The sequence below is a fragment of the Gobio gobio genome (genome assembly GCF_949357685.1).
Source record: "Gobio gobio genome assembly, chromosome: 11".
NCBI classification, from domain to species: Eukaryota; Metazoa; Chordata; class Actinopteri; order Cypriniformes; family Gobionidae; genus Gobio; species Gobio gobio.
Window position 1 is genome coordinate 47,910,875 of NC_137104.1, and position 144,179 is coordinate 48,055,053.

Here is a 144,179-nt window from a genome sequence, read left to right on the forward strand (position 1 = left end):
ACGTGGGATTATGAATTATATTGAGAACGTCATACACAGAAAGCATGCCGTAATGTAACTTACCCTGTAAACTTTAGCCTCATTCATCGTGAAGCGTGCAAGCGATTTGCAAAGATTAATATAAAGGTTAATAAAACACAACACCACAATCGCTTAGACGCCATTCTGCTGCAGCGTATCAACAATGGCGGACTGATGACAGCTCGCTCAGGGCGGGTCTGTGTTGAAACGCTGCTGTCAATCAACAATCGTAGGAGGGGCGTACACCGTGTAACGTCACACGGTCAGACGGCTCGATTTGAGACAGGGGAAAATATATAAGGATATTAAAAAAAAATACTGGATGTATTTTTATCATTATAGGATGGTTGTGTACAGGCACTGCCAACACACATTTCCGTATAATCAACTTGTAAAAGTGCATGTACCATTCTATGACCCCTTTAAAGCCGGGAAGAGTTTTTAAAGTCTAAGGATCGCAAAATCACAAGGCCATGATCTCTTTTTGAAAAACTTTAGAAAAAACAAGCGTTATATTTTTACATTAAAATTATAGTTATAAATGATAGATTTTAACAATGAAAAAAGTAAAACATGTTTCAGATTTTTAATACATGTATAAATCATTATTTTCATTAATTAGTATTTCATATTAGGGCTGTAAATTCATTTATTGTATCTCACAGGTGTGATGATCAGTGGAGTTGAGTTTTTACCTCCGTCTTTAAGGCTTGGGCTAAAAAATGGATAGAGTTTCCCAGTGAAAGACTGAGCAGTGAAAGAGTAGATATGAGAGCTGGACTCATCATAAAAGGAGACCAGACCCTCCTCATAATCCACAAACACACCGACCCGCTGCGGCTTCACTCTCACACACAGAGAGACAGAGGGACCAGCACAGGCGTCATATTCATTCCCATTCCTCAGAACCACAGTCCAGAATCCATCACTGGGTCTCAGTGTGATCGATCCCTTCCTGTTAATGGATTCTCTGACCACTCCTAAAGTCCAGCCAGTCTTTCTCTTCACCTGCACCTCAAAATAAAATCTCCCTGAGGAGAATCCCTCCTTTCCCAGGACATTTACACATCTATCAAATCTCTCTGGTTTATCTGGGAGTTTCTGTCTAATGTCTCCACCTCTCACTTGTTTTCCATCATCAGACAGGATGAGTTTAGGATGAGCTGTATCAGGATCCAGAGTCACATCCACTGAGAAAACAGAGAATATGAAATTAATACAGACATTTTGTTGTAGGTCAGTGATGAAGCTGTGAGTGTATGAATGTAATCTGTAGCGCACATGCACACACACACGGGATCGACTGATATGAATTTGTTAGTGCCGAAGCCGATACCGATTTTTTTCAGCAGCCTTAGCTGATGACCGATACGGGCTGCCGATTTTCTTGAGCCGATATTTGGAGCCGATACTGCTCTTGCTCCCTCAATTTACATCATAAAAATGATACAATGATCATGATGATAACAATTTTACAAGTCTCAATTAAAAAAAAAAGAACATTTATTGAACTAAAAAAAACAATATTTAACAAATAGTAAAAACAGGTAAGGTAGAACAAGGAAAAAAAAAGAGTTCAGTGGTGAAAATAAATATTTAAGCATAAATAAAATAATTACACTATTGCACACAGTATCAACAAGCAAACCGCATAATAAAGTCCACACTGACTGTACTATACTTAATTTTAAAACTATTTACAACCTAGTCATTTAATGCTTAGGTGCACTTAACTTAATCTCTAATAGAACAACACCAGCGATAATTCAGGAAAAAATCTCCCAATGGTCCACGTAAACCTTCGGTCTTCCGACCTTTTACCATCGTGTCAATTCTCAATTGATTTTGATTAGCGCGAGGGAGGGAGAGCAAGACAGTTTGAAGACGGTGATATTGAGAGTGTATGAGAGTATATGAGAGTGCGCGCGCGTGGCCGGAGGAGGGGCAGCGCGCGCTCTCTGCTCGTTCTCTCGTCAGAGAAGCAGTCAGTCAGTCTCATCACTCGCCGATCAAATAAGGCTTTAGCTGGAAAAAAATTGCTGATATGTGGCGGCCAGTGTTGATTCTGTGGCGCACCACCGCGACTTAGTCTATGTGTGGGAAACACTGGAGAGACATACGCACATTTTTTCTATACTGCTGTTTGCCCTGTGGCTGAATGCCCTGTTTCAAGAGGCGTGTCTGCTGTGAGACTTCAGAAAAAACACCCACTGTTGTGATTGGCTGACATCTTTGCATTTGAAATGAGCGGAGGGGGTGGTTTAACGAGGTCTTTATGCACGAGCTGCTGCCAGAGAGACGGATGGACCTGAGTTCACTTCACATCAGTTCTCAGCATGTCATAGTTTATTTCTAGTCAGAGGGGCTGTCACTCATGTCAGAAAGTTAGTAACTTCAGAAAATTATGGATCAGCGCCAATGATGGGAATAACGGCGTTACTAACGGCATTACTTTTTCCAGTAATGAGTAATCTAATTGATTACTCTTCTCATCTTAATAACGCCGTTACCGTTACTGCCAAAAAATGCGGCGCGTTACTATAACTGATGAAGCTGGTTTTTTTTCATCAGACCAACTAGATCTCTGAGCGAGTTCTACTGTTCTTCCTTGGTTAGTGGGCAGAGCACGAGACAAGCGCATACATTCTGACGATTGGCTGAGGTAGAGTACAATTTAAATTGTAAGCCAATCAGAGGTAGAGTTGGGCAGGTGTTCGAAAGCACGCATAGTAGTGATGGGCATTCGGCTCTTTTGACTCAGCTCACTGAAAAGAGCCGGCTCTTTTGGCTCACAAACGGCTCTTTAAATGACTTTGACTATAATATTTCAATTTTTATTACATAATTATTTAATTTCTATAGGCTAAATTTGTAAAAAAAATAGAGTCGACTCTTCAGATATGCGAGCAATTCACCTTATGCGACGTTCACCTAAAAGAGCCGGCTCTTAGAGTCGGCTCATTCGCGAATCGCGAACGACCCATCAAAAGCTCATTCGCGAACGAGTCGATCCATCATCACTAACGGTCATTCGCGAACGACCCATCATTAGTAATGCTCATGAATTGCGAACGACTCATCATAATAACGCATAGTCAGACAGGACAGGACACACAAGAAGGAACAACACAAGCCAGTCAGTCAACGAGAGACAGGTATGGCGACGAGCCCAAATAATCCAAAAGTAGCCTTCTCTAAATGGAAGTATAGACATTACTTTTTCCTTCAAGAAATTAAAGGAACGAATGTAATCGTGAAATGCACATTATGCCCTGGGCAAAAGTGCCTATCCACATCAGTGTCAAGTAATTCAAACTTACTCAAACATCTTTCAACGTTGCATGCTTCCACGAAATTAGTGGCCATGACTACCGAAGGAGAAGTAAGATTGTCAATGGCCAGAGTACGAGATTTATTTTTATGGAGATGTATTTTTTTTTTTAATGTATTACCTACCTGTTTAAATCCTTCGGTATGCTATACATTGCACTTTCCAGTTACATTGAAAGCACCTAATATTGTTACACTGTTCTACTTGAAGTACAGTATTTTTGCAGTAATTTTTGTTTTATTTGCACTACAAAGAGTGTATATATTTGTTAATTCTTTTTGGTATATTGCTTAACAAGCTTAATTTAATTTTGCCCAGTTGTGGCCTGTTGAGGGGCAATAAATATCAAAAGTTCCAAAACATCTATTGTGTTATTTGCATTGATCCACTATATAAACATAATATCTACATACATGGCATTTGATTGGAGGCTAGGCTCACTTTGTCCCACAGCAAAACAATTTTTAGATGTGTACATATGTTTCATGTTTCTGTTAATAATGTATTGTATTAAGTGTCCATTTCATTATAATATTCAGATTTATCATAAATAATTGAACATGCACATGTATTTTAAGTTCCGTTAAAGAGGGGTTGAGGTGGGGTCACATTTGAGCATTTAAAATTTAATTTTACTTGAAAGTAACGCAACAGTTACTTTCTTAAGTAACTAGTTACTTTTAAAATTTGTAACTGAGTAACTAATTTAGTTACTTTTTGGAAGAAGTAACTAGTAACTGTAACTAATTACTTTTTAAAAGTAACTTGCCCAACACTGATCAGCGCTGACTCGAGACGCGAACCGTTTAGAACGATTCAGTCCGATTTGGTGAACTGGTTCGGTTCAATAAAAAGAACCGATTCAAAAGAATGATTCGTTCGCGAACCGGACATCACGGAGACGGAGCATTGCTAACAAAGTTATTTATAGTAACTACTGAGTTGTGAGAGCGCTGTCAGCGCAAGTTTATGGTGTTTGTATCTGAGAGTTCTGAATAAACACGAGTCCCAGTAACGCCGAGTCCGTCTTCATCATTATTCTACCAACTTTGTAACACATGCAATGAACCATTACAGCGAGATGAACGAGTTAGTAAGTGTTGATGATAGCATTATTTTTAGATATGTTCAAATCATATGAAAAGCGTCAGTGACGCGCATTGAGTAACTTACACAGCGCAAACAAAGACACAACAGCAGTAATCGAATGTAATCCAGTTTATTGTGGGAATAGCTGGCTAGCCCGGATATGCTCACGCTTACCCTCCTTCTGCTTAATCTCACGCCGCGTTTGGTGCCTCCGCTGTGGGCCAGATGCAGTACTGGGGGTCGGGGATGTTGAAGGCCGACCGGTCAGTGCAGCCCGAGCTTCGGTGTGTGTGAGGTTTATCTCTAAAGAGATGCGAGTCTGACGATGTTGAGCAGAAACTCCCGACTGTATGCACATTGTAGAACAGATAGACGCGATGAGGACGTACAAAAACACTGACTCACAAGATAGAAAACACGAAAACACCGTTCAGTCGGGAGAGAGAGAAGCCGCAGTGTGTGCACGAATAATAAATAATTAGCTACACATCAGAAATCACTGATCACAGATCAGAAGGAACTGAAAAAAGACTTCTGTTTTCATTTGTACATCCAAACACTGAGAAACTGTCAGCGTTCACTCGTTCACAAGCCATGATCTCTCAAGCGCTTGCATGGGCGTGCCAGATTCTCTGGGTGGAGGAAAGGGAGGTAACCTGTGTGGACGTCATAACAGGAGACTTCAGGATTGGCTAGTCTGGCCTGTCATTTTCTCAAAGGCAGAGAAAGACAGCCAGAACTCGGTTTTACACCGATCAACATTTCTATCCACTTGGGAACAATATTCAGGCTAGGGGAACTCATATTAATGTTGAAATACCTCATAAAATGAAAATGTAATGCCATGGGACCTTTAAAGTTAAAACTTTACTTAAAAAAACCTTGTACACATTCCTAGTGTACAGTATAATATAAAATAAATATATATAAAGATTAACACTGGCAGCTCAGAGCAGTAGCCTACAGCAGCATTTAAGTATGAAATTTAATGAATAAATGTAAAAATAAAACACTACATAGACTTCACTATAAAATATACAGTGATTCTTATTAAAGCTACTGTACTAATGTTTTTCAGTCAAGAACAGAGAGTGCTTTTCTATGTCTTTCGTAGTTTTATTAACATTAAAGTTCCCATAGTAGGAAATAATATGGAAGTCAATGGCTACCATCAGCTGTCTGTGTTCAACAGAAGAAATGAATACAGGTTTGGAACAACATTAGATGAGTAAATAATGACAGCATTTTAGAGGCAAACTGTCCCTTTAAGGACAGCGTGTTCACTACTGCTGCGCTGCTGTCAATTTAAGACGTGCATCTAATATACAGACACGCAAATTTACTTTCACTTTACACATAACCGAATGTGTTTATGTTAACCTTGTGTGTATTTGACAGTATTAGCTCAGTAAGACTACTTAGTCCAGTAATCAAGTGTTTGACAGGCTTTTATGCATGCAAATAATGAACTTTCGTGATTGTGAATAACTATAGTGTTCCGTGAGTATAGCTCTCTGACACCAGCATTGCAAGCGTGTCTAGCACTGTGTATAGTGATTGGATATTTGCTCTTATCAGCGTGTAGACTCACAGGCACACTGCAAAAACAAAACAACAAAAACAACGCAATTCACAAGCGCGTATTGAACCGTGAATGCCGTACCGAAGGGTTTAATATTATAATGAGAATTGTGGCATCCCTAAAGCGTTTGTGCAAAACTGCGGGAAAACTGCAGAAAAAGTGTGGGTGTTGAACCTCTCACCGGGAAAAGTGTGGGTGTTAAAACATGTTAACACTAACACACACACACACACACACACACACACACACACACACACACACACACACACACACACACACACACACACACACACACACACACACACACACACACACACACACACACACACACACACGCATGCGCGCACACTGTACCTGCATACTGCTGCATCCTCTTCAGATCTGTAGAGACTAATGACAATAAAACATCATCAGATCCTTGACATGTTTATGTGTGGAATTATAGACAAGCTTTAAGGTTATATTTAAAGAAATGTTTACAACAGCGGTTTTCAATCTTTTAGATGCCACACGGACCCCTGAATATGATCATCACTGTGTGAGAGACCCCATCTTAAAATTTACAAGCATTTATAAGCTTTTATAAACACTCAACTTCTACACAAAAAAATGAATATTATAAATCTAAAATGAATTGGTTACATTATTATATATTTTGTTCTACTCATTGTAGAAATATATTATTAAATGTATTATTTATTTCTTGCTTATTTAATTTTAATCAAATTTGTATTTATATGACTCATATTTCATTTAATTTATTTTAATCTAATTTATTTAATAGATTAATAACTAATTAATATTTTTAATCACATTTTTATTTATTTAGATCTAATGTATTACTTCACTCATTTATTAACTTTTTTTTACAGTTTTTTTCTAGACTTCTCCACAGACCTCCTGTTACTCTCTTGTCTTGCGGCCCAAGTTTAAAAACCCCTGGTGCACAACATCATGTTTTATCTGATCAGTGTGTGTCTCCTTCACCCCTGTGTGTTTGAGCTCTAAATATTCCTCCTTTTTAAACATCTTTGTGAATGTTTTGTGAAACATTTTATATTTTTTATTTTAGAATAATCTCAGTTCTGGATTGGAATAGTGCTGTGTTTATTCAGCAAAGACAAAACTATAAAAGTAAACTTTAATCAAATTTAAACGAAAGCCCAGCAATGCAAAGCTCTTTGAACTACAGGTCTGAAATTCTCCTCTAAAGAAGAACAAATGTGCATCTTAAATCCATGATGTCTATTGATTAGATTTTCTTCTGCTAAACTGATTTTATCTGACACATAATCACAACATTTAGATGAGACGGCTGAAAATACCAACAGGAAATGGCAGAAAATGAGTGTGTTTGCAGATGTACTAAAGCCTCAAGTTTCTGGTTACAGTGTTGAAGCTTCTAAAACAAGATTTACAATTTACTGCATGTTTCTGAAATTAGAGCTGAAAATGAGCCACAAACACACAACATTCATTCTTCATTACTGATATTAAAAGATGATGAAATCTGTATCTGTATGGTGTATTTGATATTGTTGTACTAGTTAGTGGGAGTTTCTCCTGTAGAGTGTCCTGCAGTTGAGTCAGAGCTCTCCTCAGAGTCTCCAGACTCTCATCAGTCTTCATACTGATCTCAGGCCAGTTCCTGGTGTTTCTAGAGCTGCACAGGGATGAGTAAATCTACAGCAGGAGAGAGGAGAAATCCTTCAGCATGGGGAGTGTTATGGTGTCATATACTGCATTATCATTGATCAGAGAGATGTTGACTGACCTGTAGGAGGGGGAGGTGATCTTCAGTGTGTGAGAGCTGCTCCAGCTCAGTGTTTCTCATCTTTAGCTCAGTGATCTCCTGCTCCAGCTCTTCAATGAGCTCTTCCTCCTGTTTCTCTGCTGCTTTCTGCTGCTCCTCCATCATCTCCAGCAGTTCAGTCTGACATCTCTCAATGGAGCGGATGAGATCAGTGAAGAGCTCAACACGGGCTGCTTTCTCCTCCTCTGTGTTTCTCTGCTCAACCAGGACAATCAACTAATCATTAGTGGTGTTTCATAAGACAAGAATCAGTGTTACTATTGCTCATACTTCAGTGTTTTTAGAGGGTTTTAAAAATCTCAAAACAAAAAGTATTACACTTCATCCTGCACTGTTTGCACTGAATCATTGGAGCAAATGAATCAAAATCAAAGTCACTCATAAAGACAAGTCTGACAGTCTCTCTGATACAAACACAAACAAGCAGAGTGATACAAGCCCCAGTGCAGGACTGTAAATCAGGACTCTTTGAGAACTGCAACTAAATTATTTATAATAGATATTTAAATTAAATTAATTGTATTATTTTAAACTCACTTTTCTGACTTCTGCTGAGTGTTTGACGTCTTTAATCTTCTTGATTCTGTCCTGGATCATCTGCTGCACGTCTTTCTGTGTCTTCATCAGTTCAGTCTATAGACAGAGAACAACACAATTATGTTTTCATGTTTTCATAATTGATTCATTTATCATTAAAGAACATGTGATTCCTCATGATATGAGCCCTTTAAAATCTGTTTGTTAGTAACTTCTACCTTCTTCTCTTCACTCTCCTCTTCTACAGGAACAGTGTTGTGGTTCTTGTGGTCTGTTACACCACACATCAGACACACACACGTCTGATCATCTCTACAGAACAGCTCCAGAGGTCTCTCATGTTTCTGACAGATATAGTCCTCCAGATTACTCACAGGATTGATCAGTTTGTGTTTCTTTAAACCTGCCACTGTCAAATGAGGCTCCAGGTGAGTTTCACAGTAAGAGCTCTGACACACCAGACACGACTTCAGGGCTTTCTGCTTTCTTTCCTCACAGTAGTCACACACAACTTCAGATTTTTTCAGAACTTCCTTTTTCTTCAGAACTTCAGGTTTTTTCTCAGGACTTTTCTTTTTACAGTGATCTACAACTTCTCTGAGTGTGGTATTAATCTTGAGATCAGGTCTGTGCTTGAATGTTTCTTTACAATATGGACAGTTGCAGGTCTGGCTGTTGTCCCAGCACTTATTCAGACAGGTCTTGCAGAAGTTGTGTCCACATGGAGTGCTGACTGGATCAGTGAACACGTCCAGACATATAGAGCACTGAAGCTCCTCAGTCAGTGGACCGCTGGAGGAAGACATCACTGGAGAGAGAAATTATGAAGATAAATCACCTGCACTTGTCTAAATTTAACCTTTATGTGCTGTTTGTTTAGGGATACGGTTCGGTTTGGCCAGCTGTCACAGTGTGTGTACTAAACTACACAATGCGTTATTTTGTCACTTTTTGAGCAGTAGGCTAGATGGAGCCGTTTACCTCCAGTCTTTGTGCTAAGCTAGGCTAGCGGTGGGTGCGTCAGGCAGAGTTATGGCACGCACGGAGATGAGAATGGTATGAATGGACTTATCTAACTCTGGGGGATACGGTGAATAAGCTAAAGTCCCAAAAAGTCGGCCTGTTCCTTTAAGTGAATTTAAACACCTGCATTACACACCTGTAGTTCTTAAAGTAACAGCAGCCCAATATAAGAATCAGTAGAGTAAACGTTTGATAGATTAGTATAGTATATATACTTTACCTGGAAAAAGCAGTTTATTTCATTTGCATCTTCTTTCTTTTATTGTATTTGTCCTGTTGTTGTTTTTTATGTTATCATTGCCTTCAGCAATAAAAAACATGATTCAATGTTACAAAACAATTCAAAATAAATGTTACAAATGTGGATGTGTGATATAGTGCAAGAATATGGATGTAGTATTGCAACACAAATTATATTTATGTGTAAAAGATCAACAGCATTTGTAGCAATGTTGTTTTACAAAATAATAATAATTATTATTAATACTACCAATGTTTACAAACAAATATCTTGGTTAGTGAGGCACATACAATGTAAGAGAATGGGATTACATTTTGAAGGCCATAGTCATCAAACACTGAACTGGACTAGATCCAAAAAGCAACAGTATGCTTTTTGGTATTCGTATGGACTAAAAAAGGATCCGAGTTCTCTTTCAGGGACAGGGACAGTGTGAACGTGAAGAGAACTGGGTCCTTTTTCACTTGGTTCACCTCTTGGTCCACTTAAAGGAGTCTGAGTTTGGTTCTTTTAAAGAGGACCTCAAACTCACTGAATCTGAACTATGACCTGCTGTGCAGATCATACACTAACCTCCTACACATAAAAATATATGTCCACAAAATAAACAGATATGTTGTACGAGTAAGCGTAGGCCACTTTTAATCTTGTATAATATAAATGTGATTTTTTACATTGAAAGTTTAGCAGTTTGTGTTCAGTCTGTCTGCAGTTAAATCAGGGCTCTCAGTGAGATTGCATCTGTTAGGGGAGGAGCCACTCAAATATTTGCAGCAGCGGCCCTTCGGCCCCACCCAATTCTCTCAAGTTTGAGCTAGCAGTTCAGTTTTACCTATTATTCATAACTGACCAGCACAAATAGAAATTCTGCCGCTTGTTGACTGAAGTGCCTGTTCTTTGGCCTGATGTCCTTTACATTTTACATGCCCGTTCACACCTTGATGGGCACATGAGTTCTCCCGTCTGCAAACAGAGCACTAGTAGGAGCTGGTGGTGCCTATGGTAGTGAATGGCCATTTGGTTGACCACTCACTTTGAAAGGCACACCGATAGGTGGCGGCTCTACTTAATGCTTCTTATCCACTGACTCATCCGCTGTCTCCTCTATGGTCTCTTTCTCCACTACTGTCTCCCATTCTGTCTTCTCCACCATCTTTGCCTCCACCTCTTCCACTGTCTCCTCCTCTGATCTGGCAACCTTTTTAGTGGGCTGACCCTTTGCTGTCCAGAATGAAATAATGCTCTTTTGCTTTTTCCCTGACATCTTTGTAATGGACAGATGCAAGGATTAATGTATGCATTGCCAGGATATAAAACATTACTGACATGATAGCCAGAGCGCTCTGCTTCAAGAGATGTGGTCCTAACAGCTGAAAAGTGTTAGCCTAGAAATCTAGACGCACCCTAGCGACAGAAAATTTATTTTGCCGCGAGTGTAGTCTAGCAACTCTCGGTAGAGCTGAGAGCTGGAAAAACCAAACTCTGGTCAGGCCAATCACAGCGTGTGTAGAGTCGGTGGACGGGCTTAACATAATGACGGTACGTCATGGCAGAGTTGCGGCGGTTCTGCGTGCTACTCGTAAACACAGAAGCTGATGAACAGCGGTCTTTTGAATTGGCTTTGGCCGCGACTCTGGAAGACTTGGAGTTAAGCTTTTCTTTGAGAAAAGAACAAAGAACGGCACTGAAGTCATTCTTAAGAAAAGAAGATTTGTCCAAAGTTTTGCTGACCGGATACGGCGAAAGTCTATCAACTAACGTTAGCTCGGATTCACCTTCTTCTTTGCTCTGGTTGGTTGTGGAGCTCATGGTGCTATCCAATTGCATGCAGAGGGAATTTGAAAGACAACCGTTTATCCCGCCCCTCGGATTGAGCCCTGTCAATGGTGAGTTTCCAGACCCAACATCTTGATGTGGGTCTGGCTTGTCAGGCTAGAAAAGTGTATGAATACAGTAGAATTTTAAATTAAATAATGTAACATCTCTACTTTCCTTAGTTTCAGGTAGCCAAAGCTAAGCTAAAGCTTCTGGTTGCAAAAGCAGTTGGAGAGTATTTGACAGCATCAATAATAATTGTGGGGTTGAAGTGTGAACCGTTTAGGGTTTATTTTTGCATATGGTCTTTTGTGGTTTCATCCACATGCAAAGTTGTGTAACAACTGCATGCATTTCATATTACTTAAGCACATAAAGAAATTTAAAATGTTCTTATAGAAAATGTTAATTTCCTGTCATGTTAGGTTTTTCCTAATATCTGTCATTATTAGCAGAACACATTTTACACATGAGGAAAACCAATAGTTTAGTCATTAATTCAAGAATGTCCAGACTTTAAAGCTCTTGATTCTAATTTGTACTTGGCTTTATGAAAAAGTAACAGTTTGTGTAATTGTTTAAAAATATCATTTGTAACAATAATTACAGGTGAGACCACTGATATCTCCTTATTAACATTATGCTAAGGCCAATGTTAGCTTGTTTTTATCTATAGCATTTGATATGAAAAATAGCATCACATAAACTATAGCCACAACATGCCACAGTTGTAATATAAATCTTTAGTGGAAAATATATTCCCTTAACTGATAATCTATTATAAATTCTTTAGTCAATATTTCTCAGCGTCGCGACAGGACCGGCGCCATGCATTCACAATTAAATAAACCGGCCTTCAGTCATGTTGCGCAGTTTGTCCGGGAACTTGGTTCATCTCTTACCTGTGAGTATCAGATGTGTCCACAAGACTCTTTGAACGGCTCAGTTGTTTAAAGAGGCTGATCGCTTCAGGAGTCCATATTGTTTTTCACTTTCTCTGAATCTCTCTCTGAACTACAGTGATGATGTCAGAGCTCCTCCAACACATTAAAATTTGCAGTATTTTTTAAGTCTCCAGTAGAGGCCGCCATTCTCTCACAATGACTGCTGTTATCAGTTTTTTAATGCTTTATTTGAACATTCAGTTTGCACTATGGCACAACAAAATTAGAATAACATCAATAGAGGGGAAAAAAACAAACAAACGTGAATAACCAATACCATAGCTCAAAGTAGAACCAAATAGCAAATAAAATAAAAGAAGAGGGAATTACACAAATTAATAACAATTACACATTGAGCACAGTGAAAAGTTTGTAGGCCGTGCAAACTGTAGACATGTTCTGAGAGATTTTGTGATTTTGTGAAAGTGAAATTGTAAGTAAATAATGTTTTATCTCTTGTAAGAATAGCTACTACAAAATTATTATTTTTTTAAAATAGGAATTTACATTCGCGAATGCTGCAGCATTTTGAACTAATTGAAAGCGTGAGATACACATCTGAGGGGCACCAATATACACAGATCAGGTATTCCTAATATTGTGTTGGTCCCACTTTTGCTGCCAAAACAGCCCTGACCCGTCGAGGCATGGACTCCACTAAACCCCTGAAGGTGTGCTGTGGTATCTGGCACCAAGACATTAGCAGCAGATCCTTTAAGCCCTGTAAGTTGCGGGGTGGGCCCTCCATGGATCTGACTTGTTTGTTCAGCACATCGCACAGACGCTCGATTGGATTGAGATCTGGGGAATTTGGAGGCCAAGTCAACACCTCAAACTCGTTGTTGTGCTCCTCAAACCATCCCTGAACCATTTGTGCTTTGTGGCAGGGCACATTATCTGCTGAAAGAGCCACAGCCACCAAGGAATACCGTTTCCATGAAAGGGTGTACATGGTCTGCAACAATGCTAAGGTAGGTGGTACATGACATCCACATGAATGGCAGGACCCAAGGTTTCAGCAGAACATTGCCCAAAGCATCACACTGCCTCCACCGGCTTGCCTTCTTCCCAATGTGCATCCTGGTGCCATGTGTTCCCCAGGTAAGTGACGCACACGCACCCGGCCATCCACGTGATGTCATCAATGATTGGAAATAAGGCATTAGGTCTGTTACTGTCAGATAAAATCAACTCTGAAAAATATTTACGTTTGGGATTAAGATTTCATAGGACACTTTTAGTCCTTATACCACTTGCGTTCAGCCCTTCTACAGATCTGTCTGAGAGAACGAGCAGGCTTATGAAAATGAGTGCAGTTATTTAGATTATGCCTCATTTGCATTTTTTTACATAATATTTCTGAAAACTTACAAAAATGTTTGCAATTTTTTTAATGTAATCATTAATTTAAGTGTCTTTTTAAATTAATTTAAGTGTCTTATTAAACTGTTCTTCTATAACATCACTGCGATCACTGTAAACTACACATATCTGAATATTAATCTAAATATTGAGTATTTTTTTGCTTTTATTTCATTGCCAACCTTGTTGTATTCCAGTGAATTCCAGTGTTTTTATTGGTCTTGTCTCTCACAGATCTTGGTTCAGGGTGGCGTTACGTACAGAGACGAGCCCTGGCATAAAGAGTGTTTCTTGTGTACGGGTTGTAAAGTCCAGCTGGCCGGGCAGCCTTTCACAACGCAGGGTGAAGATCCGTACTGTGTGAAGTGCTTCAGTAACCTGTACGCCCGAAAATGTGCCGCCTGCGACAAACCCATCACAGGTCAGTGTGTGTTAATGTGTACTTATAACAAGAGCGCTCTTCATTAGCAGTGCCTTCAGCTGCTTACAGAAACGCTCTGTCAGAAACAAGAGACAATGCCAAATAACTGAAACCGCTTCTGTAGATGAGCTGAAGAACAGACCTGAGTGTAATATACACACATTTATGAAACATTTGACATCATTTATACATGAAATGTATGATGTACATGAATGTTTTGGTGTTACATTCTCATTTTTTTTCACAAAATGCATTTTATAGTTTAAATGATAAACTCGGATCATTTGAACCCAACATGTGTTTTCATGCCAAGAGTTTCCTGAGATGTTGTTGTTCTCCTCATTGCAGTCCTTCTTTGCATATTTTATGTTTGAGTAATTTTTCCATGTGTTTGCATTAACATCAGACCTTTAAATTCAATCCAGCAGGAACATTCCTTAATTAAATTTACATTTGAACAAAACACACACCGACCCAAATGACTTAAAATGTGAGACCGGATTGAATCATGTAATGCTTTAGTATGTGGACAGAAAATTATGTTTGTATTAAACAGTGAATTGTACATTACACTGCATGCACTGGTGCATTAAAATAGAGCACTGTAAAATTCACTTGTAATAATTCTCACGTGTAATATTCACATATTAATTATGATTTAACAGGTGGCTTGCCATTTGTATATCTTTCAAAAAAATACTTTTAAAGGTTTTTTTTTTCTTCAAATGTTTGATGTATTTTTGCATATGAATGTCTTCTGTAAAACCGCTCCTGCTGTTGTTTCCTTTTATAAAATGTTTGTTCCAAATATAAAACAACTTTCAAATAACATTTGAGGTTCAGTCAAATTGTGTTTTCTCTTAAAAAAAACTATACATGTACTTATGCGTTTCTGAGATAAAATATCTGATAAAATCTATAAAGGTAATAAATCCTGCATATATAACTCACCCTAACATCTCTGAGCTTGTGTAAACCTGTGAAGTTCATTCTAATGGCTTTTAGTTACGCTCTATTTTAAATCTTGTGTGAAACATTTATTTTTTGCCCCTTTTATCCCAAATAAGGGCACCCAGAACTAAAAGATGACTATGAACGTGTCATTTCTTAAATGATTGATGGCAGAATTAAAGGTTTCTCACTGCAGGACGTTTAAACACAAAGAGCAGGAAGTGCAGGTGCTTTAGTGTGGATGTGCTGATCCAGAAGACAATACTTGAAGAATGACACACCAATCACTGTCATCAGACTTTACACACACATCCAGAGGAAAACATGGACTGATGGAGACACTGAGTTCCTGCAAAGGGAAGGTCTGTGATATTGAGCTTTAATGCTGATAATGCAGCTGGTTTGACATTTTGTTAATGACAATCATATACATTTTAAGTACAAATAGACCTACTTTACATAAAAAAGGTCCAGATACAAAAATATGAAGATTAAAAACATCACAAAGCAGAAATAATCTTTCCAAACTATTGATTCAAGAAATTCTCATGACTCTTCCCTTAGATGCAGTTGTCTCGGTTTATTGAAAAATGAAAATTGTGCCTTTGTCCCAGGAGAGACTCCGGGTCCCATTAAAGCGTCCTCTGAGGTCTTTGGTTTCATCTTGTGTCCTAAACCTCAGTGGACAGAACATTTGTCCTGCCATCTCTGTTAAATCATCAGAACTAAACACTGCAATCACTCAATCCATCATGTTTTAAATACTGCGATACACACTCAAAACACAAACAGTGCTTTAAAATGTGACTCCAATACATTCAGCCATTAATGAGTGGTGCAGGCGTCATTATTAATCATAATTAGGAGTAAAGATACACAATCAAAAATGATTTACCAGACGTAGCACTCACAAAGAATTAAGAAGTAAACTAAAAACAAATCACTAAACAAATTTACATAACCTTAATACAACTCTTTATGAGATACATTTTATCAGTTTGCAATTTTAAAATAATATTTCCATGTTTTTCATGACTGTATGAATCTTATTGTATTATATTTTCTGATTTGAAACTATATAGCGCCACCTATTGAACATGAGCTGCAGTAACGCTGTAGTCCAGGGGCCTCAGGTTATCTTAAAGCCTGTTGACACTTGTTCACACTGCAGTGAGTAAAGCATTTCTGCAAAATAAAACCGGAAACCGAGGGTTACGCAGATATGACGCAATCGACAGGCGACTCCCTCACACGTCCCGGTTCCTTGGTTAAAATAGCATTTTCTCACGATTTACAAATAGTTGGAAACATTTGGGATATTCTAAGTACTCAACTGAACAAAATATATAACACTGGCCTAGTGGTTTTTGGATATTTTACTGCAAAAATCTTACATAGTTCACCTTTAAAGGGCCCCTGTGTGTCAGATGTGATGCGTCACAGATGGTCTTGTGACTGAATGGGTTTCTGACATTTTTCTCGCTGCTTTTTAAAAACATGATAAGTGGTTATCGTTAATCATACTTTTATTCTATCACACATGAAGGTTGACAAATTATGACATTATATTATCACCATCTACTGTAAAAAGCAGCTGCGCTCAATTTTCATAAAGATAAAAAAATACATGAAATATAAATAGCGACATAAATATAATAATAATAATAATAATAACTTTAATTTATATAGCGCCTTTCACAAGACCCAAGGACGCTTAACAAATAGCAAGGGAAGGGGTGGACAAGGGGGGGGGGGGGGGTTAAGGATAAGAAGGAGAGAAACCAGAGCATCTATGGCCCATAGGCCTCAGTGAAGAGGTGTGTTTTAAGCTGGTTTTTAAAGGTTGCTAAAGATGTTGCAGAGCGGATGGCATGAGGAAGCTTGTTCCAGAGTGATGGTGCACCCACACAGAAAGCTCTATCGCCAAATGTCCGTAGCCTGGACTTAGGGACAGCGAGCAGGTCCTTGTCTGAGGACCGCAGGGACCGAGCTTGACAGTACGGATGGAGTAGATCCGTCAGATACTGAGGTGCAAGTCCATGTAGAGATTTGTACGTCAGAAGTAGGAATTTATATTTGATCCGTGATTTAACTGGCAGCCAATGAAGCTTCTTTAGGATTGGACTAATGTGAGAACCGAGTTTTGTGTAGGTTAGCATCCTAGCCGCAGAGTTCTGTACATACTGGAGTCTGTCGGTAGCTTTGCTGGGCAGACCAAACAGGATACCATTACAGTAATCGAGTCTGGAGGTGATGAAGGAGTGGATAAGGGTCTCAGCTACAGAGTCGGAGAGGCATGGTCGGAGTCTAGAGATGTTCTTGAGATGGTAAAACGCATATTTAACAAAATATGCATCTTTAACAGAACAATCTGTACTATGTCCTCAAAGAAGGAAAATATTTTTAATAAGGTTTCATTTCATAAGGTACTCTTTTATTATGTATGTTTCATATTTGTATCATCATATCAGCATCATCAGATATTTAACAGTCCTATATTTTATTTGAAGATGTAGGCTATACTAAACTCTATCAATAAAAAGAGCATTTAAATTAATCTAATGTGTGTTTACATTTGTCTATTGAATTTCTCATTTGTTCTATTCTTATGGTAAACATGCCTAGTTTTACCATGAGGTTAATATTTGACATCAACATAGTTCGAATTTGACAAAAAGCAATAGTTAAACAAGCATTATATTTTTACATTAAACTTATAGTTATAAATGATAGATTTTAACAATGAAAAAAATAACAAAAGTTTTTAGATTTTTAATTATATAAATCATTATTCTCATTGTGTATTTCATATTAGTGGTATTAATTCATTTATTGTATTTGACAGGTGTGATGATCAGAGGAGTTGAGTTTTTACCTTTATTGTTTAGATATGGGCTAAAATATGGATAGAGTTTCCCAGTGAAAGACTGAGCAGTGTAAGAGTAGATATGAGAGCTGGACTTCACATCATAAAAGGAGACCAGACCCTCCTCATAATCCACAAACACACCGACCCGCTGCGGCTTCACTCTCACACACAGAGAGACAGCAGGACCAGCACTGGCTTTATATTCATTCCCATTCCTCAGAGCCACAGCCCAGTATCCTTTACTCTGACTCAGTGTGATCTCTCCCTTCCTGTTAATGGATTCTCTGGCCACTCCTAAAGTCCAGTCAGTCTTTCCCTTCACCTGCACCTCAAAATAAAATCTCCCCGAGAAGAATCCCTCCTTTCCCAGGACATTTGGACATCTATCAAATCTCTCTGGTTTGTCTGGGAGTTTCTGTCTAATGTCTCCATCTCTCACTTGTTTTCCATCATCAGACAGGATGAGATCAGGATGAGCTGTATCAGGATCCAGAGTCACATCCACTGAGAAAACAGAGAATATGAATCACAGCTTAAAGGGTTAGTTCACCCAAAAATGAAAATTCTGTCATTAATTACTCACCCTCATGTCGTTCGACACCCGTAAGACCTCCGTTCATTTTCGGAACACAAATTAAGATATTTTAGTTGAAATCCGATGGCTCAGAAAGGCAATGCACTTTACACTCTCAAGACCCAGCAATGCACTTTACACTCTCAAGACCCAGCAATGCACTTTACACTCTCAAGACCCATAAAAGGTACTAAAGACGTCGGTACAAAGTCCATCTCACTACAGTGGTTCTACAATAACTTTATGAATCGGCGAGAATAGTTTTTGTGCGCAAAAAAAACCTAAATAACGACTTATATAGTGATGACGATTTCAAAACACTGCATCATGAAGCTTCGAAGCGTTATGAATCAGTGAGTCGATTCAGCGGTTTGGATCGCCAAAGTCACGTGATTTCAGCAGTTTGGCGGTTTGACACGCGATCCGAATCATGATTCGACTCGCTGATTCATAACGCTTCGAAGATTCATGAGGCCGTTTTGAAATCGGTCATCACTATAGAGACAGAGCGACACGTGTCATCAGTGCCATGCACAGACCTCCTCAGGGGCAGGGGCAGAAGGACCAAAAAGGGTACTAAAAAATAACAAAAATCAAATGCATTTTTTACATAATTTAAATGCATTTATTTATGACATAAATCACCTGTATTTAAAGCAGTACGCGTCTGTCTGTTGTGTTTTTAAATACTTTAACAAAAAAAAAGGGGAGGGGTCAATTTTGTTCCCCACTGGCTTTCCATATATGGTTAAAACCATTCTTAAAAATATTCCATATTACCTTGGCATTCTATGAAAAGACATTGATACAAATAGAATGCATAACACATCAAACAAAAACAGGGAAATTATGATAATATTACTAAATATATATATCATTATTTACTTTTACTTTGCTAAACAAAACAGTGAGAATCAAGCAGGTAATTATGAGGAATTCTTGTTCAGTTTTGTTGATGTTGTAAACCTGTATTATAAGTATGAAAGTATTTGCTATCATGAAATAGGTAACATTTTACAATAAGATTTCATTAGTTAACTACATTTGTTAACATTAACTAATAATAAACTGCCCTTCTACAGCATTTATTAATCTTAGTTGATATTAATTGCAGAATTTACTAATACATTATTAAAATCAAAAGTTGTATATGTTATATTAGTTAATGCACTGTGTCAAGTAACATGAACAAACAATGAACAGCTGTATTTTTATTAACTAACATTGACAAAGTTAGACAAAGACAAATATTAATATACAAAAACAAATGTATTGCTCATGGTTAGTTCATGTTGGTTAATACATTACAAATGAGACCTTCATGCAAGTGTTACCATGATATCAAATATATAAATTCCATTCAATTTAGAGTTTGACATGGACTTTTTCATTTCATCTCACTAGATTTATTTCCCCGAGCAAATAACACGAGGACGTGATATGGTCTTGGATAAAAAACAAATTGAATGACATTGTCAGACTCGAGTTAACACTCTCAAGACTCGAGTTAAGCTTTTATTATAATTAAGCATAACTTGCAATTTCCCGCAACCTTTACAGTAGCGTGGTGGTAGGATAAATATACATTTTCTGTATTAGCTTACCTGCTGATCGTGTAGTTTGAAAACTAGCGCGGCTAATTGCTGTGCTGTGTGCATAGAGCTGAAAAGGTAACTCCGCCTACCGATCCACCTCCGCCAAAAAAAAATATATATATATATATTTTTTTGTAATATTGTTAGTGGTAAAATGGTATAGAAGCGTAATGTTATTTATTACAATATTGATAATAATAGTAATAAATATTATTTACTATTACCAGGGAGGGGCACATTACATTTTGAGACATTTTGTGCACGCCACTGCGCGTCATAATCTGAAGACCACGCCCACCGGGGGGGAAAAACAATCAAACCGTCTCCATAATCATTGACTTTGTATTGCGTGAGGCTGCCTCCGTGTCATTTCGGACTTATAACAAAAAACTGAACATTATATAAAAGCTGTTATGTGACAACGTGTACTGCAAACAAGCTAAACAAACAAGAACCAAAAAACCCAGAAGTTTTTATAAGCTGTTGACCCAAAAAACGAGCGTTTAAGGACCAAAAAGTGGATTCAATCCATTGAGACAGAGCGCGACGGGTCATATTACACTGAGAACTACAGCGACTAGAGGAGAACGTGATCAGCGACAGTAAATATAATATATAAAACGGACATTTGGATATTTGACTTAACAGTGACAAAATGTTTACAACACACTAGAGGTCTTCACGGGTCCAAAAATTCGAAAAATCCGAAGAGACCCGTAATGTGCTAAATGGAACCGACCCGGACCCGTCTATTATTTCAAAAGCTGGACCCGGACCCGTGCAGATCCGAGAAATGCCAAAAATGTAGTACCCGGAACCGACCTGGACCCGTCTATTATTTAAAAGCTGGAACCGAACCCGGCACGAAAACACAGACCCGACTGGACCCGAGTGTCACATATTCCACAATAAACTGATTTTAACAAGTCAATAAACAAGTTGCGAAAAATATAACTTTTTGTCTTACCTATAGCCGTCGTCTCCCTTCCCTGTAACGTTACTTGATTGTGATGCATTAATCCTTGCCAAAAAGTTAAATCCATATTATTCCTCTCTTGTTATTTCAAGCATGCTTAATTCACTCATCATTTCAGCTTTAAAAGTCCACTTCATGTCACGGTGACGGATGACAAATGCGTCTTTAACTTTAACTCGCATAATAACTTTGACTGTTTGCCTTTTTGAACTATAATAACGATTGCTCGTTCGGTGGCCGCTGACGTGAGCATTATTTATTTGCTATAAATATCTCAGTGAGCCGGGTCTGTTCACCAAACTTTAAGATTAAACAAGACGGTTCATTCATATTATTATTAGTCAGTCAATGCGGAAGCTTGGGTTGCCATAGAAACATGACACGCGCTTGAGACTGCACATGCGCGTTAGCTGGAGCAACCTGAAATAATTAGCTTTTTTACACAATTTGTGACAGTTCACTTAAGATTTTGTTAATATTTAAATATAAGTTCAAATCAAACTTCAACAGTGCGTCACACGTAATACTTTTGTCTCATGTTTGTCCACAATATGCATGAAGGATGCCCAGACAGAAGAGGTGCCCGTGGGTTTAATTTCTTTATATTCGTTGTTTTTTTAGCTTTTTTCTCACATCACTCATGAAGGTATCCATTATTTCCGTGCACTTGCAATGGCTGAGAGAGAGAGAGAGAGAGAGAGCGAGTTAGAGAGAGAGAGATTGCTCGTGTGTTTTCTTTTTTTCTTTCTTTTTTTAAACCTTATTTCCCGGCTCACACTGTTCTTATCCTAATTGTACAAATTGCAAGTTACAAAAAACACACAAGCAGTACTGACTGACTCTGATCACAGGCAGGTTCTCCGAGTTCGGATCGACTCGGGTATTACACACCAATGTTAAACAGACCCGGGACCTGAGGTAATAGATTGGGACTCGACCCGGACCCGGCTGACCATTTAAAATATAGACCCATGGGTCCACAGGTCTCGGGGGCTCCGTGAAGACCTCTACTACACACATAGACATATTGAGGCATACTGAGTGTCAGGATCCCAAGATTTACCCATTCTTGCTGCTGAAGCTTCACTTCGTATTGCCTATATCCACTTTTATCTTCTTAAACGCTCGTATTTTTGGGTCGACAGCTTATAAAAACTTATTTCTGTGTTTTTTAGCTTGTTTGCTGAACACCTTGTCACATATCAGCTTTTAGACATTGTTCTGTTTTTTGTTATAAGTCCGAAATGACAATGAGGCAGCCTCACGCAATGCAAAGTCAATGGGGAGTGTTGGATTGTCCCCCCCCGCACAAAAACTATTCTCGTCGCTTCATAAAGTTATTGTAGAACCACTGTAGTGAGATGGACTTTGTAACGACGTCTTTAGTACCTTTTATGGGTCTTGAGAGTGTAAAGTGCATTGTGCCAATGGAGGCCTTTCTGAGCCATCGGATTTCAACTAAAATATCTTCATTTGTGTTCCGAAGATGAACGGAGGTCTTATGGTGCGTTCACACTGGACACGAATGACGCGATTCGTGCGAGTGATTTACATGTTAAGTGAATGAGGCGGTGCGAATTGAGCGTTTGACGCATGATTCGCGCGAATCGCCCGAGTTGAAAAATCTGATCTTTGGGGGTTATTCGCGCTGCTTTAACCAATCAGGAGCTTGCTCTAGTAGTGACAACAATGAGGAGAAAATCTGTATATTCATATCTGGTTCAGACAATATGATTATCACTGAGATAACATTAAATGACATGAAACACAACCCAGTCTCTTTTTGTTAAATGCAAGTTTATGTATGATCATTAATACAAAAGTATAAGTAAAAGGTATAATAAGATATACATGAAATAAAGCAAACAATTCTGTCAAACATTCAAAGTCAGTGCTAGTCGGCTACAACGGTAACGGAAAGTTATAGCCTAAAAATAAAGAAGTAATGAAACTTCACTTTGCCCTCAGCCTAAACGATTTGCCAGGGAACAAATTATAGATCCATGAGACCAAAGATCGCCCCTTACATATACACAAGACGAATTATAGCTCGAGACACCACAGAGACATCAGAGCCAGTGGCAGACGGCAGAAGGACTGGCCGAGGAAAGGCTCCTCTCGCCGGGGTTAACGAGCGCTGAGCGCCGCTGATCCACTGGAGCTCACAACTCCGAAAACGCCAGATAAAATGTTCAAATAGGCGCTCTTTTTATAAATAAACCACAGATTTGAGCTTTAAACAACTACATTATCGTCTGAAAAAGTCTTAAAACTATGTTTTGTCACACTAGAGCTGCAACTAACGATTATTTTTTCTGTCGACTAATCTAACGATTATTTTTCCGATTAGTCGACTAATCTAGCGATTATTTTTTCGGATTAATCTTATGATTCTTTTTTACTGATTATTGTATTTCAAAGAGGGTAGTGAATTTGTATATTATTTTAACATGAAATCAATGAATGATGACAATATTAATTGTATTTCAGGAAGGGTAGTGTACATAGTATGCCATTTTATAATGAAATATATGAACACAAGAAGCTTTTTAAACATAATATATAATGATACTATTCATCATAAAATGTATACAGAGTAGGCCTAATTAGGAAAAGTTGTTTACTATAGTAGTTGAGTATGATTTACTTATTGATTTGTGTCAATAGTAAACGAAAATGCACTTGTATTTATCTGCAAAAGGTTCACATACAGGAGCTTTCAGCACAGTTTTAATATAGTATAACTAGTCGTCTATTTTGAAGATACATGTGCATAAACAACGACTAAAGCTGCCAGAAGTTTTTGCCCAAACTTCAAAGACACATTTAAATGATTAAAGCTAGAGGCATATCTTAACTTTAATGTTTCTTTAATCATGCAAACTACCTATATATAGCATGTTATTATGCATATGTGTTTGGGACAGAGGGGAACCAGGTCGCATTAACAGGAGATATATGCAGCCCATAATAAATAAAAGCACGAGACGTACTGGGGTTGGAGAAGAACCCCGGAAAATGTGACCGTCTGTTGCAATACACGCGCCATGGTTCAGCTGCGCGAGAGAACCATGGAGAGAACACTGACAGCAGGGTTGCCAGGTTTTCACAACAAAACCCACCCATTCGTTACTCAAAACTAGCCCAAAACAAGCCCAATCGCGTTTCGGGGAGGTTCTCTGGTAAACATCGCGTTCGGGGGTTAAATATGTGTGTTTTTTTGCAGGGCTGCCTGCTAAAATTCTCATTCCCGGGGCTAAATATCACATAGTTGGGATCGCTTCAACCCGCGGACATGAGACACAGCCCGCGGCAACAGTGTAGAAGTAGCCCATTCCGCGGAAAAAACCGGGACTTGGCAACACTGATTGGCAGTGTGAAAGCTCCCGCTCTCCACGCGCACAGCTCCTGCTCTGCCACCGCGCGCAGTGTGAACCGGCATTACAGAGCGAACAAAGCACAGTTTTATTCGGCTTCTGTTTAAAGTACTCCCACACTTTTGAATGTCGCGGTCTGGCTTTATATGATAAATGATCATTTTCACTATGCCCGGGAGCAGAAGCTGCCATTATTCTAGATCTTCTGTTCCATTCTAGAACGTAAATAATGTGCCGCCGACGCGTCGACGCATTTCACGCGCGCCGACGTATTTTTGTAGTCGACGTCATCGACGACGTCGACGCGTCGTTGCAGCCCTATGTCACACATTAAAGGTCCCATGGCATGGATTTTTTCATTTATTTTATAATGTATTCTGAGGTGTACTTATATTGGTAGTATGATTTTTTACATCATAAAATGTCATAATTTAGAAATAAAAGGCATTTTTTCTATACTGATGTTTTCCCTCTGGCTGAATGCCCTGTTTCAAGGGGCGTGTCTGAGAGACTTCAGTAAAAACGCCCACTGTTGTGATTGGCTGACATCTTTGCATTTGAAATGAGCGAGGCACAAGCCTGCCAGAGAGACGGATGTCACTACTCATCAGTTCTCTCAGCACGTCTCAGTTCAGTGAACTGTTGTAGTTTACTAGCATATACTTCAGGTTATTAGTTTACTAGAAAGCTAGTAAATGATGGATCAGACTCGAGACGCAAACCGTTTAGAACGATTCAGTCCGATTTGGTGAACTGGTTCGACCGGACATCACGGACCAGAGACTAGATTTGCTAACAAAGTTATATTGTAACTACTGAGTTGTGAGAGTGCTGTCAGCGCAAGTTTATTTTGTTTGTATCTGAGAGTTCTGAATAAACACGAGTCCCAGTCACACCGAGTCCGTCTTCATCATTATTCTACCAACTTTGTAACACATGTAATGTACCATTACAGGAGATGAACCAGTTACGAGTAAGTGTTGATTATAGCATTATTTTTATTTATTTTCCTATCATATGAAAAGCGTCAGTGACGTGCATTGAGTACACAGCGCAAACAAAGACACAACAGCGATACAATAATCAAATGTATTCCAGTTTATTGTGGGGCTAGGCTGGCTAGCCCGGATATGCTCACGCTTACCCCCCTTCTGCTTAATCTCGCGCCGCGTTTGGTGCCTCCGCTGTGGGCCAGATGCAGTACTAGGGATCAGTGATGTTGAAGGCCGACCGGCCAGTGCAGCCCGTGCTTCGGCGTGCGTGAGGTTTATCTGTAAAGATGTGGCTCTGCCGATGTTGAGCAGAAACTCATGACTGTATGCACGTTTTAAAACAGATAGACGTGACGAGGACGTACAAAAACACTGACTCACAAGATAGAAAACACGAAAACACTGTTCAGTCGGGAGAGAGAGAAGCCGCAGCGTGTGCACGAATAATAAATAATTAGCTACACATCAGAAATCACTGATCACAGATCAGAAGAAACTGAAAAAAGACTTCTGTTTTCATTTGTACATCCAAACACTGAGAAACTGCCAGCATTCACTCCTTCACAAGCCATGATCTCTCAAAGACAAACAAATATGGCGCTAGTATGGGCGTGCCAAATTCTCTGGGTGGAGGAAAGGGAGGTAACCGTTCCTGTTATGACGTCATAACAGGAACATTCAAGATCATCTCGTCTGGGCTGTAATTTTCTCAAAGGCAGAGAAAGACAGCCAGAACTCGGTTTACATCGATCAAAATTTCTAGCCACTTGGGGACAATATTCAGGCTAGGGGAACTCATATTAATGTTGAAAAACCTCATAAAATGAAAATTTCATGCCATGGGACCTTTAACAGTAGAATTTTATCAAAAAAGATGTGTAAACACAGCCCATGTAAGCCATTTCTCAACGAGACGAGGCGGCTGGCAGAAGCCCCTCCCATGACGCGAATTTGCATCTGTTGTGAAGTGAATGTCACGCGGGAATGAAGTATATTTCACACGCGAATGAAGCGAGTAAACTCAAAATGTTCAAATTATTTGCGTAATTCGTGTCCGGTGTGAACTCTAATACAGACATTTTGTGATGATGTTTGTAATATGTAATAAGTCTTTAATCATACTGTGATGAAGCTGTGAGTGTATGAATGTAATCTAGTGTAACACTCACACACACATCACACACTCTCTCTCTCTCTCTCTCTCTCTCTCTCTCTCTGTACCTGCATACTGCTGCATCCTCTTCAGATCTGTAGAGACACATGACAATAAAACATCATCAGATCTTTGACATGTTTATGTGTTATATTATACTTTAAGGTTATATTTAAAGAGATGCCACACGGACCCCTGAATATGATCATCCCTGTGTGAGGGACCCCCATCCTAAAATTTACAAGCATCTGTCTTTTATAAACACAATTTATGCACACACAAAAAAAAGAAATATTATAAATCTAAAATTAGTTTGTTACATTATTATATATTTTGCTCTACTCATTGTAGTAATGTATTATTATATGTATTATTCATTTCTTGCTTATTTATTTAATTTTAATCAAATTTGTTTTTATTTATATGAATCATTTTTTATTTTATATATTTTAATGTAATATTTTTTTTTTAAATAGATTAATAACTAACTAATATTTTTGGTTTTAATCAAAACATTTTATTTATTAAATCTAATTTATTGCCTAAATCATCTAATTATTATGATTATTTTATTTTTTTTACAGTTTTTTTCCACAGAGCCCCTGTCACTCTCTTGCAGCCCCAGTTTGAAAACCCCTGGTGCACAACATCATGTTTTATCTGATCAGTGTGTGTCTCCTTCACCCCTGTGTGTTTGAGCTCTAAATATTCCTCCTTTTAAGAACATCTTTGTGAATGTTTTGTGAAACATTTTCTTTTATTTTATTTTAGAATAATCTCAGTTTTGGATTGGAATAGTGCTGTGTTTATTCAGCAAAGACAAAACTATAAAAGTAAACTTTAATCAAATTAAAATGAAAGCCCAGCAATGCAAAGCTCTTTGAACTACAGGTCTGAAATTCTCCTCTAAACAAATGTGCATCTTAAATCCATGATGTCTATTGATTTGATTTCCTTCTGCTAAACTGATTTTATCTAAACACATAATCACAACATTTAGATGAGACGGCTGAAAAGACCAACAGGAAATGGCAGAAAATGAGTGTGTTTGGAGATGTACTAAAGCCTCAAGTTTCTGGTTACAGTGTTGAAGCTTCTAAAACAAGATTTACAATTTACTGCATGTTTCTGAAATTAGAGCTGAAAATGAGCCACAAACACACAACATTCATTCTTCATTACTGATATTAAAAGATGATGAAATCTGTATCTGTATGGTGTATTTGATATTGTTGTACCAGTTAGTGTGAGTTTCTCCTGTAGAGTGTCCTGCAGTTGAGTCAGAGCTCTCCTCAGAGTCTCCAGACTCTCATCAGTCTTCATACTGATCTCAGACCAGTTCCTGGTGTTTCTAGAGCTGCACAGGGATGAGTAAATCTACAGCAGGAGAGAGGAGAAATCCTTCAGCATGGGGAGTGTTATGGTGTCATATACTGCATTATCATTGATCAGAGAGATGTTGACTGACCTGTAGGAGGTGGAGGTGATCTTCAGTGTGTGAGAGCTGCTCCAGCTCAGTGTTTCTCATCTTTAGCTCAGTGATCTCCTGCTCCAGCTCTTCAATGAGCTCTTCCTCCTGTTTCTCTGCTGCTTTCTGCTGCTCCTCCATCATCTCCAGCAGTTCAGTCTGACATCTCTCAATGGAGCGGATGAGATCAGTGAAGAGCTCAACACGGGCTGCTTTCTCCTCCTCTGTGTTTCTCTGCTCAACCAGGACAATCAACAAATGATTAATGATGTTTGATAAGACAAGAATCAATGTTACCATTGCTCATACTTCAGTGTTTTTAGAGGGGTTTTCAAAATCTCAAAACAAAAGTATTACACTTCATCCTGCACTGTTTGCACTGAATCATTAATCAAAATCACAACTTTTCATTTTCCGTCGGTCTTAGTACACGATGTAACCATACACATCACCACATGTGATGTGGAAAATTTATTTTGTCACTTATTGAGCAGTAGGCTAGCTGGAGCCGTTTACCTCCAGTCTTTGTGCAAAGCTACACTAGCGGTGGGTGCGTCAGACAGAGTTATGGCACGCACAGAGATGAGAATGGCATGTATGGACTCATCTAACTCTGGGGGATACGGTGAATAAGCTAAAGTCCCAAAAAGTCAGCGTGTCCTTTAAAAGTTAGGCCCGACAAGGCCCAAGCCCGACAAGTACATTTTGATTGAGAGCTTTTTAAAAGCCCAAACCCGTTTATAGCCCAAAATTATTCAAATGTACGCACACACAGCTCTTTTGCCTTTTGTCAAGAATCAGTCATTTATAAAATTTTTTTACATAATTTATTCATGACAAACTTAGGCTATTGGCCAAATGGAAGTTGGAACGAATAAATAAAATAAGTCCTCATCATCGTAACATCTCAGCACTCTAAATAGGCCTAGGAATACACTTAACCTATAAATAGGACTATGGGCCTATAAAAATGAGTCTTTCTCAACAAATTAAATCAAGATAAATTCTAATTGGCAATAACGAAATAAACCGAAAAGTTACATAAAATTGAGATTAGGTCTAAGACAAACGAAAACGGGACTTGCTTGCGGCCGCCTCTCTCCACAATCACCAATACGAATATATAAATAGGCCAACACGCCAATAGAAAGGAGTCTTTCTTAACAAATTAAATTAAGATCAATTCAAAATTAATATAGGTATTTGGCAATAACTAAATTAAGATAAATGCTCTGCGGGATTTGCTTCGGCCCTTCTCTCCACAATCCGGTCTCAACGCGACGGTGAATAAATAAAAGAATAATGCCAACATTAGCCTATATACTCTGTCTACATTATGCCTTTAAGACTCAATTCATATTTAGTTATAATTTGAAAAACCTTTACTCACCAAGATTAGGCTACATGTTTTTGTGGAGGAAAATTATTAAATCCACTGTAAATGGCTTCAGCGCTCATTTACCACGCAACCCGGAGCGCAAGCCCAAGCCCGTGTAAAATTTTAGAAATTAAGACCGGGTCCCGTAGGGTTCGGGCAAAGATTTTCAGCTCTAATACAAGTCCCAGTGCTGTTGGACTGTATATCAGGGGCCGTATTCACAAAACATTTTATCTTACCACTAAGAGTTCTCCTAAATAGCAGTAAAAGTTCTTAGTTAAGAGTTCTGTCTCAAAACTTATTCACAAAGCTGCTGAGAGCAACTTTTACTAAGGAATAGAGAGAAGTCTTAAGCTAAGAGTAAGGGCGGGGTTGACCTCGTTGCTATGGATGTCATCACACTTACTAACTATGGCCATAGTGATTCAAGTATAGGTCTTTGCCGGATAATAATAGGAGTTACCAGATCAGTGGGCGTGGCCATAAACAGAGGGGCGTTTTCCACTGCGTTATCTGATTTGCCCACGTCACCATGGGCGTCGGAACCATTGTATGTAGGTGGGACAAGACCCACCCACTTTTTACGATCAATGATATTGGACCCACTCACTTTTATCGTCTCTAACATTCAGCACATGTCTGTTTACCTAACCCTAATCGATAAACATTTATTATTAAACACATATTAGACACTTTATTTCCACTTTTCTAATATTTTCTTAATTTGTATTGAAAATAAATGCCTTTCCGATTTGATATGTGATGGGAAAACGGAGAAGATTGATTTCGGCGAAAGCCGGACTCGAACCGCAGGTCGATTTGTGTCAAAACTAGATGCCGTGCGTCTTACCCCTACACTACTGTCGCTCTCAATGAAATGCCGATTGATTTACGTAATTTTGTCTTTCCGACCTATACGTTTACCAAGTAAAGCGGTATATTTGTACTTAATGTAATTGGCATCTACTCCAGTAAAAAATTTCTGAGGACCCACCCACATTTTTTTTGCTTCCGACGCCCATGCACGTCACAGTGTGGGTAGGGTTTAGGGGTGGGGTCAGGTGAAGGGGATCATTTTCATTGCGTGATTTATAAACACCCATCAGTTTGAAAACACCCACAAATTGAGAAACGCCCACTTTTGTGACCCCATACTCTAGTGATTGGCACCCCAAATAAGCTTCTTTGACTCTTTTACTATATCCAATCATTTTTAAGTGTGAACTCGTGAAACAACTGCCATAGGTAATCAGACATTTCCTTTTTTATTTATTTACTTATTTAATAATTAAATATTATTTTTGGCATTTTTGTCTTTTTATTATGATAGGACAGTGAGTAGACAGGAAGCGAAATGGAAGGTAGAAAGGGGAGAAGTGTCTGCAACAGTCATCAGGGGCCGTATTCACAAAACATCTAAAGGCTAAAAGTAGCTCCTAACTTGCCGATTTTGAAGAAACTCTAAAAAATAATGGGCATGTCAGTCCTAATTTTAAGACTCCTACATTTTTGCTCTAAGACTATTTCACAAAACATCTTAGCGCTAAAACTAGCTCCTAAATCAGTGAAACGTTAAGAGTAGTCAAGAGGACTCCTAAGTCACTAAGACCAAATCACAAACAATCCTAATAACTGTTGCCGCAATCTGTCCAAAGACACTGTACACCATTGAGACAATTGTGATAATAAATGTATCTTAAATAAAAAAAGAAAAAATGTCAGATTACCGTTGGCAGTGGAGTTCAAACTTACAAATGATCAAATAGAGTAAAAAATATAAGCATATCAAGCGCACTGTCCGAGGGGATCGAGGGCCCCGAGCTTCACTTTTTTGTTTTACAACACTTCAGGCTTGTGATTCTTATTTAGTGGGGGTCATTTTTTAGGATTCTTTACCTAACTTAAATCTCTGAGATCCTGACATACTTCTGGAGCCTCCAGGTTAAGGTTACAGTTCTGTAAAATGGTGGCGCTGGAGACTAAAGGGTTCCTGATGGTTTCACACTTAATTCTTTACCTTAATTCTTAATTCTTTTGCAGTTAACAGGTGTCTTTTCTTCACCAACTGTTTTTGTCTGACCCTGCTGACCCAATGAGCATTTCACTGTCCAATGGTCATGCCTGCACTGCAATGTCTAGTATTGCATTATTATTGTATCCTTCTCATGGGCATTTAATAATTTTTGAATTTTCAGTCTGAGTTAAATCTCTTTTTTTGGCTCATTTTATCTGTAAAAGAATAATTCTGCACACCTGAATATAAGGCGTTTTTCATTTCCAGCCTTTGTGGGATTACAAATTTAAGAAAGTACATTGCATTTAGCATTTAAGGTAAAAATAATGATATCAGATGAATTAGTCTGCTATGCAAATCTTCCAGGCCAGTTCCTGTTCTCTTCATTGTAAGTAAAATGAGCACCATTTGTCTTTAATGGCTCTTGGAGCCCTTGAGTGATTGGATTAGCATCGATGCATTTGAATGACACTGTTATGCTGATTGAATCTGGACGGGTAGGGCTCTCATAGTAGGGTGTGTCCTTTTACCTATACAACATTTGCATTGTATTGTTCAGAGTGTCTCCTCCCCTGCTGTATAATCCCTCCCCCTAAAATGTAGATAAAATACAATGTACAACTCCTTTAGTGAGACTTGATGCCTCAGCGGAAAGACAGCACGTTTTTCTCAATAAAGAATCCTGCTGAAAAACCTATCCAAGTTCTCCTGGTCTCTACTTCAAGAAACAAAAGAAGTTCACAGCAGATGGTGCCGTGACCCGGATAGAGTTCACAACACCTTCATGAACATTATATATCACTTATAAATTATTAAATACTAAATTAATAGTAGTTATTAGGATTACTGTGGTTTGGAATTTGATGTGCCTGGAAAAAAAATATGATCAGAAAATCAATGTGCCTAATAATTCTGCACACACTGTAAATGATTTATAATAGACATTTAAAGGGGTGGTAAAACACATTCTTTTGAAGGCTTGATTGTGTTTGTGGGGTGCACTGCAACATGTGTTCATGCTTAGTTTAAAAAAAAAAAGCATTATTTTTCATATATTTGACATTTATTCTACACTGCTCTGTCCCTCCTTGTAAAACGATCTGATGGTTTCCGGGTTCTTTGAAGCCAGTCCCTCAAAAATACGCGATGGGCTCAGATTGGTTAGCTGGCCCAGTGTGTTGGGATTTGCTAACCGCAGTGCACGTTTGTCGGAAACGCCACGCCCCTTACCTTTACCGGTAGACTGTGCTTTGGTCAGTATTAGAAACGATGGCGTCAATAAAACCATACCAATCTGAGCCCGAATCAGACCCAGAACATTTTAGTGAAGATGATCGAGCAGAACCTGTTCATTCCTCAAGTGTAAAGACTGCGGGTCTATAGTGATCGCTACTGAATGGCACTTTTGTATTTTTAGAACGATTATAGCCAAATATCTGTCGCAAGAACTATTAACCCAAAACGAACACTAAACATTGGCTTTACTAGTAAGTTAGCCAAATCACACACAGAACCATGTTTAGCATGCCTGTAGATAAATAATACATAAAAGCTCTAATCAAAGAATCATTTACACTAATGCCAAGTTCGCTGTTGAGATTTTAACGTTAGGTGTTTGTTACGTTAGGTGTTCGTCGGATAACGTTAAGTATGAATAAGCATTTAACAGACTGGTTTGCAGAACAGCGTTGTCATCTGTTTACTTCCTTGCTACAACCTATTACAGGAAAACACATCGATGAAAAATAAATCATACTTACAGGTTGTGGCCGTAAACAGCTTCTGTTTGTAAATCCATCTTTCAGGACAAGCCGTTGTGCGAATCCTGCATTGAACTCGCGAAGATTGTGGAAGTTTTCCTCCGTGAAATGTGCAGCGGGAGCGCACGCGCGTCGTGCATCCACACACTGACGGTGTTTGTCTCGCTGAACCGCTGCTCATGAATTGCAACGGACGAAATTTGTCCATTATGTCACATTTTCCAGTCTTCTCCTCCGACCCTGTCTGTCTCGTGCTTTATGATGGGCAGCATATATCTGTGACCTGTTCCCCTCTGTCTCAAACACACATGCATATAACATGCTGTATGTTAAACGCACTGCAACGCACCCCCGTCCCTAGGAAGGCTGAACAAAGCAAGTACCCCAGACCTGCAATCCGGATGAAAATAACAGCGTTTCGTCGGCATTGCAGCTACACCACTCCAGCCTAACTATACCACAACAACAGCGATACAAAATGGCCTCACCCCCCCTTATTTAATATTCTCGGAGGAGGGGTTTATGTAAATATTGAGCCTGGTGATGTCACCAACCCTGGAGGAATGTGTGTAGTCGCCTACTGGCCGTTTGCTGTAGTCCTTAGAAATTGATTTCTTTAAAAGCAAATATCTCCCTTTTCTTTAAACTTTGAACGTTGTAACTTTGCAGATGTTGTTTATGCTCAAGGAGCAACATTACACGCTAGCTAAAGTTAGAATAGTGAAATCGTGGTTTACCACCCCTTTAAACTAATTAAGTTATTTTAAACTCACTTTTCTGACTTCTGCTGAGTGTTTGACGTCTTGAATCTTTTTGATTCTGTCCTGGATCATCTGCTGTACATCTTTCTGTGTCTTCATCAGTTCAGTCTATAGACAAAGAACAACACACATTAAGTTTTCATAATTTATTAATTTATAATCAAAGAACGTGATTCCTCATGATATGAGCCCTAAAAAAATGTTTTGTCAGTAACTTCTACCTTCTTCTCTTCACACTCCTCTTCTACAGGAACAGTGTTGTGGTTCTTGTGGTCTGTTACACCACACATCAGACACACACACGTCTGATCATCTCTACAGTACAGCTCCAGAGGTCTCTCATGTTTCTGACAGATATAGTCCTCCAGATTACTCACAGGATTGATCAGTTTGTGTTTCTTTAAACCTGCCACTCTAAAATGAGGCTTCAGGTGAGTTTCACAGTAAGAGCTCTGACACCCCAGACACGACTTCAGGGCTTTCTGCTTTCTTTCCTCACAGAAGTCACACACAACTTCAGGTTTCTTCAGAACTTCAGGTTTTTTCTCAGGACTTTTCTTTTTATAGTGATCTACGAGCTCTCTGAGTGTGGTATTAATCTTGAGATCAGGTCTGAGCTTAAATGTTTCTTTACAATATGGACAGTTGCAGGTCTGGCTGTTGTCCCAGCACTTATTCAGACAGGTCTTGCAGAAGTTGTGTCCACATGGAGTGCTGACTGGATCAGTGAACACGTCCAGACATATAGAGCACTGAAGCTCCTCAGTCAGTGGACCGCTGGAGGAAGACATCCCTGGAGAGAGAAATGATGAAGATAAATCACCTGCACTTGTCTAAATTTACCCTTTATGTGCTGTTTGTTTAGGGATACGGTTCGGTTTGGCCAGCTGTCACAGTGTGTGTACTAAACTACACAATGCGTTATTTTGTCACTTTTTGAGCAGTAGGCTAGATGGAGCCGTTTACCTCCAGTCTTTGTGCTAAGCTAGGCTAGCGGTGGGTGCGTCAGACAGAGTTATGGCACGCACGGAGATGAGAATGGTATGAATGGACTTATCTAACTCTGGGGGATACGGTGAATAAGCTAAAGTCCCAAAAAGTCGGCCTGTTCCTTTAAGTGAACTTAAACATCTGCATTACACTACTGTAAAAGCAGCCCAATATAAGAATCAGTAGAGTAAACGTTTTATAGATTAGTATAGTATATATACTTTACCTGGAAAAAGCAGTTTATTTCATTTGCATCTTTCTTTTATTGTATTTGTCCTGTTGTTGTTTTTTATGTTATCATTGCCTTCTGCAATAAAAAACATGATTCAAGGAAAAAAATTCAAAATAAATGTTACAAAGGTGGATGTGTGATATAGTGCAAGAATATGGATGTAGTATTGCAACAAAAATTATATTTTTGTGCAAAAGATCAACAGCATTTGTAGCAATGTCGTTTTAAAAACTAATAATTATTATTAATAATACCAATGTTTACAAACAAATATCTGCAGTCAGTGAGGCACATACAATGTAAGAGAATGGGATCAAATTTTGAAGGCCATAGCCATCAAACACTGAACTGGACTAGATCCAAAAAGCAACAGTATGAACACAAAGGGGTCTGAGACTACATTCCTACTTAAAGGTAGGGTAGGTAGGATTTGGTTAAAAAACTTTTTTTCCAAATTTGTTTAAACTTTCTTTATATATCAATACATAATTAAAATGTAAGTACTCAGAAAAAGAAAGTTTACAAATTGAGAGTCTGTAGACCTCTCACGACTGTTTTAAAGACAGCTCATTATTTCCATTCACTCCACCTTCTCCCTTCTGGGCTCTTTCCAAAGCCACGCCCCCAAAACACATGAACGCGCTACGCCGACCGCGAGTCAGCTGAAAGACGCATTATTTACCTGAGGCGAGTGGAGAAGAAGTGCATGTAGTGACATCATGTCAGAATCACATGTAATAAAAAATCTAACTTTATCATTATGAATATAAACAAATAAGATGTCTTTTAGTACTCACTATCAAGCTAGAATAACGATACTGGTAAAGTTTAAAATACACACACAACACAGTGTCTACGACACACACAGATACAAGATAAAAACATCAACATAAACATTGGTAGAGTATATAAAAACAAACCAAGGGCCAAAATAAACGTGCAGGTAAAGTTCCCGGTGAACATGGTAAAAGAGTTTAGACAGAGGGTAGTAGCTAAAGCTAGCTTAGTTCTAAAAAAAGTTCCTGGATGCGGTGTACTAGCTTTTACACATGCATTTTGTTATCTAAAGTTACATTTTGCGAAATTCAACACAACAGTGATCAACTTGAGCTAAGCATATTGAGTATTTATCATCTCTACTAATGGCTCACTTAGTGTATAACATTGTAACTTTATGCTAAGTAATGTCATGTTAGCTATATTAGGCAGCTACGTGTGCTAGTGAGACATGCTTCATGAAAACATAAACCCAAAAAATTTATAATCAAAATGAAAGATTACCTGTCCAGCAGAAATACAGCCTCTTGAACTCCTCAAATCAAACGGGTGCGCCAGGGTTGCCAGGTTTTCACAACAAAATCCGCCCAATTGCTACTCAAAACTAGCCCAAAACAAGCCCAATCGTGTTTCTCCGGTAAAAATCGCATTTGGGGGGTAAAATATGTGTCTTTTTGGTAGGGCTGCCTGCTAAAATTCGCAAATCCCGGGGCAAAATATCACATAATTGGGATCGCTTCAACCCACGGACATGAAAAACAGCCCGTGGCAACAGTGTTTGAAGTAGCCCGACTTGGCAACACTGGGGTGCGCGCATGTGGGCAGATTCAGTAGCAAAAGCGGCGGTAGCCATGGTAGCGAGAGAGAGTGACAGTCGCTGCAAGCCAATCACTTGTTTCGGCCCGAACTAAAATAATGAGCAGTGTTTATTGCAGATTAAAAAGTCTAGAGTCACTCGATTTTTATACTCTCTTTTTCAGAGTACTTAAATTTTAATTATGTATTGACATATAAAGAAAGTTTAAACAAATTTGGACAAAAGTGTTTTAGATCATTCTTACCTACCCTACCTTTAAGTGGCCCAAAAAAAGGATGTGAGTTCTCTTTCAGGGACAGGGACAGTGTGAACGTGAAGAGAACTGGGTCCTTTTTCACTTGGTTCACCTCTTGGTCCACTTAAAGGAGTCTGAGTTTGGTTCTTTTAAAGAGGACCTCAAACTCACTGAATCTGAACTATGACCTGCTGTTTAGATCAGACACAGCAAGTACAAAGTAGGTCATACACTAACCTCCTTATATACAAATATATGTCCACAAAATAAACAGATATGTTGTACGAGTAAGCGTAGGCTACTTTTAATCTTGTATAATATAAAAGTGATTTTCAGATGCAGTTGAGCAGGTTTGTGTCTGTCTGCCTGCAGTTAAATCAGGGCTCAAGTCTGGAGTGAGATTGCATCTGTTAGGGGAGGATCCACTCAAATATTTGCAGCAGCGGTCCCTCGATCGGCCCCACCCAATTCTCTCAAGTTTGAGCTAGCAGTTCAGTTTTACCTATTGTTCATAACTGACCAGCACAAATAGAAATTCTGCCGCTTGTTGACTGAAGTGCCTGTTCTTTGGCCTGATGTCCTTTACATTTTACATGCCCGTTCACACCTTGATGGGCACATGAGTTCTCCCGTCTGCAAACAGAGCACTAGTAGGAGCTGGTGGTGCCTATGGTAGTGAATGGCCATTTGGTTGACCACTCACTTTGAAAGGCACACCGATAGGTGGCGGCTCTACTTAATGCTTCTTGTCCACTGACTCATCCGCTGTCTCCTCTATGGTCTCTTTCTCCACTACTGTCTCCCATTCTGTCTTCTCCACCATCTTTGCCTCCACCTCTTCCACTGTCTCCTCCTCTGATCTGGCAACCTTTTTAGGGGGCTGACCCTTTGCTGTCCAGAATGAAATAATGCTCTTTTGCTTTTTCCCTGACATCTTTGAAATGGACAGATGCAAGGATTAATGTATGCATTGCCAGGATATAAAACATTACTGACATGATAGCCAGAGCGCTCTGCTTCAAGAGATGTAGTCCTAACAGCTGAAAAGTGTATGAATACAGTAGAATTTTAAATTAAATAATGTAACATCTCTACTTTCCTTAGTTTCAGGTTGCCAAAGCTAAGCTAAAGCTTCTGGTTGCAAAAGCAGTTGGAGAGTCTTTGACAGCATCAATAATAATTGTGGGGTTGAAGTGTGAACTGTTTAGGTTTTATTTTTGCATATGGTCTTTTGTGGTTTCATCCACATGCAAAGTTAGTTAAAAACTGCATGTATTTCATATTACTTAAGCACAAAAAAACTTCTCATTTTTACATACTTATACTTAAAGAGCTTTACTTAAAATGTTCTTATTTTGAAAATGTTAATTTCCTGTCATGTCAGGTTTTTCCTAATATCTGTCATTATTAGCAGAACACATTTTACACATGAGGAAAACCAATAGTTTAGTCATTAATTCAAGAATGTCCAGACTTTAAAGCTCTTGATTCTAACTTGTAACGTTACTTGGCTTTATGAAAAAGTAACAGTTTGTGTAATTGTTTAACAATGTCATTTGTTACAATAATTACAGGTGAGACCACTGATATCTCCTCATTACCATATGCTAAGGCCAATGTTAACTTGTTTTTATCTATAGCATTTGTAATGAAAAATAGCATCACATAGAAACTATAGCCACAACATGCCACAGTTGTGATATAAATCTTTAGTGAAAAATCTATTCCCTAAGTAACTGATAATCTATTATAAATTCTACAACAAGTTAGTCAATATTTCTCAGCTTCGCGACAGGACCGGATCGCGCAAATCTTATCACACTTTAGGAGCGCGCCATGCATTCACAATTCAATTAATAAACCGGGCTTCAGTCATGTTGCGCAGATCATTGGTCCATTCCGTTTGTACGGGAACTTGGTTCATCTCTTACCTGTGAGTATCAGATGTGTCCACAAGACTCTTTGAACGGCTCAGTAAATATTCTGTTGTTTAAAGAGGCTGATCGCTCCAGGAGTCCATATTGTTTTTCACTTTCTCGGAATCTCTCTCTGAACTACAGTGATGATGTCAGAGCTCCTCCTGTAGACACACATTTACATTTTTTAAGAAGCAGTATTTTTCACAAGTCTCCAGTAGAGGCCGCCATTCTCTCACAATGACTGCTATTATCAGCTTTATTTGAACATTCAATTTGCACTGGCACAACAAAATTATATTAACATCATCAATAGAGGGGAAAAAACAAACAAACAAACAAACACGAATAACCAATACCATAGCTCAAAGTATAACCAAATATCAAATAAAAGAAAAGGAAAGAAGAGGGAATTACACAAATTAATAACAATTACACATTGAGCACAGTGAAAAGTTTGTAGGCCGTGCAAACTGTAGACATGTTCTGAGAGATTTTTTGTTAAGCGAGAGTGAAATTGTAAGTAAATAGTGTTTTATCTCTTGTAAGAATAGTACAAAAATAGTTTTTTTTTAAAAAATAGGAATTTACATAATTGAAAGCGTGAGATAGGGGAGAGCAGGGCACAACCTAACGCTTTTTGACTTTCTCAGTTTGTGTAAATCCACTTGGGGTTCAGAGTATTTATTTTTTCCCACATTTTATCATACTTGTCTAGTACAATTATGTGGTTTTGTTTCATTAATACAGTGTATACTTTTGTATTGATTTACCCTGAAAGAATGGAAGTGAAATGTGACAACATGCCCCATAGGTGGGGTACATTGTAACATGTGGTGGGGCACAACATGAGCAAATGACAGCTTAAAATGTTACCTGATATAATCAAAAAAATATCCAAGATAAACTAAAATATTTTGTCAAAAAAATACAATCATTAACTTTTTAAAATAAAATAATGGCATTTTTTAATCCTTAAAAATATAAGCATTTTTGAGTTTGACTACAAACACATCGCTAAATACAGCTATACAGCAGAGTTCAGAACATAATAATAATTAATCATTTCTGAACATTAACTCTCAGTCATTATTCACCCTTTTCTCATGGTTTCTCAAAATAATTAATAAAAGTATAGAATGTAATGGCATATTTCTAATAGGGGCTCATTGTAACGCAGTGTTACAACGCACCCCATCTGCACAACTGGGATTTTAACCGCGGCTTGTGTCTTCTGCTGTTAGATCAGCATTAAAGAATGATCTCAACTGTTAAATAACAGATATAAGATTAAAATAATATCGGATTTGTCTTATTTTAAATAAACACAAAAAACAGAGATGAAAACTAAACTTAAGTAAGAAATTTTCTTTTGCTATGGTTAAATACATATTCAGTAATATCTTCCAGAGATTTTTTAAATTTGGCGCTATTTTTTCTCTAAATAATGTTGATATGGCAACTAGTAAATACACTAAGTTTCGTCATTTTGGCATGTGTTGAAAAGGGTTAAAACATGCGTGTTACAACTAACCCCACGTTAGGTTGTGCCCCGCGCTCCCCTACATATCTGAGGGGCACCAATATACACCGATCAGGCATAACTAATATTGTGTTGGTCCCACTTTTGCTGCCAAAACAGCCCTGACCCATCGAGGCATGGACTCCACTGGACCCCTGAAGGTGTGCTGTGGTATCTGGCACCAAGACATTAGCAGCAGATCCTTTAAGTCCTGTAAGTTGCAAAGTGGGGCCTCCATGGATCTGACTTGTTTGCTCAGCACATCCCACAGACGCTCGATTGGATTGAGATCTGGGGAATTTGGAGGCCAAGTCAACACCTCAAACTCGCTGTTGTGCTCCTCAAACCATTCCTGAACCATTTTTGCTTTGTGGCAGGGCACATTATCTGCTGAAAGAGCCACAGCCACCAGGGAATACCGTTTCCATGAAAGGGTGTACATGGTCTGCAACAATGCTTAGGTAGGTGATACGTGTCAAATTAACATCCACATGGATGGAGGACCCAAGGTTTCCCAGCAGAACATTGCCCAAAGCATCACACTGCCTCCGCCGGCTTCTTCCCATAGTGCATCCTGGTGCCATGTGTTCCCCAGGTAAGCGACACACACGCACCCGGCCATCCACGCGATGTAATCATTATTGGAAATAAGGCATTAGGTCTGTTACTGTCAGATAAAATCAACTCTGAAAAATATTTACGTTTGGGAGCATTAGCAGAGAGGGAATCCTTTAAGATTTCATAGGACACTTTTAGTCCTTATACCACTTGCGTTCAGCCCTTCTACAGATCTGTCTGAGAGAAAGAGCAGGCTTATGAAAATGAGTGCACAGTTATTTAGATTATGCCTAATTTGCATTTTTTTACATAATATTTCTGAAAACTTACGCAAATGTTTGCAAATTGTTTTTAATGTAATCATTAAAATGATTAATTGTGTCTTGTCTTCAAAACTCTTCACTGAATGGTCCAATGTGAAACCCAAAATTGTTCTTCTATAACATCACTGCGATCACTGTAAACTACACATATCTGAATATTAATCTAAATATTGAGTATTTTCTGCTTTGATTTCATTAAGTTGTATTCCAGTAAATTCCAGTGTTTTTGTTGGTATTCTCTCACAAATCTTGGTTCAGGGTGGCGTTACGTACAGTAACCTGTACGCCCAAAAATGTTCCGCCTGCGACAAACAGGTCAGTGTGTGTTAATGTGTCCTTATAAGAGCGCTCTTCAATTGGCAGTGCCTTCAGCTGCTTACAGAAACGCTCTGTCAGAAACAAGAGACAATGCCAAATAACTGAAACTGCTTCTGTAGATGAGCTGAAGAACAGACCTGAGTGTAATATACACACATTTATGAAACATTTGACATCATTTATACATGAAATGTATGATGTACATTAACTTTTTGGTGTTACATTCTCATTTTTCTCATACAAAATGCATTTTCTAGTTTAAATGATAAACTCGGATCATTTGAGCTGCATATTTTATGTTTGAGTAATTTTTCCATGTGTTTGCATTAACATCAGGCCTTTAAATTCCCTCCAACAGGAACATTCCTCAATGAAATTTACATTTGAACAAAAAACACACCGACCCAAATGACTTAATATGTGAATATGTGAGACCGGATTGAATCATGTAATGATGCTTTAGAATGTGGACAGAAAATGATGTTTGTATTAAACAGTGAATTGTACAGTACACTGCATGCACTGGTGCATTAAATTAGAGCACTGTAAAATTCACTTGTAATAATTCTCACGTGTAATATTCACATATTAATTATGATTTAACAGGTGGCTTCCCATTTGTATTGCTTTCAAAATAATACTTTTCAAGTTTTTTTTTTCTTCTTCAAATGTTTGATGTATTTTTGCACATGAACGTCTTCTGTAAAACCGCTCCTGCTGTTGTGTTTCCTTTTATAACATGTTTGTTACAAATATAAAACAACAACTTTCAAATAACATTTGAGGTTCAGTCAAATTGTGTTTTCTCTTAAAAAAAACTATACATGTACCTATACGTTTCTGAGATAAAATGTCTGATAAAAGGTAATAAATCCTGCATATATAACTCACCCTAACATCTCTGAGCTTGTGTAAACCCTCTATGTGAAGTTCATTCTAATGGCTTTTAGTTACTCTCGATTTTAAATCTTGTGTGAAACATTTATTTTTTGCCCCTTTTATCCCAAATAAGGGCACGCAGAACTAAAAGATGACTATGAACGTGTCATTTCTAAATGATTGATGGCAGAATTAAAGGTTTCTCACTGCAGGACGTTTAAACACAAAGAGCAGGAAGTGCAGGTGCTTTAGTGTGGATGTGCTGATCCAGAAGACAATACTTGAAGAATGACACACCAATCACTGTCATCAGACTTTACACATCCAGAGGAAAACATGGACGGATGGAGACACTGAGTTCCTGGAAAGGGAAGGTCTGTGATATTGAGCTTTAATGCTGATAATGCAGCTGGTTTGACATTTTGTTAATGACAATCATATACATTTTAAGTACAAATAGACCTACTTTACATAAAAAGGTCCAGAAACAAATATATGAGTATGAAAAACATCACAAAGCAGAAATAATCTTTCCAAACCCCTTCATAAACATAATCTGTACACTCTAAAAAAAAAGTCTCGTAATCATAAGGGAACCTTTTTTAGTGCTATATAGCACCAATTTTGGTGCTTCAGTGGTTCTTCAGAGGTACTATATAGCACCTTAGTCAAAGAACCGGTGAAGAACCGCTGAAGAACCACTGAAGCACCAAAATTGGTGCTATATAGCACTAAAAAAGGTTCCCCTATGATTACGAGCCAAGAACTATTTTTGGTGCCATATAGAACCTTTTTTTTTTTAGAGTGTAGCCATTGGTTTAAGAAATTCTCGTGACTCTTCCCTTAGATGCAGTTGACCCTGTTTATAGAAAAATGAAAATTGTGCCTTTGTCCCAGGAGAGACTCCGGGTTCCGTAAAAGCGTCCTCTGGGGTCTTTGGTTTCATCTTGTGTCCTAAACCTCAGTGGACAGAACATTTGTCCAGCCATCTCTGTTAAAACCATCCGAACTAAACACTGCAATCACTCAATCCATCATGTTTTAAATACTGCGATACACACTCAAAACACAAACAGTGCTTTAAAATGTGACTCCAATACATTCAGCCATTAATGAGTGGTGCAGGCGTCATTATTAATCATAATTAGGACAAAAAATACACAATCAAAAATGATTTACCAGACGTAGCACTCACAAAGAACAAAGAACTAAAAACAAATCACTAAACAAATTTACATGACTTTAATACAACTCTTTATGAGATACATTTTATCAGTTCGCAATTTTAAAATAATATTTTCATGACTCTATGAATCTTATTGTATTGTATTTTCTGATTTGAAACTATATAGCGCAACCTGGTGAACATGAGCTGCAGTAATGCTGTAGTCCAGGGGCCTCAGGTTATCTTAAAGGGCCCCTGTGTGTCAAATGTGATGCGTCCTATATTTTATTTGAAGATGTAGGCTATACTAAACTCTATCAATAAAAAGAGCATTTTAATGAATCTGATGTGTGTTTACATTTGTCTATTGAATTTCTAATTTGTTCTATTCTTATGGTAAACATGCCTAGTTTGAGGTTTATATTTGACATGGTACCTTGTTTTGTTTTTTATTGTATTATTGTTATTATTATTATACCTTGAAGTACCATATAGTTGTGTATATGAATATGGTAATCATACAGTTCGATGATATACTGTATATCTGATGTACCGCAGTAATATCACAGAACATTCTGTAACTGAAATGGTAGAAACAGCCTTGATAAGATTTATTAGTGTTATCATAGTTTGGTTTATTTTGATGAAAACATTAATCACAGGCAATTTCACTTTGTCAGCTGGAGATGGGAAAAATGTCAAGATGAAAATGATTTTAACAATGAAAAAAATACCTAAACAGGTTTTAGATTTTTTATTATATAAATCATTATTCTCGTTGTGTATTTCATTTCAGGTGTATACATTCATTTATTGTATCTGACAGGTGTGATGCTCAGAGGAGTTGAGTTTTTACCTCCATTGTTTAGATGTGGGCTAAAATATGGATAGAGTTTCCCAGTGAAAGACTGAGCAGTGAAAGAGTAGATATGAGAGCTGGACTTCACATCATAAAAGGAGACCAGACCCTCCTCATAATCCACAAACACACCGACCCGCTGCGGCTTCACTCTCAGAGACAGAGAGACAGCAGGATCATCACCGGCTTTATATTCATTCCCATTCCTCAGAATCACAGTCCAAAATCCATTACTGGGACTCAGTGTGATCACTCCCTTCCTGTTAATGGATTCTCTGGCCACTCCTAAATCCCATCCAGTTTTTTCCTTCACCTGCACCTCAAAATAAAATCTCCCCGAGAAGAATCCCTCCTTTCCCAGGACATTTGGACATGGATCAAATCTCTCTGGTTTGTCTGGGAGTTTCTGTCTAATGTCTCCATGTATCACTTGTTTTCCATCATCAGACAGGATGAGTCGAGGATGAGCTGTATCAGGATCCAGAGTCACATCCACTGAGAAAACAGAGAATATGAATCACAACACAGATATTTTGTGACGATGTTTATAATATGTAATCAGTGTTTAATCATACGGTGTGTGATGAAGCTGTGAGTGTATGAATGCAATCTAGTGTAGTGCACGCACACGCACATGCACACACGCACGCACGCACGCACGCACACACACACACAGTACCTGCATACTGCTGCATCTTCTTCAGATCTGTAGAGACTAATGAAAATAAAACATCATCAGATCTTTGACATGTTTATGTGTGGAATTATAGACAAGCTTTAAGGTTATATTTAAAGAATTGTTTACAACAGCTGTATTTTCCACAGAGCCCCTGTCACTCAGTTTGAAAACCCCTGGTGCACAACATCATGTTTTATCTGATCAGTGTGTGTCTCCTTCACCCCTGTGTGTTTGAGCTCTAAATATTCCTCCTTTTAAGAACATCTTTGTGAATGTTTTGTGAAACATTTTATATTTTTATTTTAGAATAATCTCAGTTTTGGATTGGAATAGTGCTGTGTTTATTCAGCAAAGACAAAACTATAAAAGTAAACTTTAATCAAATTAAAATGAAAGCCCAGCAATGCAAAGCTCTTTGAACTACAGGTCTGAAATTCTCCTCTAAACAAATGTGCATCTTAAATCCATGATGTTTATTGATTTGATTTCCTTCTGCTAAACTGATTTTATCTGACACATAATCACAACATTTAGATGAGACGGCTGAAAAGACCAACAGAAAATGGCAGAAAATGAGTGTGTTTGGAGATGTACTAAAGCCTCAAGTTTCTGGTTACAGTGATGAAGTTTCTAAAACAAGATTTACAATTTACTGCATGTTTCTGAAATTAGAGCTGAAAATGAGCCACAAACACACAACACTCATTCTTCATTACTGATATTAAAAGATGATGAAATCTGTATCTGTATGGTGTATTTGATATTGTCGTACCAGTTAGTGTGAGTTTCTCCTGTAGAGTGTCCTGCAGTTGAGTCAGAGCTCTCCTCAGAGTCTCCAGACTCTCATCAGTCTTCATACTGATCTCAGGCCAGTTCCTGGTGTTTCTAGAGCTGCACAGGGATGAGTAAATCTACAGCAGGAGAGAGGGGAAATCCTTCAGCATGGGGAGTGTTATGGTGTCATATACTGCATTATCATTGATCAGAGAGATGTTGACTGACCTGTAGGAGGTGGAGGTGATCTTCAGTGTGTGAGAGCTGCTCCAGCTCAGTGTTTCTCATCTTTAGCTCAGTGATCTCCTGCTCCAGCTCTTCAATGAGCTCTTCCTCCTGTTTCTCTGCTGCTTTCTGCTGCTCCTCCATCATCTCCAGCAGTTCAGTCTGACATCTCTCAATGGAGCGGATGAGATCAGTGAAGAGCTCAACACGGGCTGCTTTCTCCTTCTCTGTGTTTCTCTGCTCAACCAGGACAATCAACTAATTATTAATTTCTATTTCTCATACTTCTGTGTTTTTAGAGGGATTTCAAAATCCCTTAACCAAAATATTAAACTTCATTCTGCACCGTTTGCAATGAATGAATCCTCAAATCACGTCTTGTTGAGGAGAGGTGTGTTATTACTTTACTAAGTGATCAGGTGATCGCAGACATGTTGATATTCAGATCAACAGCGCGACTGCGAGTGTGATTTTGAACAAGAAGTTAATATTAAATAACTTACATCTTAGACAAATTATTGTCCGTCACTTTGTGTGTATTTGCCTGGACCACCGAAAAGAGCTTCAAACAAAGCCGCAACACACTGGATGCGTCTGAAATCACACACTCTCTTGAGCAGGGACTTATTTTGAAGTAATTACTTCATGGCCGCTAAAAAAGTAGTATGTTTTATATAGTATGAATGTGTGTAGTATGAATATAATCTATTCTAGACGTACTACATCCGCCATGTTATAATTATCATGTGACATACCAGCATCAGTTGTCCATCGTATGCACACTTCAGAATCTCGCCAGAAGCAGTAGGTCATCCGGGGACTTTTTGTCTACACTTTTATGTGTACTGTGAATTCGGACCTCTCTTGTTATTACTGTTATTCACCTACTATATAGTAGGGAAGTATGCGATTTCTGATGCAGCCAATGTAGTGGTGATTCGTTCCTGAATGAATCTTCTGTTTTTAATTGTTTGAGTGAAATCAACAACTCTCTCATAAAGACACAAGTCACTAGTCGCCACCTACTGGTCTATCGATGTAACTGGTGTATTGATGCACAACGAGTCTAAAATCCCCAGCACTAAAACACAGACTGACAGACTGTCTGGAACAAACACAGACAAGCGGAGTGATACAAACTGTGAAAAGTCCCAGTGCTGTTGGACTGTATATCAGGACTCTTGGAGGACCTATTTAACTTTTTTTAAAAGTTATTTAAAATTATTTTAAACTCACTTTTCTGACTTCTGCTGAGTGTTTGACGTCTTGAATCTTCTTGATTCTGTCCTGGATCATCTGCTGCACGTCTTTCTGTGTCTTCATCAGTTCAGTCTATAGACAGAGAACAACACACACACACATTTATCATATCAGAGATTTACTGTCTTCTGAGGAAACAATTATTTTCATAATAAGCTTTTATTACATAAGATTAAATAAAATGTGTTTCCTCTTGATTTGAGCCCTTAAAAGCCCAATAAAAGTAGCTTTAACAGTAACTTATACCTTCTTCTCTTCACTCTCTTCTTCTACAGGAACAGTGTTGTGGTTCTTGTGATCTCCGTCAGTGCAGGACAGACACACGATTGTCTGATCATCTCTACAGAACAGCTCCAGAGGTCTCTCATGTTTCTGACAGATATAGTCCTCCAGATTACTCACAGGATTGATCAGTTTGTGTTTCTTTAAACCTGCCACTCTCAAATGAGGCTCCAGGTGAGTTTCACAGTAAGAGCTCTGACACACCAGACACGACTTCAGGGCTTTCTGCTTTATTTCCACACAGTAGTCACACACAACTTCAGGTTTTTTCAGAACATCAGGTTTTTTCTCAGGACTTTTCTTTTTATAGTGATCTACAACTTCTCTGAGTGTGGTATTAATCTTGAGATCAGGTCTGAGCTTGAATTTTTCTTTACATAATGGACATTTGCAGGTCTGGCTGTTGTCCCAGCACTTATTCAGACAGGTCTTGCAGAAGTTGTGTCCACATGGAGTGCTGACTGGATCAGTGAACACGTCCAGACATATAGAGCACTGAAGCTCCTCAGTCAGTGGACCGCTGGAGGAAGACATCGCTGGAGAGAGAAATGATGAAGATAAATCACCGGACTAGTCTGAAGTTTGAAGAAAATTAAAACATGAAGATGATGATGATTTTATCATAGCCAATGGATGAGTTGGAGCAGACAGAGAAGGAATAGAATCAACAAGTTTAAAAAATAAACCCATGATGACTTCATGAATTTGGTTGAATGTAAAGGCAGCTTTGAAGAAATCCAAAATGATTTCTCAAATATATCAGAGATCATGTTCAGTCAGCTGGTCATTACTGCAAAATGAACCCAGATAAGCTGATCAGTCCCTTAATGTTATGTCGTACTGTACATGCCTGACCTGTAAACTGTTTTAAATATCACTGTATGAGAAGAGTGAACATCATTCATGCCCTGATTCATTCTTTTCTGTGTCACTGACTTACATGGAGGTATATCCTCAATACTCTGCTGCTGTATTTGTTTTACGAATAGGCTACATCTTCCCTCAAAAGTCATATTTGTAGTTACATATTCTCTCATGACCATTTAATCAATATTTATATTAAAGTGTTAAAATCTCATTGATAGTGAGGGAAACACAATCACTCCTCTGCCTTCTGTTTAGATCAGAAACAGCACAAAGTCATATAATTACCTACAAATACATATATATCTAAACAAATATTATGTGACCAAGTCCAGTGTGTATGACAGTGTAGTTTTAATCTTGTTTAATGTAAACGTGATTTTCAGCTGCAGTTTATCAGGTTTGTGTTCAGTCTGTCTGCAGCTCCTTTACTTCCTGTTTCTTTAGTCTTCATGTCAAGGGACAAAATGACCGAAACTCCAAACTTTGCTTCACAACCAATCAAATGACACACTTTTAATACAATTCTGATACCATTCAGTGCAGTAAACAACTAAAGTAGACCTAGTTGAGTATTTGACATGTTTAAACCTGGTTCTGTTCAACTTATTCCAGTTTGACATAAACCTACTAAACCAGATCACATCCATTAGAAACCTGTTCAGCTCAATCTCTCTTATATTTCTATCATTACCTGTGAGGATCAGATGTGTCCACAAGACTCTTTGAACGGCTCAATAAATATTCTGTTATTTGAAGAGGTTGATCGTTTCAGGCATTCATGTTGTTGTTGAGTTTCACTTTCTCTGAATCTCTCTCTGAACTGCAGTGATGTCAGAGCTCCTCCTGTATTCACACTTTCATTTGTCCCTGTGTTCGGTGTATTATGACTGATGTTTCTGTCAGATTAATCTCAGCATTTCTATTTGTAGCAATTATGGACGCAGACATATAGATGAGTTAATCTTCCAATGATTCGATCAAATTAACATCCTTTTCAACAAAGCACAATGCAGCTCCAGGAAACCATCATCATCACGAGTGAGATGGGGGGTTTGTTTCTGCCCGGAGCTACTAGTTCTGACTTCCTATGGACTCGCCACCAAACTCAGTTAAAAGAGGACAAAAGGCTCGTGGTTGTCACAAGACAAAGAAACAACCAGACCTCTGTCTTTGCATGACCAGCAAATGAACTCCACGTGACAGCTAAAACTCAGAGTAAGCTCACAGAAACTGTTAGCTTATGGAGTACATCAAATAACTGATTATTGGACTTTCATTCAAATAGCCTTCGACATAACTTGTTAGTGTGTTTACAACTAATACACATGACTATCATGCATGTATATTACTCACAATTCATGCAATTATGTAACTATTGAATGAGTAGATGAAAAAGCATCGTGTTTGGTACCGGTGCGTTCGTATGGGTATAATCCAACAGATGAGCTGAATGAAATCTTTATAGAATTGATCATGTCCTTATAGTAAGAAATTAGGTCTAAATTTACTCTCTGCTTAAGAGCAGGAAACTAAATTCTAGAGATAACCTAATTTTGTGGGAGGGGTGGAGACACAGTCACCCCTGAAGCCTAATTGGCCAGAACCCATCCAGGGGATGGGCAAATGTTTGAGTTTAGTCTCAGAACACGAACGAAAAGTTCAGTTCTGTTCTCAAGTTCTGTTCTCAAGTTCAGTTCTCAGTTCTGTTCTCAGTTCTGTTCTCAAGTTCAGTTCTCAGTTCTGTTCACAGTTCTGTTCTCTACAGTTCTGTACAGTTCAGACCAGAAGCAGTGCAGAGTTCAGCTCAAGTTCGGTTCCAGTTCGGTTCGAGCTGGTTCGCGGCCTGTTCGCAGTTCAGAGATGAGCTCAGTCCTAGCAGTATGACCAGAGAGAGTTCGGAACGGAGTTCCCAGGAGACGATCTGACGATCGTGACAGACCAACATCAGAGAAAATGGGTTAACAACGATTTCATTCAGGCCATCTGCTTTTCTCTCACTTTCCTTTCTTTTACTTAAAGTTTATTTTATTTCCGCTAAGTCTCGGGTCTGTTAAGTTTCGCCGTAAAAGTCTCTCAACAACGAGTTTCTAACAGCGCGCTCCAACTTCAAACAACGCCCACAAGACTTTCATCCAGCCGCCAACACCCCACGTGTTCGGCCTCCCCAGACGTCGACCAGACCTTCAGCGAATCAAAGATCCGGGAAAATCCCTGTACAGCCAGGAGAAGGGAATCCCCCTTTGTCAGACGACACGCGAAACCCAAACGCAAGTAACGCCTTTTTGATTCCAAGCTGAACTGGTGCATTAGATCAAATGTAATAACCCTGCCTAAGAAACGATAGGAGGTTAAATTACTGATCAATGGTTTCTTCAGGTCATGTTTCATAAATGCATAGATTGCTTAGGATTTCATAATTTCTCTCTCTTAGAACTTATTCTTTCCTCACCTTCTTCCTTTCTGCAACGTGTGAATGTGCGAGTGTGTGTGTTTATGTTAGATATTAGTTTGATGTGTTAGATTAATCAATAAAGTTCCGTTTGTATTCAAAGATAACTGTTCTTGTGTTATGTGCTTATCAATTTAATGTCTTGAACTGCCGATCTAAGTTACCTGGCTGTTAAATAGTGTTTCACTATTGTTCGGATATTAATATCCGCTGCAGAGTTGATATTTACGGCCCGTTCAAATGAACGCTAGAAGAGTCATTTGCTCGGCTGTAAAATAGACTCTCAAAATTCCCTATGAATTCATTAAATTCATTCATTTGAGCTAAATATACATGTTTCCCTTTAACAGAGCCCCCTTTAAGTCCTTACATATCGGCGGACGAATAAGTTAAGGTGTAAACATTAATTCTGAATTATTTATACTACATAGTGTCATTCGAGTCTTTCATTTTAATTCAGTTCCCCGTTGAGTTATTATTTTATCTGACTCATAGTCGCTACAGTATTGGTGGAGAATGCGGGCAGTTTAACCTAAATTATAAGCATATAAATCGAGATTTTATCTTTGAATTACATTTTGAGAGATCAGACCGCTAGACGCGTCTGTCTGTGTGTGCGCGCGCTCGTGACGCAAGCTGCGCGCGCGCCTATTTGAAAGCTGTGTTGAATGAATGAGGAACGCTGTGTAACCCAAGTCTGTCCCTGTTCTAAAACTGCATTAAAGTAATTTAAGATCTGAGATCTCACACTATACGATAAGGTAAGAATTAAGCGTGTTCCTTAATTTCTAGAATGCCTCGTTTATAGCCGAATTGATGTCATTGCGTGTTCCAGTGTCATTAAATAGCTAACGTTATACGTATATCAGTCAGCCAGAGAACTGAACGAACTTAAAACTGCATTAATTGAAATACCCTGCGAGGAATAATCTCCTCACAGCGCGATCAGATCAAGCGTGTTCCTTGATCGATTTATTACGGCCTTATATGATTTATAGCTATTAATTCAGTGCGTGTTCCACTGTAATTCGAAGAGCTATATCTTCCCTGTGCTAATGTTAAACAGTTAAAAACTTGCCGGTTTGTATATCCGTCTCGTATAACACTGCGTGTCCCAGTGTGATTTAAAGGAGAATGATTTGAACCCAAGTAAAGCTGACATTGATAGAATCAACAGTAGAAGAAAACCTGTTGTTCTATATGCACATAGATCCGCCGAGATCAATAGTGTTCTATTTACAGCGCAAAACTGTAACATTGAACTGTAACTGGAAAGTTTAATCTCACTCTTAACAAACTGAGTGAAAAGCCCCACAGAGCAAGACCAGCTACGAGTGGTGTTCCTTATTTTAATTTTCATTGTTGAAATGTGCCGACGTTTCACGTAATACACTCGATTACACGTGCTAAACTTATGTGTAACTTTACAGGGTGAAAAGCGCTGACTTTTCGTGTTACTCCTAACTACCCTGTCTGCAATTCACATGTTTGCCGCTAGCGTTTGTTTGTCGCCATAGTCACGACTGCGGCACGGAAGTCAACCAGCGCTTCCGGATAAACTCAGCGCATGCGCAGTGCGTCGAAGCCATATTTGTAAACAAACCTTACGGTAGCTAACAGCTACAGGCTAAGCTAATCGAAGCAGTTGTTTACATTGAAGCCTAAATGCTAAAGCTTTAGCATTAGTTTTAGGCATCAACCGTATTAACATACGTGTAAATGCAGTGTCTGTTTGAGTCACTTTAAAGTGATTTAACCATTTAAACACCTCAACTTTATGTACACTGTTGGTCTTTCTTACTTTTCTCTTATCTTTCTAATACATTACGTTATACTCTACTTTAAGGGAAATATTGGTTCACAATTGTTAGTTACTTTACCTACATTTTACTTGAAGAGGAAAGATACTGGTTTGCAATTATTAATTGTTAAGTTTGAATTTAATGAAAGAAAAAATTCAAGATTCATTCCTCAAAGTCATGTAAAATGATTTTAAAGTTATTCTAACTATTCTGGAATTTACTCATTTTCAGAATTTCTCATTGAGACCCAATTACTTTAGGTATTCGTCTGGAACTTTAGAAGTTCAAGTGAACCACTAAATTGATATCTATTACCAAAACCTTTTGGACTCACACTTATTCATTATTTTTATTGCGTTATACCCTCCTTTATCCCCTCTTCCTATTGTAGCTATTCACTTAGCCACTCTATTTTATTTACTCATTTATCTCTTTATTTAACTTCCTTTTTTTTGTAACCTAGCTTGGGAGCAACACACCTGAGCCTCAATAGGAGACAGTGCCAGATTCCTACGAGTTTCAAAATAAATCAGAGACAATCCTCATTGTCTAAATATTTATTTTGGGTGATTAGTTGACCCTCAACTATCAACTTTATACTCGTAGTCAGACAAAGGCTTCAGAGCCATTTGTGGGGCCGGATCTCCTTGCTTTCCTCCCTTCTCACGTCTTCCCTGTTCTGTCCTGCTCTATTCAATTTTATTCTTCATATTTATAGGGAACAAGCCTGGAAGAATCATTGATCATTTCTAAAAGAAAGAGAAAGATAATTCTTCCCAGAGAAACAAACCAGTAGGCATTTGATTGGTAATCAAACCCTCCTTTGTTCTCCATGCTTTCCCTGCATTTGTAAACGCAATTTAAAATTTTGACATATCTAAGTTCATTTAACAGAGACAAGTGTTGAGCCACCGTCGCCGTCAACGCATCCCTGCGTAAGCGGTCCGCCTGTAAGGTGTGTGGCGTCAATCCTGTCAGACTAAGGAAAGAGGTATCAGCATTATTATTGTATTATTTTACTCTGTAACATAAACAATAATATTGTTTCTGTTTTGAAAAAAGATTTTCATTGATAGGAAGTAGTTATAGGAAAAAAAGAACTTTTTCTCCCAGTGAAAGTTATTTTTGTTTCTTCCAATTGAAATAGGTTTTTAACCTTTTCTCTCTTCCTCCCTTACTAAGCTGAGTGACATAGTCCTCGCATCACGATTTGGAAACAGCTTTTCATTGATAGAATTTTCTTTTTAGAAAAAAAAGAAATTCTCCAAGTGAAAAGAAAATTGTTTCAATCTATTGAGATTTGTTTTAACCCTTTTCTCTCTCTTTCCCTTACCTAGTTGAGTGACAAAGCCTTCACATCACTAGCCTACCTGTCTACACTGAGACCAACACATAGTCGTCACCACACGCCACTATTGGTGTACAATCACTGAAACGACACTTAGCTGTCCCACCACACATAGGCTTATACCCCACACAGATCTGTGTCAGTCTCTTCTCCCAGCGTACCAACATGTCGCAGACGACAAACCCCACTGCCCAAGGGGAAGATGTGGACGCCTGTCTCAGAGGCATTACAGACTGCCTCATACCAAAGACAATTGAACTGTTATTATTTTTAATAATAATCATGATTCTGAGAAGGTTCCTGACACATGATTCAAGCCAGAACAACAACCACATGGAACTAGCCAAGATCACCTGTTCCCTAAGCAACGCCTTCACAGCCCAGCTGAAACTAAGCGACAAGCACATCATCCACCTTCAAGAGGAGCTGACACGTGCCCAAAACCGCATAGACAAGCTGGAAGTGAAAGTCCAGGACGACTTCAAGCGTCAGACCACAGAGTTCCTGAGAGAGCTGATGCACACTCAACGCTGCACAGACCAGCTCAAGGCTAAAGCTCAAGACAAACTCAAAGTGCCTGACGAAGTGGAGCAAGAAACAAAGAAACCAGTTGACAAGCTCCAAGAAGCCCTTGCAGTCGCTGAACGCGACAAACAAGAGTCAAAGACTGCACATAAACACCTGTTAAACCAACTCCAGTCTGCTGAACATCAGCTAGAGAAAGCCAACGCTGATATTAAAGACCAGAACTCTAAAATCAATGCTTTGGAAGACCACCTTGAAAGGTACAGCACTGAGATGGACCATCTGATCCGACAGCGAGACGACGCCAACGACGAGCTCTACGCGGTCAGATATGAACTCAATCATGCTGTTAAACAGAGACCAGAGCCAAGAAGGGATAGAACTCCCTCAGCATCACTACTGCTGAGTAGAACACAGTCTTCCTTCCAAGAACTGCCATACAACGGAAGAAGTGAATGGCCGCAACCCAAAGCGTCGCCGGCCTTCACCACAGAACTTGTCCCGGCCAACAAAAGAGAGCTCATCCAAGCAGACTCCGAACCTGCACAAAAGATGACCTTTGAAAACCTCGACAAGCTCGCTAAGAACATTACCCAGTTCAACCCAAACTCCACGGAGGGCCGCGACATCCAGGCCTACCTCCGAGATATTGACTTCTACCTAGAGGCAAGACCTCAGGTGACCGACCGAGACAGGTTATACCTCCTCAGAGCCACATCCAGTCCCGAGGTACGAAGCTTTCTAGATCGGCAACCTGTTCACGTAAAGTACAACTACCAGCTACTACGTGAGACGCTGACCCAAGAATTCACAGGCCCAGAGTCTGAACACGGACTGTTAATCGCCTGGGAAACCAAACAAGGTCGACAAGAGACTCCCCAAGCCTACTACAGCCGTTTCCGACAAGCCTACTTTGGTGCATATAACGAACCTGAACTTGAAGAGGATTTGAACTTCAAAACCATCTTCCTGAGAAACATGCACCCTGGAGTGAGTCGTCATCTAGGCATCATGGCCTGCCCAGACACGATGACAATCCAACAGCTGCGTGACCTGACACACAAGGCCTACATCAAACAAAAGATGGCCACAAAGAAAGGTTTGAGAACATCCACAGTGTCAAACTCCGTCAGCCAAGACCCAAGCCTTGCACTGGACGACACCCAGTGGCATGACTACACTACGGTCCATCATAAAGAGTACAGAGAACGTGACTCCCATGACAGCTACCACACCAACTGCTGGGAAAAGCCATGGGACCAGCCTCGCTTCTCAAGAAACCCTAAAGATGCCAAAGACCATCGTCATCCCACACATTCCAGAGCATCTAACGTGGGTAAGCGACGACAAAACCCACCTCGGCACCACTCAGTCGAGCACAGCACTGAGTACGCCGAAGAACAAGACTCTCATGCCAATGCCAGATCCAAACAACCAGACGGCCGTGGGCATAAGCAAAGCAGCGACTCACAAGAAGTCATGCAGCTATTGAGAGAATCCCTCAAATGCCATGAAGAGGACAGGAAATGGGATGAGTCAGATTCTGATTGACACGCCTTCCAGGAAAGGGGGGACCAAAAACAGACTAGAACAGATCTGACCATACATCCACTAACATTACATACACTACATAACTTACATACTCGCTAACATACAGAAGTTAACCACATCTGCCAGGGAAAACATTCAGCAAACATGTTCTTCCCACAGGTAGAAACTAGCTTCAGAAACTAGCTTAGCATGAACCCGGCTACACTCATCATAGGAAACATTGCACAATCTACCCAACAAGTAGAACACCTCTCATTAAGTTAGGGTACACGACACCTTAGCTGCACGAGTAGTTGTAGGCAAGACCTAGAGACACTCAACTGTTTTGTTTTGTTTCACCTCTTCCTTCCCTCTCCTTCTTCTTTTATTGGGTAAAATGCCTGTCTACCCCATAAGGGTCAAGGTCACGATATAGGGATTGATGCACCACGCCTAATATCGGCAGGCCACCTTTGAACCAATGTGAGCTAGAGAGCTCCATGATTAAGAGGTCACCTCATTTGTACCACAAATGATGTCACCACGTCATGAAGAAAGGTACAACGGTCTCAACCTAGTACGATTTAGAAGTGAAGAAAACAAACAAAACAAAAGTTAAACACAGAATTTGGTCAAAGAGTCACCGTACCGAACCAAATTAGAACAACACCAAAGTTAAACTACATTACGTCGACATGATAAACCGAGGAACGTTTAAAACGTAAACTTCAAATTAACCTTAAGTTTAAAGTTTAAAACTGTTAGTACTCGAATAATCTAAGGCCCTGCACCAGTACAGTGGCCAATCATGGAGGTGTTGTCTTGTTGTTTGTTGTGTATTGTGTCTGCTTCTTCTCCCTGTGTTTCTACAGCGTTCGCCGATGTCTTCATCCCAACACATCGCCTAACGAAGGGGGGATTATGTAGCAATTATGGACGCAGACATATAGATGAGTTAATCTTCCAATGATTCGATCAAATTAACATCCTTTTCAACAAAGCACAATGCAGCTCCAGGAAACCATCATCATCACGAGTGAGATGGGGGGTTTGTTTCTGCCCGGAGCTACTAGTTCTGACTTCCTATGGACTCGCCACCAAACTCAGTTAAAAGAGGACAAAAGGCTCGTGGTTGTCACAAGACAAAGAAACAACCAGACCTCTGTCTTTGCATGACCAGCAAATGAACTCCACGTGACAGCTAAAACTCAGAGTAAGCTCACAGAAACTGTTAGCTTATGGAGTACATCAAATAACTGATTATTGGACTTTCATTCAAATAGCCTTCGACATAACTTGTTAGTGTGTTTACAACTAATACACATGACTATCATGCATGTATATTACTCACAATTCATGCAATTATGTAACTATTGAATGAGTAGATGAAAAAGCATCGTGTTTGGTACCGGTGCGTTCGTATGGGTATAATCCAACAGATGAGCTGAATGAAATCTTTATAGAATTGATCATGTCCTTATAGTAAGAAATTAGGTCTAAATTTACTCTCTGCTTAAGAGCAGGAAACTAAATTCTAGAGATAACCTAATTTTGTGGGAGGGGTGGAGACACAGTCACCCCTGAAGCCTAATTGGCCAGAACCCATCCAGGGGATGGGCAAATGTTTGAGTTTAGTCTCAGAACACGAACGAAAAGTTCAGTTCTGTTCTCAAGTTCTGTTCTCAAGTTCAGTTCTCAGTTCTGTTCTCAGTTCTGTTCTCAAGTTCAGTTCTCAGTTCTGTTCACAGTTCTGTTCTCTACAGTTCTGTACAGTTCAGACCAGAAGCAGTGCAGAGTTCAGCTCAAGTTCGGTTCCAGTTCGGTTCGAGCTGGTTCGCGGCCTGTTCGCAGTTCAGAGATGAGCTCAGTCCTAGCAGTATGACCAGAGAGAGTTCGGAACGGAGTTCCCAGGAGACGATCTGACGATCGTGACAGACCAACATCAGAGAAAATGGGTTAACAACGATTTCATTCAGGCCATCTGCTTTTCTCTCACTTTCCTTTCTTTTACTTAAAGTTTATTTTATTTCCGCTAAGTCTCGGGTCTGTTAAGTTTCGCCGTAAAAGTCTCTCAACAACGAGTTTCTAACAGCGCGCTCCAACTTCAAACAACGCCCACAAGACTTTCATCCAGCCGCCAACACCCCACGTGTTCGGCCTCCCCAGACGTCGACCAGACCTTCAGCGAATCAAAGATCCGGGAAAATCCCTGTACAGCCAGGAGAAGGGAATCCCCCTTTGTCAGACGACACGCGAAACCCAAACGCAAGTAACGCCTTTTTGATTCCAAGCTGAACTGGTGCATTAGATCAAATGTAATAACCCTGCCTAAGAAACGATAGGAGGTTAAATTACTGATCAATGGTTTCTTCAGGTCATGTTTCATAAATGCATAGATTGCTTAGGATTTCATAATTTCTCTCTCTTAGAACTTATTCTTTCCTCACCTTCTTCCTTTCTGCAACGTGTGAATGTGCGAGTGTGTGTGTTTATGTTAGATATTAGTTTGATGTGTTAGATTAATCAATAAAGTTCCGTTTGTATTCAAAGATAACTGTTCTTGTGTTATGTGCTTATCAATTTAATGTCTTGAACTGCCGATCTAAGTTACCTGGCTGTTAAATAGTGTTTCACTATTGTTCGGATATTAATATCCGCTGCAGAGTTGATATTTACGGCCCGTTCAAATGAACGCTAGAAGAGTCATTTGCTCGGCTGTAAAATAGACTCTCAAAATTCCCTATGAATTCATTAAATTCATTCATTTGAGCTAAATATACATGTTTCCCTTTAACAGAGCCCCCTTTAAGTCCTTACATATCGGCGGACGAATAAGTTAAGGTGTAAACATTAATTCTGAATTATTTATACTACATAGTGTCATTCGAGTCTTTCATTTTAATTCAGTTCCCCGTTGAGTTATTATTTTATCTGACTCATAGTCGCTACATATTAGTATATACAAGTAAACCAATGAAGACATTTTGCTCTATAAGGCCATCTAGTAGCAAGAGTCATGGAATATTTTAAGTCATATAGTCAAATAATGTAAGATTTTTTTTACATGATACATATATCATATCACTGCTCTCAAAACAATCAACACAGTGATCTGAACACTTTGTAATTGTCCTAAACAGATTGTAAGTTTTCATTCATTTCATATATGCATAATGTTCTCAAAACATTGTGTACACAATTCTCAAATGTGTTCACAATAGCTCACACAGCCAACCAAAATTGTAATATATCAGGAAAAAACAACTGTAACTTTTTTTTATTGGTTTTTACAAAAATCACAATAATTTGTGCACCCTTTTTCCAAACACAACAAACAAAAACTTGCTAACTGTTAAATTCTCAGTTGCACTTGGAAGTTGGAAGTTTCTCAAATCAAATATCTGCAGAGTTACTGATACAAACAACACAGGAAATACACATTCCCTAATTGTTAACACAGCTATCTCAATTACAAAAACTACAAAAGGGGAAAAAAGAAGAAGAAGAATGGTAAAAGGAAGAGGTGTAAGAATGAGAGAAGAACAATGGAAGAAGTAGAAAGAGATGAGGGGAAAGGAATAGATGGTATAGGAAGAGGAGATGGTGCAAGAAGAGCTGAGGATGTGGGAAGAGGGAGAAGAGATGGTAGAGTGGAGGGCAAGGGTTTTAGTGGAAAGAGCAAGAGAAGAAAATATAAGAAGACATGGACAGAGAAGAGCAAGGTGTAAGACGAGGGAGGAGAGGAAGGATAGAGAACAGACGGGTTTCAAATAAAATCAGAGCCACCCTAACTGACCATGACATAAATTATGGTCTTAACTTGCCGATTTAGTGGGGTGCACTGTAACGTGTTCATGCTTCGTTTTTAAAAAATTGCATTATTTTTCATATATTTTACCTTTATTCTACACTGCTCTGTCCCTCCTTGTAAAAACGGTCTGATGGTTTCCGGGTTCTTTGAAGACGGTCCCTCAAAGATACGCAATGGGCTCAGATTGGTTAGCTGGCCCAGTGTGTTGTGATTCGCTAACCGCAGTGCACGTTTGTCGGAAACGTCACGCCCCTTACCTTTACCGGTAGACTGCTTTGGTCAGTATTAGAAACAATGGCGTCAATAAAACCATACCAATTTGAGCCCGAATCCGACCAAGACAATTTTAGTGAAGATGATCGAGCAGAACCTGTTCAGTCCTCAAGAGTAAAGACTGCGGATCTATAGTGATCGCTACTGAATGGCACTGTTACTTTTGCATTTTTAGAACGATTATAGCCAAATATCTGTCGCAAGAACTATTAACCCAAAACGAACACTAAACATTGGCTTTACTAGTAGCCAATTCAAACACAGAACCATGTTTAGCATGCCTGTAAATAATACATAAAAGCTCTAATCAAAGAATAATTTACACTAATGCCAAGTTCGCGGTTGAGATTTAAAAAAAAGTTTGTAACGTTTATAACATTAAGTATGAATGAGCATTTAACAGACTGGTTTGCAGAACAGCGTTGTCATCTGTGTACTTCCTTGCTACAACGTACAATTAACAATACGAACTATTACAGGAAAACACATCGACAAAAAATAAATCATACTTACAGGTTGTGGCCGTAAACAGCTTCTGTTTTTAAATCCATCTTTCAGGACAAGCCGTTGTGCGAATCCTGCATTGAACTCGCGAAGATTGTGGAAGCTTTCCTCCGTGAAATGTGCAGCGGGAGCGCGCGCGCCCGTTGTGTATTCACACACTGGCAGTGTTTGTCTCGCGCAGCTGAACCATGGCTTGTGTATTGCAAATACAGAGAAATATTGTCCATTATGTCACATTTTCCGGTCTTCTCCTCCGACCCCTGTCTGTCTCGTGCTTTGATTTATGATGGGCAGCATATATCTGCTGCAAATGCGACCTGTTCCCCTCTGTCTCATACACACATGCATATAACATGTTGTATGTTAAACTGCTCGGGTTATGTATATAACCCTTGTTCCCTGAGAAGGGGAACGAGCACTGCATCGGGACGACGCTTTGGGGATGCTCCCTTAGCATCAGCGAATCTGAAACCAGAATGCCAACTAGGCCAATCCGATTGGCGTGCGTGATGACGTCATTGTGACGGCATACCCGGAAGTATAAAAGGGGAGCTGGAACGTAATGGCGGTAGTAATTGCTCTGAAGCATGCGCTCCAGGCGCGCCGAGGTGTGGCGTCGGGATGCAGTGCTCGTTCCCCTTCTCAGGGAACAAGGGTTATATACATAACCCGAGCAGTTCCCTTTCGAGGGAACTCGCACTGCATCGGGACGACGCTTTGGGGAACGAGTACCCACTAGGCCACACCGAAGGGTAGCGCCTGCCCTAGTGTGAAGCCGGAAACCGGGCACAGCTAGGACTGGAGCACCCTAGCACCAGGCGTCGTAGGGAGATCCAGGCTATAAAACCTGATAAAAGTGTGTGGGGTAGCCCACCCGGCCGCCTCGCAGATATCCTGCAAGGGGACCCCAGAAAGAAGGGCCACCGAAGAGGCCATGCCTCTGGTGGAATGAGCCCTCACAGCCACAGGTGAAGGCAAACTGCGCACCTGATAGGCCATGGTAATCGCCTGGACAATCCAATTACTGATTGTCTGAGTAGACGCAGGCAATCCCTTCTTAGGTGAGCCAAAACACACCAACAGTTGTTGTGATCTCCTCCACTGTGCAGACTTCGCCAAATAAACTCTGAGCGCCCTAACCGGGCAGAGTAGGTGAAGTCTCCCCTCTTCCGCCGTCACATGAGGCGGAGGATGAAATGCCTGCAGGACCAATGACCTGACCACCCTTGATGGCACCTTAGGCACGTAGCCCGGCCTAGGGTGTAAGATGGCCTTTACTCCTCCCGGGGCAAACTCCAGGCAGGTCGGCGTTACCGCCAAGGCCTGGAGATCTCCCACTCTCCTGAGAGAGGTAATGGCAAGGAGAAAAGCCACCTTAAGAGTCCGATCCTTTGGTCCAGCCGACTCCAATGGTTCGAAGGGGGCCTCAGCCATCCTTCGAGAACCACTGCCAGGTCCCAGGTTGGAACTCTGGTCCGAGCCGCAGGCCTCATCCTCCGAGCCCCACGGAGGAATTGTACAACCAGCTGGTGCCTACCCAGAGGCCCATCACCCAGAGGAGTGTGGAAAGCCGAAATGGCAGCCACGTACACCTTGAATGTGGACGGGGTAAGCCCTGCAGAAAAACGATCTTGGAGGAACTCCAGCACTGAAGCCACTGGGCAGTTAACTGGGTCCACCTCACGTTCTCTGCACCAAGTGGAAAATACATTCCACTTGAGGCTGTACAGTCTCCTCGTAGACGGAGCCCTGGAGCTGAGTAAGGTCTCTATCACCTCCGCCGATAGGCCAGCCTCTATGTACCTGGTCCCCTCAGGGGCCAGACCCATAGGTTCCAAATCTCCGGGCGGGGGTAAAATATCGTACCCGCCGCCTGAGATAGGAGATCCCTCCTCAGAGGAATCTCCCACGGCTGACCTGCTAGCAGAGCTATGATATCCGAGAACCAAACTCGAGTCGGCCAACGGGGTGCTACCAGAAGTAGACTGACCCCCTGTCGACGGACCCTTTCCAGGACTCCCGGGAGCAGAGCAATCGGGGGAAATGCGTACAGACGCAGCCTCGGCCACGTCTGCACCATGGCATCCAGCCCCAGCGGAGCTGGATGCGTGAGGGAAAACCACAGTGGACAGTGGGACGTCTCTCGAGACGCAAACAGATCCACTTCCACTGGGCCGAACCTCTTGCATATGGCCTCCACCACCTCTGGGTGGAGTCGCCACTCCCCGGGCCTCAGCCCCTGCCTCGACAGGATGTCTGCTCCCTGATTTTGGACCCCCGGGACATACATTGCCCTGATGGACAACAGTTTCCCTTGGGACCACAGGAGGATGTGATGCGCCAGTCTGCAAAGAGGGCGCAACCTCAAACCCCCCTGCCGTGCCCCAACCAGTGAGGGAGGCGTCTGTTGAAACGGATTTCCGGCAACAGGACGCTCCCAATACTGGCCCTTGGGACAGAAACCAAGGTTTCTTCCATATGACTAGGGAACGAAGGCCACTGCGCGTTACCCTGATCATACAGAATGGATTTCCCCTCAAGGAAAGCCACCTGGTTTACCTCCGTATCAGTACATGGTGGCCGCGGAGGTCCGGGAAAAAGCTCCTCAGAGCTTTGTAGACCGCCAGCATTTCCAGGCAGTAGATGTGCCAGGAGAAATGCCTGGTCTCCTACAGACCTCTCGCAAAGCGGCCGCCATGACCACGTCACAGCCAGTGAGGGAGGCATCTGTTGAAACGGATTCCCGGCAACAGAACGCTCCCAACACTGGCCCTTGGGACAGAAACCAAGGTTTCTTCCATATGACTAGGGAACGAAGGCATCTGCGCGTTACCCTGATCATACAGAATGGATTTCCCCTCAAGGAAAGCCACCTGGTTTACTTCCCATAACCACGTCCCAGCCAGTGAGGGAGGCGCCTGTTGAAACGGATTACCGGCAACAGAACGCTCCCAACACTGGCCCCTGGGACAGAAACCAAGGTTTCTTCCATATGACTAGGGAACGAAGGCATCTGCGCGTTACCCTGATCATACAGAATGGTTTTCCCCCCCGAGGAAAACCCCTTGATTCCCAGCTACCACTGTAAGGGTCTCATGCAGCAGGCCAAGAGATATTCTGTTGGACGCAGCCGCAATGAGCCCCAGCAGCCTTAAACTGCTTCACAGTGATGCTGTGGCCTAGCTTCATTTTAGAGACCAGGCCGCCTGGAAGAACCCGATATTGGTACGCTTTGCCCCAAAAAGCGAACCTCAGGAACTTCCTGTGACACAGAAGGATGGATACAGGGAAGTATGCGTCCTCTTCAGACCCATCGTGACAGACCAGTCCTCAGACTGGATCTGAATCACAATGGAGGAAATGCTAAGCATCTTGAATCTGAATCTCCTCAGAGAACGATTCAAGTACCTCCGGTCTAAAGTTGGATGCAACTCGCCATCCCTCTTAGGAACTATGAAGTACTGGCTGTAGAACCCGGACTCCCTGTCTGGCGGAGGAGCACATTCTGTGGCCTCCTTACCAACAGGGAGTGAACTTCCTGTTCCATTACCCGAACCTGCCCAGGGACCACTGCCGTCCAGACCACCCCACTGAACTTCAGGGGAAGGTAACCGGACTGCAGTCTGTATGCCCCTTCCTACAGTCGCAGGCCCCAAGCTGATATATTCGGAGGCATAACCATGCGCCGAGATAATCTGCTAAGGGAACCAGCCTCTCGAGGCCGGTCTCGGGTGTCAACCGAGCCTCCTCCCCGACCCCCTGAAGCGGCTTACCGGCAGGGCGAAATCGAGGAAGATTTTCGGTGTGCGTACGCGTTTGCTGGACCACCGCAAGTCTTGCTAGAGGCGGCTGGTGCAGCACGCGTGCACGGGGAAACGATGTGGCCCGAAGCGTACTAGACGGCGGGAACACAGCATCGATTCCCGAAAACTCCACAGGGGAGGCGACCTCGATCGCTCCTACCCGGGAGAGGGGGCTGGCCAGCAGGGGGCCTCATCTAAGGGAGCAGCTCAACAGGGCCACAACCCTAGAGCGGACACTGCGATTAGCAATTGCCTGAAACTGATGTGTCCCGCAGGCCACAAGGCGGCGAGAACGACATCAACTTCAGGAGGGCTCCATCTTAGATGAATATCCAGTTCACAAGTTAAACACGCTTGGGTGACAGAATTAAAGTATCCAACTTATCAAAGTCGGATAACATGACACTCAATTCCTCGGAATTAAATGCCATCATAATCACCAAACCCGTGCAACCTGATCTGAATAATAGGCTGAATAAAAAATATATCTAACTCCTCAAAGTCAGATAATATTTTAATTTAATTCCTCAGAATTAAATGCAGCCACAATAAGGTGAAACATAGTCTGAATGATAGGCAGAATATCTAACTCCTCAAAGTTAGATTATATTTAATTTTAATTCCTTAGAATTAAATGTAGCCGTAATTAATCAGACGACACTGTTTTATTTGTATTTATACGGACTCATAGACCCCGCGTTGCCTCAGCAACGTGGTTCAAGCCGTCATAATACAATTGGCTTTCATCCCTCGAGAAAAAAGCCAAACAGTGTCACACAATACAGTGAAACATGGTCTGAAATGACTGAATATCTAACTCCTCAGAGTCAGATAATATCTCATTTAAATCCTCAGACTTAAATGCAGCCATATCAGACAAATACTGATTTATTTTACTATACGGACTCGTCCGTTAAGCCAACCAGTATCTCATGCACACCGATCGCGTGTGTTCACATTAATTGCAGACCCATAACCTGCGCGCTGCCTTTTTTTTCCAGCAATCGCGTGGATGGAATCTTGCATATTTAAGAAGTGCTTATGACTTTGACTGCCTCGATGCTGAGTACGTCTAATTCCTCAGAATCAGACCTCTCACACATCGCGTCCTCCGCCCCGGGGGAAGAAGCCGCAGCGCGGGCTTCCACACGGGGAAGGAGAACATCTGAACTGTCAGATAAAGACTGGGAAAATGCCTCAGCAGTCCCAGTCCCGCTGACAGTCCATCCGTGAGCCCCATGACCAGCCTCGCCGCACCGCCTCGGCGGATGCGGGACCGATCCACGGGGCTCACGCCGAGAGCGGAGCACTCTGAGCGTCAGCTTTCATAATGCTCACAAGCGGCTCCCTCGAGAGCCGCTCGAGCATGCTGAACGCCCAGGCAGTGCACACACAGCAGGTGTGTATCCGAGCCCGACATGTAGCGAGGGCAAGGATGCACACACTGCTTGAACTCTCTCACTTTTTCACACTTCATTTCAATCACACACTTTCACTGACATACAACAGTAAATAGACAGACAGTTTGACAGATAGCGCTTGCTGAAGAGCAATAACTACCGCCATTACGTTCCAGCTCCCCTTTTATACTTCCGGGTATGCCGTCACAATGACGTCATCACGCACGCCAATCGGATTGGCCTAGTTGGCATTCTGGTTTCAGATTCGCTGATGCTAAGGGAGCATCCCCAAAGCGTCGTCCCGATGCAGTGCGAGTTCCCTCGAAAGGGAACGCACTGCAACGCACCCCCGTCCCTAGGAAGGCTGAACAAAGTGGACCTGCAATCCGGATGAAAATAACAGCGTTTCGTCTGCATTGCGGCAACAACACTCCAGCCTAACTATACCACAACAACGCTTCCCTGCAGCAATACAAAATGGCCTTGCCCCCCCTTATTTAAAGGAACTGTATGTAGGACTGTGGCCAAAACTTGTACTGCAATCACTTTCAAATTACTGTAGAGCGGTGTATCCTCTCTCCCCCTCCCCCTGACTCGAGGTTGCAGGATCCAGCAGGAAGGTAGGCTGCTACACGGAGCTTTCAATGGCAAGTGACGAGTCGTACACAGTAAGTTTTTTTTTCTTTCTGTTAGTTATGTTTATGCTTCAAGAGCGATGTTTTGTGAAGTAATTATGAATCGCAAAAATTTACTAATGGCGATTAGCCAAATATAATCGTAAATATGAACGCTCGTCTGTGACAGTACATTCCCACATGAAAAAATACTATAGTAAAATTACAGCAAAGCTAAATAACATTAGCAATGGTCATACAGGTCAACTTGCAGCATGTTTTGTCCACTATATATGCGAAGAACGAATGAGGAATAATTTTTACCGAGGTAACGTTAGGCTACTGTCTCAAATACGTTTTCACATTGCCATAATAGGCGTGCTAATGTTGTTTTCCTCAGCGTCCCAGCATAATGACAGAGAAACGGGCTCTGATAATGCATCACTAATGTTAGCAATGACGACTCGCCGTTTTTATTTACCAAACAATTCCTTAACGTTACCTTTTCAATTCAATGACCCACCTCCTCCATCTGCGCTAACCTAACGTTAATTTGCACGAACATGCATAACTTTGTTCGACTGTCATGAATATTTGAAATGTCCATTTACATTAAGTACAAGTTAGCCAAACATAGATGAACCTTACCTGTCCAGGAGAAAATTAGCAATGTTGGCATCAGTCTTCAAATTATTCTCCGTTTTCAGCCGTCTCCATCTTTCAAAGGCATCTCTTATACAAATCCTTGTTTTATTTTGGACACTGTCACAACGTTTTTCTGATTCATAACGAGGTCGTTTAGGTTTCGTAAAGTTAGACATTGTTTATCCAAAAAGTTTGTAGCTACAGCTGTGGTAACTAGAGCAGAGCTGGCCACCCGAATGCAGAAACACTACTGACTTCGTGATGTCAACATCAACATCAGTTGAGGGCTGCAACTTCACTTTTAAAATGACAATATCTTGGCCGGACAACCGTTGTCAGTGATATAAGTATTTGAAATGAACATGATTTCTTAATGTCTAGTGACATATCAGGGCCATTTTATGATTAATTGAAATACATTTCTCACATACAGTTCCTTTAATATTCTCGGAGGAGGGGTTTATGTAAATATTGGGGCTGGTGATGTCAGAGACCCTGGAGGAATGTCTAGTAGTCCCTACTGGCCGTTTGCTGCCTCGTCCGTATTGTTGTTGATCAAGTTAGTTTCACTGTCTCTGAATCTCTCTCTGAATCTGCAGTGATGTCAGAGCTCCTTCTGTATACACACGTTTACATTTGTCCCTGTGTTCGGTGTATTATGACTGATGTTTCTGTCAGATTAATCTCAGCGTTTGTATATATATATATATATATATATATATATATATATATATATATATATATATATATATATATATATATATATATATATATATATATATATATATATATATATATATATATATATATATATATAGCATATACAAATAAATCAATGAAGACATTTTTGTATACATTTCTTTTTTGTAATCCACAGAAGAAAGTCACTCAGGTTCAGAACGACATGATGAGTAAATGATGACAGAAGTCTGCTCTTTAAAACATCTTGAGGTAATTGAGGTTGATGCTCTGTCTTTTTCTGAATGATTCCACTGTAATTCTGTTGGGAGAAAATAAATTTCTACAGAAAATAATTTGACATTTGACTCAGTTTAAACGGACACACTAATACTCTAGCTCAAACTGACACACCTGTAATGAACACACAGTCTTCTCTATTGTGAACACTGTAAAAATAATTTTTCAAAGTAAATAAAACAAAGATTATTGGACAAGAAATACTATTACAGTCTTTCCACTTCAAAATATCATGTTTAATTTTAAAATTGGTTAATTGGTGTGTGAAATTGGAGGAGTTTGCGGTTGAAATAAAAAAAAGTAAAAAAAGAAGAAAGTCCTTCCCTCGATTTGACCTCCATAGGAATGAATGGAATGCGAGGAATTTTTCAGTAGACATAGAAAAACCTAAAATGCTCAAAATTCTAACTAAAACTGCTAAAACTATGAAAAGATTTAATAATGTCTCGATTTGTATCTGAATGCATACTGAAGAGGAATGATGTAGCAACTCATAATGTAATAATTACTCATAATGTAATAAGTATTACATCATTATTGTATTAAAATGTTCATAATGTAATCATTTTCTCAAATAAAATATTGAGATCATAATGTAATAACAAATTTTATTTTATGAGAAATTCATTAAGCTACTTTATAAACTCAAAAACCAAAAACATGTCATATTTCCATTGTTGTAATAGCTTTTAAAACATTTAAAAAATATTAGCATTAACTTATAGTACATTAAAAAAATAATTTACCTTATGGATTTAAATAATAATGCTATTATTATTATTATTATTATTATTATTATTATTATTATACAAAACATTGGTATACAAAGCACAAAATCCACCAGATACAGTAGTAGAAGTAGATTAAAAGTGCAAAGTTCTGATTTTATTTATTTATCTGGATTTATATTTTTAAAATGTACTGTGAAGGAATACCAATATTTCATATTTAATAAACATATAATAATAATGATGATGATAATAATAATAACACTAATAATAATAGCATGAACATTTAAATGCTGCACTTCACAGTAAGACTGGCTTTAGATTTTTAAAAATGTACTATAGGGGAATACTAATATTTTTTATGTTTTAAAAGCTATTACAATTATGAAAATATGACATGTTTTTGTTATAACATTATGAGCTCAAGATTGTATTACATTTTGAGAAAATGATTACATTATGAAAATGTAATTATAATAATAACGTAATACTTATTACATTATGCACAGTTTTTACATTATGTTCAGTTATTATTACATTATGAGTTGCTACAAATGACCTTAGGACCCAGCCGAACAGCTCTTTGCTCCATATAGAACTATAAGGCCATCTAGTGGCAAGAGTCATGAAATATCATGCTATATTATTTTTTTCCCACAAGAGCTCGGCAATGAGACCCAAATATATTGGGATCATCATCATCATTACTCCAGTCTTCAGTGTCACATGATCCTTCAGAAATCATTCTCATATGATGATTTGATGCTTAACAATTTGTGTACAATGTTTTTAGGATTTTTGAAAGCTTTCTATTTCGGAGAAATGCTGTTCTTTTGAACCTTCTATTCATAAAAGAATCCTGGGGAAAAGTGAGCATATTCAGCATAAGAGACTACTCAAAAAAGTACATATCCCAGTCTGAACTGTAGTACTGTAAGACGTTGAATATTAACACCTAACCACTCTTGTGGGTTTGCTACTGTTACAATTAAAAACCGTATAAGGGTAAAAACATGACAGCCAGACATGATGTAAGCAACACAGCTACAACTACTAACATTGATACTGGGTGTGTAAATTATCAAGAATTGACAATAGTCAATCATATTGGTGGCACCGAGGGGCCACAAAATAAAATTTTGCTTGGGGCCCCATAAAGGCTTGGGTCGGCCCTGCTCTTTATATATAAACCACAGATTTGAGCTTTAAACAACTACATTCTCTCCTGGAAAAGTCTTAAAACTACATTTTGTGACACTTACAGTAGTATTTTTAAATGACGTGGGGTTTCTAATCTGCTATTGACGCTTGCTGGTTGGTGCAAGATGCATTCTGGGATAGCGGTCTGTCTCAAGTCCACACAAGTAAAGTCCTCGATAAAAAAGGGGCGGATCAATCGGATAAATTGGGCAGCAACTGATGACGTTTCACACGAGTCCACAAGAACACAAGTACAGACACGAACGCTTATTGAGAAACAGCTCTGGTTTATTCAGTCACTCTTTGTTAGGTCTTGCATGTCTGTAATTGCTTAATTTCTGAGTCTTTGTTTCTTGTCTTCCTGTCTTGGTTCATTCTGCCCGGTGTTCTGGATTACTTTTTGTTTGTGCTTCTTGAACTTTTATTGTTTGGACTGTTTTATATGGCCTTTAGATGTGTTTGGATTGGGGATTACCCTCTGAATAAATACTGTGCTTGCAACCTTTGGGTCTCGGAGCAGTTCATTACACGCATCAACATTGACTCAACATTGTTTCAATGCTTGCTTGCTATCTGGGCATAAAGGTACTTACATTTTAGATAAATTATTGTCAGTTACTTTGCCTGTATTTGCTCTGACCAACAAAAAGAGTTTCAAACAAAGCCACAAGACAATGTATTGGTCATTCATTCCTGAGTGAACCAGTGTTTTTGAACAAATCATTTGATTGAATGAATCAGAATCAAAATCAGAATCACTCATTAAAACTAGTCCCAGTGCTGTTGGACTGTATATCAGATCTTTTGGAGAAGCAGAACTAAGTGATGCATAATAAATATTTAAATGCATTTAGGCCTAATTAAATTATGTTGAACTCACTTTTCTTCTGCTGAGTGTCTGACTTCTTGAATCTTCTTGATTCTGTCCTGGATCATCTGCTACACGTCTTGCTGTGTCTTCAGCAGTTGAGTCTATAGTCAAAGAGCAACACACAATATGTTTTCATAATTGATTTGTTTATTTCACAAAATTATCTGAATTATATGAGCTCTTCTAGAGGAACAGTGTTGTGGTTCTTGTGGTCTGTTACACCACACATCAGACACACACACGTCTGATCATCTCTACAGAACAGCTCCAGAGGTCTCTCATGTTTCTGATATTGTCCTCCAGATTACTCACAGCATTCGTCAGTTTGTGTTTATTTAATCCTGCCCTTTTCAAATGAGGCTCCAGGCCTCACATGACTTCAGAGCTTTGAGCTTTCTTTCCTCATAGGCGTCACACTTCTGTTTTTTTCTCAGGATCTATAAGCTCTTGGAATGTGCTATTAATCTCGATATCAGGTCTGTGTTTGAATGTTTCTTTACAATGTGGACAGTTGCAGGTCTGGCTGTTGTCCCAGCACTTATTCAGACAGGTCTTGCAGAAGTTGTGTTCACATGCTGACTGGATCAGTGAGAACGTCATATAAAGCACATGTCTGGAAAGGAAAATGAAGATAAATCATCTGCACTAGTGTAAAATCAAAAACTTGTTAAGAGAATGTCCAGATTGTGCAGAATCTAGACCAGTAGTTTTTAAAGGTCCCATGGCATGGCATTTTTCTATTATTTTATAATGTTTCCTGAGTTGTACTTATATTGTTAGAATGATTTTTACATCAAAAAATGTCATAATTTAGTTTAATTCATTCCTATGGAGGTCAAATCGAGGGAAGGACTTTCTTCTTTATTTTTTCTTCATAATTTTTTTCTATACTGTTACCCCTCTGGCTGAATCCCCTGTTTCAAGGGGCATGTCTGCTGTGAGACGTCAGTGAAAACGCCCACTGTTGTGATTGGCTGACATCTTTGCATTTGAAATGAGTGTTAGATTATGTTGCGGAGGGGCGTGGTTTAGCGAGGCACTGCACGCACTGCATGCATGAGAGAGAGAGACTGACTGGGCAATCGTGAACCACGGAGAGCTGGAGCAAGTTTTATTGTACTGAGTTGTTGAGAGCGCTGTGCTGTTAGCGCGAGCTTATTTGTATCTGAGAGTTCTGAATAAACAGTCCCAGTCACGTTGACTCTCTTCCACCTTATTCTACAAACTTTTTAACACATGTAATGTACCATTACAGCCGTCGAGATGAACGAATGGTCAAAGTGTGGATTATAGCATTATTTTATGATCTATTCCTATCACATGAAAAGCTACAGTGATGAGCATTGAGTAGACAGACAGTCTGTTGATCGCGTGAATGCAGTGATCTTGTCATTGCAACGCGTTTTCTCTCACAAAATGCTTTCACCACAACTAATAGCAAACAGGACGTCGATATGAATACAGTAAGAGCTTCGCTGGGCTGCATAACAGCGTCATTCATTATAATGGCAGTTTGGGCAAGTGTGCAGATACACTCGCCACATGTGATTGACAGCTCCGGACATTATAAAGAGTGTTCTTTGATTCTTTGTAGTTTAATAATTTAAAGGGTAACTAAACCCTAAACCAACTTTTTTTAGTTAATGATCTGTAATAATGGGGCTTTATTAATGCTGTTCATTGATTCGAGTAAATGTTTTGACATTTGAGTATAAAGTGTTTTAATTCTATAAAATATGGTGTAAAACCGCCAAAGTGCTGCCCTCTTAAGGTTGAACGGTGGCTACTGCAGTTGAATTTTCCTATTGGACGTTGCGGTACATCGTGACGTAGGATGGTACCTCCAACGGCTCACTATCCGCGCCCCTAGCATGAGCTCACCACGCCCTCAGAAATGTTTCCCCCAATCACATGAGGAGAACGGCTTCACTCCAGTATGAACTGTCATGTTACATGAAGTGGAAACATTATGAATGAAACTCACTTGACACTTGCTTTAACATTGTATTGAAGAAAATACGGTTAAATAATGCAGTTGTCAGTACACGTCAGGCTTTTCTTGCGATATTATTGCCGCCCGTCATGTGTACAGATAATTTTCATACATGAGACGCGCTTTCAAACCCTGACACGCAAGTGGTTGCCGCGGACGCAGATAGATTAGGTCAGTTCTCTTGCGCGGCTGCTTCACTAGCATCGTCGGCATCGGGAGTTAACGCAGTTTGAGCAGCGGCTCGCATTGATAAGGCTCCAGGTTTATGTCTGTTACAGACAATCCACCCTCCTCCACTTCAGGTGAAGGTAGGAGAAATGACCGCTCTGTTGCAAAGCTGGCGTCACTCCAGTCATTCTCCATCTTTGCGACTCACGAGTTAGACAGCTGTCAGTCAATCCGTCACTGCGGGTCTCAGGTGCACACCCTCCGCTCAGCCCCGCCCTCGGTTCATCCCCTCTGTGTCCGCCGGGCTCTGCCCACTTTTCCAGCATTTTTTGAAAATTGCCAGTGGGTGGAGTTAAGCTCTGAGCAGGGGTTTAGTTACCCTTTAAAAAACGGATTTGTTTCATGCTATAACAGAAATGATCGTTTTAGTTACTGGCTTGATTCACTGATGCATTACGCTTAGGGCATCAAGACGGCGATCATTAAACGAAAGTCTGAGTGAACTTGAATGATTAGCTACACACCAGAAATCACTGATCACAGATCAGACATAAATGAACACTGTTACTCACTGTTTGTCGCGGAGCTGTCGAATCCATATCGTAACGTCTGTTTGTAAAGCCTGTGCTGACATTAAATGAATCCCTTTTCTCCGAATTCTCTGGGCGGGCAAAGCAGAGGAAACCTTTCCTGGTAAGACGTCATAACAGGAAAATTCAAGATCAGCTCGTCTGAGCTGTCATTTTCTCAAAGGCAGAGAAAGACAGCCAGAACTAGGTTTACACCCATCAAAATTTCTAGCCACTTGGGGACCATATACAGGCTAGGGGAACTCATATTAATGTTAAAAAAACGCATAAAATAAAATTTTCATGCCATGGGACCTTTAATTCTGGACCTGCGGGGCACCCATCCCTCTGCACATTGGCTGCATCCGAAAACTTAGGCAGCTGACTTGTTTCCTCACTGCCCTATCAGCCAATGACTTTGCAGGCAGAGTTTGGGCACAAAGGTATCTCACTTAACTGATTTTGGACAGACTTCTGGGGCAGTGTAATGGTTTAATGATCTACAGCAAAATAGAGAGAGCTTTGGTGAGAACTAAGCAAATGTTTAATTACTACACGGGGAACAGGACTGTAAAATAAAGTGCTACCAAAGTTTCTATCATGTCATGAAGAAGAGATTTCAGCAGACTTACTGAAAAATGCTGCTTAGCTGTTTCATAAGGTCATATGAATCATCAGTCAGTTTGTTGGTCTTATGCCTGATATGTAATGGGATGGTCTGTCGTCTCGTTCTCGTAGAGGCAGGGTGCAGTTGAGCTGTGGGAACCTGATCTGAGAAATGTGTTATAACAAGCTCTGGATAGGTCTTTAACGTCGTAAAAGAAAGCAGCAGTTTTAATAGTTTTAATAACATTCTTCAAGATGATTGCTGTCCAAAGGATTTTAATCCAAGAATTGGCCACCAAACAATAAATCATTTTCTTTTTTCGGTTTTATTCAAAACAATATGGTAAAAAAAAAAAAAGTAAAAAAAATATAATGAGATAACCAGCTTTTTACATTAGCTACACAAGTTTTACAAAGCAAAAGTGATGTATATCCAGTGATATCATCTACTGCATATTCCTAAAAAAAAAAATAATAATAATAATTGAAAAAAAGCTACAGGCCAACTATCAGTTATACTCATGAAAGTCTTATTTGAGGTTAATTTTAGATCCTGATAATATCAAAACATTCGATCCATAGTCATTTTCCATAAATCATCTATAAAAACAGTAAGAAAATGACATGGGCTGCCTATACTCTGGACATTGAAAACTACCTTCTGTCCATCTAATACAATCAGAGATATCTGATAGGTTTGAACGGTTTCATTCTAGTGTTTTCTCTAATCAAACAGTTCTCTTATAGCTCTGAAAAGCATTAGACAAACATTAGTAAATAGGAAGATACTTTCGAACAAATTCACAAGAGAGGAAAGAGCAGATAAACATACTGAAAAAAAAAAATACAGAGAAACACAGCCACTTTCAGACTTCTTTCCTCACAGAAGTCACACAGAACTTCTCAGGACTTTTTGTCAAATCATTGGACCCAAAACCTCTGCACGTAGTAACCTAGAATACTGCCTAACACTTGATTGCTGCTCTGTCTTTATCGTCAGTTAGGAACCTGGGTGTGCTCTTTGATACCAATCATTCATTTGAAAGCCACGTTTCTAGCATCTGTAAAAACACGTTTTGCCATCTTAAAATATATCTAAATTACAACATATGCTCTCAATGCAAAATGCAGAATATTTAGTTCATGCGTTCATGAAGGCTAGATTGTTGTAATGCTGTGGTTGCCCTGCACGCTTAATAAATATACTCCAGCTGGTCCAAAAGACAGCAGCTCGAGTTCTTAGAACCAGGAACTATGACCATATTAGCCCGGTTCTGTCAACACTTCATTGGCTCCCTATTAAACATCACATACATTTTAAAATCTTGCTAATTACTTACAAAGCAATAAATGGTTTAGCTCCCCTTGAACGAGCTCTTAACGCATTAGAGCACATAGAGACACTAGAGAATATCCAGAATGTGCAGAGCTTGAATCTATAGGGTTAGATGGCTATCAAGTGATTAAAATATAAGATAGATTTGAATCTGCCATTGTTCTTCACAACTTTATGCCTTTTCAAAGCAAAACAAATTGTCTGTGCTGGGTGTAGTTAAATGGTGCAACAAGTCTAAATATTTATCACAAGGCTTTTGTGTAGTTAAACCCACTGTAAGGCACTCAGTGTAGGTAGTTAATGTTGGTTCTGATAGAAAGGTGTCAGAATACACAGTGCATCACAGTTTGTTGCGTTTGGGGCTGCATAGCCGCAGACCAGACAGGGTGCCCATGCTGACCCCTGTCCACTGCCGAAAGCAACAACAGTGCTCCAAATTCCCCAGATCTCAATCCAATCGAGCATCTTTAAAGAAAAATTATGACATTATAAAAATCTGTCTGTGCCCAATTTTCATACAGATCAAAAATGCATTAAACATAAACAGGAAAATATTTTTCCTAAGGTTTCATACTCTTTACTTCATATCAGCTCCATCAGATATTTAACAGTCCTATTTTACAGTATTTTATTTGAAGATGTACTAAACTGTTTCAATAAAAAATTTAAATGAATCTGACGTGTGTTGAAATTTGTCTATTTTTAACTCATTTCTAATCTATTCTTATGGATAAACATACCTAGTTTTACTAAGAGTTAACATTTGACTTGGTACCTTGTTTTTATTATTATTATCATAGTAGCATTATTATTATTATCATAATATCATGGTGTTTTTTGGTACCTTGAAGTCCCATAGTGTTGAACATGTGATTCATGCAGTGCTGTGATAAATATCTGATGTATTACAGTAACATCATGGAACATTTTGTAATTGAAATTGTAGAAACAGCCTCGATACAATTTATCAATGTTATCATGGTTTATTTTGATGTAAAATAAATTACAGGCCATTTTACTGTGTCCGGTGGAAACGGAAAAAAAGGGCATGAATACTTATTAAAGGTTGAACAAATTTATTTGTTAAACAAACATATTTTTACATAATAATTTGCAATTATAGAGATTACAAACCATGAGATTACAGAGATAACAAACCATGTTTTACCATTTTTATTGTGTATTTCATTTGATTCATTATTTGTTTGCATTTCATATTAGGCCAATTCATTTATTGTATCTGACAGGTGTGATGACCAGAGGAGTTGAGTTTTTACCTTTATTGTTTGGATATGGACTAAAAAATGGATAGAGTTTCCCAGTGAAAGACTGAGCAGTGAAAGAGTAGATATGAGATCTGGACTCATCATAAAAGGAGACCAGACCCTCCTCATAATCCACAAACACACCGACCCGCTGCGGCTTCACTATCAGACACAGAGAGACAAGTGGATCAGTACAGGCGTCATATTCATTCCCATTCCTCATCCGCACAGTCCAGAATCCATTGCTGGGTCTCAGTGTGATCAAACCCTTCCTGTCAACGGATTCTCTGGCCACTCCTAAAGTCCAGTCAGTCTTTCCCTTCACCTGCACCTCAAAATAAAATCTCCCTGAAAAGTATCCCTTCTTTCCCAGGACAAGTATACATGTATCAAATCTCTGTGGTTTGTCTGGGAGTTTCTGTCTAATGTCTCCACATCTCACTTGTTTTCCATCACCAGACAGGATGAGTTGAGGATGAGCTGTATCAGGATCCAGAGTCACATCCACTGAGAAAACAGAGAATATGAATCACAGCTTAATACAGAGCTTTTGTGATGATGTTTGTAATACGTAATCAGTGTTTAATCATACTGTAGGTTAGTGATGAAGCTGTGAGTGTATGAATGGAATCTAGTGTAAAGCAGACACACACACACACACACACACACACACACACACACACACACACACACACACACACACACACACACACACACACACACACACACACACACACACACACACACACACACACACACACACACACACACACACACACACACACACACACACACACACACACACACACACACACTGTACCTGCATACTGCTGCATCCTTTTCAGACCTGTAGAGACTAATGACAATAAAACATCATCAGATCTTTGACAAGTTTATGTGTGGAATTACAGACAATCTTTTAGATTGTATTTAAAGAATTACAACATCATGTTTACATTAGTGTGTTTATATGCTGATATTTAGCATAAGCAGAAACACATATTACTTTGAGTCGAAGATCTTAATGTTCCTCTTTTTTTTTTTTTAAAAGAACAAAAAAAGAACGAAAATTAAACTTAAAAATAAAAGTGTGAAAAAAATCAAAGTCCAGGACTCCGAAGCTATTTAATACAGGTCTGAAATTCTTCTCTAAAAAAGGAAAAAAATGCATTCATAATCCATGATCACTATAGTTTTTAGAAAATGGTAATACATATGACAAGAACTCAGAGTTAAACTGTGTCAGAACAAATTCATCTTGATAATGTCATATAACTTTGATAGAAAGTTATGTAATGGATTACAATGAACCAATCAGCTGTCAGCTGTTAAATTTAAGTACACAATTAGATAATACCGATTTAGGTCAACCAATGCTTAATTTTGTTCAGTATGTGGTGTAAAAGGTCACATTAGCAATTAAAGAAAAAAGTAAAACATGGTCAGGTCAAAGTGTCTTTGAAAATGAATTTTACTGGTAGTCACTGTATGAAGAATTTTTGGGTATAATATGTCACTGTTTACTTTATTTTGCTATCCCCATTTACATAAATTAACTATAGTGTCCTGCACACACTAGTAAAATGTATATCTGTCACGTTTGGTTTTGGCATTTGTTTCACGTTTATGTTTTCATGTCTTTTATTTTGTAATTTCATTTTCAAATTCCTGGTCATGTCTTGTGCTTCCCTTTGTCCATGTGTCATGTTCTCATTGGTTGGTCTAGTCATGTGTCCATAGTTCTCATTGGTTCATTGTCTTGTCATGTGGTTGTGTTCTGGTTGTTCATTGGTTGTCATGGTCATGTGTTCCCCAAGTCTCTGTATACACCGATCAGGCATAACATTATTACCTAATATTGTGTTAGTCCTCCTTTTGCTGCCAAAACAGCCCTGACCCGTCAAGGCATGGACTCCACTAAACCCCTGAAGATGCGCTGTGGTATCTGGCACCAATATGTTAGCAGCAGATCCTTTAAGTCCTGTAAGTTTCGGGGTGGGGCCTCCATGGATCGAACTAGTTTGTTCGATACATCCCACAGATGCTCGATTGGATTGAGATCTGGGGAATTTGGAGGCCAAGTCAACACCTCAAACTCGTTGTTGTGCTCCTCAAACCATTCCTGAACCATTTTTGCTTTGTGGCAGGCGCATTATCTGCTGAAAGAGCCACAGCCACCAGGGAATACCGTTTCCATGAAAGGGTGTACATGGTCTGCAACAATGCTTAGGTAGGTGATACGTGTCAAAGTAACATCCACATGAATGGAAGGACCCAAGGTTTCCCAGCAGGACATTGCCCAAAGCATCACACTGCCTCCGCAGGCTTGCCTTCTTCCCATAGTGCATCCTGGTGCCATGAGTTCCCTACGTAAGCGACGCACACGCACGCAGCCATCCACGTGATGTAAAAGAAAACGTGAGCTGCAGTTTTGGAGATGCTCTGACCCAGTCGTCTAGCCATCACAATTTGGCTCTTGTCAAACTCGCTCAAATCCTTACGCTTGCCCATTTTTCCTGCTTCTAACACATCAACTTTGAGGACAAAATGTTCACTTGCTGCCTAATATATCCCACCCACTAACAGGTGCCATGATGAAGAAACAATCAGTGTCACTTCACCTGTCAGTGGTCATAATGTTATGCCTGAACGGTGTATATAGTCCTCATGTTTTCCTTGTCAATTTGTTGTGTATTGTCCCTGTACCATTGTTGGTGAATGTCATGGTTTTTTTGTTCAAGCCAAGCCTATGTTTATTGTATTTCTGTTCACGTTTTGGTTTCAATAAATACTGCACTTGGGTTCAACTACAACTCAGCTCAGTGGATCCGTTATAGAAAACATAACCAACAATCATAAACTCAGTAGTTTCTTTGCTTCGCCTACGACAAGGAAACAGTACTGTGGAGGACTATATTGTTGACTTTCTTGAAATTTTCAACCATTTGGATTTTAATGATGTTGCTTTACAGGTCCCATGGCATGGCATTTTTCTAATATTTTATAGTGTTTCCTGAGGTGTACTTATATTGTTAGTATGATTTTTACATCATAAAATGTCATAATTTAGAAATAAAAGGCATTTTTTCTATACTGATGTTTGCCCTCTGGCTGAATGCCCTGTTTCAAGAGTGTCTGCTGTGAGACTTCAGTAAAAACACCCACTGTTGTGATTGGCTGACATCTTTGCATTTGAATGAGTATCAGATCTTGTAGCGGAGGGGGCGTGGTTTAACAAGGTCTACGAGGCACGAGCCTGCAAGAGAGAGTTCACTTCTCATCAGTTCTGTCAGTCTCAGTTCAGTGAACTGTTGTAGTTACTAGCATATACTTCAGGTTATTAGTTTTTTTCTAGTCGGAGGGGCTGTCACTCATGTCAGAAAGTTAGTAACTCGTAAATGATGGATCAGCGCTGACTGGAGACGCGAACCGTTTAGAACGATGCAGTCCGATTTGGTGAACTGATTCGGTTCACTAAAAAGAACAGGTTCAAAAGAATGATTCATTCGAGACCGGACATCACTAATGTACCAGAGACGGAGCGATTGCTAACAAAGTTATTTATATTAATTACTGAGTTATGAGAGCGCTATCTGTCAGCGCGAGCTTATTGTGTTTGTATCTGAGAGTTCTGAATAAACACGAGTCTCAGTCACGCCGAGCCCGTCTTCATTATAATTCTACCAACTTTGTAACACATGCAATGTACCATTACAGCTGTCGAGATGAACGAGTTACGAGTAAGTGTTGATTATAGCATTATTTTTAGATATTTTCCTATCATATGAAAAGTGTCAGTGACGCGCATTGAGTACACAGCGCAAACAAAGACACAACAGCAGTAATCGAATGTAATCCAGTTTATTGTGGGGAAAGCTGGCTAGCCCGGATACCCTCACGCTTACCCTCCTTCTGCTTAATCTCACGCCGCGTTTGGTGCCTCCGCTGTGGGCCAGATGCAGTACTGGGGGTCGGTGATGTTGAAGGCCGACCGGCCAGTGTAGCCCGAGCTTCGGCGTGCGTTAGGTTTATCTCTAAAGAGATGTGAGTCTGCCGATGTTGAGCAGAAACTCACGACTATATGCACATTTTAGAACAGATAGACGCGATGAGGACATACAAAAACACTGACTTGGGGCACTTGGGGACAATATTCAGGCTAGGGGAACTCATATTAATGTTGAAAAACCTCATAAAATGAAAATTTCATGCATTGGGATCTTTAAAGGAAATTTTTTGTTATAGTTTAAATGAGCCGATTTGCTCTAAATTACTTGGGGGGGGGGGGGGGGTACATATATCATGCCCTGCTTTTAAGTGGTTCTTCGTTTACTGTGGGAACTGTGGATGAGGGGCCCTGCAATCCCACATTACCCACCAGGCTGTAATGTTTTCATGTACCGACTGTCATGTCGGGATTTATTCACACCACGACCAAAGACACATGCTAAGCCTGTGTCTTCAGACAAGATGGCCGCTAAGCCTGTGTCTTCAGACAAGATGGCCGCTAAGCCTGTGTTTTCAGACAAGATGGCCGCTAAGCCTGTGTCTTCAGACAAGATGGCCGCTACGCCTGTGTCTTCAGACAAGATGGCCGCTAAGCCTGTGTTTTCAGACAAGATGGCCGCTACGCCTGTGTCTTCAGACAAGATGGTCGCTATGCCTGTGCCTTCTGACAAGATGGCTGCCACACCTGAGCCCTCACCCAAGATGGCTGCCACGCCAGAGCCTTGTCCTGCCACGGCCGCCACGGCAGAGGCTTGTCACGCCACGGCCGGCGTTCAAGTTTCCCCTGGAGATTTTTTTGGGGGGGACTAAAGGTACCAAGCTCCAGTGGACGCGGAGCTTGGCCCTCCACTGCACCACGCCCCAGGTCCTCCAGTGCTCCACTGCACAGGTCCACCACTGCACTATGGCACAGGTCTACCACTGCTCCACGGTCAATGACCGCTATTGCCCCATGACCCAGGTACAGTTCCCTTTCACGGGCCTGGTCCTCCATTCCTCCCCCTGGTCCACCTCCACTCCTCCACCCTCCTGGACTTTTTTTTGTCAATTTTGAGTTTTGAGTGGGTGTTCCATTAGTGTCGGGAGCCACTCTTTGAGGGGGGTCACATTTGTTTTTGGCATTTGTTTCACGTTTATGTGTTCATGTCTTGTATTTTGTAATTTCATAGTCATGTTTCAAGTTCCTGGTCATGTCATGTGCTTCCCTTGCCCTCATGTGATCATGCCTTTGTCTATATGTGTCATGTTCTCATTGGTTGGTCTAGTCATGTATCCATAGTTCTCATCGGTTCATTTTCTTGTCATGTGGTTAAGTTCTGGTTGTTCGTTGGTTGTCATGGTCATATGTTCCCTTAGTCGCTGTATATATAGTCATCATGTTTTCCTTGTCAGTTTGTCGTGTATTGTCCCTGTACCATTGTTGGTGAGTGTCATGGTTTTTTCAGTGAATTCGTTACCATATCTGGTGTCTGAATAATTTTTGGTTTGACTCTACATGTATCTGTATGGTGCATTTGATATTGTTGTACCAGTTAGTGTGAGTTTCTCCTGTAGAGTGTTCTGCAGTTGAGTCAGAGCTCTCCTCAGAGTCTCCAGACTCTCATCAGTCTTCATACTGATCTCAGGCCAGTTCCTGGTGTTTCTAGAGATGCCCCGGGATGAGTAAATCTACAGCAGGAGAGAGGAGAAATCCTTCAGCATGGGGAGTGTTATGGTGTCATATACTGCATTATCATTGATCAGAGAGATGTTGACTGACCTGTAGGAGGTGGAGGTGATCTTCAGTGTGTGAGAGCTGCTCCAGCTCAGTGTTTCTCATCTTTAGCTCAGTGATCTCCTGCTCCAGCTCTTCAATGAGCTCTTTCTCCTGTTTCTCTGCTGCTTTCTGCTGCTCCTCCATCATCTCCAGCAGTTCAGTCTGACATCTCTCAATGGAGCGGATGAGATCAGTGAAGAGCTCAACACGGGCTGCTTTCTCCTTCTCTGTGTTTCTCTGCTCAACCAGGACAATCAACTAATGATTAGTGGTGTTTGATAAGACAAGAATTAATTTTACTATTGCTCATACTTCAGTGTTTTTCAGAGGGTTTTCATAATCCTGCAATGTTTGCACTGATTCTTCAAATCAGGTGTCTTGTTGAGGAGAGATGTGCTGTTACTCGGTAATCAGGTTATCACAGCTGTGTTGACATTCCGACCAACAGCACGATTGTGAGTATGTGCAACTGACAATTTAGACAAATTATTGTCAGTTACCTTGTCTGTATTTGCTCTGACCACCGAAAAGAGTTTCAAACATTACAAACAGTAAAAATAGTTAAATTAATTTAATTACATTATTTTAAACTCACTTTTCTGTCTTCTGCTGAGTGTTTGACGTCTTGAATCTTCTTGATTCTGTCCTGGATCATCTGCTGCACGTCTTTCTGTGTCTTCAGCAGTTGAGTCTATAGACAGAGAACAACACACAATATGTTTTCATAATTGATTAATTTATATTAAAGAGCATAATGATTTCTCATGATATGAGCCTTTTAAAATCAGTTTTGTCAGCAACTTCTACCTTCTTCTCTTCACTCTCCTCTTGAAGAGAAACAGTGTTGTGGTTCTTGTGGTCTGTTACACCACACATCAGACACACACACGTCTGATCATCTCTACAGAACAGCTCCAGAGGTCTCTCATGTTTCTGACAGATATAGTCCTCCAGATTACTCCCAGGATTGATCAGTTTGTGTTTCTTTAAACCTGCCACTCTCAAATGAGGCTCCAGGTGAGTTTCACAGTAAGAGCTCTGACACACCAGACACGACTTCAGGGCTTTCTGCTTTCTTTCATCACAGACGTCACACAGAACTTCAGATTTTTTCAGAACTTCATTTTTCTTCAGAAATTCAGTTGTTTTTTTCTCAGGACTTTTCTTTTTATAGTGATCTACAACTTCTCTGAGTGTGGTATTAATCTTGAGATCAGGTCTGTGCTTGAATGTTTCTTTACAATATGGACAGTTGCAGGTCTGGCTGTTGTCCCAGCACTTATTCAGACAGGTCTTGCAGAAGTTGTGTCCACATGGAGTGCTGACTGGATCAGTGAACACGTCCAGACATATAGAGCACTGAAGCTCCTCAGTCAGTGGACCACTGGAGGAATACATCACTGGAAAAAAAATCAAACACATTTGAAACACACTTAAAGTTTTAAAAGATCAATAAATTATTAAAATATTAATAAATAAAAATAAATGACTATTATTATTATTATTATTATGTAAGAGATCATGTATAGTCACCAGGTCATTAATGCAAAATGAACCCAGACAAGCTGATCAGTACTTATATGATCACTTATCAAATCAATAAATACATTATTAAGAAATTTTGCTTTATGCTAAAATTGTTTTATTAATTTATTTGAATTATTTTCTTTAAAATAATTCATTACAACATAGAAAACAACAACACAAACAGTAGTATGTATTACAGTAATTAAAATTTGAATAAGTAGGAGTTTTCAAACATTGGTCTGCTACTGGACATATTAAATATTATATGAGAAGAGTGAAAGCACTAGTTCGTTTTTTTCAAGGTTATTGACTTACTGTTACAATCGCTCAGGCAAGGAGATAAGACAAGGAAGTAGAACACTCAAAGGATGGTTTACTGAACGGGAAACAGACATGTAGCAATACAACTTACATAAACTAGACTAACGAGGGTAACCAAGGAAACAGAGAAAGTGGCGGGAAACATAGACAAAGGAACATGTGACCAGAGTAAACAACACGACAGAAACACAGATATGTAACACTTACATGGATGTGTATCTGAAATACTCCGTCTCATGTTTTTTCTTGCCTTTGTTGATGTTGGTGAAGATTCTGTTCTTTCCCACTTCAAGCCTTTTAATAAATAAAATGTATAAATTATGACAAATGGACTGATACCATCCAAGTCCATTTGCAGCTTGTAATAATGCAATAATGAGGTTTAGATTAAATCTTATCTCATGAGTCAGATTTAGTGTTACTTAATTCATACTTATATTTTCAAACTTAAAACCAAATTGGATCATGATCATTTAATCAATATAGATTATTGTTATTGGTTAAATTTCATGTAGTAATAATTGATTTCAGTGCAGTAAACAACTGTAGATGAGTAGACTATATAACATGCTTAAACCTGGTTCTGTTCAATTTATCCCAAAAAACCCCTACTAAACCAGATCACTTCCATTAGAAACCTGTTCAGCTCAATCTCTCTTATATTTCTATCATTACCTGTGAGGATCAGATGTGTCCACAAGACTCTTTGATTCTGTTGTTTGAAGAGGTTGATCGTTTCAAGCGTCCGTGCCGTTGTTGAGTTTCACTTTCTCTGAATCTCTCTCTGAACTGCAGTGATGTCACAGCTCCTCACATTTACATTTTAAATTTAGGAAGCAGTATTTTTCAGAAGTCTCCAGGAGAGGCCGACATTCTCTCACAAGGACTGCTGTTATCAGTGTTATCCATCTTTTCCCTAGTATAGGCTAAATTGCTTCACTTTGTGAAAACGCATCTCAGCTACGATTCAGTTCGTCAGATTCCAGATTGGAGGTGTTAATATCTTGGATACGAAGTGTAATAACTGTCTCCATCAGTCCATGTTTTCCTCTGGATGTGTGTGTAAAGTCTGATCACAGTGATTGGTGTGTCATTCCATTTAGAGCCACAAAAAGTTGTTAGACCAATCTAAATAGGGTGAGCCTCTACTCCCGATTATTGTAATATTATTCTAATTACGTATCCGTGGGAAACGACGGCATGATTATGTAAAGTTACCATTAGAGGAAGTTAAGTTGGTCGCTTGGTTCTATGATAATGGTCATGGCCTCTGATTAGATAAAGTCTTGCATTAAAGGGTTAGTTCACCCAAAAATGAAAATAATGTCATTTATTACTCACCCTCATGCCATTCCACACCCGTAAGACCTCCGTTCATCTTTGGAACACAAATTAAGATATTTGTGTTGAAAATCCGATGACTCAGTGTGGCCTGCATAGCCAGCAATGAAAACATAAAAACATATTTAAATCAGTACAGTGGTTCAATATTAATATTACAAAGCGGCAGGAATATTTTTGGTGCGCAAAAAAAACTAAATAACGACTTGTATATAGTGATGGCCGATTTCAAAACACTGCTTCATGAAGCTTCCGAGCGTATCGAATCAGCGGTTTGGAGCACGTGTCAAACCGCCAAACTGCTGAAATCACGTGACTTTGGCGCTCCGAGTCCGAGCCACTGATTCGATACGCTGATTCATAACACTCAAAAGCTTTAATTTAGTTTTTTGGCGCACCAAAAATATTCTGTGAAACTCAAAGTGTTATTGGGATTCGGATGATATAATTTCAACAGAGGATTAAACAGAATATTCAAATGTGTAGTAAATCTATTATACAAATGACCAAATAACCAATCGGCAGTCTAATATAATTTGAGGTCATGATAAAAAGGAGTCAGATAAAAGTAAATTGGAATTAAATGACTTTGCCCTGCTGAAAAGACTGAACGCACTGAAACCTTTCCCTGCTTATTAGAAGCCGCCGTTGGGACGATTAGGGGTGCCTTACAGAACATTAGCTGCAGTAATGCTGTAGTCCAGGGGCCTCAGGTGATCTTAAAGGGCCCCTGTGGGTTAGATGTGATGGTCTTGTGATTTTCTGGGGTTCTTCAATTTCTTGTTGCTTTTAAAAACATTAGTGGTATTTTTTATTCATACATTTATTGTCACAATCCCATTTCTGTGTCTTTTGTTTTGTTTGGACTTTTATGTTGAAGTGCCTCTCTGTTTTCATTGTTTCCATGTTCTCTTCCTGTTTCGTTTCTGTCTCTCCTCGGCTGAATCCGAAATCGCCCCCTATACCCTTAAATAGGGAACTATTTGAGGGGACAGCCATTTGTAGTGGTGTCCGAAACCATAGTGGACATTATTGAGTGCACTCATTCAATCCCACAATGCACTCACTTGTTTTCATTCACTCCTTCAAGTGATCTATATTAGTGAACTAACGTAGGGAATAGTGATTGAGGGTTTATATTTTAATAATTTGTTACATTTATATTGCGCTTTTCTAGGCACTCAAAGTGCTTTACATAGAAGGGGGAACTCTCCTCATCCACCACCAATGTGCAGCACCACCTGGATGATGCGACGGCAGCCATATTGCGCCAGAACGCCCACCACACACCAGCTTATTGGAGGAGAGGAGGCAGAGTGATGAAGCCAATTGTATATGGGATGATTAGGAGGCCACGATGGACAGGGGCCAATGGGCAAATTTGGCCAAGATGCCGGGGTTACACCCCTACTCTTCATCAAAGGACATCCTGGGATTTTTAATGACCACAGAGAGTCAGGACCTTTGTTTAACATCTCATCCGAAGGACAGATTTAGGGTTTCATTAGTTGATTGTCCTGGTTGAGCAGAGTTTAGGGGGCGATTTTGGATTCAGGTTGTCATATTAGTTGTTATAGTTATAGCTATGATTGAACACACCTGTAGCTAATTATCTACTCATTGTTCTGTGACTGTTTATAAGGTCTTAGTTTTCAATCATGTTTTTTTAGGCGTTGGATGTAATTGTTTATGTGGTTCTCCGTGGTGGAGCGTGTTGGTGTTCTGGGTTAGATGTTCTTGTATTTTCATGTGGAGTCTTGTAATTAAAAGTGTGCATGCAAGTGGATTCTCTCTCAGCCTCTTCAGTCAGCAATTCATAACATTTATTTTATAGAGGTCGATAAATGTATTACTGTGACTGGTTTACTTTAATGAGATAACGTTTTCTCTCATGACACAAAATGTGAAATGTCCAGAATGTGTGACCAGCTTTCTATAAAAAAGAATCCCCCCATCTACTGATCAAAATACATTCAACATAAACAGCGATACAAATATGCATCTTTTAAAAAAGAATCTCTACTATATCCTGAAAGAAATAACACATTTTTTATAAGGTTTCATATTTGTGTCTCTACTTCATATCAGTTCCATCAGACATTGAATAGTCATGTATCAATAAAAGAAGCATTTCAATGAATCTGATGTGTGTTTAAATATGTCTATTGAACTGAACTCAATTCTAAATGTTTGTGTAGTCTTATGGTAAAACATACTCACCAGGGTTAACATTTGATTTTGTAATCATTTTTTTCTCATTACCATTATCACAATAACATGGTGTTTTTAAGTAGCCTACCACAGTGTTGTGTATGAATATGGTAATCATTCAGTTCTGTGGTATATATTGAAGTATTACCATCTGATGTACCAGAGTAATATCACAGAACATTTTGTAAGTAACATTTACTCATTAATTTGTGTAATTAAAATTAATGCATTCAGTCAGTTTATTAATGTTATCATAGTTTGGTTTATGATGATGTAAAAACAAAAAAACAATACAGGCAATTTTACTTTATCAGGTGGAGATTTGAGGGGAAAATTGCATGATAAGTTGAAAGAAAATATTTGGTAAACAAGCATTATATTTTTACATAAAAATGTGCAATTATAGCTAGAAATAATAGATTTTAATACGGAAGAATAGCAAAACATGATTTTTTTTATTTTAAAGTATATGAATTAGGGATGCCACAATTCTCAATATAATATTGAACCATTCGGTACGGTATTCACGGTTCAATAAGCGCTTGTGAATTGCGGGGTTTTTTTTGGTTTTGCATTTAATTATTTTTCTACACATTCTATCATTTGCCTCCATCCCAATATACTGAACAACGCGACATACATTCACATCACACGTTAGTGGTAGAGTTATACTCACGGAACACTATAGTTATTCACAATCACGAAAGTTAATTATTTGCATGCGTTTTAAAGCCTTGCCGGTTAAACATTTCATTCACGTGCTTATGCACTGTTTTAACATGCGATTTTCCGAGCGCGCGCACTAAAAGCCTGTCAAACACGTGATTACTGGACTAAGTAGTCTTACTGAGCTAATACTGTCAAATACACACAAGGTTAACATAAACACAGTCGGTTATGTCTAAAATGAAAGTAAAATCGGCGTGTGTCTGTATATTAGATGCGTGCAGGTCTTAAATTGACAGCAGCGCAGCCTAGTGAACATGCTGCCACTTGTCCTTAAAGGGACAGTTCACCTTTAAAATTATGTCCTTATTTACTCGCTCTAATGTTGTTCAAAACCTGTATTCATTTCTTCTGTTGAACACAGACAGTTGAATACCAGCCCAGCAACTGTTTGGTTTCCAACATTCTTCAAAATATTTTTTATGTTCAACAGAAGAAAGAACTTTATTCAGGTTTAAACCAACTTGAGTAATCGCTGACAGAATTTTCATTTTTGAGTGAACTAGTCCTTTAATGTTAATAAAACATCAAAAGACAAAGAGAAAATCACTCACTGCTCTTGGCTGAAAAACTAACACAGTAGCTATAATCAATGTATCTTTTATAGCGAAGTCTATGGTTTTATTTTTACATTTATTCATTCAATTTCATACTTAAATGCTGCTGTACAGCTCTGAGCTGCCAGTGTAAGTCTTTAGATACAGTATATTTATTTTATATTATACAATACACTAGGAATGTGTACAAGGTTTTTTTTTTTTTTAAGTTTTAAGTTTAAGGTTTTTCAAGTCTTTTAAGTATAATAAAGAAAGATTATTGCAATAAAAGAATAGTCTTTTTTTCTCCTTAACCTCTTTCTGTTCCTGTCGCCTAAGAATAGAATAGCAAAAAATGATGTGACAAGCCATCAGAACCGAACCGAAAACCATGGTTAAAAAAACCGAGGTATGTATTGAATCGTGGACTAACTGTATTGTTGCATCCCTAACAGGAATCATTATTTTCATTGTGTATTTCATATCAGGTGTATACATTCATTTATTGTATTTGACAGGTGTGATGATCAGTGGAGTTGAATTTTTATCTCCATTGTTTGGATATGGGCTAAAATATGGATAGAGTTTCCCAGTGAAAGACTGAGCAGTGAAAGAGTAGATATGAGAGCTGGACTCATCATAGAAGGAGACCAGACCCTCCTCATAATCCACAAACACACCGACCCGCTGCGGCTTCACTATCAGAGACAGAGAGACAGGAGGACTAGCACAGGCGTCATATTCATTCTCATTCCTCAGAACCACAGCCCAGTATCCTTTACTGGGACTCAGTGTGATCAATCCCTTCCTGTTAATGGATTCTCTGACCACTCCTAAAGCCCATTCAGTCTTTCCCTTCACCTGCACCTCAAAATAAAATCTCCCCGAGGAGAATCCCTCCTTTCCCAGAACACATACAGATGAATCAAATCTCTCTGGTTTGTCTGGGAGTTTCTGTCTAATGTCTTCATGTGTCACTTGTTTTCCATCATCAGACAGGATGAGATCGGGATGAGCTGTATCAGGATCCAGAGTCACATCCACTGAGAAAACAGAGAATATGAATCACAACACAGATATTTTGTGATGATGTTTGTAATATGTAATCAGTTGTTAATCATACTGTAGGTCAGTGATGAAGCTGTGAGTGTATAAATGTAATCTAGTGTAGTGCAGACCAGGGCCGGCTCTAGCTCTTTGGTTGCCCTAGGCGAGATTGAGTTTTGCGCCCCCCCCCCCCCTCTAATTGTTAAGCCCACCGGCAACTATAGTTGCCAGTGTATAGTTGTCATTTTCCTTCTGTAAGTATTTTTCTAGATATTATCCATGTTGTATATCTTAATGACACACAAGCAGACAACCAAATAAAGGATTGCAAGAAAAAAAATATATATTAACTTCCTTCCTGTCACATGAGACTGCCAACTTCCTACCCCTACTTCCAGGGAGCACAACGAAGGCAAACCCTCCCAAAGAAAGGTAATTTTCATGTTACTAATAAGTATTTTTTGTTGACATATATATATCAACATAATCATGAAGGTCTCTAGAATCATCCAAACAAAACACATCTTACAACAGATCTATAGTTTTTAGTATACTTAGTCAAACATAATAAATTTGATTATGAATAAAGATTGATCTGTTGAAAGCAGTTATTTTGAGTTAGATGCTAAATGTTCTCCTCTTATTCATATTTGACATTGAAGGGGTGCATACAACATATTTGCCCACCGGCAACTATAGTTGCCACAGATTCAAATACGATTTTCAAGAAAAAATACAAAAACCTGGGGAAAATAAATGCAGAACATGCCATTCAGAAAAAAATGTGCACAAATGGGTTAAGTATTTATAAAAACTATATAAACAAAAATGCTCCTATTGTTACTCCAAGACTTAAAAAGCTAATTATGACTTAAATGATACACTCTAATAAATTGCACATACAAAAATGCTACAAAGAAAGTTGGAGGATATTTAACAAATTATGACTCAAACTATGGATGAACAAACAAAAATGCTTTTATAGTCACTCCAACACTTAATCAAGAAAGTTAAGACTTGAAGGATCAACTGCAATAAATTGGTCATACACAAATGCTAGAAAGAATGTTCAAGGATATTTACCAAATATGAACTCCATAAACTGTGCAAAAACACTCTTAAGCACCTGTAAAGACACTTAAGCAAATTATGACCCATAAACTGGATTAACTATACCCTCTACAAACAAAAGTGCTATTATGGATACACTGTACTTACCACTACAAAATTAAAATATATAAGTTCTTGTAGCTCTATCCCTATCTTAAATAATAAAAGATGAACAGTTGTTTCTGGCATTTCTATTCACCTTCAAAATTGACGCAGCATTAAAATTTGGCTCGTCTGGATTTCCTTATTGTCAGTGAAATGCGTAGAAATATGTAGATAACTAGCTAGCTAGTGATAGCTTAGTGACAGCAATAAAACGTCCAATGCCGTCCAATATTAGTTGATAATATCGATAATACGAACTAAATTTATTTCGTTTGACACCTTTATGGCTGAGATGAGAAGACTTACCTCTATACTGGGCTTTCTTTTGATCGTCTGCCTTTCTCTTTTTCCGTCCCTGTGTAACTTACTCGAGGGTTTAGACCGGTTCATTTTTGAAGAACGCGCCAGTGCTGAGCACTTGCCTGACATAACGCCTGTGCTAGACAATATTCACTTTCAATTCAATCTAATAATCAGGTTAAGTAATTAAACGTGCGGCTGAGGGGGCGCCCAAGGATGATCATGTTTAATAAACAGTATGTTTTATTTCGCTTGTTTTAATTCTATGCTTAATGGGAAGTAAGTTTAAGGGCGCCACTAGAGGGCGCCTGGCTGCGCCCCCAACACATTTGTCGCCCTAGGCAACCGCCTAGCTCGCCTATAGCAAACGCCGGCCCTGGTGCAGACACACACACACACGCACACACACACGCACACACACTGTACCTGCAGACTGCTGCATTCTCTTCAGATCTGTAGAGACTAATGACAATAAAACATCATCAGATCTTTGACATGTTTATGTGTGGAATTATAGACAAGCGTTAAGATTATATTGAAAGAATTACAACATCATGTTTTATCTGAACAATGTGTGTTTCTCTGCTATTTAAAGAATTAAATGTTATTTTTTGTGGCTAATGTTATTCATCTTAATTATTCATCGTACTGTAGTTTTGAAATTAAAACAACAACAAAAAAATGAATAATTACTTTTAAGATTTTAAAGTTTAAGCTGCAGGCCTGATATAAATGAAGAATAAAATGTACCCCTTAAACCCATAATGTCTATCAATTTGCTTTTCTTAGAAACTTACAAATCTTGATAAACTAATTTGATCTGATGTGCAATGTGCATTCACAAAATGTTGACACAGAGATAGTAGATCATTAATGTTTCTCAGTAGTTTCTCAGCTAAACGTGTTCACAGATGTACTAAAGCCTCATGGTTGTGGTTACAGTGATGAAGCTTCTAAAACAAGATGAATTTACTGCATGTTTTCTTAAATTAGAGCTAAAAATAGCCTGCTCTCTTTTCAAGAAGAACATGATAACATACTTCTCTTATTCCAGTTTGGACCAGACTCATTCTTCATAACTGATATTAAAACATGATAAATTTATCTGTACGTTGTATTTGATATTGTACCAGTTAAAGTCCTGTAGAGTGTCCTGCAGTTGAGTCAGAGCTCTCCTCAGAGTCTCCAGACTCTCATCAGTCTTCACATGCATACATGTATTAAGATGTTTTTTATGGGCTTGCTTTTTTCTTCTTTTTCTTTTTTTGTTGTACATTGTGTGTATTTAATTTTTGTTTTTTACATTGTGTGTTTATTATCATTATTTCAAGATAAGAACTCTCTAACTAGTTAATGTTCACTTAAATTGGCAACCTTGCTATATGATAAACAACTGGCAAATTAAAAGCGGGTATTAGTAGAAATAGCAGCATTTTCAAAAAAAAAAAAAAACACTGTAGCAAAGCTTGAACACAAAGCTTGTACACAAAGCTTGTATTGTGAAATTAAACTAAAACAGACAACCTTGAAAATGCTTCTTTATTTCTAAATTATTATCTATTTTTTTTTTATGTAAAAACCATACTAACATTATAAGTACACCTCAGGAAACATTATAAAATAATAAAAACAATCCATGCCATGGGACCTTTCATATTTAATCAGTGTTTAATCATAGGTCAGTGATGAAGCTGTGAGTGTATGAATGTAATCTAGTGCACACACACACACACACACACACACACACACACACACACACACACACACACACACACACACACACACACACACACACACACACACACACACACACACACACACACACACACACACACACACACACACACACACACACACACACACACACACACACACACACACACTGTACCTGCAGACTGCTGCATCCTCTTCAGATCTGTAGAGTCTAATGACAATAAAACATCATCAGATCTTTGACATGTTTATGTGTGGAATTATAGATGAGCTTTAAGGTTATATTTAAAGAATCAAGTACAACATAATAATTTATCTGATCAATGTGTCTACTGATATTTAGAGATTAAAACAGAAACTCCTATTGCTTTGAGTTTGAGCTCTTCATATTCTTCCTTTATAAAACAGACATCATTTTGTGAATGTTTGATGAAATAGTTTTTTTGCAGGTTATTTTTTGAGTAACATTATTAATTCAATTTTGAAACAGATTATTGCTGTGATTATGCAGCAAATACAACATTTTAAAAATGTAACTTTAAAAAAACAACAACTTTAAATTAAAGCCCAGCACTACTAAGCTGTTTGAGCTTAAAGCCAGACATTATACGTACCGGTTAGTGTGAGTTTCTCCTGTAGAGTGTCCTGCAGTTGAGTCAGAGCTCTCCTCAGAGTCTCCAGACTCTCATCAGTCTTCATACTGATCTCAGGCCAGTTCCTGGTGTTTCTAGAGCTGCACAGGGATGAGTAAATCTACAGCAGGAGAGAGGAGAAATCCTTCAGCATGGGGAGTGTTATGGTGTCATATACTGCATTATCATTGATCAGAGAGATGTTGACTGACCTGTAGGAGGTGGAGGTGATCTTCAGTGTGTGAGAGCTGCTCCAGCTCAGTGTTTCTCATCTTTAGCTCAGTGATCTCCTGCTCCAGCTCTTCAATGAGCTCTTCCTCCTGTTTCTCTGCTGCTTTCTGCTGCTCCTCCATCATCTCCAGCAGTTCAGTCTGACATCTCTCAATGGAGACGATGAGATCAGTGAAGAGCTCAACACGGGCTGCTTTCTCCTCCTCTGTGTTTCTCTGCTCAACCAGGACAATCAACAAATGATTAGTGGTGTTAGAGGTTGCAGTTAAAGGTGCAGTTATTTGAAATCAACCCACTAAAACACACCCTCCCTTCATTGTTCCGCCCCCCAAAATGTACAAACACACACCATCTCCAGAACAACAATGACACACAAATATGTCCTGTTACTATAGCTTACATTATAACAACAACATATCTTGGTTCTGTGAAATATGGTAATACCAATGTTACTCATGTATGGTGCAGAAACAACGCAACCCTGGTGGATTGATGGAGGGAACAATTGTCGCTGGGACGCCATAATGACTGCTGCTACTTAAAAACATTTGGTGATCGCAGGACTGGCTCCTCCTAAATCTATGTTTAGAACTTCATATAATTACATTATTTTAAACTCACTTTTCTGACTTCTGCTGAGTGTTTGACATCTTGAATCTTCTTGATTCTGTCCTGGATCATCTGCTGCACGTCTTTCTGTGTCTTCAGCAGTTCAGTCTATAGACACACAGAACAACAAACATTTTTTTATATAACTGATTCATTTATATGAATGTGATTCCTCATGATATGAGCCCTTGAAAATCAGTTTTGTTAGTAACTTCTACCTTCTTTTCTTCACTCTCCTCTTCTATAGGAACAGTGTTGTGGTTCTTGTGATGTCCTTCAGTGCAGAAAAGACACACACACGTCTGATCATCTCTACAGAACAGCTCCAGAGGTCTCTCATGTTTCTGACAGATATAGTCCTCCGGATTACTCCCAGGATTGATCAGTTTGTGTTTCTTTAAACCTGCCACTCTCAAATGAGGCTCCAGGTGAGTTTCACAGTAAGAGCTCTGACACACCAGACACGACTTCAGGGCTTTCTGCTTTATTTCCACACAGTAGTCACACACAACTTCAGGTTTTTTCAGAACTTCAGGTTTTTTCTCAGGACTTTTCTTTTTATAGTGATCAACAACTTCTCTGAGTGTGGTATTAATCTTGAGATCAGGTCTGTGCTCGAATGTTTCTTTACAATATGGACAGTTGCAGGTCTGGCTGTTGTCCCAGCACTTATTCAGACAGGTCTTGCAGAAGCTGTGTCCACATGGAGTGCTGACTGGATCAGTGAACACGTCCAGACATATAGAGCACTGAAGCTCCTCAGTCAGTGGACCGCTGGAGGAAGACATCGCTGGAGAGAGAAATGATGAAGATAAATCACCTGCACTAGTCTGAAGTTTGGACAAACATGTGACATTTTGATCTAATGGTACTGCTTAAAGGACTGAAATAATAATTAATTAATAATTATTATTATTATTAATTATTTTAATAAATGGATGAGTGGACAGTGAAGGAAATGCTTGACAAGTCTACAGCACACATGTGAACTCCTTTAATACTGTTTATAAAGAATCCCATGATGCACCTCATGAAACTGGTTGAATATAAAGAGACTTTGAAGAAACTCAAATATGTAAGAGATCATGTACAGTCAGCTGGTCATAATTGCAAAATAAACCCAGACAAGCTGATCAGAACCCTAATGTGAAGCTCATTACAAGACAACTCACCAAATACATAAATATATGAAAGAGCAATATTGATTTTAAATTATTTGTATTATCTGCTGCTATACCTTCCTGAACTGTACATATTAAATATTATATGTGAAGAGTGAAAGACATCAATGCAATAATCAAATCTTCTTCATTTTTTTTTTTTTTACTTACATGAAGGTGTATCCTCAATACTCTGTCTTTTGGTTTTTCCTGCTTTTGTTGATGTTGGTGAAGATTCTGCCATTGTTCTTTCCCTCTTCGCTTTTGAGAAAATAAATTGTATTGTATGATCAATGGACTGATAGGAAACATTTGTTTACATTTGCTCAAACCCACTGAACAATCTGAACTTTGACCTGCTGTTTAGATTAACCAAAGAACAAAGTGGTATATTCACTGTCTGCAGGTCATTTACTTCCTGTTTCTTTAGTCTTTCTGAAATGTGGCAAAATGACAGAAACCCCAAACTTTGCTTCACAACCAATCAAGTGACACTTAATTCTGAAACCATTTCAGTGCAGTAAACAACTAAAGTAGTTGAGTATTTGACATGATTAAACCTGGTTCTGTTCAACTAATTTCAGTTTGACACAAACCTACTAAACCAGATCACTTCCATTAGAAACCTGATCATCCATGCAATAATTAATTCTTCTTCTGTTTATTTTATTTTTTTACTTACATGAAGGTGTATCCTCAATACTGTGTTTTTTGTTTTTTACTGCTTTTGTTGATGTTGGTGAAGATTCCGCCATTGTTCTTTCCCTCTTCGCTTTTGAGAAAATAAATTGTATTGTATGATCAATGGACTGATAGGAAACATTTGTTTACATTTGCTCAAACTCACTGAACAATCTGAACTTTGACCTGCTGTTTAGATTAACCAAAGAACAAAGTATAGTGGTATATTCACCAACAAAAATAATACATTTTATATATATACATATATATATACATATACATATATATATATATATATATATATATATATATATATATATTAGGGATGCCACAATTCTCAATATACATTCACTGCTCGATGTGTTTGGGCTTCAGCACGTTCGGGCAGTGTTTGTGGATGTGTCATGTTCCCACTGCGGGAACGTGACCATCGCGATGTCGCGGTCGAGACTCAGTGATCTCCGTGAGGAGAGAGAGTCCCCTCTGCCACACCCCAATCTACCGTCTCCGAGAGAGGTGGTACTTTGGCTGGTGGCCAGGGTGACCTGAGGGCGGTGCCGTGGTATTAAGAACCCCGATGATCATTCCTCGGGCCACGCCCCCTCTCACACACCGCTTCCCGCGAGTGTTGGACTGAAACAGCGGCCCGTCTCTGACGCCTCGTTCGTTCAGTTCACGCTCCAGATAGCAGTGAGATGTCGATCGCCACATCCCAAGGTGGGCTGGAGTCCTTTGGGGATGACGATTAGGTTGTGCTCCGCCTCCGGGTGTGTCAGCGCTGCCTGATCCGACCTAAAGTTGACAGTCATGTTATCTCGGGCAGCCGCGAGTCTCCCCGCTGGTGTGGAACTCCGCCCAGTCGTGAGTGCTCGTGGTTGCGCGATTGGGTTTTGGGGGCGGCACCCGACAGCTGTTGGGCCCCGCCCCCAATGCCTTTCGCTCCCGAGGTGCATGAGGAGATCACGCGGTCCCGGAAGTCCCCGTGCTTCCCGCGATCGTTTGGTGGCCTCCTCCGCCTTCTCTGCCCTTGATGGGGCCGCGGCCTAAGGGTACATTGGGGCCCCCTCTCCCACACTGTTGAACTCTCTGTTGCGCACTACGGTGTCCACAGAGGGCTTTGACGTGGCGTGGTGTGGCTGTCCTAAGCACCCTCCCAAAGCCTGTGGGCTCGTCTACTTCGGTGGCGTGGTCCTGCAGAGCTACGGGCAGGCCGCCGCCCCTTTGCACATGCACAAGGGTGGAGCAGACCCAGGGCTCTTCAATGAGCTGCGTGCCGCAACTGATCCCGCCCCCCGGGCGGTGAAGGTGGCCACACGCTCCCTGGGTCGGGCGATGTCCACAGCTGTGGTCCGGGAGAACACCTGGCCTTACCTGGTGATGTGGAGGACGTTGAGCGGGCCCGCCTCCTCAACTCGCCCATATCCCAGGCTGGCCTCTTCGGCGGTACGGCTGGGAACCGCGCCCAGCGGTTCTCGGCCGCCCGAAAGCAGACTGAGGCTGTAACATGTACTGCCCCAGCGGCCAGCTGCTGCACCAGCCGCCGGCTCAGTCGCCTCAGCTCGCTTACCGCCGAGGGTGCCCTCCCCCCTCCCGCCCGGCCCAGCAGCAGCCTTCACCTGGGCCGCGCCGTGGAGGTGGTTGCAGGATGACGCCCAGTCCGCTCTACAGCCTGGTTAAACGCCAGGCTGGAGGTGGACAACTCAGAGATGGGTTCCAGTTCTTCCCAGGGATGGTAGCAGGGCCTCTCCTTCCGCTGCTGGCCCCCGGGCTAGCAGCGCTTGGGAATAGCTCATGTTCCTGTCTCTGAGGACCCAGATACCGGTGATGACGGTGTGCGCCACCCACGGGTCCCGCCACTCGCATCCCTCTCTGTTGCCAGCCTCCTGGCAGAGCAGACCCCAGTGGAACGCGCGTCCTTCCCTGGTCTCCTCTGTCAGGATGCAGCCGTTAACCGTGCCCCCACACCGGGACGCCCAACAGCCTCCCTAGTCCGGGTCGGCAACGCTACATCGCTGCCCCACACCGGGTACGTCTGTAGTCCGAATGACCCCGCTGGTGCAGTTCCTGGGAGCCTGGCTTCAGATTCCAGGGCTGTCCCGCTGGGTCGCGAAGACAATCAGGCGCGGCTACGCGATTCAGTTCGCGCAGGCTCCTCCCTGCTTCCGGGGAGTCCGCTTACTATGGTCGGGGCCAATGCCCCTGTCATGCGAGCGGAGGTTGCCACCCTACTGGCGAAGGGTGCGATCGAGCCTGTCCCTCCAGCCGAGATGAAGTCCGGGTTTTACAGCCCCTACTTCATTGTACCCAAAAAGACCGGTGGGTTAAGACCAATCCTGGACCTGCGCATCTTGAACCGTTACCTACCCAGGCTTCCGTTCAAGATGTTGACAGCGAAACGCCTTTTCGAATGCGTTCGTCCCGGCGATTGGTTTGCAGCGATCGACCTGAAGGACGCCTACTTTCATGTCTCCATCCTACCTCGACACAGACCGTTCCTACGGTTTGCTTTCGAGGGGCGGGCATACCAGTACGCGGTCCTCCCATTCGGGCTATCTCTGTCCCCTCGCGTCTTTACGAAGATTGCAGAGGCAGCCCTTGCGCCCCTACGGCAGCACGGGGTTCGCATCCTGAACTACCTCGACGACTGGCTCATAATGAGTCACTCTCGAGAGCAGGTTTGCGAACACAGAGATCTGGTTCTCCACCACTTAGCCTGTCTGGGCCTTCGGGTCAACTGGGAGAAGAGCAAACTCTGCCCCGTGCAGAGGATCTCTTTTCTCGGTATGGAGATCGACTCGGTCGCCATGTGCGCGCAGCTTACGAGCGAGCGCACGCAGTATCTGCTAACTTGCCTCCGTCAAATCGAGAGCAAGAGTGCGGTTCCACTGAAACACTTTCAGAGGCTCCTGGGGCATATGGCATCTGCAGCCGCGGTGACGCCGCTCGGATTGCTACATATGAGACCGCTTCAGCACTGGCTTCGCGATCGAGTCCCGAGATGGGCATGGCGGTCTGGCACGCTCCGGGTCCAAGTAACCCGGGCCTGCTTACAGACACTCACTCCGTGGTCGAACCTCAGTTTTCTACGGACCGGCGTGTCCTTAGAACGAGTTTCCAGGCATGTTGTTGTATCAACGGATGCCTCCTCCCAGCGCCTTCTGCATGTCAATTGCCTCGAGTTGCTGGCAGTACGGTTCGCCCTGCACCGCTTCCGAGCGTTGCTGAGGGGTCAACACGTACTTGTCCGGACAGACAACACGGCCACTGTAGCGTACATCAACCACCAGGGCGGTCTACGCTCCCGCCGTATGTCTCAACTCGCCCGCCACCTCGTTTAATGGAGTCAGAAGCACCTGAGGTCCCTTCGTGCTATCCACATCCCGGGAGAAATGAACCGTGCAGCCGACGAGCTCTCACGGATTCAGCCACTTCCTGGAGAATGGAGACTCCATCCCCAGATGGTCCAGCTGATTTGGGAACAGTTCGGCGACGCACAGGTAGATCTGTTTGCCTCCCACGACTCTTCCCGCTGCAGCCTGTACTTTTCCCTGACCGAGGGCACGCTCGGCACGGATGCACTGGCGCACAGCTGGCCCCAGGGCCTACGCTTATATGCGTTTCCCCCAGTGAGCCTTCTCGCACGAGTACTGTGCAAGATCAGGGAGGACAAGGAGCAGGTCATGTTGGGCGCCCCGTATTGGCACGGCCAGACCTGGTTCTCAGAACTGCTACTCCTTGCGACATCCGCTCCCTGGCCTATCCCTCTGAGACCGGACCTCCTCTCTCAGAGATGGGGCACCCTATGGCACCCGCGTCCAGCACTCTGGAAGCTCCACGTGTGGCTTCTAGACGGGACGCGGCAGGTTTGAGTGGCCTGCCACCTACGGTGGCCGCCACCATCACTTCCGCTAGGGCAGAGTCTACACGACACCTCTATGCGTTGAAGTGGAACCTCTTCGTCACCTGGTGCTCTTCCCGCCAAGAAGACCCCTGGAATTGCCCGATCGGGTCTGTGCTTGAGTTTCTCCAAGAGGGGCTGGAGCGAAGGCTGTCTCCCTCCACCCTGAAAGTGTATGTGGCTGCAATATCTGCCCATCACGACCTCTTGGGAGACAAAAAGGTAAGTCAGCACGACCTGATCATCAGGTTCCTGAGGGGGGCGAGGAGACTGAATCCTCCTCGCTCTCCTCTCGTTCCATCTTGGGACCTCTCAGTAGTCCTAAGTGCTCTGCAGAGGCCTCCCTTTGAGCCTTTGCGGTCGGTTGATATTAAGTTCCTGTCGATGAAGACGGCTCTGCTGACCGCATTGGCCTCTCTTAAGAGGGTCGGGGACCTGCAGGCTTTTTCGGTTGACGAAGCGTGCCTAGAATTCGGGCCGGCTAACTCTCACGTGACCTTGAGACCCCGGCCTGGATATGTGCCCAAGGTTCCTACCACTCCCTTCAGAGATCAGGTAGTGAACCTGCAAGCGCTGCCTTTGGAGGAGGCAGACCCAGCCTTGGCATTGCTCTGTCCAGTACGCGCTCTCCGCGCTTATGTAGACATGGCGCAGTGTTTCAGGACCTCAGACCAGCTCTTTGTCTGTTGTGGTGGAGAGCGGAAGGGAAGAGCTCTCTCAAAGCAGAGGTTGTCTCACTGGATAGTGGACACCATTGTTTTGGCTTACCAGCAGCAAGGTCGACCATGTCCCCTTGGTGTGAGGGCACACTCCACCCGGAGTGTGGCCTCCTCTTGGGCTCTAGCGCATGGCGCCTCGCTAACAGACATCTGCAGAGCTGCAGGCTGGGCGACACTCAACACATTCGCCAGATTCTACAATCTCCGAGTGGAGCCAGTGTCCGACTATGTACTCGCCCCCCCGAGGGGCCGGTAATGAACCAGGCTCTGGTGTCTTCGCTTGCTCGCCACTCCACTCCACGGACTGGATACGTGCGATATTCTCCTCAGGTGAGCTACCCGAGAGCCCTGAGCTCCTCCAGCACTGTCGACGCCGACATCAGTTCAGTCTGCCCTTTCGAGCCCAGACCCTCATGTCCGGCCAGGTGCCCCGTGTGCATGGTTCCCTCCGGCGACCCCCACACGAGTATTTCCACCGTAAGCCTCCTCAGTGAGCAGGTGTCTTTCCCTTGGCAAGCCCTGCCACCCCTAGGGTTAAAAATCCACCTTCGGCTGGTACCCTAGAGTTTCCCATATGCAGCCCACAGCGGGTCATATGTGTACTCTCTAAGTCCTCCCCACAGGTAGGCATCTTTGGCATTCCCTCACTGGGATATGCTTCCCAGTGTACCTTGGTAATCCTGTGTTAAGTGGGAGTCCTACGGCCTTAAGTGGCGGGATCTCACACTTACGCAGGGCACTGGACGACAGCTGAGTGGCGCGGTTATATCGGAACCCCCATTCGTCAGTCACTGACGTACGTCGGAGTGACTGAACGAAAGGGAACATCTCGGTTACGTATGTAACCCTCGTTCCCTGAGGAGGGAACAGAGACGTACGTTCCTCAGCCACGTCAGCTGTGCTGCTGGAACGCGGAGTTCAGATTTTGGCTCCGCAGCAGATACATAATGCGATGTTGCTAGCGTACTTCCTTATATACCCACGCGGTGGGGCGGAGTTACGCATGCAAATTCCGCATGCCCATGGCATTGGCACGCCATTGGGCGCTGTTAAACACCTCGAAGGTTATTGGCTTCTAGGCGAAACCCCCATTCGTCAGTCACTGACGTACGTCTCCGTTCCCTCCTCAGGGAACGAGGGTTACATACGTAACCGAGACGTTTTTCGGTTTTGCATTTAATTAAGTATTTTTCTACAAATTCTATCATTTGCCTCCATCCCAATACTGAACAACGCGACATACATTCACATCACACGTTAGTGGTAGAGTTATACTCACGGAACACTATAGATATTCACAATCAAGAAAGTTCATTATTTGTATGCGTTTAAAGCATTGCCGGCGTGTGCGCGGTTTTAACATGCGATTTTCCGAGCGCGCGCACTAAGCGCTTGTCAAACACGTGATTACTGGACTAAGTCGTCTTATTGCACTAATACTGTCAAATACACACAAGGTTTACATAAACACAGTCAGTTATGTCTAAAGTGAAAGTAAAATCGGCGAGTGTCTGTATATTAGATGCACGCAGGTCTTACATTGACAACAGCAGCTTAGTGAACATGCGATCCTTAAAGGGACAGTTCACCTCTAAAATTATGTCATTATTTACTCACTCTAATATTGTTCCAAACCTGTATTCATTTCTCATTTTTGAGTGAACTATCCATTTAATGTTAATACAACAACAAAAGACAAAGAGAAAATCACTCACTGCTCTTGACTGAAAAACATTAGTAGCTCTAATAAGAATCAGTGTATATTTTATAGTGAAGTCTATGTAGTGTTTTAATTTTACATTTATTCATTCAATTTCATACTTAAATGCTGCTGTTCAGCTCTTGAGCTGCCAGTGTAAATCTTTATATATATATTTTATATTATACAATACACTAGGAATGTGTAAAAGGTTTTTTTTAAGTAAAGTTTTAAGTTTAAGTAAGGTTTTTAAATTCTTTTAAGTAAAATAAAGAAAGAGTAGTGCAATTAAAAAATAGTCTTTTTTCTCCTTAACCTCTTGCTGTTCCTGTCGCTTAAGAATAGAATAACAAAAAAACTGATGTGACAAGCCATCAGAACCGAACCGAAAACCGTGGTTAAAAACCAAGGTATGTATTGAACCAGGGCCGGCCCTGACCAATTTGCTGCCCTAGGCAAGATTTTACTTGGTGCCCCTTGTATCAAGGTTTAGCACTACACATTATCATTCTAAGTTGTGGAAACACTGTTTTATTTTTGTAATGCATTGATGTTTTATTTTTATTGTTGTTGTTGTTTTATATGATGTCCAGTCCATTCTACCCCATCATTATGTTCATGATATTTTTTTATTTGTTAAAGGCTGATGATAGTAAAACAAATATTACACCTATGCCACATTACAGCCTAAACACAAATAGCAAGAGTAATTGCATCCAACATTCATGCACAAACTGTTCATTGAGAACTAGCAAAAGTGTTTGTTTTCCAGTAGATGGCAGCAATCTTCCACTAAACTATGAGCATTCATGCTTTCACCAGGAATTCAACTGAGAAATGTTGATATTTAATGTGAATTTTACATAAAATGTTGCCATTTTAAATAAACCTGTATATAAATATCATTACTAATTTCGGCAAATACATTTTAAAATTGCTATACACCCCCTTAAAACTGCACAACTGCAGAGTAAAAACATTAGGCTATTAAAAAAGTGATATTACATGCGTTTAATATTTTTATATTATTTATTTTTTACAAAATCACACTGGCTGTGACCTCTGGAGAACCCAGAACAGCTGCTTGCATAAAGTTTAAGGTAAAAATAACTGGAATTAATTAGCAAACATTAGTATTTTACTACTATGCAATTAAATAAACTGTTCATTAACTGTTCAACTAATTTGCCTACATTCAAGAATAGCCAATTTAAGTTTGGAAACAATATGTTGAATTTATAATGTCACACTTACTATTTATCTAACAGTTTAAATGTTTTTTTCATATATCAAAATATAAAGATGGATTTTAGGAAGGGGGTCCCTCATAAAAGGTTCGTCATATTTGGGGGTCCTTGTCATCATAAAGTTTGAAAAACCCTGCACTACAAGATTTTTACATTTTTGCGCATCGCACACTACAAGATATTATTAATAATAGGACAAACCCCACACTTGATCTCATGGTTTTTAATAGTTTTCGTGGATCCATGTGAACGAGGATCGTTTTGACAATGTTGTCATCTCAGAAAAAAACGTAAAGTAAAAACGTTTCCATTTTTAGTACATTGTTGACGTGTAAATATACTGTTAATGACTCACTCATTAAGACAATTATTTGCTGTAAGTGAGGGATTAAGATTTCATACTGTTCTATACTTGTTGATTGTAATAAGCTCTGGTTAAAGAGATAGAATGTGTTTACAAATAAACCATTTAGAGTGAAACATGAGATAACAGATATACCGGTAATGAAGCACTGTTTTATTTTTGTAATGCATTGATGTTTTATTTTTATTGTTGTTGTTGTTTTATATGATGTCCAGTCCATTCTACCCCATCATTATGTTCATGATATTTTTTTATTTGTTAAAGGCTGATGATAGTAAAACTGTACAAATATTACACCTATGCCACATTACAGCCTAAACACAAATAGCAAGAGTAATTGCATCCAACATTCATGCACAAACTGTTCATTGAGAACTAGCAAAAGTGTTTGTTTTCCAGTAGATGGCAGCAATCTTCCACTAAACTATGAGCATTCATGCTTTCACCAGGAATTCAACTGAGAAATTTTGATATTTAATGTGAATTTTACATAAAATGTTGCCATTTTAAATAAACCTGTATATAAATATCATTACTAATTTTGGCAAATACATTTTAAAATTGCTATACACCCCCTTAAAACTGCACAACTGCAGAGTAAAAACATTAGGCTATTAAAAAAGTGATATTACATGCGTTTAATATTTTTATATTATTTATTTTTTACAAAATCACACTGGCTGTGACCTCTGGAGAACCCAGAACAGCTGCTTGCATAAAGTTTAAGGTAAAAATAACTGGAATTAATTAGCAAACATTAGTATTTTACTACTATGCAATTAAATAAACTGTTCATTAACTGTTCAACTAATTTGCCTACATCCCTTTACTTCTGTCTTTACACAGCAAAAAAAGCTCTTCTTATTTAGAATCTTTTTCTTGTTTCCAGTCCAAATATCTAAAAATTCTTAAATCAAGGTGCATTTACTAGATGAGTAAAATGACATACTACATTTTGATTTTATTTTCAAGTAAACAAGAAAAATGTCTTGAGTTTTTGCTTAAAACAAGCAAAATTATCTGCCAATGGGGTGAGAAAAATAATCTTAATTCTGTGGGACAGAAACAAGATTTCAATCAGAAACAAGATTATTTTTCCACTCCATTGGCAGATAATTTTGCTTGTTTTAAGCAAAAACTCACTTCATTTTGATTTTATTTTCAAGAAAACAAGAAAACTATCTTCTGTCATTTAACTTATCTAGTAAATGCACCTTCAACCTTGATTTATGAATTTTAGATATTTAGACTAGAAACAAGACACAAATAGCCTACTACGTAGGAAGAGCAGTGTATCCCTTATCTTCCCTGCATCAGAGGGCTTCTGTCTTTTTTTTAGACACTTCAATTCGGCCATCCGTCATAAATAATCAGGCAACTTACACCGTGTCAACACCTGGCGCGAACGGCCAAGCACCCTAAAAAATGAAAGCAATCCTGTCTGGGTTGGATGCGGCGAGAGGCGACGCGACACAACAAATTCCCCTAACGATAAACTGATCGCGCGTTGTATTTCTGACGCACTTCAAGTAGATCGGCAGGGGGAGATTGATGAGGCGGACCGGAAAGAGGCGGGGGACTTAGTTACGTTTTTTTTGCGCTTTATTTGGTAATATTTCAAATTAATTTTAATAAAATAGTATCAGTAATAGGCTACATTTTGGCGCCCCTATGGATGAGTGGCGCCCCTAGCATTTGCCTATTCCGCCTATGCCACGGGCCGGCACTGTTTTGAACCGTGGACTAACTATATATTCTCCTGAAAATATATGATATAGTCAAGTAATCTTCTTTAATGTAGGCTAAATTAGATTTTCAGCTGCAGTGTAGCAGGTTTGTGTTCAGTCTGTCTGCAGATCATTTACTTTCTGTTTCTTTAGTCTTTCTGAAATGTGGCAAAATGACAGAAACCCCAAACTTTGCTTCACAACCAATCAAATTACAGACATTTAATACAATTCTGAAACTATTTCAGTGCAGTAAACAACTAAAGTAGTTGAGTATTTGACATGTTTAAACCTGGTTCTGTTCAACTAATTCCAGTTTGACACAAACCTACTAAACCAGATCACTTCTATTAGAAACCTGATCATCCATGCAATAATTAATTCTTCTTCTGTTTATTTTATTTTTTTACTTACATGAAGGTGTATCCTCAATACTCCGTCTTTTGGTTTTTCCTGCTTTTGTTGATGTTGGTAAAGATTCTGCCATTGTTCTTTCCCTCTTCGCTTTTAAGAAAATAATTGTATTGTATGATCAATGGACTGATAGGAAACATTTGTTTAATATTTATATTAAATTGGTTAAATCTTGTGTAAGAATTGATACAATCATTCCTTTGAAACACAGTGAGCAACTCAAACTGAACAATCTGAACTTTGACCTGCTGTTTAGATTAACCAAAGAACAAAGTATAGTGATTTACCAACAAAAATATACATCTCAAAAATACATCTCTCCAGAAATATATTATATAGTCAAGTAATCTTGTTTAATGTAGGCTAAATGTGATTTTCAGCTGCAGTTTAGCAGGTTTGTGTTCAGTCTGTCTGCTGAATCACTCCCTGCTTACTTCCTGTTTCTTTAATCTTTATGTGACAAAATGACAGAAACACCAAACTTTGCTTCACAACCAATCAAATAACACTTCTGAAACCATTTCAGTGCAGTAAACAGCTAAAGTAGTTGAGTATTAAACATGCTTAAACCTGGTTTTGTTCAACTCATTCCAGTTTGACATAAACCAACTAAACCAGATCACTTCCATTAGAAACCTGTTCAGCTCAATCTCTCTTATATTTCTATCATTACCTGTGAGGATCAGATGTGTCCACAAGACTCTTTGAACGGCTCAAAAAATATTCTGTTGTTTGAAGAGGTTGATCGTTTCAGGCGTCCGTATCGTTGTTGTTCATCAAGTTACTTTCACTTTCTCTGAATCTCTCTCTGAACTGCAGTGATGGCAGAGCCTCCTCACATTTACATTTTAAAGTTAAAGGGATAGTTCACCCAAAAATGAAAATTCTGTCATCATTTATTCACCCTCATGTTGTTCCAAACCTGTATGAGTTTCTTTGTTCTGCTGAACACAAAAGAAGATATTTTGAGGAATGTTTGTAACAAAGCAGAGAGAGCAACCATTGATTGCATAGTAGGGAAAACAATACTATGGTAATCAATGGTTGCTCTTTTTGCTTGATTACAAACATTCTCTCACAATGACTGCTGTTATCAGTGTGTTCTGTTTGTTTGTTTATTATTATTATTATTATCATTAATTATTATTAATTATTATTAATGCCAAAGTATCAAAAATACAAGTATATACTTGTAGGTAAAACAATATAAAAGTTACATACAATGAAATTATAATGAAAGCAAAGCATCATTTATACATACATTTGAATACACGTTTTATATAGCTTATATACACAGACAAAAAGTTTATTGTCTTAAGAGCTTTAAGATTCTTAGATAATGAAATATTTTGGATGTACTGTTCCAACGCTTCTAAAAACAATGAATAAAGGATTTTGATGAGTGAATTTTACTGTGAATGTGAAATTTTGCAGGAGCAATACTAGATTATTAATAAAGTATTCACTAGATTTATCTTTTTGTATATTTAATATCTTTTTGTATATAGCTAAACAGTACATCCTTAAAAACAAAGAGAAACCCGGAAGCACATTACAGTTAATAAAATTATAAAATTTGACCCAAAATATTGCGTAATGACGGCGTTCCCATTAAATACAAAGTTCAGTCATGAAACTCTATTAATCGCTGATTGGTTCTATCAGTTCTACGACACCAACCAATCGGAGGTACTTCCTCATTTACGTGGCTTTACTTATACCGTATCCTAGCAGCTATCCGTATGCTGCGCAATTATGAGAACTCCGATATCATATTTACTATTAGTATCTACAATCTACTTACTTGGAATAATGTCTCATCTGGAAGTCGATGAGATATTATCCTTGGTAGACCAAGCTTTCGATCCAGACCCTGATTCTGATTTAGAGAACCCAAACTCGCCTTTCACTGGAACGATCCAGGCAGCTCCTCTCAGCACCATTCGCCGGAGCGCTCGTCTGGCACAACGCCAGGCTTCTATAACGACTGGCCAGTGCATAAGATTCTGGAATACCTTTTCAATCGCAACATCACACCAAAAACAGGGTTAACCCACCAAGAACTGTTCGCTCTCTTCCTCTCTGTTCCCGAAGCCACTCAAAGCCAGCTTCTTCCTCCTCCATCCAGCCCTGCACCGGCCAAAGCTAAGGACAAGCGCAAAAATACAACTGCACCTGCTGCTACTCCTCCAGCAAAAAGGCGCAGCGACCTCTCGGATGACAACGATCCAGTTCTTTCTGTTCTCCTTCAAATCAGGGACTCCATCGGGAAACTGGAGAACAGAGTTTCAACCCTGGAAAAGAACGGCCCTCCTCCTTCGACATCCAGTGCTCTTCCAACAGAGCAACATACGGTCGACGTAACAGCGTGCATCATTCCAGCTCCACGGCACACCCTCGCTTCAGCGCTGCCAGCTCCTTCAAACGGGTCTCCGTTCATTTCTCCAGCAGCAGCAATCCCTCACAACCTGAGAAACCAGATCATTGCAGGTAACGATATCAATCTCGTTAAAATCCTGCTTTTCTCTACTAATGCAATCGATAAACGCATTGTTGATTGTGGAGACATTTCTGTCGTCCTTAAAGATTGCGACCCAAGACTGTCCAAAAGTTTATCTCTAGCCGAATTCAACGTAGCTTTTGGCATTTACAGAGACACCTTATGCGAAGTTTTCCCCGATAGAAGAGCTGAATTAGACACTTACCACGCCATCATTTCCGACCTCGGGCTTAATTATGGAGGCTCTCTCACTCTTCTACGAATACCATAAGTCTTTCTCAGCAAAAGCAGCTTTGTATATCTCCCGTTTTAACCAAAAACTCGATTGGTCAGTTATAGACCTCGAACTGATCAGCCGGCACTTCACCAGGCACAGGGCGATTTCGTGCTCAGTTTGCGGTTCCTTCTCTCACACCGAGAGCTTATGCCCCAGAACGGCATACCTTCAAACACAGCGAAGTTCCATCAACTCTGCAAAAACACCTTCTGGGACAAAAAACACTTTTTTCTCTAAACAGGTGAACATTTAATTCTGCTGTTCCTCTATGTATTAACTTTAACTAATCAGTGTGCCCTTACACCAAATGTAGATTTCTTCATTGCTGTTCTTTGTGTGGCGACAGTCATTCTAGAAATGTTTGTCCCCGGAGGTTCAAGAACCCGCAACATTTCAAAAGATTAATAAACATCCTTCAACTCCTGTCAACGTGAAAGAACTGTCAAAAAATGTATCTTCTCATCAAATCGCTGTTGGGTTAATTTCCTCATTACAGGTCTAACCCAAGGGTTCCTAGCTGGGCTCAGTCTAATTCCTTCCTCCATACACGTTTGCAAAAATTTACTGTCAGCCACAAATCAACCTGAAATCATTGATAATCTAATTTAAAAAGAGCTAAATAAAGGATATATAATAGGTTCTTTTAGTAAATCTCCGTTTCCTACCTTCCGCATTAATCCTATAGGTATCGCTACCAGGAAATATTCAGGAAAGAAAGATTAATTATTGATCTCTCTTCTCCCCACAATTCTTCTACACCTAGTATTAACAGCTTAATTCCGTAGGATATATTCTCTCTTTCGTACGCTACCATAGATCACACCATTCAATTAATCAAAACAGCAGGTGAAGGCGCATGGTTAAGCAAAGCAGACATAAGACGCATTTAAAATCATGCCGCTACATCCTTCACAATGGCACCTTTTCGGTGTCAGATGGAGATCTAAAATGTACTTCGCAGTGCGTTTAACTTTCGGCTGCCGCAGTAGCCCTAAGATTTTCGGTTGTCTCTCGGAAGCTTTATTCTGGATTCTGCTTAACAAATGTAAACTCCCTTTCGTTTTACATTTATTAGACGATTTTCTTGGGGTCGATTTTCCCAATTCTCTCACTGAGCGCTCTCTATCTAAACTCAAGATAATTTTTTCAGAGTTAAAAATTCCCTTGTCAAAAGAAAAAACAATTGGTCCATCTACTCGTCTCAAATTTTTAGGCATCATATTGGATAGCAAAACAATGCAAGCATCCCTCCCAGAAGAAAAGCTCAAACGCATTCGCCAAATTATCTCCGAATTCCAAACTGTTCGGTCTCTTTCGAAACGAGATATGCTGTCTTTATTAGGTCACTTTAATTTCGCTATGCAAATTATTCCTCACGGCCGTGCTTTCATTTCCAGACTCTTAGATTTGTCAAAAACAGTTGACAATCTACACGAACTAATCACGTTAGACGAAGGATGTCTTTCCGAATTACGTTTCTGGACCCACCTACTAAACGAATGGAATGGAATATCTTTCTTTCACAACAACACTTTTGAAACTTCCAGCTCCCTCCAATTTTTTACAGACGCCGATCCATCCACAGGTTTCGGGGGGATGTTCGGGAACAAGTGGTTCGCGCACAAATGGCCGTCCGAGATCAATAACCTTGCATCAGATATTAAATCTACCGCGCTATTCGAAATCTACCCCATTATCATATAATTTCTACTCTGGGGTAACGAATGGTCTAGGAAAAAGATAACCGTTCTGTGTGATAACCAAGCTGCCGTGGAAAAATCAACAAAAGCCGTTCATCTATTCCTTTTATCAATCGTTTAATCAGACGCCTTATCTGGATTAGTATCACAAAGAATTTCATTCTTAAAGCCACATTTATTCCAGGTTTTTTCAATAACAAAGCTGACGCTCTTTCCCGTTTTACAACCCCAAATCAGAAAAAGTTGCGACAGTACGGAAAACGCAAAAAAAAAAGAAGTGATTTCTAAATTTACTTTGAGTTGTATTTCATTGCAGACAATGTGAACACAAAATATTTCATGTTTTGTCTGGTCAACTTCATGTCATTTGTAAATATGCATCCTTTCCTGTCATTCAGACCTGCAACACATTTCAAAAAAAGTTGGGACAGTAAAGCATTTACCACTTTGTAATGTTGCCATTCCTTTTCACAACACTTAAAAGACGTTTAGGGACTGAAGACACCAAGTGATGAAGTGTTTCAGGTGTAATTTTGTCCCATTCTTCCTGCAAACAAGTCTTAAGGCCTGTTCACACCGGGACGATTTTCGCACGCGTTTATCGCCGACGTTTAACGCCTCGGGACTAAACAATGGGCGCCAATGTGAGTGTTCACACCGACGCGCAAAACGCCAGGCGTAAAAGCGTCATTTTTAAAAAAACGCCTCGGGTTCGTTTTTTTATTTTGACGCGGCGCGTAAAAAACTGTCCGACCAATGAGATCGGCGCTTTTGTTCACGTGCCTGGAGCTGCTGAAGTGACAGTAAAACACGACTTGGTGGCGCTCAAGCACAAAACAGTCTTGCCGAGCACACATTGATACGACGAAGAAGTAGTAAGTAGACAAAGAAGAAGATGAACTGCTAATGCTGCTTGCCAGTTAGCAAAAAGTGTGTGAATGGTTTTGTCCATATACATAATATGTCTATGGTTTTGGCAAGCACGTAAATACTGTCTCTCTTCTTCTTCTGTGTGACAAGCGAGTGTCAGAAGCGTAAGTGCCGCAGCACCATCTTGTGTACCGGGAGCGCATCTACTGAATGTGCACGTTCATTCGGCGCAGCGCCAGTGAAAATCGCTTGGGTGTGAACACTCAAGACGCGCCGAAAAACGGCACGAAAAACGCTGGCGATAAGCGCGCGCAATATTCGTCCCGGTGTGTACAGGCCTTTAAGGTGGGCAACAGTACGGGGTCTTCGTTGTCACAGGTCGGGACTGCAGGCAGGCCAGTCAAGTACCCGTACCCTCTTCCTCCGCAGCCAGGACTTTGTAATGTGTGCAGAATGTGGTTTTGCATTGTCTTGTTGAAATATGCATGGACGTCCCTGGAAAAGATGTCTTCTTGAAGGCAGCATATTATGCTCCAAAATCTCTATGTACTTTTCAGCATTAATGGTGCCTTCACAGAAGTGCAAGTTACCTTTGCCAAGGGCACAGGCACAACCCCATACCATGACATACCCTGGCTTTTGGACTTGTTACTGGTAACAGTCTGGATGATCCTTTTCTTCTTTGGTCCGGAGCACATGGCATCCATTCCTCCCAAAAAATACCTCAAATACTGATTCATCTGACCACAGTACACGTTTCCACTGTGTGATGGTCCATCCCAGATGCCTCCGAGCCCAGAGAAGTCGACGGCGCTTCTGGACACTGTTAACATAGGGCTTCCTTTTGGCACAGTACAGTTTTAACTGGCATTTGTGGATGTAACTACGTATTGTGGTACTTGACAAAGGTTTGCCAAAGTAGTCCTGAGCCCATGTGGTGATATCACTTATAGATGAATGACGATTCTTGATGCAGTGCCGCCTGAGGGATCGGAGATCACGGTTGTTCAGCTTAGGCTTGCGCCCTTGTCTTTTATGCACTGAAATTCCTCCAGATTCCTTGAATCTTTTAATTATGTTATGCACTGTTGAATGTGAAATATCCAAATCTCTTCCTATCTTTCTTTGAGGAACATTGTTTTTAAACATTTCAATAATTTTCTCACGTATTTGTTGGCAAACTGGCGATCCTCTGCCCATCTTTGCTCCTAAAGGATTAGACCTTTCTTGGATGCTGCTTTTGTACCAAATCATAATTACAATCACCTGTTGACATCACCTGTTTCAAATCACATCATTATTTAACCATTTTACCTCATTACTAGCCCTAAATTGCTCCTGTCCCAGCTTTTTTTGAAATGTGTTGCAGGTCTGAATGACAGGAAAGGATGCATATTTACAAATGACATGAAGTTGACCAGACAAAACATGAAATATTTTTTGTTCATATTGTCTGCAATGAAATACAAGTCAAAGTAAATTTAGAAATCACTTCTTTTTTTATTTATTTGCGTTTTCCATACTGTCCCAACTATTTCTTATTTGGGGTTGTAAATTCCAGGAATTTCGCTCCCTCTGCCCAGACGCCCTTCCTTTCAGCGTCCCATGCCCTCCTTTTTGCCTAACGATTCTAGATTGAATAGCTCGCCTCATACCTGACGGAAGCAAAAGAACTCATGAGAAAGGGAATGGCTAAATCCACCCTTAAATCTTACGACTCAGCCTGGTCTCATTTTTCTCTGTTTTGTGCAGCCTTCGCATTTTCCCCTTGTCCAATACATTTCAAAGTGCTAGCCACTTTCATGGTCTACTGTGTTAATTCCCGCAAATTACAACCCCCTTTCATCAAAGCTACACTGGCAGGCATTCAGTTCCATCTTCATTGCATGGACCCAAACGCACCAAGCCTCTTCAAACATCCCGCTATTCGTCTGCTACTGAACGGTATCGTGAAGACTTCTCCTGCAACCAAAGACAAACGGTTACCCATTACTCTAACTCTTTTGCACAAATTGCTTCTCCGTCTTAAAAAGGGTGTTTTCGATCTTTATACCAACACATTCCTAGAGGCAGTTTTTCTTGCAGCCTTTTATGGGTTCTTAAGGTGCGGGGAATTCAATTGCAAATCCTTATCATTTAATCCTGATATAGATCTTACTATAACCGATCTCACCTTCTTCAAAAAACATTTTTCTTTACTCTTAAAGCACTCAAAAACCGACAAATCCAATAAATGGTCGCATATTTTATTATCCAGAATTAATTCTGTGTTTTGCCCTTTTTCTTCCATGTCACGATATCTGCAATCCCGGAGAAAAACCGCCCCCCAAGACCCGCTGTTCCTCACAGCAGACGGAAAACCTATGACCAGCGCCTGGTTCTCCGCTAAACTGAAACAGCTATGCCATCTTTGCGGATTGAACGGCGAAGTGTACACCCCTCACTCTTTCAGAATCGTTGCAGCAACGACAGCCGCTCCGAGAGTGCCATCCGCAACCCTTAAAGAGATGGGGCGTTGGAAATCGTCTGCATCAGAACATTACATTAGACCTAATTCCAAAGACATATTGGAAGGTCAAAAGCAAATGAGCAAAAAAAATAAAAATAAATAAAAAAATAAATACATCAGGTGGCGTGGGATTGGGCTCCAGTAATTCCATACTTAAAAAAAAATAAAAAATAAAAAATAAATCATTCAGTAGGTTAAAAAAACAAAAAAAACACCACATCTATGCAATAAGTAAGAGGCACACTTAAAGGTAAGTCCTTTAGTGTTAAGCCATTCGGCAAAGCAGGCCTAGGCACACATAGATAGCCGTACACACGCTTATGGCTCTAAGGAGCAGCAGCAGTACACATATTTTGGTGTATAGATCTGCGGGGTGGGGGGTTTTTAGGCCATAGTAATTCGGCCGCCTCCTTTATGCAGCATGGACCAGTAGGTCCACTGCTTTGAGGGGGTTACATCATTCTGTAGCAGCCTTCCTTGTTGTTATCTTGACTAAGCTGAACATTATGTATTTGCTCAGCAGCAGCAGCAGCAGCAGCAGCAGCAGCGTAGCAGATCTCGTCCGCCAAAATCAAGCCTTATGCTAATAAAATGCTGGTTGATTCTATTTCAGTCCGAGAGTTGTCATGATTGAAATACAAAGTTCAGTCATGAAACTCTATTAATCGCCGATTGGTTCTTTCAGTTCTACGACACCAACCAATCGGAGGTACTTCCTCATTTACGTGGCTTTACTTATACCGTATCCTAGCAGCTATCCGCACGCTGCGCAATTATGAGAACTCCGATAATCCAACCTCCTCCCCAGCGCCACCTGTAGAGATCTGCTCTGGGTTTCATCATTCTGTAGCAGCCTTCCTTGTTGTTATCTTGACTAAGCTGAACATTATGTATTTGCTCAGCAGCAGCAGCAGCAGCAGCAGCGTAGCAGATCTCGTCCGCCAAAATCAAGCCTATGTACATTCTATGCTCTATGCTAATAAAATGCTGGTTGATTCTATTTCACTCCGAGAGTTGTCATGATTGAACTGATGTTATGCGACTAAAAAAAAATGATTCCTCTCGTGATAAATCATTCCAAAAATTATGCCACGTATGTTGTTAGGTTTATGTATATCCCAGCCACCGCACGCCATTGAAGGAGATGTGTGTGTTATCCAAGCATTGATGGCAAGGAAAGCATCTTATACTTGAGCGGCACATATGAGGTGTTTCTGGGTGTTTCTCTCTCTTATCTGCTTCAAGGTCTTGATCAATTGTGGCATTTTCTAAAGACTATATTGTCTTTTATGAGTTTAATAAAGAACTCTGTCTCGTCTTCTGTCCAAACATACCACGGCCTCTGTAACAAATGATCGACTTTTACATACGCCAGGTTATTGTGACGCATTGGACATACAGAGACGAGCGAAATGTTTGAATTGCATGGTTGTAACTCAAAGGTTTTTTTAGCACTTCGTTATTTTGGCTTGGAATTTCGTTTGTTGGAAATATAAACTGAATTTAAAAATGCTTTTGAAATGAAAAACTTCGCGTTTACTCCCACTGCATCGGAACGACGAATTTGGGGACACTCCCTAAGCAACAGCGCGTCTGAAGTATGAATGAAATCAGGCCAATCCTGATTGGTGTTGCGTCATGACGTAACTATGACGGCATACCCGGAAGATACATAAAGGGGAGCCCAGGCATAGTAATGGCAGTTATCGCTCTTCAGCATAGCGCTCTGTGTGAAATCTGTCTGTCTATTTATTGTTGTTTGTCAAAAAGTGAAAGTGTGTGTGAAATGGCGACTGGAAAGTGAGAGAGTTTAAGCAGTGTGTGCATCCGTGTCCCCGTTACATGTCGGGCTCGGATGCACACCTGCTGTGTGTGCAGTGTCTGGGTGTTCAGCATACTCGGGCGGCTCTCGAGGGAGCCGCTTACGAGCATTATATGAAAGCTGACACTCAGGTTGCTCCGCTCTCGGCTGGCCGTGTTCAGTGAGACCAGCCAGCCTCGTGAGCCCTGTGGATCGGTCCCGCATCCGCCGAGGCGGTGCGGCGAGGCCGGTCATGGGGCTCACGGATGGACTGTCAGCGGGACTTGGGACTGCTGAGGCATCTTCCCAGTCTTTGTCTGACAGTTCAGATGTTCTCCTTCCCCGTGTGGAAGCCCGCGCTGCGGCTTCTTCCCCCGGGGCGGAGGACCCGATGCTTCAGCGGTCTGATTCTGAGGAATGTCGTTCTCGCCGCCTTGTGGCCTGCGGGACACATCAGGTTTAGGCAAGGGCTAATCGCAGTGTCCGCCCTAGTGTTGCGGCCCTGTTGAGCTGCTCCCTTAGATGAGGCCCCTGCTGGCCAGCCCCCTCTCCCGGGTAGGAGCGACCGAGGTCGTTTTCCCCCAGGAGCTCTCGGGAAATCAGTGCTGTGTTCCCGCCGTCAAAGACGCTTCAGGCCTCACTGATTTCCCGCGCACGCACGCCGCCGTCGTCGCCTCCAGTAGGACTTGCGACTGGGCAGCGAACGTGTGCGCCAACCGAAAAACGTTCTCGACTGCTCCCTGCCGGTTAGCCACTTCAGGGGGTCGGGAATGAGTTTCGGTTGACACCCGAGGCCAGCCTCGAGAGTGTCTACGTGGGTCCTGCAGACTGTAGAGCTGGGTTACAGGCTTCAGTTCGGTTCTCTTCCCCCGAAGTTCAACGGGGTGGTCTGGACTGTGGTCGGCCCAGGGCAGGTTTGGGTTATGGAACAAGAAGTACAGCCCTGTTAGCCAAGGAGGCCATAGAACGGGTCCCTCTGGCGGACAGGAAGTCCGGATTCTAATGCCGGTACTTCATAGTGCCTAAGAGGGATGGCGAGTTGCGTCCAACTTTAGACCTGAGGTACTTGAATCGTTCTCTGAGGAGATTCAGATTCAAGATGCTTAGCAATTCCTCCGTTGTGATTCAGATCCAGTCTGAGGACTGGTCTGTCACGATGGGTCTGAAGAGGACGCATACTTCCCTGTATCCATCCTTCTGTGTCACAGGAAGTTCCTGAGGTTCGCTTTTTGGGGGCAAAGCGTACCAATATCGGGTTCTTCCAGGCTGCCTAGCCCTTTGAGACTCTACACGCAGTAGCGTGTTGACGCCTTCTCAGAGAACTGTGTTCCTGGGAGTCGTATGGGATTCTCTACGTTGGGGGCACAATTGTCTCCCGCACGTATCGAGTCCATACGGGCGGTGGTCTCTAGAAGGAAGCTAGGCCACAGCATCACTGTGAAGCAGTTTAAGGACTGCTGGGGCTCATTGCGGCTGTTTCCAACAGAATATCTCTTGGCCTGCTGCATGAGATCCTTACAGTGATGGCTGGGAATCAAGAGGTTTTCCTCGAGGGGAAAACCATTCTGTATGATCAGGGTAACGCGCAGATGCCTTCGTTCCCTAGTCATATGGAAGAACCTTGGTTTCTGTCCCAAGGGCCAGTGTTAGGAGCGTCCTGTTGCCGGGATTCCGTTTCAACAGACGCCTCCCTCACTGGCTGGGACGTGGTCATGGCAGCCGCTTGCGAGAGGTCTGTGGGAGACCCAGCATTTCTCCTGGCACATCTATTGCCTGGAAATGCTGGCGGTCTACAAAGCTCTGAGGAGCTTTTTCCCGGACCTCCGCGGCCACCATGTCCTGATACGGAAGTAAACCAGGTGGCTTTCCTTAAGGGGAAATCCATTCTGTATGATCAGGGTAACGCGCAGTGGCCTTCGTTCCCTAGTCATATGGAAGTAGCCTTGGTTTCTGTCCCAGGTGCCAGTGTTGGGAGTGTCCTGTTGCATGGAATCCGTTTCAACAGACGCCTCCCTCACTGGCTGGGACGTGGTCATGGCGGCCGCCTTGCGAGAGGTCTGTGGGAGACCCGGCATTTCTCCTGGCACATCTTTTGCCTGGAAATGCTGGCGGTCTACAAAGCTCTAAGGAGCTTTTTCCCGGACCTCCGCGGCCACCATGCCCTAATACCGAAGTAAACCAGGTGGCTTTCCTTGAGGGGAAATCCATTCTGTATGATCAGGGTAACGCGCAGTGGCCTTCGTTCCCTAGTCATATGGAAGAAACCTTGGTTTCTGTCCCAGGTGCCAGTGTTGGGAGCGTCCTGTTGCCGGAAAATCCGTTTCAACAGACGCCTCCCTCACTGGTTGGGGCACGGCATCAGGGGGGTTGAGGTCGCGCCCTCTATGCAGACTGGCGCATCACATCCTCCTGTGGTCCCAAGGGAAACTGTTGTCCATCAGGGCAATGTATGTCCCGGGGGTCCAAAATTAGGGAGCAGACATCCTGTCGAGGCAGGGGCTGAGGCCCGGGGAGTGGCGACTCCACCCTGAGGTGGTGGGACCATGTGCGAGAGGTTCGGGCCAGTGGAAGTGGATTTATTCGCGTCTCGAGAGACGACCCACTGTCCACTGTGGTTTTCTCTCACGCATCCGGCCCCACTGGGGCTGGATGCCATGGTGCAGACGTGGCCAAAGCTGCGTCTGTACGCCTTTCCCCCGATCGTTCTGCTCCCGGGAGTCCTGGAGTGGGTCCGTCGACAAGGCGCCAGCCTGCTTCTGGCGGCGCCACGTTGGCCGACTCGAGTTTGGTTCTCAGACATCATAGCTCTGCTAGCGGGTCAGCTGTGGGAGATTCCTCTGAGGAGGGATCTCCTGTCTCAAGCAGGGGGCACAATATTTCACCCCCGGCCAGAGATATGGAACCTTTGGGTCTGGCTCCTGAGGGGGCCAGATACCTAGAGGCTGGCCTGCCGGCAGATGTGGTTGAGACCTTGCTCAGTTCCAGGGCTCCATCTACAAGGAGACTGTACAGCCTCAAGTGGAATGTATTTTCCACTTAGTGTAGAGAGTGTGAGGTGGACCCAGTTAACTGCCCAGTGGCTTCAGTGCTGGAGTTCCTCCAAGATCATTTCTCTGCAGGGCTTACCCCGTCCACACTCAAGGTGTACGTGGCTGCCATTGGGGCTGTCCACACACCGTTGGGTGATGGGCCTTTGGGTAGGCACCAGTTGGTTGTACGGTTCCTCCGTGGGGCTCGGAGGATGAGGCCTGCGGCTCGTTCCAGAGTCCCAACCTGGGACCTGGCAGTGGTTCTCGAGGGATTGGCTGAGGCCCCCTTCGAGCCACTAGAGTCAGCAGACCCAAAGAGCTTGACCCTTAAGATGGCCTTTCTCTTAGCCATCACTTCTCTGAGGAGAGTGGGGGACCTTCAGGCCTTGGCGCTTACGCCGACTTGCCTGGAGTTTGCCCCTGGCGAAGTGAAGGCCATCTTACACCCTAGGGCCGGTTATGTGCCCAAGGTGCCATCAAGCGTGGTCAGGCCTTTGGTTCTTCAGGCATTTCATCCTCCGCCTCACGTGACGGCAGAAGAAGGGAGGCTTCACCTGCTCTGCCCAGTCAGAGCCCTTAAATTATATGTGGAGAAGTCTGCGCAGTGGAGGAAATCTGAGCAGCTATTAGTGTGTTTTGGTTCATCTAGGAAGGGGCTGCCTGCGTCAACCCAGACTATCAGTAACTGGATTGTCCAGGCAATAGCCACGGCCTATCAGGTGCGCAACCTGCCTTCACCTATGGCCGTGAGGGCACATTCCACCAGGGGCATGGCCTCTTCGGTGGCCCTCCTTTCTGGGGTCCCTTTGCAGGACATTTGCGAGGTGGCCGGATGGGCTACTCCACACACTTTTATTAGATTTTATAGTCTCCACCTCCCTGCGACGCCCGGTGCTAGGGTACTCCAGTCCTAGCTGTGCCCGGTCTCCGGCTTTACACTAGGACTGGTGCTACCGTCGGTGTGGCCTAGTGGGTACTCGTTCCCCAAATTCGTCGTTCCGATGCAGCGGGAGTTCCCTCGAAAGGGAACGGCTCGGGTTATGTATATAACCCTTGTTCCCTGAGAAAGGGAACGAGCACTGCATCTCGTCGCCACACCTCGGCAGGCCTGGAGCGCATGCTTCATCGCGATAACTGCCATTACTATGCCTGGGCTCCCCTTTATGTATCTTCCGGGTATGCCGTCATAGTTACGTCATGACGCATCACCAATCAGGATTGGCCTGATTTCATTCATACTTCAGACGCGCTGTTGCTTAGGGAGTGTCCCCAAATTCGTCGTTCCGATGCAGTGCTCGTTCCCTTTCTCAGGGAACAAGGGTTATATACATAACCCGAGCCGTTTTTCTCCATTGGTTTGGCTCATTTCTTGAAACAGAAATTACATTCTCAAAACAACATGGACAAATCTCCAAACCACTTGGCAAGTGTTCACAACAGAATAGCATTTCTCATTAATTTCTCATAAAAAAAAGTACATGTCTCAATGTCTCAGTACATCTTTGCAAATGATTAAGTACAGGTAGCCTACATTTAGCACAATTTCCAAGTGAATAGATCTTGTTGATCTAAACTGATTGTTTGATTCTCAGTCTAATGGTCGTTCGCTCCAAAACGTATCAGCGTCATTTCATTGTATAAGTCATCACATGCACAACAGTCTGTTCAATTGTCAAAATTAGTCAAGAACATAATACCATGAATACCATATATGAATCCCTTGGAACATTTGATACATTTATTACAGCAATTGACAGTCAGGTGAAACTAGAACTTGACTAACGAAGGAGGACTTTCACACATCTCAGATGACCAATCAAACAGTATGTTTAGTTACCTGACAGGTGCTGTCCGACTGTGAATGCTGCCAAACATGTATGTAAAGAGCTTGACCATGCAGGACCAGTACAATTTCTGAACATAGAGGCACCTGGCCAAGTAAATGAACAAGGGAAACTGCCTGCTCGAGGAAGAGGAAGAGTGAGGATGAGAGGGGGAGCCCGTGGAGGAAGAGGGGTAGAGAGGGGAAGGGGGGATGATAGGGGTAGAGAGGGGAAGAGAGGGGAAGGGGGGATGAGAGGGGTAGAGAGGAAGAGAGGGGAAGGGGGTAGAAAGGGGAAGAGGGTAGAGAGTGTGGATGGCCAGAAGGGTGAGGATGGTGGCCAGGAGAGGGAGGGTGAGGACAGTGACCAGTGAAGAACTGTTAGTTGTGAAACTCCAGCTTTATTTACAGCACTGTAGGCTGCATATCATTTTCATTGTTTTTTGTTTGTGTATTTATATTCCTGTATATTATGCTGTATACATTTTCTTTTTACTCTGATGTATGGAAGTTACTTTATGTGTGTGAATGATAATGGTTACAATTTCCTTGGCAGTATGAGTGCAATGTGTGATGTCAAACCTTGGAGGCTACTCTTACCCTAAAATCCTATTCCTTTTTTTTTTTTTTTTTCCTATTCCCAGTTTTATACACAATTGTATTCTGTTAGCTAGACAAAAACAGTACAGTAACCATTGTCACTGAAGGACTGGGCTAAGACTGAGAGGTGGACATGAGGGATATTTCAATGGTCCTCTGCCATAGTGACAAAACATCTAAACATTTTGACTTGCAGTGCTCACACAGTGCCAAAGGGACGAAGCATTTTGGGGGCACTGACTGTTTAAATGAGAAGGAAATTTAGTTTTGACACATGAGTGAACTGTTTTGGGAGAGGTATGAGCTTTTGCAGGTGAACCATGGTGTTGTGCCGAACCATCCACGTTATTTTGGCAAAAGCACCAAGAGTGTTGGGAACGCCCGGTCTGTTTCAAGAAATGAGCCAAAGCAATTGAGAATGATCTTTGCAATTTTCGTAGCACTGACTATTTATATGGGAAAGGAATTTAGTTTTGAAGCATGAGTGAACAGTTTTGGGAGAGATATTAGCTTTTGCAAGTGAGCTATAGTGTTGTGCTGAACTGTAAGACTGTTTTGTCAAACGATCTTACAATTTTGAGAATGTAATTTCTGTTTCAAGAAATGAGCCAAACCAATGGAGAAAAACTGTAATAAACAAAATATAGCCTATTTTTAAATGAAGACATGCAGCAATTGGAGTGGAGTGCATGCTAAATAATCTGCTCCCTGAATCCACGGCCTTTGTTGTTATTGTGAGTGTACACAAATAAAAGTAGACAGTTTACTGTTTATAATTATATCTTGCACTTAAAATGGCTGAAAAATGACAGAGTATTGTGAGTTGCTGTCATAAAGGAAGAAATCCATCAGAAGGAGCCGATGCCTTCGTCGGACAGAGGGTTAAAGAAAACGTAGCCTATTTAGTTTCATAGTTAGTTATGTTTAAATATATATATATATATATATATATATATATATATATATATATATATATATATATATATATATATATATATATATATATATATTATATATATATATATATATATATATATATATATATATATATATATATATATATATATATATATATATATATGTAGCTGATTAAATAAGAGCTACTATCAAAGACCATGTCATAAACCACAGGCTATCATACAGAGAGGCTGGTGAACGAGTACAGTCAAATCTCAGCCGGGACACAGTGGCATCCATTATCCAGATTTTTAAAGAAACCAACAGGTAAGATATTGTATAAGGGCTTCTCCTACTGCAACGTGTAAATAATTTTACCATGCATTACAGTGACTGTATGCTTCTGGTCCCTAACTGTATTTTAGGATTCAACATCTACCTCCCTCAGGGGGCAGAGGAAAGCTCCTAAATGGAGAACAGGAACTTGCTATTGTCAACATGGTGATTGCTGATAATGAAATAAAACTGAAGGGCATTCTATAAAACTACCCTGAGATGGGTTATTCATTTTTTGTATTGAATTTCTGCAGCAAAAGAAACAAAATGCATGCATTTACTAAACCCAACAAAACAAAAATGTGGAGAGTCTTCAAACGACACACAATCTATGATCAATAAAATATACTGTCTATTGTATAAGGGCAGACCTGACACATAAAACAATGCAGTTTCTGTAATTCCATCTAGTGTTAGTGTTTTTATAACATTGTGCCATGATTGACTAAATATTACTGTTGGAAGAGAACATGTGTTAGGGTTTTGGTAGACATAGTGCAATGTGTTAATTAATTATTGTATTTTGAATATTAGTTTTGGAGTTTAGTTTACAATGTGTGATTTTGAGCATGAAATTAATCGTTTTGACAATTGGCAAAGTGAAGGCTCAAGACAATGCAAGAAAGGATGACAGACAGAATCACAAACGAAGTCTGTTAAAAGTATGGTATGGTAAAATGATTATCTGGCAATATCTGGGAATAGCCTGGGTCTATTCATATTAGACACAACAGAACTGTATGTAAACTCTAATGCCATGACAAGATGCACATTTGTTCTTTTCTTATTGTTGTCATTATTTTATTCTCTTTGAATTCAAGAGGTTCACAACACGAAACCGTCATGCACAAAGTGCAAGAGATTTGTTTTACAGTTTTTTACAATCGCTATGACATTTTTTTCAAAACTTTTAACAAATTTCCTAAACTCTTAACACACCAACACACTTACATCACGCAATTGCCAAAACAATTAATTTCATGCTCAAAATCACACATTGTAAACTAAACCCCGAAACTAATTTTCAAAATTCAAACATTCACTAACACAATACACTGTCTACCAAAACCCTAACACATGTTCTCTTCCAACAGGAACATTTAGTCACTCATAGCACAATGTTATAAAAAACATTAACTCTAGATGGAATTACAGAAACTGCATTATTTTTTGTGTCAGGTCTGCCCTTATACAATATATTATACAGTATATTTTATTGATCATAGATTTCTTTTGAAGACTCTCCACATTTTTGTTTTGTTGGGTTTAGTAAATACATGCATTTTGTTTCTTTTGCTGCAAAAAATCAATACAAAAAATGAATGACCCATCTCAGAGTAGCTTTATAGAATGCCCTTCAGTGTTATTTCATTATCAGCAATCACCATGTTGACAATAGCAAGTTCCTGTTCTTCATTTAGGAGCTTTCCTCTGCCCCCTGAGGGAGGTGGATGTTGAATCCTTAGACAGACAAAATACAGTTAGGGACCAGAGGCACACAGTCACTGTAATACATGGTAAAATTATTTCCACTTTGCAGTAGGAGAAGCCCTTATACAATATCCTACCTGTTGCTTTCTCAAAAATTCTGGATAATGCATGCCACTGTGTCCCGGCTGAGATTTGGCTGTACTCTGTATGATAGCCTGTGGTTTATGACATGGTCTATGATGTTGCAACCGTAGCTCTTATTTCATCAGCTACCCTAAAATTCTGGCCCTTCTTTGTGTGCCACCATGCATTCTAACTCCTCAATCTCTCCCTTGCCCTTGTCCCGGCATTCCTCTTCCTTGACCTTGTCCCACTCCTCTCCCTTGTCCTGGTACTCATCTTCCTCTCCCTCATGCAGGCCTTTTGTGTAAAAGCAACAATAAATGTGTTAATTGTATAGCCTACACAGACAGATGTTGTGCAAACTGTGTTAAGAGTTTAGGAAATGAGTTAAAAGTATTGAAAAAAAAATGTCATAGCGATTGTAAAAAACTGTAAATAAGTTACTCAAAATATTAAGTACCAAACATAGATTTATTTGTTGAAAATATAGAATTTATTTTTGTTACAATTACAACCCGACAGAGTCATTTTTCCCAGTGTATATCCTGAAAGAAGGAACATATTTTTTAATAAGGTTTCATATTTGTGTCTTTACTTCATATCAGCTCCGTCAGAATAGTTGGTAACACTTTATTTTGATAGTCCACTTTAGACATTCTACTAACTATAAGTAACTCTGCAACTACATGTCAACTAACTGTCATTAGAGTATTTGTAGACTGTCTGATTAATATTTACTAAAACTTTATTTTGTTGGTCCCCCAACAGACATTCTACTGACTATAAGTAACTTGGCAACTATAATTCAACTTATTCTACTAACCCGAACCCTAACACCTAACCATAACCTACCAGTCTACTGACAGTCAACTAATACTCTAATGACAGTTAGTTGACATGTAGTTGCAAAGTTACTTATAGTTAGTAGAATGTTTAAAGTGGACTATCGAAATAAAGTGTAACCGAATAGTCCTATATCAATAAAATAAGCATTTCAATAAATCTAATGTGTGTTTAAATATGTCTATTGAACTGAATTAATTTCTAAATGTTTGTGTAGTCTTATGGTAAAACATACTCACCAGGGTTAACATTTGATTTTGTAATCATTTTTTTCTTCTTCTTTTTTCTCATTACATTATCATAATAACATGGTGTTTTTAAGTAGCCTACCACAGTGTTATGAATATGGTAATCATTCAGTTCTGTGGTATATATTGAAGTATTACCACCTGATGTACCACAGTAATATCACAGAACATTTTGTAAGTAACATTTACTCATTAATTTGTGTAATTAAAATGAATGAATTCAGTCAGTTTATTAATGTTATCATAGTTTGGTTTATTTTGATGTAAAAACAAAAGCAAAAAAACAATACAGGCAATTTTACTTTATCAGGTGGAGATTTGAGGGGAAAATTGCATGAAAATGTATGAAAAGTTGAAAGAAAATATTTGGTAAACAAGCATTATATTTTTACATAAAAATGTGCAATTATAGCTAGAAATAATACATTTTAATAATGAAAAATAGCAAAACATGATTTTCTTTTTATTTTAAAGTATAGAAATTAGGGATGCCACAATATAATATAATATTGAACCGTTCGGTTTTGCATTAATTAATTTATTATTTTTCTACACATTCTATCATTTGCCTCCATCCCAATATACTGAACAACGCAACATACATTCACTACTCACGGAACACTATAGTTATTCATAATCACGAAAGTTCATTATTTGCATGCATTTTAAAGCCTTGCCGGTTAAACATGCGATTTTCCGAGCGCGCGCACTAAAAGCCTGTCAAACACGTGATTACTGGACTAAGTAGTCTTACTGAGCTAATACTGTCAAATACACACAAGATTAACATAAACACAGTTGGTTATGTCTAAAATTAAAGTAAAATCGCCGTGTGTCTGTATATTAGATGCGTGCAGGTCTTAAATTGACAGCAGCGCAGCCTAGTGAACATGCTGCCACTTGTCCTTAAAGGGACAGTTCACCTTTAAAATGATGTCCTTATTTACTCGCTCTAATGTTGTTCAAAACCTGTATTCATTTCTTCTGTTGAACACAGACAGTTGAATTCCAGACCAGCAACTGTTTGGTTTCCAACATTCTTCAAAATATATTTTATGTTCAACAGAAGAAAGAACTTTATTCAGGTTTAAACCAACTTGAGTAATCGCTGACAGAATTTTCATTTTTGAGTGAACTATTCCTTTAATGTTAATAAAACAACAAAAGACAAAGAGAAAATCACTCACTGCTCTTGGCTGAAAAACGAATACAGTAGCTATAATCAATGTATATTTTAAAGTGAAGTCTATTGTTTTATTTTTAAATGTATTCCTTCAATTCCATACTTAAATGCTGCTGTACAGCTCTGAGCTGCCAGTGTAAATCTTTATATAATTTATTTTATATTTTACAATACACTAGGAATGTGTACAAGGGTTTTTTTAAGTAAAGTTTTAAGTTTCAGTAAGGTTTTTCAAGTCTTTTAAGTAAAATAAAGAAAGAGTATTGCAATAAAAAAAAATCTTTTTTTCCTCCTTAACCTCTTTCTGTTCCTGTGGCCTAAGAATAGCAAATAACAAAATAGCAAAAAATTATGTGAGAAGCCATCAGAACCGAACCGAAAACCATGGTTAAAAAACAGACGTATGTATTGAACCGTGGTCTAACTGTATTGTTGCATCCCTAATAGGAATCATTATTTTCATTCTGTATTTCATATCAGGTGTATACATTCATTTATTGTATCTGACAGGTGTGATGATCAGTGGAGTTGAATTTTTACCTCCATTGTTTGGATATGGGCAAAAATATGGATAGAGTTTCCCAGTGAAAGACTGAGCAGTGAAAGAGTAGATATGAGAGCTGGACTCATCATAGAAGGAGACCAGACCCTCCTCATAATCCACAAACACACCGACCCGCTGCGGCTTCACTATCAGAGACAGAGAGACAGGAGGACTAGCACAGGCTTCATATTCATTCTCATTCCTCAGAATCACAGCCCAGTATCCTTTACTGGGACTCAGTGTGATCACTCCCTTCCTGTTAATGGATTCTCTGACCACTCCTAAAGCCCATTCAGTCTTTCCCTTCACCTGCACCTCAAAATAAAATCTCCCCGAGGAGAATCCCTCCTTTCCCAGAACACATACAGATGAATCAAATCTCTCTGGTTTGTCTGGGAGTTTCTGTCTAATGTCTTCATGTCTCACTTGTTTTCCATCATCAGACAGGATGAGATCAGGATGAGCTGTATCAGGATCCAGAGTCACATCCACTGAGAAAACACAGAAAATGAATCACAATTTAACACAGATATTTTGTGATGATGTTTGTAATATGTAATCAGTTGTTAATCATACTGTAGGTCAGTGATGAAGCTGTGAGTGTATGAATGTAATCTAGTGTAGTGCAACACACACACACACACACACACACACACACACACACACACACACACACACACACACACACACACACACACACACACACACACACACACACACACAGTACCTGCATACTGCTGCATTGTCTTCAGATCTGTAGAGACACATGACAATAAAACATCATCAGATCTTTGATATGTTTATGTGTGGAATTATAAGCTTTAAAACTTAAAGCTTAAGCAATATAATCTTAAAGCTTAAACTTTAAGATTATATTGAACGAATTACAACATCATGTTTTATCTGAACAATGTGTGTTTCTCATTTCAGAATGAAATGTAATTTTTTTGTGGCTAATGTTATTCATCTCAATTATTCATTGTACTGTAGTTTTGAAATTAAAACAACAACAAAAAAAGGTATTTAAAAAAAAAATAACTTTTAAGATTTTAAAGATTAAGCTGCAGGCCTGATATAAATGAAGAATAAAATGAACCCCTAAACCCATAATCAAGTCAAGTCAAGTCAACCTTATTTATATAGCGCTTTTAACAATGCAGATTGTTTCAAAGCAGCTTTACAGTGTTAAACAGGAAAATAATGCAACAATTTTATTTTATAAGCGAGTATCTACTACAGCCACTCACAAATCAGGTAACCATCTGGACCTGATCTACACACACTACTGCTCCACAGACAACACTTTAGTTACTCCACTGCACACCTCAGATCACTTTCTCATCACTCTTAACCTCCTACTGACTCCGGACACAACACGCACTCCTCCGCAGATCACCTTTCGGCGTAATCTACTCTCGTTCTCTCCCTCCCATCTATCCACTATGGTTTCATCCTCACTCCCTCCTAGGGTGACCACCATCAAACAAACCAAATGTGGGACAATTACTAAGTTTGTGTGGGACAATGTGGGACATGTTACCGACACTAAAACATAACCTGAAACTGTTACACAATGTCTATCTAACTTAATAAAAACATATGTATTCTGCCTTTCAGATGATAAAAATACTTTGTTCTTTAGTCCCTTCCAGAAAACACCATTACATCACAATGTAACATTTTACATGTCATTTAAATTCAACATCACTGAGCCCAAAGGCAGCAGGCATCAGATCTGTCCAATAATGAACAAATAAAATATAAAGCAACATATAATATAATATATAAGTATAATATATAATATTTAATATTTCATGTTAAGATAGAATATAACCAATTTACCGAATTATCCATTCGTTTTCTACATGGAACGAATCCGCTCCACATTTTGATTGACAGCCGTCACAACCTACTAGTGACCGTGTTTACTCCTTTCTTTTCAACCATTGGATAGGATTTTAAAAACGGCTGTTGTTGTAGGCTATTTGTGAAAGGCGGGATGTTACGTCTGACGAAGCGCTGTTAAATATGTCTAGGTGAAAAACGATGCCGCAAAAAGAATAAATGAAATGCTTTCTTAAAAAGGCAAAATAACGCATGCATGTTTTTTTAATATGATAATTAAAAACCAACAGACTGATGAAAATGCGGGACATTTTCTCAATATGTGACGTGCGGGACATGGGGTGAAAATGCTGTGCGGTACAACGCAAAGCGGGACGGGTGGTCACCCTACTCCCTCCACCTGCTCAGTTCTCAGCACTAGACACTAACAGTGCTACTGACACTCTTTGCTCCACTCTAACATCTTGCTTAGACAACTTCTGTCCCCTTTCATCCAGGCCAGCCCGCACCACCCCCTCTGCCCCCTGGCTGTCTGATGTTCTCCGCGAACATCGCTCTGGACTCCGGGCGGCAGAGAGGAAGTGGCGCAAAACTAAAAACGCTATTGACCTAACCCTATATCAGTCTCTTCTCGCTTCTCTCTGTACTAATGTCTCCACTGCTAAAACGACATACTACCACAACAAAATCAACAACTGCTCTGACTCTCGTGCACTTTTCAAAACATTCTCTTCGCTCCTTTGTCCCCCCCCCCCCCCCCCCTCCTTCGTCAACTCTTACATTTCTTGAACAGAACAACCTCCTGGACATCAACCAATCCGGTTTCAAAAGCGGCCACTCAACTGAGACTGCCCTGCTCTCGGTTACGGAGGCACTGAGACAGGCAAGAGCAGCTTCCAAATCCATAGTACTTTTCTTACTGGATTTGCCTGCTGCTTTTGACACAGTTAACCACCAGATCCTCCTGTCAACTCTCATAAAGATGGGCATCTCAGGAAAGGCTCTCCAGTGGTTCAAGTCTTACCTCTCAGGTAGGTCCTTCAGGGTGTCATGGAGTGGTCACATCATCTAGCCACTGGAGTTCCCTAGTGCTCAGTGCTTGGACCACTTCTCTTCTCCATCGACATGTCATCATTGGGATCTGTCATTCAGAAACATGGCTTTTCCTATCACTGCTATGCCGACGACACTCAACTCTACTTCTTATTTCAACTGATGATCCACCGGTTGGTGTTCGTATCTCTGCCTGCCTAACAGACATTTCAGTCTGGATGAAGGAACATCACCTGCAACTCAACCTTGCAAAGACAGAACTGCTTGTGGTCTCAGCCAACCCAGCACTTCATCACAATCTCTCCATTCAGCTAGGTTCATCAACCATAACTCTGTCCAGGACAGCCAGGAACCTTGGGGTTGTGATTGATAATAAGCTAAAATTCACTGACCACATTACTGCAACAACCCGGTCCTGCAAATTTGCACTATTCAACATTAGGAAGATTAGACCCTTCCTATCAGAGCATGCCACACAACTCCTGGTAAAAGCTCTTGTTCTCTCCAGACTGGACTACTGTAATGCTCTTCTAGCGGGCCTTCCAGCATGCACTATCAAACCCTTGCAACTGATCCAGAATGCAGCGGCGAGGGTGGTCTTTAATGAGCCAAAGAGAGCGCACGTCACGCCTCTCTTCATCAGTCTGCACTGGCTACCAATAGCCGCTCGCATCATATTCAAGGCACTGGTGCTCGCCTTCAAAGCAACCACTGGCTCTGCACCAATATACCTAAACTCACTTGTTCAGACTTACACACCCTCCAGGAATTTACGTTCTGCCAGTGAACGACGCCTTGTGGTGCCATACCAGAGAGGCATGAAATCGCTCACGGACCTTTTCCTGGACCGCCCCCACTTGGTGGAATGACCTGCCTATCTCAATTTGTGCGGCCGAGTCTGTAGCCATTTTCAAAAAACATCTAAAGACACATCTCTTCCAGCAGCACCTGACCAATCAAGAATAGCACTTATCATTCTATTCATTTTCTGTCTGTCTAATTTATTAAAAATAAAAAAATTAATTATAAAAAAAAATAAATAAAAAAAAATAAAATAAAATAAAATAAAATCTCTGTTCCCTTTCGAAAGGGAACTCTCGCTGCGTCAGCTGACGCTATGGGGAACGCCTCCCTTCGTGACAGGTGTCTGAAGCTACTATCGAATTACGTCAATCCTATTGACCGGTGACAGCCCATGATGTCATCAATGTGCGACCCGGAAGTATATAAGGGTGCCTTGCCAAACCACACACATCTTTTTCGCCTTCAGGGACTGTCTGTTTGAAGTGCTAGACGAATTAAGGTAATTCAAATTCATTGTTTAATACACACGAGTGTGTATTTACTGCCTGGGATCAAGAGCATGCACAGTCAGTTCATATGAAGTTGTTTGTGTGTAAGTGTGAGTGGTTTTCAATCTGAGATTGCTCCACTCTAGTCTGGCTTTCTTCTTGAGGGAAGAGAGTTTGGCATCTGGGGCTGGATGATGCTGTCCCGCTCACGCCGAGGCTGAGCGCTGGCATACATCATGGGTTTCTCAGATGCAGCTTGCCGATCATCGCGAGAGGTTATATACCTCTCGGACGATCTGGCGGCTAACAAATCTTATCAGCAAGTGCTCTTAGGGATGGCTGGTGAGAGTGGTATGAATCCTCTCAGTCACCCTGACCGTGTATGCTGAGCTGATTAATTTTATGGAACGTGCTGCAGGCAGGCTGCGGCTGCCATGTTGGCGCTTTAGAGGAGAGATCGCTCGTGATAGATTGCACGATCGGTTTTTCCTCAGCCATAAATCATCAGCTCAGATGAGCCTTCCATTTTTTCCTTATCTCCTTACAGAGATCGAGAGGGCAAGGAAGAATCCATATTCGACCCAATATTCATCGACATCAGCGTTTTAACTTCGCTGATGTCGAGGGGATAGGGGAATATGGATATGTGTGGATGCTACCGATTGACGAGGAACGTTTGCGAACTTTTCTCGCAATTTGTTGGGCATCAACACTGAGAGTTCAAACTCTGCCATCTACCTCTCTAAAACACGTTGTGCTCTGATGGCAGGGCATACACGGCAACAGGTCAGGCTGGTGCTGCTTTTTACACCATGGCGGTGTAAAAAGCATGGTTTCAGGCGTTCCAGGCAGATCTGCTGGGGGATCTCGATCAGGGTTAGGTTTTTAACCCCTGATGCGGTGGTCGAACTGCGCCGCACCACATTTCTAGCTCTCCGTGCCACCAAGCAAAGCAGCTGCCGCGATCGGCTGATCGTGGGCGGCGATGGTGGCCTCGGAGAGACATCTGTGGTCGAACTCGGTGGATATCGTGGAGAAAGGAAAGAGCTTTCTCCACGAGTCGCCGGTTTTGCCTTACAAACTTTTCATTAAAAGTTTGGAGAGGCGAAGGCACGTTCGGCAGCGCTTAACCTGCGTACCGCTGAGATCCGGATCCGGGAGGGCCTGGCCCGTCATGGCCTGAGGGCTGGAGACAGGGCCAGAGTGCCAGTATTGCCTTTCATGCGCCCCCTCATTGGAGTAGGTCGCAAAAGAGGCGGGTCTCCCGTTGGAAGAAGGATCCCTCATAGTTTTTCTTCATAGAGCGTTTCTCCAGGCGCTTCTTACATCAGGCCTGGGGCGGCCTGCCTTGGCTTGATCAGTGAGAGTGCCCCTTTCAGGCATGCAAGGGAGGTAGAACACCGCGGTCATATGAGAACTGTGTGGTAAGTCTTCGCTCTACACGCCGCAGGTGAGAGTGGTCTATTTTGTGTGATACACTAAAATATGTATTTCTTACAGACCTTTGTTCCCTGTATAGAGTGTGGGTTTACGCAACCATTAGGAAAGGAGGAGTTAACTGAAGTTTCCCCCTGTAGGTGGCTTATTACAGCACCAGGATCTGGGCTTTGGAGGTGAGTGTGTGTTGGCTTTCCCCTTTAAGGAAACGCAGGGCAGGCCACCGCTCATGTTGTTCATATGTATATAAACTTAGGCTTCCTCTCATGGTGAGAGTTGTGTTGAGGCCGCCGCTCATTTCTACTGAAATGTTAGCGGAGTACTAAGCGGTAGGATGTCCTTCTGGGAGAATGGAGTGTTTGCTACCGCTTGGGGTTTTTTACTATGTGTCTTCGGTTCCCCTAAGCCACCGCAGGTTAGAGTAGTTTGTCTCTTCTAGAGTGTGTTTACTAGAAACTGACGCTGGAGCTTTTTTGCTTAGTTGGCCTAGGCTGTAGGGATGTTGGAGGTGCGTTGCTGAGGCACTGTCACCTCTGGTTGTTCACTACTTGAATTTAAGCCCTTATACCATCCCTGTGTTGTCAGCCTCCTCTCATGTGAGAGTCGCTCGGTCAGAGCCAGCCCATTTTTTTAATGTCTGGGTTCACAGCAGCTGCGACCAGGTAGCTACCTAAGAGGCCTCCTTTGGGCGGCCCCAGCTTGTATGAACTGGTGTGTTATGCTTCCCAGATACGTTGACTATTGTGAGGACTCGTTACCAGCTGGTAGGCTTTACAAAGCCTCCCTGGGGGCGAGTCCCCATAGCAGTGCAATGGATAGTTATTAGTCAGCCAGTAGTCTAACTGTCAAGGGTTTCATAGCAGTCAGTTGTAACTTGCTACCAGGTGGTAGGCATCACCAGGCCTCCCTGGAGGCGAGTTCCAGATTTGGATACTTGGCTAGCATGGCTTGTTATCAAATGGTAGGCCTCATCGGGCCTCCTTGAGGGCGAGTGCCGATGTGTGACATCGGTACGGCTAGCCTGACTGGCTATCAGGTGGTCCTCCGTAAGGACGAGCCCCCAGGGTCTTTTTGTTACTCTGACAATTTGCATAATTGCTATCAGTTGGCAGGCCTCTCTAGGCCTCGCTGGAGGAGTGCTCTGAGTCTCAGTCACTTGACGGTTAGCATGGTAAATGCTAGCAGGTGGTAGGCCTCACCAGGCCTCCCTAGTAGGCTTGCTATCAGATAGAAGGCCTCTTTAGGCTTCTTTCTGAAGGTGAGCTCCCGAGGCAGGAATGCTTGGGTAGCTAGCATGACTTGCTATTAGGGTAGGCCTCACCGGGCCTCCCTGAAGGCAAGTATTGATGCATGGCATCGGGTGAACTAGCCCGGCTGGCTATCAGGTTATAGGCCCCATTAAGCCTCCCTGAAAATCGGCTGTCAGGTGGATGGCCTCACCAGGCCTCCCTGAAGGCAGGTACCGATGTATAGCATCGGGGTTAGCCTGGTCGGCTACCAGGGTTTAAAAGGCCCCATCAAGCCTCCCTGAGAGTCGGCGTTCAGGTGGAAGGCCTTACTAGGCCTCCCTGAAGGCAGGTACCGATGTTCGGCATCGGGAAGAATTGCCTGCTGGCCATCAGGTTCTAGGCCCCATCAAGCCTCCCTGAAGGTCGGCTGTCAGGTGGAAGGCCTCACCAGGCCTCCCTAAAAGACAAGCTATCAGTTGGAAGGCCTCACCAGGCCTCACTGATGGTAAGCACCGATGTTGGCATCTGGTTAAATAGCCTGGCAGGCTGTGAGGTGGTAGGCCTCATTAGGCCTCCCTAGAGGCTTGCTATCAGTTGGAAGGCCTCTCCAGGCTTCCCTGAAGGCAAGTACCGGTGTTCTTCACATCCGGACAGCTAGCCTGCCGGCTATTAGGTGCTGTCAGTTGGAAGGCCTACTAGGCCTCCCTAGGGCTTACTATCAGTTGGAGGGCCTCACCAGGCCTCACTGAAGGTAAGTACCGATGTGTGACATCAGGTTAATTAGCCGAGCAAGCTATCAGATGGTAGGCCTCATCATGAAGCCTTGCTTTCAGGTAGGAAGCCTCATCAAGCTTCCCTGAAGGCAAGTACCGATGTTCTTCACATCCGGACAGCTAGCCTGCCGGCTATTAGGTTGTAGGCCTCATCAGGCCTCCCCTGAAGGCCTGCTGTCAGGTGGAAGGCCTTACTAGGCCTCCCTGAGGGTGAGCTCCCAGGTTGCGGTCACTTTAACAGTTAGCATGAGTTGCTATCTGACAGTAGGCCCGCACCGGGCCTCCCTAGAGGTGACCTCAGCTGTTAGCATGCTTCGCTAGCAGGTAGTAGGCCTCACCAGGCCTCCCTGAAGGTGAGCTTGAACGCTCTAGAAGCCGGCATATATTGCTATCAGGTGGTAGGCCTGTTCAGGCCTCCCTAAAAGCCTGCTGTCAGGTAGTAGGCCTCACTAGGCCTTCCCCGAGTGTGGAGTCCCGAGTCATGCTCGGGCAGCTAGCATAGCTTGCTATCAGGTAGTAGGCCTCTATAGGCCTTCCTGAGGAACCCGCTATCAGGTAGTAGCCCCCACGGGGCCTCCTTGAAGGTGAAGTTCCCAAGTTTAGGCACTTCTCGGTTACCAGTTCTCTGTGAGTAGAACCTATGGTAGCTTAGCCTACATCTGGGGGTTACCCGCCAGGCAGGTTCAGCTGCTCCCCTCACTGAGGGTCGTCTATGAGCACACAAGCACACAGCCGCCTGAGCCTGGTCAGACGGTCGCAGGCCTCTCGTGAGGCCTCCCTGTTAGATCAGTCCGTAGGCCTGTCCGGCCTCCCTATTGCTTTGAAACACAAGTACTTGGTAGATCCTTAATTTGAGCAGGCAGGCTCCCCTCGCCAGTTAGGGTTGAAAAGTGATACGCTGAGTGTCGCTCTCTGAGATAACCCATCTCTGAGTTCCGGGCTAAGTAGGACTGCCAGTTTTTCAGTCCCTTAGTCTGGATGCCTTCTGAGGCACCATCCGGAGGCTCTGTTTCTGAACAGACAGGGTTGGCAAAACCGAAGTGTCCATAACACTTAGGGCACCAGGTCAGGCCTCCCTGGTGGCACTCGGGCGAATTTGTTTCCCAAGTAGGGACTGGCTGGGGCTCCTTCGGGTCCCCTGGCCACATTCCCTTAAAGGGACTCCTTCTGTTGAAGTAGTTGGTCCCGGGCCTTTGAGCAGTCTGGATAAGACCTCATGCAGTTGCATTAAGGTCCCGTTTTAGGAGTATAGCTTGGGCTATAACCGTAGGGGATGCTGTCACTGACAGCCCAGTGTGACCTGAGGGGGAGTTGCTCAGGTTTTTCAGTTGAATTTACTTGTGCTGACAGATGTCCCTGCCAGTGGGCAGACACTCCCCTCAGCATGGCGGCATGGGTATATCGTTCCCTATAGCGTCAGCTGACACAGCGAGAGTTCCCTTTCGAAAGGGAACATCTCAGGTTACGTATGTAACCTCTGTTCCCTGAGAACAGGGAACGAAACGCTGCATCTCGTTGCCATGCCTCGGGGCCTGTCTGCCAAACAGTCCCTTCAGACGAGAAGATGTGTGTGTGTTGGCAAGGCGCCCTTATATACTTCCAGGTCGCACATTGATGACATCATGGGCTGTCACCGGTCAATAGGATTGACGTAATTCGATAGTAGCTTCAGACACCTGTCACGCTGGAGGCGTTCCCCATAGCGTCAGCTGATGCAGCGTTTCGTTCCTGTTCTCAGGGAACAGAGGTTACATGCGTAACCTGAGACGTTCTGTGCTAGATTAACTGAGACTTGTTACAGCACTTGCATATTGTTGCCCTTGACTGCTCTAGTTGCTTCTATTGCCCTCATTTGTAAGTCGCTTTGGATAAAAGTGTCTGCTAAATGACTAAATGTAAATGTATTCAGCCGTATAGCCATTCTGGAGAAAACGGTGATGTCATCAGTTCATTTGAATTATCATACAGTGACAGTGTGGGCTTTAGATCAGTAATTAGATCAGTAATTTAGTTTATATGGTTAATTTAGTTTAATAATTAGATTTATTTGGATATTTAGTTGAAAAATGTAGTGTCCCAACTGAGCACGCCAAGCCAGAGGCAACAGAGGCAAGGAAACCAAAACCCCATCAGGTGACCTAATGGAGAAAAATAAACCTTGAGAGAAACCAGGCTCAGTCGGGGTGCCAGTTCTCCTCTGGCCAATTAACAAACAGCGTATGATTATTGTATGATTATTGTATAATGTCTATCAATTTGCTTTTCTTAGAAACTTACAAATCTTGATAAACTAATTTGATCTGATGTGCAATGTGCATTCACAAAATGTTGACACAGAGATAGTAGATCATTAATGTTTCTCAGCTAAACGTGTTCACAGATGTACTAAAGCCTCATGGTTGTGGTTACAGTGATGAAGCTTCTAAAACAAGATTAATTTACTGCATGTTTTCCGAAATTAGAGCTAAAAATAGCCTGCTCTCTTCAAGAAGAACATGATCACATACTTCTCTTATTCCAGTTTGGACCAGACTCATTCTTCATTACTGATATTAAAACATGATAAATGTATCTGTACATTGTATTTGATATTGTACCAGTTTGTGTGAGTTTCTCCTGTAGAATGTCCTGCAGTTGAGTCAGAGCTCTCCTCAGAGTCTCCAAACTCTCATCAGTCTTCATACTGATCTCAGGCCAGTTCCTGGTGTTTCTAGAGCTGCACACGGATGAGTAAATCTACAGCAGGAGAGAGGAGAAATCCTTCAGCATGGGGAGTGTTATGGTGTCATATACTGCATTATCATTGATCAGAGAGATGTTGACTGACCTGTAGGAGGTGGAGGTGATCTTCAGTGTGTGAGAGCTGCTCCAGCTCAGTGTTTCTCATCTTTAGCTCAGTGATCTCCTGCTCCAGCTCTTCAATGAGCTCTTCCTCCTGTTTCTCTGCTGCTTTCTGCTTATCCTCCATCATCTCCAGCAGTTCAGTCTGACATCTCTCAATGGAGCGGATGAGATCAGTGAAGAGCTCAACACGGGCTGCTTTCTCCTTCTCTGTGTTTCTCTGCTCAACCAGAACAATAAACTTATGATTAGTTTTGTTAGAGGCAAATAATATCATCAGAATCACTATTACTATTGCTCACACTTCAGTGTTTTAGGCGGTTTTCAAAATCCCTAAACTGAAGTATTAAACTTCGTCCTGCACCTTTTACACTGAATGAAACATCCATGACTCACAAAGTCACTTGTCGCGACACCAACTACTGGTGTATCGATGTAACCTGCAGAAAGTGTCAAAATCCCCACCACTAATACACAAATTATTGTCAGTAACCTTGCCTGTATCCGAAAAGAGTTTCAAACAAAGCTGCAACACACTGAAGTGATGATTCTTTCTTCAATGAATCAGTGTTTTTGAACAAATAACTTGTGTGAATCAATCAAAATCAGTGACTCACTCATAAAGACAGTCACTTGTCGCCACCTACTGGTGAAAAAAATGTAACCTCAAAAAAGAGTGTAAAATCCCCACCAGTAAATCACAGACTGACAGTATTTCTGGAACAAACACTAAACACTGTTTATATTCGGACTATTTTAGACCGGTCGGGTCACAGCTTCTGTGGAGTAGCCCAGTACCTGTGTGACTCGTCATAGACATAAACAGAGAGAACCTCCGGCTACAATGTTCTTCCGCAAGACACATGCAGTTTTGTTTAATAACCAATTAGCCGCCAAAAGTTAAAGGTGCAGTTATTTGAAATCAACCCACTAAAACACACACCTGCCTTCATTGTTCCGCCCCCAAAATGCATGAACACACACCATCTCCAGAACAACAATGACACACTGTCCTGTTTATATTATAACAACAGCATATCTTGGTTCTGTGAAATATGATAATACCAATGTTACTCATGTATGAAGCAGAAACAACGCAACCCTGGTGGATGAATTGTCGCTGGGACGCCACAATGACTGCTGCTGCTTAAAAACATTTGTAATGGTGATCGGCAGGACTGGCTCCCTCCCAAATCTATGTTTAGATCTTTATATAATTACATTATTTTAAACTCACTTTTCTGACTTCTGCTGAATGTTTGACGTCTTGAATCTTCATGATTCTGTCCTGGATCATCTGCTGCACGTCTTTCTGTGTCTTCATCAGTTCAGTCTATAGACAGAGAACAATACACAATGTTTTCATAACTGATGTGATTCCTCATGATATAAGCCCTTGAAAATCTGTTTTGTTAATAACTTGTACCTTCTTCTCTTCACTCTCCTCTTCTATAGGAACAATGTTGTGGTTCTTGTGGTCTGTTACAGTGCAGATCAGACACACACACGTCTGATCATCTCTACAGAACAGCTCCAGAGGTTTGTCATGTTTCTGACAGATATAGTCCTCCGGATTACTCCCAGGATTGATCAGTTTGTGTTTCTTTAAACCTGCCACTCTCAAATGAGGCTTCAGGTGAGTTTCACAGTAAGAGCTCTGACACACCAGACACAACTTCAGGGCTTTCTCCTTTCTTTCCACACAGTAGTCACACAGAACTTCAGGTTTTTTCAGAACTTCAGGTTTTTTCTCAGGACTTTTCTTTTTATAGTGATCTACAACTTCTCTGAGTGTGGTATTAATCTTGAGATCAGGTCTGTGCTTGAATGTTTCTTTACAATATGGACAGTTGCAGGTCTGGCTGTTGTCCCAGCACTTATTCAGACAGGTCTTGCAGAAGTTGTGTCCACATGGAGTGCTGACTGGATCAGTGAACACGTCCAGACATATAGAGCACTGAAGCTCCTCAGTCAGTGGACCGCTGGAGGAAGACATCACTGGAGAGAGAAATGATGAAGATAAATCACCTGCACTAGTCTGAAGTTTGGACAAACATGTGACCTTTTGATCTAATGGCTTCTGCTTAAAGGACTGAAATAATAATTAATTAATAATCATTATTATTATTAATTATTTTAATAAATGGATGAGTGGACAGTGAAGGAAATGCTTGACAAGTCTACAGCACACATGTGAACTCCTTTAATACTGTTTATAAAGAATCCCATGATGCACCTCATGAAACTGGTTGAATATAAAGAGACTTTGAAGAAACTCAAATATGTAAGAGATCATGTTCAGTCAGCTGGTCATTACTGCAAAATAAACCCAGACAAGCTGATCAGAACCCTATGTTAAGCTCATTACAAGACAACTCACCAAATACATAAATATATGAAAGAGCAATATTGATTTTAAATGATTTGTATTATCTGCTGCTATACCTTCCTGAACTGTACATATTAAATATTAAATGAGAAGAGTGAAAGACAACCATGCAATAAATCATTTTTCTTCTTGTTGTTGTTTTTTTTTTTTTTTTTACTTACATGGAGGTGTTTCCTCAATACTCCGTCTTTTGGGTTTTCCTGCTTTTGTTGATGTTGGTGAAGATTCTGCCATTGTTCTTTCCCTCTTCGTGTTTAAGAAAATAATTGTATTGTATGATCAATGGACTGGGAAACATTTTTTAATATTTATATTAAATTGGTTAAAGCTTGCGTAAGAATTTATACAATCATTCCTTTGAAACACAGTGAGCGACTCAAACTCACTAAACAATCTGAACTTTGACCTGCTGTTTAGATTAACCAAAGAACAAAGTATATGGGTATATTTACCAACAAAAATATATATCACAAAAATAGATACATCTCTCCAGAAATATATTATATAGTCAAATAATCTTGTTTGTATGTTAAATGTGATTTTCAGCTGCAGTTTATCAGGTTTGTGTTCAGTCTGTCTGCTGAATCACTCCCTGTTTACTTCCTGTTTCTTTAATCTTTATGTGACAAAATGACAGAAACACCAAACTTGGCTTCACAACCAATCAAATAACACTTAATTCTGAAACCATTTCAGTGCAGTAAACAGCTAAAGTAGTTGAGTATTAAACATGCTTAAACCTGGTTGTGTTCAGCTCATTTCAGTTTGACATAAACCAACTAAACCAGATCACTTCCATTAGAAACCTGTTCAGCTCAATCTCTCTTATATTTCTAACATTACCTGTGAGGATCAGATGTGTCCACAAGACTCTTTGAAAAGCTCAATGAATATTCTGTTGTTTGAAGAGGTTGATCGTTTCAGGCGTCCGTATCGTTGTTGTTCATGAAATTACTTTCACTTTCTCTGAATCTCTCTCTGAACTGCAGTGATGGCAGATCCTCCTCACATATACATTTTAAATTTAAAGTGATAGTTTACCCAAAAATGAAAATTCTGTCATCATTTATTCACCCTCATGTTGTTCCAAACCTGTATGAGTTTCTTTGTTCTGCTGAACACAAAAGAAGATATTTTGAGGAATGATTGTAACAAAGCAGATAGAGCATTGACTAATATAGTAGGGAAAACAACACTATGGTAGTCAATGGCTGCTCTATTTGCTTGGTTACAAACATTCTCTCACAATGTCTGCTGTTATCAGTGTGTTCTGTTTGTTTGTTTACTCTTATTATTATTAATTATTATTAATGCCAAAGTATCAAAAATACAAGTATATACACTTGTAGGTAAAACAATAGGTAAAAGTTACATACAATGAAATTATATGGAAAGCAAAGCATCTATATATATACAAAGCAAAGTATATATATACATTTGAATACACGTTTTATATAGCTTATATACACAGACAAAAAGTTTATTGTCTTAAGAGCTTTAAGATTCTTAGATGATGAAATATTTTGGATGTACTGTTCCAACGCTTCTAAAAACAATGAATAAAGGATTTTGATGAGTGAATTTTACGGTGAATGTGAAATTTTGCAGGAGCAATACTAGATTATTAATAAAGTATTCATTAGATTTATCTTTTTGTAAATTTAATATATTTTTGTATATAGCTAAACAGTACATCCTTAAAAAAACAAAGAGAAACCCGGAAGCACATTGCAGTTAATACAATTAGAAAATTCGACCCAGCTGTGTGAGGACAATCCCAGAAGATATGAAGAGCAGTTTCCTTAGGGGGGCCATAGAAAGAACAACTTGTGTCTATATCCGACTTAAAGGTGCAGTGTGTAGTATTTATGAGGATCTATTGACAGAAATGCTATATAATATACATAACTGTGTTTTCAGTGTTGTATAAAGACCTTACATAATAAACCATTATGTTTTTATTACCTTAGAATGAGCCATTTCTATCTACATATACCACGGGTCCCCTTACAGTGAAGTCACTCTTTTGCCACCATGTTTCTACGGTAGCCCTAAATGGACAAACTTCTCTAGAGAGCGCTAGCTACTCTCTGCTTTCTCAGACAACAACATCTTTGTCCTGTGTCTGCCCTCGTAGCTTCTCTATGTGCTTCGAAGGGGAGGGGTTGCAATTCACAACCTCACCGCTAAATGCCACAGATTAATGTTTTAAATGCGTATTATTAGGTTTGTCGTTTTTGCCCTAGAATATCAGTTCATGTTTTTGGCCATATATCCAAGTCATTCATCAAAGACAGTATCAATGTCAATAGGCTATATTTATTGTATTTCGGCTACACCACAAGGTGTCACTAGCCGCGTTTCCATTACAGATTTGCTTAAAACTTTTCTAATAGTCGATACAAAAATATTGCGAAATGACAGTGTTCCCATTAACTGATGTTATGTGACTAAAACAATTTTTTTCCTCTCATGATAAATCATTCCAGAAATTATGCCACGTATGTTGTTAGGTTTATGTATATCCCAGCCACCGCACGCCATTGAAGGAGACTTGTGTGTTATCCAAGCATTGATGGCAAGTAAAGCATCTTATACTTGAGCGGCACATATGAGGTGTTTCTGGGTGTTTCTCCTTCTTATCTGCTTCAAGGTCTTGATAAATTGTGGCATTTTCTATTCTATTGTCTTTTATGAGTTTAATATAGAACTCTGTCTCATCTTCTGTCCAAACATACCGCGGCCTCTGTAACAAATGATCGACTTTTACATACGCCAGGTTATTGTGACGCATTGGACATACAGAGACGAGCAAAATGTTTGAATTTGCATGGTTGTAACTCAAAGGTTTTTTTTGCACTTCGTTATTTTGGCTTGGAATTCGTTTGTTGGAAATATAAACTGAATTTTGAAATGCTTTTGAAATGAAAAACTTTGCATTTAATAAACAAAATATAGCCTATTTTTAAATGAAGACATGCAGCGTTTGGAGCGGAGTGCATGCAAAATAATCTGTTCCCTGAATCCACGCCTTTTTTGTTATTGTGAGTGTACACAAATAAAAGTAGACAGTTTACTGTTTATAATTATCTTGCACTTAAAATGGCTGAAAAATGACGGAGTATTGTGAGTTGCTGTCATAAAGGAAGAAATCCATCAGAAGGCGCCGACGCCTTCGTCGGACAGAGGGTTAAAGAAAACGTAGCCTATTTAGTTTCATAGTTAGTTATGTTTAAATATTATTATTTTTTTAATTTCATATGCTGATTATGAAAAGTGAGCAGCATGAGTAAATCAGATGCGCATATGTCTGGGTACATGGAGTGGGGTCAGACATGATTTTGAGCACTTCATCGAATTTTGTTTTCTAGAATATTTCTTT

At 40.7% G+C, this 144,179-nt stretch overlaps 5 protein-coding genes across 6 annotated transcripts in view; all 5 read right to left on the reverse strand.

The window, feature by feature from the left end:
• Positions 1 to 666: 666 nt before the first annotated feature.
• LOC307134439 (E3 ubiquitin-protein ligase TRIM39-like) lies at positions 667 to 12,473 on the reverse strand (the record flags this gene model as incomplete). Its single annotated transcript, XM_079830188.1, has 7 exons — positions 12,355 to 12,473; positions 8,592 to 9,181; positions 8,374 to 8,469; positions 7,798 to 8,031; positions 7,568 to 7,706; positions 6,378 to 6,404; positions 667 to 1,211 (listed from the first exon to the last, which is right to left on the reverse strand). Exons 2-7 carry the CDS (start codon positions 9,177 to 9,179, stop codon positions 667 to 669), a joined length of 1,629 nt encoding a protein of 542 aa, XP_079686314.1. The 5' UTR covers positions 9,180 to 9,181; positions 12,355 to 12,473.
• Positions 12,474 to 17,515: 5,042 nt separating this feature from the next.
• Positions 17,516 to 39,159, reverse strand: LOC307134432 (E3 ubiquitin-protein ligase TRIM39-like). 2 transcript variants are annotated; one of them, XM_079830173.1, is made up of 8 exons: positions 39,030 to 39,154; positions 35,264 to 35,344; positions 34,269 to 34,840; positions 34,060 to 34,155; positions 28,135 to 28,368; positions 27,905 to 28,043; positions 26,735 to 26,761; positions 17,516 to 18,503 (listed from the first exon to the last, which is right to left on the reverse strand). In XM_079830173.1, the coding sequence occupies exons 3-8, from the start codon at positions 34,836 to 34,838 to the stop codon at positions 17,956 to 17,958; spliced, it is 1,614 nt and encodes a 537-aa protein (XP_079686299.1). In that variant the 5' UTR covers positions 34,839 to 34,840; positions 35,264 to 35,344; positions 39,030 to 39,154; the 3' UTR covers positions 17,516 to 17,955. The 2 variants fall into 2 exon arrangements, with proteins under 2 accessions (XP_079686299.1, XP_079686300.1); XM_079830174.1 differs by lacking the exon at positions 35,264 to 35,344 and having other exon boundaries at positions 39,030 to 39,159.
• Positions 39,160 to 44,395: 5,236 nt separating this feature from the next.
• On the reverse strand, positions 44,396 to 49,549 carry LOC307134430 (E3 ubiquitin-protein ligase TRIM39-like). Its single transcript, XM_079830171.1, has 7 exons — positions 49,417 to 49,549; positions 47,823 to 48,394; positions 47,553 to 47,648; positions 46,320 to 46,553; positions 46,090 to 46,228; positions 45,318 to 45,353; positions 44,396 to 45,133 (listed from the first exon to the last, which is right to left on the reverse strand). Exons 2-7 carry the CDS (start codon positions 48,390 to 48,392, stop codon positions 44,586 to 44,588), a joined length of 1,623 nt encoding a protein of 540 aa, XP_079686297.1. The 5' UTR covers positions 48,393 to 48,394; positions 49,417 to 49,549; the 3' UTR covers positions 44,396 to 44,585.
• A 27,390-nt stretch (positions 49,550 to 76,939) lies between these two features.
• On the reverse strand, positions 76,940 to 108,045 carry LOC307133495 (uncharacterized protein). The gene is made up of 18 exons (XM_079828577.1): positions 107,899 to 108,045; positions 107,226 to 107,315; positions 97,159 to 97,248; positions 96,648 to 96,737; positions 95,535 to 96,106; positions 95,329 to 95,424; positions 94,689 to 94,922; positions 94,459 to 94,597; positions 94,020 to 94,055; positions 92,558 to 92,593; positions 90,073 to 90,612; positions 84,963 to 85,049; positions 83,715 to 84,307; positions 83,503 to 83,598; positions 82,911 to 83,144; positions 82,681 to 82,819; positions 77,964 to 77,999; positions 76,940 to 77,650 (listed from the first exon to the last, which is right to left on the reverse strand). Exons 2-18 carry the CDS (start codon positions 107,296 to 107,298, stop codon positions 77,106 to 77,108), a joined length of 3,636 nt encoding a protein of 1,211 aa, XP_079684703.1. The 5' UTR covers positions 107,299 to 107,315; positions 107,899 to 108,045; the 3' UTR covers positions 76,940 to 77,105.
• An 18,400-nt stretch (positions 108,046 to 126,445) lies between these two features.
• Positions 126,446 to 144,179, reverse strand: part of LOC307133496 (uncharacterized protein) — a 27,113-nt gene continuing 9,379 nt past the window's right edge. Inside the window, exons 10-16 of the mRNA XM_079828578.1 lie at positions 140,959 to 141,043; positions 139,835 to 140,406; positions 139,646 to 139,741; positions 138,395 to 138,628; positions 138,165 to 138,303; positions 128,666 to 128,692; positions 126,446 to 128,429 (exon numbers count right to left, since the gene is read on the reverse strand). Of these exons, the coding sequence (XP_079684704.1) occupies positions 127,885 to 128,429; positions 128,666 to 128,692; positions 138,165 to 138,303; positions 138,395 to 138,628; positions 139,646 to 139,741; positions 139,835 to 140,406; positions 140,959 to 141,043 (1,698 nt within the window). The 3' untranslated portion in view covers positions 126,446 to 127,884. The remainder of the gene's footprint in view (positions 128,430 to 128,665; positions 128,693 to 138,164; positions 138,304 to 138,394; positions 138,629 to 139,645; positions 139,742 to 139,834; positions 140,407 to 140,958; positions 141,044 to 144,179) is intronic.

Bases quoted from the DNA above. Each gene is read 5' to 3' on its own strand.
- LOC307134432 (XM_079830174.1), bottom strand. From the start codon at position 34,838: ATGTCTTCCTCCAGCGGTCCACTGACTGAGGAGCTTCAGTGCTCTATA. The intron at 28,044-28,134 runs GTCAGTCAACAT...CTCCTGCTGTAG, and splicing joins ATCACCTCCACCTCCTACAG to ATTTACTCATCCCTGTGCAG. The intron at 18,504-26,734 runs GTACAGAGAGAG...CTGTTTTCTCAG, and splicing joins GAGGATGCAGCAGTATGCAG to TGGATGTGACTCTGGATCCT.
- LOC307134430 (XM_079830171.1), bottom strand. From the start codon at position 48,392: ATGTCTTCCTCCAGCGGTCCACTGACTGAGGAGCTTCAGTGCTCTATA. The intron at 47,649-47,822 runs GTATAAGTTACT...CTCTGTCTATAG, and splicing joins AAGAGAGTGAAGAGAAGAAG to ACTGAACTGATGAAGACACA. The intron at 45,354-46,089 runs GTACGACAATAT...TATTTTCATTAG, and splicing joins GGAGAAACTCACACTAACTG to TCTCTACAGATCTGAAGAAG.
- LOC307133495 (XM_079828577.1), bottom strand. From the start codon at position 107,298: ATGGCAGAATCTTTACCAACATCAACAAAAGCAGGAAAAACCAAAAGA. The intron at 90,613-92,557 runs GTACAGTGTGTG...CTGTTTTCTCAG, and splicing joins GAGAATGCAGCAGTCTGCAG to TGGATGTGACTCTGGATCCT. The intron at 82,820-82,910 runs GTCAGTCAACAT...CTCCTGCTGTAG, and splicing joins ATCACCTCCACCTCCTACAG to ATTTACTCATCCCGGGGCAT.